General features: G+C 37.2%; 6 protein-coding genes across 11 annotated transcripts; 1 reads left to right on the top strand and 5 right to left on the bottom strand.

The window, feature by feature from the left end:
- Positions 1 to 275: 275 nt before the first annotated feature.
- Positions 276 to 8114, bottom strand: LOC132110522 (legumain-like). Of its 2 annotated transcripts, none has more exons than XM_059517208.1 (14): positions 7970 to 8114; positions 7054 to 7213; positions 6830 to 6927; positions 4063 to 4144; positions 3887 to 3969; positions 3553 to 3628; positions 2992 to 3054; positions 2800 to 2866; positions 2582 to 2700; positions 2357 to 2446; positions 1688 to 1897; positions 864 to 1034; positions 715 to 782; positions 276 to 488 (listed from the first exon to the last, which is right to left on the bottom strand). In XM_059517208.1, exons 2-14 carry the CDS (start codon positions 7198 to 7200, stop codon positions 434 to 436), a joined length of 1329 nt encoding a protein of 442 aa, XP_059373191.1. In that variant the 5' UTR covers positions 7201 to 7213; positions 7970 to 8114; the 3' UTR covers positions 276 to 433. The 2 variants fall into 2 exon arrangements, with proteins under 2 accessions (XP_059373191.1, XP_059373192.1); XM_059517209.1 differs by having other exon boundaries at positions 7054 to 7209; positions 7970 to 8106.
- Positions 8115 to 10545: 2431 nt separating this feature from the next.
- Positions 10546 to 45877, bottom strand: LOC132110521 (pecanex-like protein 1). Of its 2 annotated transcripts, none has more exons than XM_059517205.1 (36): positions 45581 to 45877; positions 42059 to 42273; positions 39367 to 39472; positions 37496 to 37529; positions 36908 to 36964; positions 33646 to 35265; positions 29108 to 29237; positions 26675 to 26868; positions 25007 to 25100; positions 24621 to 24678; positions 24142 to 24389; positions 23908 to 24061; positions 23798 to 23830; positions 22915 to 23086; positions 22598 to 22708; positions 22221 to 22312; positions 22014 to 22123; positions 21725 to 21830; positions 21514 to 21606; positions 20663 to 20813; positions 20409 to 20550; positions 20062 to 20239; positions 19869 to 19977; positions 19626 to 19755; positions 19467 to 19525; positions 19124 to 19339; positions 18234 to 18487; positions 17908 to 18138; positions 17244 to 17344; positions 16602 to 16752; positions 16251 to 16481; positions 15882 to 16156; positions 15630 to 15802; positions 13372 to 13826; positions 13146 to 13286; positions 10546 to 11640 (listed from the first exon to the last, which is right to left on the bottom strand). In XM_059517205.1, the coding sequence occupies exons 1-36, from the start codon at positions 45731 to 45733 to the stop codon at positions 11500 to 11502; spliced, it is 6918 nt and encodes a 2305-aa protein (XP_059373188.1). In that variant the 5' UTR covers positions 45734 to 45877; the 3' UTR covers positions 10546 to 11499. The 2 variants fall into 2 exon arrangements, with proteins under 2 accessions (XP_059373188.1, XP_059373189.1); XM_059517206.1 differs by having other exon boundaries at positions 24142 to 24374; positions 45581 to 45875.
- A 546-nt stretch (positions 45878 to 46423) lies between these two features.
- LOC132111107 (mediator of RNA polymerase II transcription subunit 6-like) lies at positions 46424 to 50122 on the bottom strand. The gene is made up of 8 exons (XM_059518276.1): positions 49983 to 50122; positions 49537 to 49696; positions 49247 to 49338; positions 48407 to 48489; positions 48212 to 48320; positions 48005 to 48120; positions 47881 to 47908; positions 46424 to 46902 (listed from the first exon to the last, which is right to left on the bottom strand). The coding sequence occupies exons 1-8, from the start codon at positions 50002 to 50004 to the stop codon at positions 46748 to 46750; spliced, it is 765 nt and encodes a 254-aa protein (XP_059374259.1). The 5' UTR covers positions 50005 to 50122; the 3' UTR covers positions 46424 to 46747.
- Positions 50123 to 52172: 2050 nt separating this feature from the next.
- LOC132110520 (tetratricopeptide repeat protein 9A-like) lies at positions 52173 to 54713 on the top strand. The gene is made up of 3 exons (XM_059517204.1): positions 52173 to 52721; positions 53089 to 53271; positions 53557 to 54713. The coding sequence occupies exons 1-3, from the start codon at positions 52280 to 52282 to the stop codon at positions 53637 to 53639; spliced, it is 708 nt and encodes a 235-aa protein (XP_059373187.1). The 5' UTR covers positions 52173 to 52279; the 3' UTR covers positions 53640 to 54713.
- A 3561-nt stretch (positions 54714 to 58274) lies between these two features.
- LOC132110518 (mitogen-activated protein kinase kinase kinase 9-like) lies at positions 58275 to 69617 on the bottom strand. Its single transcript, XM_059517203.1, has 11 exons — positions 68931 to 69617; positions 66745 to 67158; positions 65240 to 65420; positions 63877 to 64025; positions 62948 to 63123; positions 61973 to 62213; positions 61559 to 61681; positions 61332 to 61455; positions 61137 to 61249; positions 59760 to 60488; positions 58275 to 58488 (listed from the first exon to the last, which is right to left on the bottom strand). The coding sequence occupies exons 1-11, from the start codon at positions 69307 to 69309 to the stop codon at positions 58448 to 58450; spliced, it is 2670 nt and encodes an 889-aa protein (XP_059373186.1). The 5' UTR covers positions 69310 to 69617; the 3' UTR covers positions 58275 to 58447.
- Positions 69618 to 73340: 3723 nt separating this feature from the next.
- Positions 73341 to 109631, bottom strand: LOC132110517 (sodium/calcium exchanger 3-like). 4 transcript variants are annotated; one of them, XM_059517200.1, is made up of 8 exons: positions 109000 to 109631; positions 97078 to 98934; positions 84389 to 84495; positions 78080 to 78097; positions 77206 to 77330; positions 76995 to 77094; positions 75575 to 75844; positions 73341 to 74759 (listed from the first exon to the last, which is right to left on the bottom strand). In XM_059517200.1, the coding sequence occupies exons 2-8, from the start codon at positions 98847 to 98849 to the stop codon at positions 74383 to 74385; spliced, it is 2769 nt and encodes a 922-aa protein (XP_059373183.1). In that variant the 5' UTR covers positions 98850 to 98934; positions 109000 to 109631; the 3' UTR covers positions 73341 to 74382. The 4 variants fall into 4 exon arrangements, with proteins under 4 accessions (XP_059373183.1, XP_059373182.1, XP_059373184.1 ...); XM_059517199.1 differs by having other exon boundaries at positions 75575 to 75847; positions 109000 to 109630; XM_059517201.1 differs by lacking the exon at positions 78080 to 78097 and having other exon boundaries at positions 75575 to 75847.
- Positions 109632 to 120895: the final 11264 nt, after the last annotated feature.

Genomic DNA, 120895 nt, shown 5'->3' with positions numbered 1-120895 from the left:
AGATAGGACTTCATTCACTGATTGGACATTTATATACTTTGGTTTCCAAAACATCTTAAAATGTATTTTTAATTATGGTGACAGTAACTGAGGTGCAAAAAAATTGCCTTTTTGTCATTCTAAAGCTGTACTTACAAAATATCGGTTGGTCTCATTAAGGCATCTTAAAGGAAAAAAAAAAATACACATAAAAAATATATGAAAAAATGTTAACGGACCAAAGTGTTTGTCAGGGGTCACCGGGCAGCATAAAGCACATTTCTTTCTTTAAAACAAAAAAAAGATCAGTAAAACATCACATTAAATTTTCAGAAGTGCAAAATCTCATTAAAAGTAACATTTTCAAAAAGATCAGTCAAATTTGCGAGATGATACAGGTCAACATTCTGATACTTTTGGGCAAAGTGTAGTCCATTCAAAAGTCCTCAGTGGTTCACAAGTTCATGTTTCTACTGAAGTAACACACATCATCCATGGCTGCTGTGATTCTGTGAGAAAGGACAGATATGAGATTTAAATAACAGATAAAATTAGCTTTTCCATTCACATTCTACAATAAAACAACATAACTTACTATCATGGGCAGGGGGCACAGTTTATAATGGGATAATACTTCACAGCTTTTATGGTTCATTGTTTACAAAGTTTATAGACATCATCTAGAGAAAAGACATTGAAATGGAGAGAGAGAGAGAGAAAAAAGTGTGTTTTTACTTCTGGGCCTGGTATCCTCCCTGACACAGGTTTACTAAAGCATACAGGTGTCTCAGAGCATATTCATACTGCAACAAGAGAGAAAAGATGTCACATACAGCACAACACAACTAATCATGAAGTTAATAGAGAACCAGGACTGTTCATACCTCCTGCTGGTGCCAGTTGAAGCAGTGTTTCTTGTAGTGCTCGACAGCAGTTTTGTAACATTCATACTCTGTGAGTTCTTCACGTCCATTCAGGTAATCCTGCACTTCCTCTTTCTCCTGCACCACATGCTCCATGATCTTACGCATGGTGTTACCAAGCAGCTCACGTACCTACACACACACACACACACACACACACACACACACACACACACACACACACACACACACACACACACACAAAAAAACATAAAATCCATTATAATATGATCATCTTGCCTGAAATCTCTATCGCATACATCACTTGCAGTATATGTTACAAACACTAGCATTTAAAAGTTTGGGGTCAGTAAGCTTTAAGTCTTTGAAAGTAGTATTTTATCCTTACCAAGGCGGTTTTTATTTGATCAAAAATTATGTAAAACCGGCAATAATGTTTATTTATTTAATATATTAAAAAGTAATTAATTTCTGCAATGCCAATGGAGAATTTTCAGCATCATTACTCCAGTCTTCAGTGTCACATGATCCTTCAGAAATCATTCTGATTGCTGATCTGGTGCCCAAGAAACATTTCTCATGATTATAAGAAACATCACTTATTTTAAATAAAAAACCTTTTTTTTTTTTTTTTTTACATAAATGTCTTTACTCTCAGTTGATCAATTTAATTCATCCTTGCTGAATAAAAGTATTAATTTCATTAAAGAAACCTTAATGACACCATACTTTGAACGATAGTGTTAATTAACTTAACTAAAATACATGAATAAATCAATAATAATTATTTGTTTAAATTGATCCGTAAAAGTAGTGCTTCAAACCTGTAGATGTTCATGGATTTGTTTCATGTAACCAACAACAGCATTAATGTCATTGGACTTCTGCAGTTTTCTCTTCATGATTGCAAGGGGCACATCGGGGCTGCTCATGAGGTCATGTTCAGTAATCAGAGGCAACGACACCGGCTCAGGTGCCTTCTCAAGACCTTTCAAATTACCCTGGAACACAATCACCTTCATGTGGGACAGCGTCTAAAACACAAACAAACCAAGAGAGTTACATTGGGCAAGTACAGACAGTACTCAGAGCAGCCTTTTTGCTTTTATCAAACACTTCCTTGTCAAAATATACATGACAATAAATGGAAACTTTCTGAACTACCCGAGAATGAGGCCGATGCTAAACCTCAACTCATAAAGAACCTCACAGCAGATCAATATACACCATACTGTTGATAAACTATTTTTAAGATGCTGTTCACAGTTGCTACAATTTAGGAACCAGACTTATGTTCAAATTTATATTTTTGTTCCTGTGACTAACTGCTTTAGCAATTTAGAAAATTAATTACTTCACAGCATCACTAATGCGAATCAACCTTGCATTTGGTGCTTGGTAGTGTAAAGACAGTGTTCGTTTTATTAATGCATGTGTTAATTTTTAATATTTATGAAATGTATTTCACATCTTGGTGTTTGTGAGTGCATTACCTTGTTTCCATACTGCATTACATGGCTGGTGTTGGTTTTGGCCTTTACGATCTTGAACTGTTTGGCCAAAGTCTCTTTTTTCAGATCCTCCTAAAGAGACAATCACACAACACCATTTAAAACACATTCCCACAGTCAGATGGCTCGTGCTGAATAAATGCACTTTTCTATCTTCCGTTCCGAAGACAGAATCTACACAAGGTTTGCTGTTAGAGAGGTACAAACCACATCGGAGTCTTCCATCCAGTTGACACTGTACCAGTCTCCCAGGTAGGTGTCTCTGGCCTCGTCATAATAACAGGCATATGAGGACTCATGAGGGTTGGCAGCAGTGGTAGCATAGACTGAGACACACAGAGAGAGACACACAGAGAGAACACAGCCTGATTATACATATTGTTATTTACACACAGTAGCATGTGTGATGTCAAAGAAAAACTCACCATTAATGTTAACTGGCAGAGGCTTCATCATGGAGCCAGATTCACAAGCTTCAATATACAACACCATCTATGTGTGCGAGAAAGAATTTTATTGAAGGAAGAAAAAAAAAAAAAAAAAAAAGTGGACAGTGGACACACAAAATCTAGACTGTATCCTATTAATATCGATGAGCAAACACATGTAACAGTCACCTCCTTGTATTTGTTGTTTTGGTGCATGTACTTGATTGTTTTCATCAGGTCGTCTACATGAAGCTAAAAACAGAAAAAAGAGGTATGATTTACTGTTTGTTTCTAGAGATGAAGCCATCTGTTTGACATTTACAACATTCCCATTAACTTATAAACTCACCATGCATAGGGAAGTGAAGCAATAACGCTCCCAACCCAATGATCATGCACAATTACCAGAAAAGTTGTCAGTGCAGCAAGTTTTTAATGCAACTCACAGCTAAACCTCCTACAAGTCAAATGTGTTACTCATATTAAATCTTTCTAGCAGCTGACCTACTGCTTGAGTGTCTTCAGATTGTCAAATTTAGACCATCTGGGATTTTTTGTTAAAATGTGTTTTTCAAATACACTAACTACTTATGTTGATTAGAAAATTTGTAATGAAGTTAAATAAATATATTAAATAGAAGCATTTGAACTTGTAGTCTGAAACTTTGGAAAGAACTCTATACTGTGTGTAAAAAGGATCTGAAAGGATCACACTCAGCTAAAGGACCACAGAAAGCAGAAAATGCTTACATCATCATTAGGGAAGGCCAGCAGACCCGGGGCTCCATGATCAGTGAAATACACAAACACATGATCATTTGGACCACTGCCAGTAGAAAGAACAATTAAAAAAAAAGAATAATAAAAAATACAAGAGCTGTTTTTTTCCACATATCTGCCTCAACATGCACAAACAGAAACAAAAGAGACAGAGATTTCACAGGGCAATAAATTTAGTAAGTCACTACAATCTATCAAACTGTACATTTCAAAACACACACCATCAACTCCAACCCCCCAAAGAAATAAAAAAACATGCAAATGACCTCTAGCCCCCCGTGCCAAAGTTTTTATGGTAACTTGCCTTTTGAGCACTTTTCCAGAGCCTCCCTTCACACTAGCAGCATCACCTTTCAACACCGCCAGGAAGTTCTGAGGAGTCACGTCCTATATCAAAAACAAACACTATTTTAATGAATGGCCAGCAAACACACCATTTCCCAACTCAAATCTCAGATTCAGAGGTACACGTTGACTCACATCACCAGTGTAGTCCTTCAGCACTCCTTTGTAAACATCCGTTCCATTGGGTCGGTTTATGATCACTCCTGGAGTAGGGTTTCTGGACACAACAAAGACACAGTGTCATATAACCTCTGCACTGAAACGGCTTTTGGTTTTTAAGGAGCAAAATTTTTTCCTCCTCTTATCAAACATAGGTTAAAATTTAACCATAAAACCTTGTGGCTAAGTCAACAATCACCTCATCTCTTTCTTTCATTGTTTAATTCAGCTGGAACACCTGACCTACATATGAATTCATAAAAAAAGCCACTGAAGCAATTAATGTCACAGCGGTCCAACTTCCAATAAAAATATAAAGATTAAAATTTTACTTCTTCCATTCTGAGAATATATATATTATATACACACACACACACACACACACAATTTTTCTGTCAGGTTATAATTCATCAATTTTTCCTGTTGGGAAACTTAAATATTCTGGTGGTTGAATTAGATACTTGTGACTTCTGCAAAGGAACTGAGTCAAAGCTTTGTTTCTGTTTGTGTTTGTGTGTGTGTGCGCACCAATGCACGTGGTGGAGCTAAATCCTTTTTTATGTCTGCCTTTGGAAGTCATCACTTCAACAAAACGCTTTAGGGGAAGTGCACATTTTGGTGTTGGTGAGAAATTACCCAGATATATTTTTTCATATCTGAAACGGCTAACGGCACATTTTCTACAATCTGAGGCCATGTGGGGTAAAGTGCTTGTTCTTCTATCACTACTGCATTTGCCCAAAGCAACTGGATATCATTACTCGCTTACTAGGCTTAATCCAATAGCTCTTAGGTTACCAGTCCAGATCTCACTATATCATTGGTTCTCAACCAGGGGGGCCCCAATAAGTCTTAAAATTAATAGTATTGTTAATATACTAAATCTAAACTCTTAGCTAATGAACAAACTTAAAACAAACAAACACAAATTATGTACAAGATTTTTTTTTAGTTTACTGATTTTAACCCTTTCACGCATGAATTATGATAACCTCAGTCAGGATTTTTTTTCCTATGTGTTTTTATTGCTCTTAGGGCATGAAAAACAAGAATTAATTTTTATTTTATTTTTTTACAAATTTTTCAAAGAGATCTTCAGATGTCCACTTGTGTGGACAGCATGCGGTTGGTTTAAACTGAAGATATACTGTATTAAATATAAGACAATAATCAAACAGATAAAGTATGTGAATTTAACAAACTAATCAATGCAATTATATAAAATAATGTGAAAACTATAAAATATATGCAAAAAATATAAATGCAAAATATTGCAATGGCTTCATACAACTTCATACAAGTTGCACTTCGTGTATCTATGATATCAGAACATGAGGACGTGATTCCATCAGAATTTTCTACAGCCTGTCAAGGTACAACTGTGGAAACCACTCAGGGAGCCTCCAGTGCACCAGAGTATGGAGATTTACCCTTATTAGCTGATAATTATGATTATGTTCAAGATGGACATGCACATTTCTATCATAGCCCTCCTCTGAGAAAACCTAGCGATACGTTTTTTCAATCTCATCTGAAATGATCAGTGTTGGGGGTAACGCATTACAAGTAACATGCATAACACATTCAGATTACATTTTTGATGTTACAAGTAAAGTAATGTGTTACAAGTAACATGCATTACCTAATCAGATTACTTTTCGATCTAACAAGTAATTAACTACAAGTAATGTGCATTACCTAATCAGATTACTTTTTAATGTAACGAGTAAAGAAACGCATTACAAGTAACATGCATTATGTAATCAGATTACTTTTTGATGTTATGAGTAAAAAAACGCATTACAATAATGCACATTACATAATCAGATTACTTTTTGATGTTATGAGAAAGGAAACGCATTACAAGTAACATGCATTATGTAATCAGATTACTTTTTGATGTTATGAGTAACATGCATTACGTAATCAGATTACTTTTTGATGTTATTAGTAAAAAAACGCATTACAATAACATGCATTATAAAATCAGATTACTTTTTGATCTAACAAGTAAAGTAATGCATTACAAGTGTCATACATTATGTAATCACATGACTTTTTTCAATGTCAATGAAAATTACATTCTAATAATACAAATACATTTATTTACAGTAAAAAAAGTCAATGCATATTAAGTTTTAAATTTCAAAAACAATATTCACATTATAATTATGAATTGTAGCTGAAATATAGCCATTGCATGCATGACGTCCACTACAGTGGACATGTGATTAATCAGAGTTTTCTATCAATCTAAAATCAAAACTTGGAAAATTTTACTGTGATATGACTCATTAGATATTGCTTTATGCTGCAATACTTTTTTACCTACAAGAGTCTCCTAGGATAGAAGGAATGGGTGGATATTCTGGAGCAACTTGGCATGTCTGACTGACCCTTGGCCATCTTGGTTTGGAGGGGGAAAAAAATCAAAACACAAAGGCTTGCCACTTGGTTGCAATTTATAGGATGATGCACCAGGGTCCAATGAAGAGATTGATGTGCAACTTTGCCATAAAAACCCGTGCAAATTCAAGAAAATGCTTTTTTAATAGCTGTCCACTGTAGTGACCACTATGCGTGAAAGGGTTAATTAAAACTAAAGTACCAGAGTACATATAAGCTTAAATAGGAGGGATTTTGAATATTGTTTTAGACATAGGAGGGCCTAGGAGTCAAAAAGGTTGAGAACCACTACATTACACTAACAACAATTTGTTTAAATCATAAATGTCATACTCACTCAGGGTTCTGAGCAAGATCGTCATACATCATCACCACAATCTGCTCATCGGGAATTCCATTCCTATGGACAATCTGATACGCATGGCACACATCAGCCTATTCACACACACACACAAATAAAACACAATAAAAATCTAAAAACACTTCAGATATGACAGCTGACTAACAGTTTGGAAAAACCCATGTGCATTTTCCACCTCGAAGATCCAGGTCAACTCTCACCTGGTGTCTGTAATTGTACCAGCCATTCGATCCGGCCACAATGACAACCCAGTGCTTCCCAGTATCTGACTGCTCGGCAGGAAAACCACTCACTACCAGCCCCAAGCTCAGGGCGACACCTAAAACCGCTCCTATCTGGGGACTCATCTCTGCAATCTACCTGGAACAGAGATGAATAATAATCAGCATTCTTGCAACATAATGCTTGCTATTATACGTTTAAAGATTGTAAACTTCCTTTAAAAAGCATTTGTTTTTATCATAATACAAAAAGTACTTAACTTAATGACTTTAATTTTACTAATAATATAATATACATGTATATTTTAATTTAGGTATACTGTAAATACCCAACACACTTTCATTTTCACTAAGCCTTTATAGTTATGCAAATTAAGCGGTATTGACTTTATCATGTGTCAACACATGCCTAAGGGTCTGGTAACAGTAAGCCAGAGATAAAGTATGAAGTATGAAATTTTAGAATCTGTAAGCAAAGTTTCCCACGCTGCTGAACATTTCATATTTACACCATAGTTAATTAATAGTTATTTTTACACTATAAAACCATAATGAATTTCCTTCAAACAGAATAAGATTTTGAAAATTGAATAAGAAAATTGGTTAAATGTCTTATTTAAGATGATAATGGTAGGAAACACTAACGGTGTAAAAGACACAAATGACTGTTTACTATGGTATATTTTTGTAAGTGGTCTCGTGATCATCAAACATACAAGGACACCAGGCTACAATAATAGCACAGGCCATAGGGGGATTTAATCTGTACTCGTGTTAGCTGAATGTGGCATTTACCCCGGAGTTGATTAATTATACAAACCTCAACCAAACAAAATGAGTAGAACTAATTTAATTTAGAATTAAATATAAATAATCGTCGTTTCAATGCTCTTACCTGTTCTGTACGCGCTGCCCGAGCTGCCCGTGCTGGAGCGACGCGACGCCTTATTACAGACGAGGACACATACAGAGCAGCCAATCAGCGACACACAGCTCTGTGCAGCAACCAATCACATATGTCTCCTGGGCGGAGCCTCAACTGACTGCGTGACTAGCCGGTCATGTGCAACGAGTTTGACTGAAAACAAAACAAGAAAAGAGGAAGCTTTTCTGAGCTTTTCGAAAGTTGTGCGTTAAAGTGGTCTGCCATTTGACAATGAAAGTTGTTTTGTGTCAGGGGAAAAGCATCAACTGTTTTAGGGGATTTAATAATGGTTAAAAAAAACGAGAAGCTTCAGCATAAATATCTGCATGCCCTTCTTTTTTAATTATCTGGGCAGAAAATAATCGAGCACATGATCAGGTCGTCCGTTTGTCATATGATGATATTTCACTACACCACACATTATTTATAGCTGGGTTGATCTCACCTGTTTTATTACAGGTGTTGTAACAGTAACGTTAAAGCAGGAACAGACCATTTACATGCAACACTGAGACAAAATAGACCTGATACTCAGGAGTGCTGTTTCAGATCAGGCTATGTACTGTTTCCCAGGGGTAAATCCCTTTTGCATCTTAAGTAATTTACCGATACCAAGTCTCAATCTTTAGGCAAACCTATTGAAACAATGGTTTAATTATGAATTACACCTGTAAAACTCTAAATTATCGTTTATAATTCTAGATTTAACTTAGATTAACCTCTGATTACTGTGAAACCTTTGACACCAAATGTGCTTTATCTCAGCAATAATTTATTACACCAGTATTAAAGTCCCTTCAGTGGGTGTTTAGAATTCACTGTAAATTCTTCTGCAGGTGTACACATCCGTTAACAGCCACAAACAAGCTTGTTCCTCAAAAAGTCCCATCAATATTATAATAGATTTTCAAATATGATCTCTGTTAACTATTATCAGAGACCCCATGATAGTCTAAGCTATTTTAACAAGAACATGAGAGATGTTTCATATAATGTAGCATATTTTGCAGAAGAAAAGCTATATGGCTGGATTACTTAAAAAAACACAGACTAATAATTGGAACATGAACAATTTATAATAACTTTGTCAAAACTCTTCATTTGATCTGATAAAGAAGCGTTAATTTGCTAATTTTATCCGTTTTTATACATTCTGTGGTTTTATCACTCCAAAGCGCCTCCTACTGGAAGAGATGGAATTTACATTTTCAATAAGCCTGTTTCCAGCAACATTTCCAGGTTTTGTTGTTGTTCAGTTTTTTTTGTTTTGTTTTCGGTAGCACTTTTCATACTCTTTTTTTTCCCCCTGTCTGAAGCACATCTGTTTCAATCTATAAAAATAATCACCCTACACTAACAGTCAAACATATTTAAACAGTAAGATTTTTAGAATAAGACATTATAAATTACTACTTTTGTTTAGCAAGGATGCATTAAACTGATCAGAAGCAATGCTAAAACATTTATTTTATAAAATATATCTATTTCAGATTAATTTTGTTCTTCTGAACTACTCATCAAAGAAACCTGAAAAATTATCCAGTGTTTTCAACACAATAATAAATGTTTTTTTTTTTTTTAGCAGCAAATCAGAATATTAGAATTATTTCTGAAAGATAATGTGATTATGATGCTAAAAACAGATTTGAAATCACAGGAGTAAATTACGAGAATGAGTCAATCTTTTGTTCATTGTCTGGCTCAGCTCGGTGTTCATCTTCAGTTCTCTCTTCACAGCAGTTCAGTCAGTGTACTGTTTGACTACATGAATTACTCCGGGATATTGGTTTGTTTGAACTCAGAGGGAGTGTCAGCCACATTAAAAAAAGTTAACAGCTTAAGTCATTTGTGGATTAATAATGCTTATTGGAGATGCGATTCAGTTCGATTTGGTGAACTGGTTCAAAAAGATCCGGTTACATCGAGTGATTCGTTCGCGAACCGCATATCACAAACAGCTTTGTTTTGATCTCTCTCACAACAGACACGGAAGAGAAGACATGAATGCTGAATAAAGTCGTAGTTTTTGCTATTTTGGACCAAAATGTATCTTCGATGCTTCAAAAAATTCTAACTGACCCTCTGATGTCACATGGACTACTTTGATGATGTTTTTCTTACCTTTCTGGACATGGATAGTAGACCGTACAAACAGTTTCAATGGAGGGACTGAGAGCTCTCGGACTACCAGTTACTACCAGGAAACCAGTTAAACAGGTTTAGCACACTGTGAAATGTAACATCTTCCCAAAAGATCTTAATTTTTTTCTATTTTGACATATCGGCTTTATACTAACTGCTTTTATTTATCCTAAAGACATGATACTGATATACAGATTATGCAAGTGATCACAGCCAAAGCAATGAATTACCGCACTAAGCATAAAAAACATTAGTGGTCAGCAAATGGAGCCATTTCCTTGTTAACCACTCTATTTTAAGTGCTGCGTCCCCAAATCACATGAATAAGAGTTCATGTCCCAGATGCACTTAAATTCATCCTTCTCATAAAAGAATAACATCAATCACTTAGGAACAGGACTAAATCATATTTATGCATTGTCTTTATTTGTCCTGTAAATGAAAAACAATATAACAAAATGTAAATACAATAATAAATATTCAAAGCCAAATCTTTTTACAGACACATTTATATATTCATACATAACTACATGTGGTTAAACACCACTTCTGTCCGCAAGGTAAAGAAATAACTGTCAAAATGGCATAAAGAATGTTGATGATTTCGCATTTTGCATTCCAAAGGCATCGGTAACCATGATGATTCAAACCATAGAGGAATAAATAAGGTGTGATCGTAGAAAGTAGTGCACAGCTGCAAATCAAAAACAAAACAAATCATAGTGCAAGTTAAAGTTTCTCATAACACCTCTCTGTTGTCAAATGGATCCTCAAAAAAATAAAAAAGGACGAAGAATAAGAATGACATAAGTGAGCTCTGTATCAGAAACACCTGCTTCCGTTTTAATCCTCAGCATCCTCATCCTCAACGTGATCATCTGTATGTCTTGGCAGCTAGTAAAAAACAGTCTGTCACATGATTCACTGCATGTCCAGGGCAGTACTGTGCACCTGACTTAATTTGGCAGAAATACAAAATAAAACTTAATTATAGCTGTAATAAAAAAAACTCTTCTCTGCGTGAACATCAAGCTCGTTTGTAGTGTTCCCTGTGAGTGTGTTTACAGACTTCTGATGAGATGCATAGAACCTAAAAAAAACCAATGAGACCGCAGCTGCTCGTAAAGGAGAGAAAAAGAGAGAGAAGAGTTTACAGAAGCTGATCTCTCATGCAGCATATCTGAGGAACACAAAGCAAGGCAGCTTTCTGTCCAGATTTGAGCAAGTATGCTTCTTGCAGCGTGTGTGTGTGAATGCTCTCCATTTGCACGATTCCCTGGCATCCTGCGCCCTGATCAGCAGCTGGAAGTGAGTGTGGCCTCATTCTTCTTCGGGTCTGACATTAGACGAGTGTGTCCTTACACCTCTGCCCCCAGTTCAATCACTCCAGTCTCTATAATGGGAACCAGTTTATCATCCACCTGGACCAGCAGGATGGTCTTATCAATGTGAGACCGACTAACTGGATCACGACTGCAAGGCACCCAACGATGAACTACCTATGTAGAGAGAGCGAGTAGTGGGAAATTAGGAAAGTAGGGTGAATCTGGGGGAAGAACGCTTAACTGTCTAAAAAGTCCAATAATATGGTCTTAAAGGAGCTATGTGGAGGTTTTTGCTTAAAAAAAATCTTTAAGATAGAGTTTTAATTTGTACATGTATGAGCCAACCATGATGTAAAAAAAAGAATGACACCTCGACTGTCCACCATGGTTGCCTCTATCAGCCTGTAGGCTCAATTGTGTGTGGAGGAGTCGGGCCCGAATTGGCGCGAAAATTCACAAAATGTGACGTCATGCGCGTTCTCTTCTACTTGGGCTTACAACCATACGGCACGCCAGCCATTATAGTAAGCAGCGGCAATAGTGTTTTCAAATGGACTGCGGATGGAAAGAAGCGACCAGCCTCCAGCACAATTCAGACACCCACGGACACTCCTCGTAAGTAAAAAAAAAAAAAAGCAGTTCCTCTAACGGCCACTGGTGTCAGTAACGGTTAGAAATTTCAGAACCTACGCAATGCTCCTTTAAAACATGCTTTAATTCCTTAAAAAATATTCTAAATTTTTCCCCTTTTGATTTCGATGTGAAATATGACTTCGACAGTGGAGATATTGTTTGGCAAGACTTTTCAGACTCACCCAAAAAAATAATTACAATTTGAAACTTTTTTTCTTTATGGTTTTATTTTGCTTAATTATCATTTTAAAATATGCAAAGAGCCAATATATATATATTTTTTTTCTTTCAATTTTGGTGTGAAATATGACCTGGACAGTGGATATGTTCTTTGACAGGATTTGTCTGACTCACTAAATAATGATCAAAATGGGACCAGATTCTTCAGTAATCATTCATTTTGGGAAATCACCTGTGCCGTGAATTGAAAAGTCAAATTTAAATAATTCGCAAAATGTGATATTAGCAGAGTTAATATGTCATGTTTTCTCCATTTTTTCAAAACGCGACAAATGGCAGTTTCCCCTTTTTGCAGAATGTGATATATCCACTCAACAAATCACAGCACACCATTCCACGCACTCTAGACAGTAATGGTGGCGCTCTGAATACTCCTGGCATCCTAGTTTTCCTCATCTACTTTGTATTTTGGCATCAACAAACAAGGACTGCATGATAAATCGCATGTGATTGTCATGTGCATCTCGTCAGTAAAGCTGGTTCTGTGATTAATAGTACCGGTAAATCTCCATTACGTGCATTCAGATGGAAATGATTCAGATGCATTTCATTCACAGAGCCGTTTATATATATATATATATATATATATTTTTTTTTTTTTTGCTTTAATTTATTTTTCATTATGTGTTAGTTTTAGTAATTGTAGTATTATTTTAAAACTCCATTTGTAATATTACTTTTTTCACTTTATTTATACAGTATATTTATATTTTATTCAAATTAAAAAAATTGCTTTAATTTCAATTTCAAAAATGATTTTTTAAATTTCAGTTAATAATAACAACACTGGTTTGTGATGTACTCACGTGACCCTCCATGCCTTCTAGGGGACTCCAGTCCCTCCAGAAGTTGCGTCCAGATCTTAGTCTCATGCTCTCATCTGGCCACACCAGCTCCTTCCTCTTGGGATGATTCATTACATCCAACACCTGACTCACATCCACAATCTACACACAAAACATGCATATGCTTCATTATAACATTACATTTCACACAGTTAAAGGGCCAAATATGAGAAGGCCAGATGCTCACCTGCACCCTGTAGGAGATGTCATCCCTTCTCAGACAGGACAGCGAGGGATTGTGATGATGATGGTGGATGTAGTGAAGATGATAGTGGGGGTGAGGATGGTTGTCCGTCCCCAGCACTAAGGCTTCATTTCCCAGAAGACTGGCGAGTGTGTGGGTGTGTCGTTTGCAGGGTGGGATGGAGTGGGCGGAGAGGGAGCTGGAGGGGCCGGGCGGGTCGGAGCTGGCGGCTGAGGCGTTGGTGCCCAGCCGGAGTTGGAGGGAGGTTGGCAGCGTGCGGAGAGAAAGCTGGCTGCTGGAGGAACGTCTGCAGGGCTCCAAACCTGACACAGATGTTCGGAGTGATGACTGGCGGCTGCTGCTGTGACGATATGAGGACGACTGACTGACGACAGACGCACGAGCAGGAGACTGACGAACCAAACCAGACTGCACTGACTGTGAACTCTGACTCGTACCTAAAGAAAGAGAGAGACTGTAGGTTACTTTCTTTCTTTCTTTTCTATCTATGCATTTTTATCTTTTCATCCTTCCATCAATCTATCCATCAGTCCATCCATCCATTTATCTATCTTGTTATCTATCTATCTATCTATCTTGTTATCTATCTATCTATCTATCTATCTATCTATTTATTTATTTATTTTTTATATATCTACCATGCATCATCCATTCATCTATTTATCAGTCTATCCATCCATTTAAACATCAATACATTTATATATCCATCAGTGAATCAATCCATCTGCTTATCAATCCTTTTTATCTATCATCCATCCATATATTTATCTTTTTATTTGTCCATCCATCTGATTATCTACCTTTTTCCAGTATAGAAAACAATCACCCACTTTAAAATAAATCACATTTTGTTGCTTTGCAGACTGAAATGAAGATGGACACAGTTTTTGTGTTATCCAGCTGTATTTACACAGTAAAAAATTATTTGTAAACTCAATCAGTTGTCGCTAATCACCTTCTCAATGGCACACAAAGTCATTTGACTTTCAACCAAAAACAGCTTTTGTTATTTTGATAAGCTCAGCATGAAAAGAGCTTTCCTGGAGCATTTCAGTCCCTGGTAGTGCAGTTGAAGCTAACAATCAACTATGGGCATCCATCAAAAGATCTCCAGGATAAGTTGTGGAGAGGCACAAGTTAGTAGATGGATACAAAAAAAAGCTTTATCAATGCCTAGAAGTCCATCATTAAGAAGAATTTTGTACAACACAGACCCTCCCTATATCAGGATGTCAGTCCAAACTGAATGAAAGAGCCTGGAGGAAACTGGTTACAGAGGCGACCAAGAGGCCTACAGCAACTCTGAAGCAGCTGCAGGAATTTATGCCAAAGAGTGGTCATTGTGTGCATGTGACAACAATATCACAAATTCTCCCCAAATGTGGCTATTGGAGGGTTGCAAGAAAATAGCTACTCCTCAAGAAAGGCCACATGTAGTCACGACTGAGCTTTGCCAAAACACACCTTAAAGATTCTGAGGCAGATGAGACTAAAATTGAATTATTTGTCCTGAACACTAAATGGAGGAAATCTGGAGGAAATCCAATACAGCTCACCATCCAAATAACAGCATTCCTCCAGTAAAGCATGGAGGTGGTGATATCGGATGTTTCTCTGTAGCAGGGACTGGAGCACTTGTCAGGATAGAAGGAAAAATGGATGGGTCATAATACTGTCAAATTCTTGAGGAAATTCTGCTGCCCTCTGCTAGAAAGTTGTCAATGGGAAGAAGGTTTACCTTCCAACATGACAATGACACAAAGCACACAGGAAAACTGAGCACACAGTGATTGAAGGAGAAAGAGGTGAATGTCCTTGCATGGCCTGGTCAGAGCCCAGACTTAAACCCCACTGAAAATCTGAAAAGACTTGAAGACTGCAGTCAACAAACGGTCACCATTAAATTTAACTGAACTTAAGCATTTCTGCAAAGTCTACATGTACAAAGTTAGTAGAGACATATCCCAACAGACTAAAGGCTGTAATTAAAACAAAAGGTGGTTAAGCAAAATACAGACACAAGGGGGTGATCTTTTTCAATTCTGATTCTGATTTAAGATTTTTTTCTGATATGCTGGTGTTATATCTTTCACTTAGATGTTATAAGTTGCTAAAACAGCTGGATAAAAACGGTGTCCATCTTCAGGCTGCAAAGCAACGAAATGTAATTATTTTAAAAAGGGTGATGAGAATTACACAGTAAACGTGCGTATGTACAACCAGCAAGTGACTGTGTTTACCTAGAGAATGAGGTGTGTAAGCGTGCAGTGCTGTGTGTCCCGAGCTGTGCTGGGAATCACTCGTTGCTGTCCCAGAAATCCCAGAATTCCCACTGCCACATGACAAGCCACCCGCATCACAATCTTCAACATTCCCGCCACTGTTACAGCCAGCGCCGCAACCCTTACGCAGTCTGCAGTGAGAAAGATGAGTGCCATTATTATTACAATCAAAACATGTCAATTTTCATTCATTCAACCACACACACAAACCTGTGCCACGTGTTGACAATAAAGTTTCGTATGTTGGCAATGCTGATTGGTCCTCCCAGTATGCGTCTTAGCTGTGGGTGTGTATTACAGTAAGATGTTGTCAGAGGCGACACATAGATGGGGTATCCGATTGGCTGGTCACATGAAGAATTTATCATGTTGCGTAGTGCTTGTTTGGCATTCTGAATGCTTCCACGCTCTGGGTTTCGGTTCCGCAAAAACACCAATTCCTGCTGCTGTCCCGCCCACAGGCCGCGTACACACTCCTTATTCACCTATGAACATGTAGATATAGAAAATCATTTACATGCTAATAAAATAAGTTGTCTACTTTCTTCCATTTTTTATCCCATCTTTTTTGTTGCTCACTTTTATGACCCTGAAGCTGAGGTAGCGTCTGTTAAGCATGATGATCTTATATTCATTGGTCCCTTCGTCTAACACATGTCTAAGGGCGAGCAGAGAGGGAGAGTTGGACAGGACAGCACTGCGCCAGGCCGGGTCACCCTCGTGAGCGATCACCAGTGTCTGCTCGTGTGAAGAGATTGCCTCAAACAACACAGACGATTCCTCATACTCATCAGGGGAGGTGAAGTGATCCTGCAGTGAAAGTTTAACTCTGGTTAAAATCAGAACCAAAAGCATAAAATAATAAGTCATATTTGATATGACACAGAGAACAGATGACTTTAATATTTGCTTCACACAGAAATGTCTCACCTGGTGCAGTTTAAGTGACATGCGAATTCCAGGGACAACCACCTTTCTCAGCAGTTCCATGTCAGTAAAGATCCACTCGTCTCTTACAGATGAGATCCGGAAATCTCCCTTAAACAAGGCATGCAGCCCGTACAGGAAAGACTCCAGATTACTGTAAAAACACACATCATTAGAACAAACAAACCGCAAACAATGTCTTCAATTTTTTTGGAAAAACTCCAGCACAGTAAATGATTTTTACTCCAGCACAGTACCGTATTTTCCGGACTATAAGTCGCACTTTTTTTCATAGTTTGGCTGGTCCTGCGACTTATAGTCAGCTGCGAATTATTTATCAAAATTAATTTGACATGAACCAAGAGAAATGAACCAAGAGTTCACATTACCGTCTACAGCCACCAGAGGGCACTCTATGATGCTCAGTGCTCCTGTAGTCTACACTGAAGACATAGAGCGCCCTCTCGCGGCTGTAGACGGTAATGTTTTCTCTTGGTTCTTGGTTCTAAATAAATGCGACTTATAGTCCAGTGCGACTTATATATGTTTTTTTCCTCGTCATGACCTGTTTTTGTACTGATGCGACTTATACTCAGGTGCGACTTATAGTCCGAAAAATACGGTAAATGATTTTTGTTCCCCCACCTGGACATATGGTGAGATGCAGTTCCTAGAGCTCTCCTTCCCAGGACACACAGGCCGTAACACAACAAAACCAACAGAGAGTCTTTCTCACTGTCCAGTGGCTGAGAGAAATAGAGAGACAGCAGTAAGATAAAAAGTTTGTTTACTAACATTACAGTTCAAAAGTTTGGGGTCAGTACAATTTGTTTTATTTATTTTTTTCTGAAATAATTCATACTTTTATACAGCAAGGATGCTTTAAATGTAAAAAAACCTTTAAAAATGCTGTTTGTCTTAATTTTCTAATGATAAATGGGTCCTTAAAAACATGTCACGGTTTCCTTTTAATAGTAATAAATATTTCTTGAGCAGCAACTGAGCATAACAGAATGATTTCATGTGACACTGAGACTCGAGTAATGATGCTAAAAAAAAATCAGGTTTGTAGTCACAGGAATAAATTACATTTTTAAATATATTAAAACAGAAAACAGGTATTTTAAAATCGCAATGATATTTAACAGGATTACTGGGTCTTTTTTTGTTGTTGTTGATCAGTTAAATGGAGTCTTGGTGAGCATCAAACTCACAAACTTACAAAAAACCTTACCAACACCAAACTTTTAAAAAGGCAGTGTAGATGACTTTTCACCAGCTGACATGTTGTGTGGCTGAACATGTTTACCTTCTCTCTCCGTGAGTTGCAGTACTGGATCCAGCTGAGGTAGACAGAGCAGAAACTGTCTCTGGAGATTCCAGCCAGTCTGTGGTCATAGTCTTCATCAATATTGGGGTTAAAAGTCGGATCCAAGTCAACATAGTTTCGCTCTCTGCAGCTCTTCAAGCCCTCAAGAAGGCCTTCATTTGCCAGCCACTCCTCCAGTTTAGGAGATGAAATGACATAATAAATTATGCCCTACAAACAAACAAACATAAATAATAAACAAATGATTTTCAACAATTTCAGGACAGAGCAGTTACAGGGACAGGACTGGAAGGTTGTCTGCTGACCTTAACGTAGTAGGTGGTGAGGATTCGCCGCAGATCAAACACCTGCAGCATTGACGCCGCACTGTTATCGGTGATGCTGTAGCCCTCCAGGGCGTATTTAGTGACCAGAACCTCCCAGGCCAGCCAGCGCTGTCCGAATGCAGCATTGAAGGACAGCAGATGGGGGAGATGACCGGGCTCGCAGCAACAACAGCTTTCATCTTCTTCAACTCCCTCTGTTATCGCCTCCACCTCCCTCTGCTGGCAGTACGTCCCTGAGATAGAGAGGAAAAGAAAGGTGACAGAATATTTTAACTAGACTCATATAATCCTTTCAAAATGAACAACTCATTTAAAGTGTTATAAATGTCTGTTTTGCTACACTGCGTGAAGATATGTAAATGATCTCTCTTATGAATGGTAACCTCCTCAAATCTCAATAACCACACCGGCTTATTATTTACAAATGGTATGAGTGGATTGAGGAGAGAGTTTTAATTTCTAAATTTAGAGAACAGTGAGCCATTTAATTTAAAAAGAGCAAGCAAAATCCTGTTTTTACCTAATATGTAGGTAATAATTCTAATATGCCAATTTCATGCTCAAGAAACAAGTTTCTTATTTTGTTATTATGTTGAAAACTCCTTAATATTTGTGTGGAAATCATGATACATTATTTTCAGCATTCTTTGATGAATTTGAATTTGTTTGAAATATTAACATTACAATTTTGGTACATTATAAATATCTTTATTTTCATTTTTGATTAATTGAATGCATCTGTAATGAATAAAAGTATTAATTTCTTTAAAAAATAATTTTTTGTAATATGTGTAACTATTTGATTTAGTGTATGTTTCTCTTTCAAATGCTCATTTAGTCTCTCTCTCCTTAGCTTTTTCTCTCCTCACCTCTAAACTCAAGTCCTCTGAGCTGGAAGGTGATGAGGCCATTGCCGATCTCAACAAGGTGAACGAGAGCATTGAGGTAATCAGATGCCAGGATGAAGCAGTCTCCAATGCTGTAGTTTCCCCAGCGGCCCAGCTGCAGGTCTCCACACAGAGAATGCTGCAGGGAACGCGTCAAATGCTCATAGAAGATGGAGTTCAAGTTATTATCATCTGAACCTGACAACATGAGAGATGAGAAGAGATGCCAAAGTCATGCCACGTCACACAAATCTATAACACCACAGGCAAGAAACTAAATTAAGAATGATTTTACATTTACAACAGGCAGTGTATTAAGTTGTACCTGGGTTTCTGTCAAGCTGCGAAGCAAGTCTAGTGTTGGAGTGATCAACTCGCTTAGTACTAAAACACAAAAATTACATTTGAATCTTATAAATGTTTTGTGGTCTGGGCTAAAAAGGCTAAAGAAAACAGGAGATACTGATATTCAGGAGTGTCTTACTTGTATTCTCTCTCCCAAAAGCGCACAGGTCGTACATATGAGCTGATGAAGATGGCACTGCCAAGAAAAGGGTTTAATGGAGTGGAGAACACCGCAGACACAATGGCCTGTACGAACAACATGGCAGAGTCTGGAGAGGACCAAGTCAAGGAAGAACAGCACGAAACAACAAGAAAGACACCTGAATTTGACAAAGCCTGTAAACTGTGTTAAATCTAAAGCAAGTTTGTGTGTTCAGGATACGTGGCACTGCAAACGGCTGGGCGAAGGCATGGAAGGCAGAACCCCAGGTAATCTGCCAGGGCGCGATGTAGGTATAAACAAACTTCAACTTATAAAAGAGCTCCCATAACTACAAAACACAACACATCACATAGTTATGCAACAGAACTTCTAAAAAAAAGAGTAAAAGGATGCTATAGGAATTAGGACTGACCTTGCTGAAAACGATGGACATAATGAAAAGGTCCAGCAGCAATGTCTCGGAAAACTGCCGGTAATCAAATGTGAAGAACAGGACAGTGAAGAGGACAGTGACATACTGATATGTTGGACTACTGAAGGATGAACGCAGCAGCTTCAGTCCAGCAATGGTTATTACTAGAGCCCCGACCCTGAGAGAGAAAAATTATTAGCTGACTGCTTGTAAATGATAGCGCAGAACAATGTTGAGCTAATACACAATGATCTGGTGCAGACAGTCAGTCAGTTAGTCGATTAAACATTGTAACACTGAATGGAAGGAAATAAGACAGGAGGTCAGATTGAAGAGGCAATACTGACTCTGTGTTGAGTTTCTTGGGGCTGGCAAGCTCCTGTGCGCTGCCACTCAGCTCATTAAGCACAATGAGTGGATAGAGGATGTTTTTCTCCACAAACAGCAGCCACACATGTGTACGCTCAAACCACATGACATGGGCGGCACCTGCACACAGAAAACACATGCTTAAGTACTGTTTGTGCTAACCAAGTCTCAGAGGAACAAAGAGTGTTATCTTTGCATAACATCAATTTGCTAAATCTGAAGGGTGACTTACCCCGGATTTCAAACTGATAGTACTCCCTGGTTTTGAGCAGTGGGTGTGAGAAGCAGTACCAGGGTAACTGTTTCCTCATCTGGGGCAACAGGTAGTGAGTTAACAGGCCTACTGCCCCAACCAGACCGTACAGAACATAGCTCAAAAAAGGCTAAAAAAGAAGAAAGAGGGACAAGAAGTGTCAAGACCTGCCAATTTATTATCCTTTGGATATTTCACTAGTTTTATTTGGACACTTATTAACATTTTAAAAACTGTTTTCCATTTTAATTGTAATTTATTTCTGTGATGGCAAAGCTGAATTTTCAGCAGTCATTACTCCAGTCTTCAGTGTCACATGATTTCTTAAAATAACCAATGTTGCAGACGTTGTTGTTGTGCTGCTAAATATTGTTATAAAACCGTGATATATTTTGCTATGATGAAAAAAAAAAAATCTATTGAATGGTATTGCATTCCCAATATTGGACTTTTTTAATGGATTACTTAATGGAAGATTTATTATGCACGCTTATTGATTTATTTTTATTTTTTTTACCTTTGCCGTAATCTTACACTCTCAGTTTATATTTTACAAAACATTAATGAATTAATAACAGTGTTAAATGTAATTTATAGCTAATCTCCAAATGAATATTAATTTTTAATACTGTACATTATAATGCTGTGATGCCAAAATTCACTTGCAATGACTGAATTTAATTTATAGTGTTTTTTATTCTAGCAAAATAATGTAGAACATATTTGAATATGGCCATGTATCGGTTATCAGCCACACAAATTAAAATGATCAGCATATCAGTATCAGACAAAATTTGAACATTGCTGCATTACTAATCATAGTGTTTTACCTGTAAGGCAATGAAGACAGTGCTGACGTGAATAGCGAAATACAGGACAGCAATGACAACACACACAATCACATCTGACTGTAGTCTGTCATTCTGCAGTCAAAGAGAAAAATAGAGACACAGATGCATCATTCAAAACAGAAGAGAGCATTCGTGTCTATTTACATCTGTTTGTATCTATGTTTAAGAGATTTATGTGTACATTACTCACCACAGAGCTGCGGAGTTTCTCTGGTAAAGGATCCTGAACTTCAGAAAGGGGATCCTCTGGATTTTTCTCTTTCACATTAGGGAAGACCTTTGATTGCACTAACGAACTATACAAACACAGGATAATATTAAAATTCAGAAAATTCTAATTAACCACTCTGCAGTCAAACAACAAAAGGTCCTGAGGCACTGAATCCTGAGAGGATACAAAGTCAGAGAACCTAAAGTACTTAAAGCTGGAAAAGTGCAAGAATTATCTATCAAAAACACAGACCCACACACAGACTTACATGAGAACAGAGGGGTCACTGCTTTGGCGGCTGAGATGGTATGAAACAGCAACCAACAGCCCACAAAACACTGAGAAAAGCACCGGGATGTGTTGAGGATCCCACGAGTCCTGAAAACAAATGTAATATTCAGAGGAATATTTAATGTGCTCAACACAGAACAATCCAGCATCCATACAAATACAACCAAAATCAAGAAAGAATCACCTTTAGGGCACCATAGCAGAACCCATAGAGCATTGCTATGGTGATGATGCTGCGCACAACACTATAGAGAGCTGAGAGCAGACTGGTGCTCGCTGGGAGGGAAGATAGACATAATGAGTCTCTAAAACACAACACAGTTTTGTAGTTTATGAAATTAAATAGTAGAAACATTGGTAACTTTACAATGAGGTTCTATTTGTCCACATTAATTAACTAGATTTTTAGAACACAAAATCATTTCAACATTTATTAAGACATTATTAAAATCAAAAGTTATTAATAACAATTTGTTACAATTCAAAGGAAAGAAAAGAAAGAATCCCAATGCATATGCTTATATTCCCCAGTCCTAATATCAAAGTGTGCATATGTTTCACCGTTTCCTCCGAAGACATGAATGTCAAGTTGCTCAAGCAGGTACATGACGAAAGTGTTAATCTGAGGAAGAAGCCCAATGAAGAAGATGATGGGAAAGCACAAAGTGAAAACTGGAGAGAGAGAGAGAGAGAGAGATAATGTAACACTGGAGTACTTAAGTCTCATCACATCAGCAGGATTTTCTCTGTACTCAGCTCTAGAATGTCTTTACTCTTTCATAGGAATGCTGAGAAAAATCGTACTGCATGCAGATTTCAATAAAAGAGCAAAACAATAACTGCTGTGAATTTATGTCCTCATGTGTATCAGTGCTCACCAATGAGGAGATCCCGTGCCTGAGACAGCAGGACGGAGCTGGTGAGAGTGACTCCATACAGAGACACTGCAGTGGAGCTGCTGTTTACACTCCCATAGTGCAACAGCCAGATCAGCCCACAGCACAGACAGAAATACACAGGCCTGCTGTAAGCGATGATTCGATTATGACCCTAAACAAACACGCACAGAAGGGTGAGAAAAACATTAAATCTATGAATTTAAACCCCTAATCTGTCATTTAACTTAACTTTTGTATATTCTACAAAAGGTAATGCATTGTCTGTAATTAAATGCAATTAATCATGCTAGGTGCTATTACTTAAATGACATATAATCACGAATATACACCAAAGGGTTGAGGGCAATATGACTTAAATGTTTTTGAAAGAAGTCGATTTTCCTCATCAAGGCTGCATTTATTTGATCAACAATAAAGCAAAAACAGTAATACTGTGAAATTTTACTAGAAATTTAAAATGTAACTTTTTTCGATTTTAATATATTTTAAAAAGTAAATTAATTTTGTGTGATGGCAAAGCCATATTTTTTAGCAGCCATTACTCCAGACATTACACATGTACCTTCAGGAATCATTCTAATATGATGATATGTTGCTCAAGAGAAATTCTTTTCATTTTCAATGTGGAAAACGCTTTTGCAGCTCAATATTTTTTTGTAACTGTGTGGTTACCAAAATTATACAATCTTCTTTTGTGTTCAGCAGAACAAAGAAATTTATACAGGTTTGAAACAAATTAAAGGTGATTAAATAATAACAGAACTTTCATTTTTGGGTTATTGATTTTTCCACCACTAAATAACATGCTTTAAGCTCACTGTAATGAAGTGTGTTATTGTATTTGAATGTGTGTGTTACTCACATGTCGTGGTGATGAAGAGTCAGGTTGGACACTCTAATTGAAGAACAGAAATGTTTCATTAAAAATTAATCATTAGATTTGTATGTTTTTGAAAAGTGTGTGATTCTCACCTTCAGCAATGAGTACTGGCAACTGGCAATAACGAGGCAGAACTGAAAGACCCAAATGTCTGTGAAGAACCCATGAACTAGCAGCACAGAACCCAGAAAGGCCACGAGAACAGCCAGAGCCACTGAGAGCACATTCTCCAGAACCTCCCGGTTCCTGACAAACACATGCAGCATCATCAGGATATGAGCTGAGACACATCAGTAATACACATTAATGTGTGGGTTTGTGTGTACCTGTCGAAGAGGGCAAGTAATGTGAGTCTGTCAAAGTGCAGCCCGACCCAAAGGTACGGCAGCAGCCAGAGGCGGTAGTACTGCTTGGTTTTGTGTGGGTGTGTGTGTGAGTGTGTGTGATTATGTGTAGAGTCCTGCGTGCAGTGCGGCGCCTCCTGCAGGTCAGGACTCCCGTCCACATCGTGCTGTTCCAACAATTCTGGGTCCATGGACAGCAAACGATTCAGACGCATCTGAGGAAAGGAGAACTAAGCCAGGGTGAGTATACACACACACACACACACACACACACACACACACACACACACACACACACTGAGCTCATTGTCTCAACTGTGCTGCTTCTCATACAAGTGTTACTGTGAGCAATGCACAATCTTACACTATGTCAAATATTCAGTCTGTGGCTGATTTATATCTCAGAGTGTTTGCATGAAGAAAACACTGGTCTGTGTTTGTGTGTATATGGTAGCACTCACCAGATCATGAGGGTAAAAACGAACTGAGGTAGAACTGGACAGGTGAGAGTCTGTTTCCCTGCAGAGAGAAAGACTTTGTTAGTTCTGGGATATTTAACAAAGGATTCTGTTCTACATTACAGTTAACTAAATTAAAACAATTTTAAAAATAATTACTTATGTGTATATATACGCACATTCACAAACACACACATATTCAGTGTGTGTGTATATATATATATATATATATATATATATATATATATATATATATATATATATACACTAATAATAATGACAAAACAACATTTTTTATGAAAAATATAATAAGTAATAATGTTTAAAAAAATGAAAATATTAATACTAATTATAATAGTATCTCAAAGATAACACTAGGTGTAACTCACCAGAGGTTGTTGGATGCTCGTCTGGTTGCAGGCTCAAAGTTCACCATGGACATGTCACATCCTCCGACCTCATAGAGAGGCGGTGTCAGCTTCCCTGAGTCACACAAACACACAGGGGTCAGGGGTCACATAGCAGACATCACAAAGTGTCACATAAGTGCGGCACTTAAGACTTTTGCCACATACAGGACACTGACCCCCAATGCCTGCTGGTTTTCAGAACAACAAGACCTCAATCTTGCAAGGCAGATGCCAACAAAACTAGATCACTCTCACTGTAATCAGGAAAGCTGTCTAAACTGAAAACACCCAACTATTCGCGTCCCTCTTCTGTGAATAATGCATTGCAAAGCGGCTTTAAAAGTTTTATTTTTCCGTTCTGTCTATAATAAAACCTTTTTATTTATACAGTACATGTGACAGTTGATTACTATGAACTTTATTTCATGATTTAGTTTAATGACAAAAACTAAATCATGTCTCTTATGTTCACCAGGGCTGCATTCATTTGATTAAAAATACTGTAAAAACAGCAATATTGTTCAAAAGAACAGCATTCATTTGAAACTGAAATATTTTTAACATTATAAATGTCTTTAATGTATTTTTTTGATCAATTTGATCAATTTAATACATCTATGGGGAACAAAAACAGTCTCCATTTCTTTGAAAAATAAAAATAAAAATGACTAAGAATGTTAAAATGTTCTTAAAATTAAGAATATGATTTGATCTAATTTGGAAGGGGTAGGAGAGAACCACTGAGAATTCTACACTACAGCATAAGAAATTCTTAATATAATAAAGCTGCAAGAATAAAATTCTAGAGGAAATTAAAAGAAATTTACACTTGACAGCCTGTAACAACATTAATTGTTATGGTTTCCATTAAGTGATCTAAACACAAGTGGACAGCACTTTATACAGGTGTAAATGGGGTCCAAACATTTAGTGATCAGACAAAATAAAACCACATGCATGTTCAAATCTAAGCCAATAAATAGTCAATAGAGCCAATAAGCCAATAAAATTCATGAATCATCTTCAATGCGACCAAAGTTAATACCAGGTGCACACAAAACCTAAACAATCCTTTCTCTACAAATGCAATGAGCCTCATCCACTCATAAAAACCCACTATACTGTGATTTTGTTGTCTTTGTCTATTCAAAAACAAGAGATATTTATAGACATATAGATGCATTATTGATCACGGGAGGAAACAAGCAAGCATGTTCCTTGACCGGAAGCAAACCTTAACCGCAGCAGTGGGAGTGCATCAATACCTCTAGACCACCAGGGAAAAGTTTGACTGACCAAAGAAAGACGATGTCACATGTACATGCATGCAAAATATGATATAAGATCATTATGTTAGTGGTGTAATCAGTGTGATCCCAAAAAATCAGTAAACTGATAAATAATGATTAAGTTACACAGCCAATTCAACCTGATGAAACCTGATGAAAACCTACAGATGCATACTGACTGAATATTTATACCAGAAAATTACATGCAAATGGAATGTGATCAGAAACAGCATGCAGTCGTGACAAATAGTGTGACTGACAGCATGCAAATGTGAGACACACAGGATGCAAATATAACAGGAAGGTGTGACGATAACAAGATGATGTGACAGACAGCAGGCAATTTTACAGTGCATACCAAAGTCATCCTGCAGGCTGGCCACGCCCACAGTGGACGCCTTATCCAGACAGCCCTCCAGCTGCGCATTTCCATTCCTGACCAGCAGGGAGGTGCTAGTGCTCAATACCGTCACTTGAGACGGTGTGCGGGATGGCTGACCTCTGACCTGTGACCCTGAAGCTTGAGATACCTGACTCAGAGCTTCCTGCAGACTGGAGGAGCAGAAATATTCATGAGTCGGAATGAATAACAGACTTGAGTAACAGATGTGGGACACAGGGATGGGCGTTTTGGTCAACTTTAGTACTCGACAAAGAAGTCAACGGAGTACTCAGTACTCACCCTTTGATTGTGTACCCTTTGATGATAATGTTGCACCTGTGTTGTTATTGTTAACTACAATTAAGGCTGTTAGTTATTATAATTTTTTGGTTATTTGATAATGAAACAAAACATACATTTTAGATGAAAAAATTTAAATACTCATTTAAAATACTAATAAATACTATAATAGTATATAAAATTACTAAAACAACACTGATTGCATCATAAGCTTCTCATTCAGTTTTGGTGTCAACTAAAAAATAGTTAAAATTTCAAAATGCTAATAATCTAATCTAATCTAATCTAATCTAATCTAACCTAACCTAACCTAACCTAACCGAACCTAATATAATATAATATAATATAATATAATATAATATAATATAATATAATATAATATAATATAATATAATATAATATAATATAATATAATATAATATAATATAATATAATATAATATAATATAATATAATATAATATAATATAATATAATACTGTGTATGTTCAGTGAAATGTTTTGGAAGGAGAAAAATAACTGAATTTTTATGTTCTTGTGCCCATCCATAAAGTAAGAATGAGTGTGTGTGTGTGTGTGTGTGTGTGTGTGTGTGTGTGTGTGTGTGTGTGTGTGTGTGTGTGTGTGTGTGTGTGTAAAGATAAGGAGCACAAAAATAGAACAAGATGCTGGAGGGAAGTGCAAGGTCACATTTTAGAGAGGAAAAACAGACAAATGGTGATGTGATAGAGGAATGGGGGTTCTGGAGGTGTCATGAGAGCTGACAGGAAGTGTAAACTGAGAGGGGAGCTGAACGGGAAGAAAAGAGGATGAGTATTCTGATTTCACTGCTAGAAAAAACACAAGCGATTTTGAGGTTTGTGTGTGTGCGTGTGTGTGTGTGTGTGTGTGTGTGTGTGTGTGTGTGTGCAAACAGAACAAACATTAACAAAAAAAGTGTAATAAGAGAGTTGCTCACTGTCATTTTGGAAAGAGATGACGGAAAAATAGAAAACTGCTGAACTCATCAGTGCAACATAAGTGTTAGAGGCATCACTGTGTTTACACATTCATTACGACGATGTGTTAAATGCACACTTACTTGCTCATTCACCATTATTACTATCATTGAAAATAGCTGCTTAATATTTTTGTGGAAACTGTTATACATTTATCAGGATTCCTTGATGAATATAAAGTTAAAAAAACAGCATTACATTTATTTATTTTTTCGATCAACTTAATGCATCTTTCCGGAATAAAAAATAAACCCTAAACTTTTGAACTGTGGATTTGGTTTGGATCAGGTTTGTAGAAATAAATCTCCATGTGGATTTTGCTCTTTGGCCTAAAAAACAACAAAACAAATTAAGTTGGATATGACAAAAAAAAAAAGAAATGGATTCTTGCTGACTGTCTGAACGAAGCCTGTGAGTGATTTCAGATAACTTGACTGGAGAACCTGAAACTTAGTCCACTGAAAGCATCATGATGATACTACTTCAAGAGAGACAGACATGCCCCAGGCCTGATGTTAAAACAAAGCACTCAAACACTCTCTCATCATCTGAAGCTGTCTATGATTGCAAGGATGACTGTGTCTGGGGGTTATGGAAAGATTTAGTATATGAGAGAAGGACGCAGTGACTGTAACTCTTCAGGATACAGTAGTAAAGACTCCAGAAGCGGCAAGTGTAAGTGTGTGACAGTGAGGGTGAAGTTAGACACCATGTGACGTGGTTCATCAGAACAGGATAAAATAAGTGAAAGCACATGAATAGAAACTGGGAAAAAATAAGCAGAAGTATGGAAACAACTCATGTAAGTAGAAAATAAGACTTGAATTGCATTGAAAAGGCAGCATGCAAGAACGTTGGTTTCCTGTACCAGCACGATGGTCAGAAAGAGATCAGCTTGGGCTTCTCTGATGACAGGTTTTAAGTCCGTACAGTAGCAAGAAGAGGGTAGCAAGCAAATTAAGGATTACATTTCATGCAATGCCCCAGAGAAGTGTGTTAGCAAAAGAGAAAGGAGGTGAAATGTGCTGATAAGAATAATGATGTGGGGATCAGCACAGATGAGTCAAAGCTGGTGTTCTGCAGCCATTCAATCCCTCCCCGGGTGAGTCGTACCTGAGTGGTGATCCGATGAGAGAGGCTGGGGGTGTGGAGTTACTTCCTGCGTTGTGCCGTCTACGCACCGCTTGTCGACGAAACGTACTTCGTTCTCTGCGAAACGTGACTGTGTCGTCATTCCCAGGGGCTGCCGTAAGAAGACAAAGACAGGAGGGCCACCAAAAATGAGCTTTTATTAAACTAGCAAAATGCAATGCAGCATGCAAGACCAGTGTAGACACAAGAATCATCAAACACACCGATTAGAAACAAAATGCAAAGAGCCTGATGATTTCATGCCATATGGTCAGGGGTGCACATAAGTGGTCGGCAGGTCCGCATGCGCGACAAAAATAAAAAATGCGTTATATAAATATGTTCTGACAGCGCATTGGCGTACCGACATGGTTGGTAGCTGTTAATACACAAATTACCATTTTAGATCAAAAAACTGTACTATATAAGTTTTATTTTCAACCTGAAAGCATAAATCTTGGCTATGCCATGCTGTTTTCAAAGCACAATGCAACACTGTAACATTCATCCACTGACACTCTTTAATCAGCAGCAGTGCTAAATCCGGAAGCACGTATACTTACTTGCCGGCAACCTGCCAAAATAAAAGCCTGCTGATTTTAATTTTGAATATGATGAAAACGCTTTTATTTATTTATTTTTAGATGCTTTTATCCAAAGCGACTTAAAATTGGGGAAAACATAAAGCGGTTCTTCTTAAAGAGGCAAACAAAGTAGTAGTAAATATTATCATTTTATTTTTAAGTTTACTATAAAATAAATATATTTGTATTTAATACTAGGACTGACTTTTATTTTTAATAATATTATCACACACTATTATTTAGTTTATTTACTATTATTTTATATATAAAAAAACGATATAAAGTGCAATAATATTATAACTATTATTAATTAATTTTTGATAGTTATATTTAATGGGTCACGGTATATGCAGTTTGAGGACCAAACCAAATCTCCAGGTTCTCTTATGAGAACCAGGCTGAAAAAATGTTGTGCACCCCTGCATATGGTATCAAAGAAAACATTTAAAAAAAAAAAAATTTGAATGCAAAAAAAGTAAATTCTAAGGCTCAAGAAGTATAGTTTATTTGCACTACCGGTCAAAAGTTTGGGATCAGTAAGACTTGTAATGTTTTTTAAAGTAGTCTCTTCTGTTCATCAAGGCTGCATTTATATGATCACAGAAAAATAAATGTAGCCTTGATGAGCACAAGAAACTCCTGTAAAAAAAACAACAACAAAAAAAACACATTAAAACTCCTTCTGATCCCAAACTTTTGTATTGTATATAGTTTATATATAGACACACACACTCATCTATTGTTTTAATGTATATACTTAATAAACTATTATATAACATTAAATAAAAAACAGATCATATTAAAATATATGTATACAGTCTTTTTACATATTTATTTTTGAAATTATATATATATATATATATATATATATATATATATATATATATATATATACACACACACACACACACACACACACATTTAAAATTTAATATCATAATAACTATATGTCCACATAGTCTCCCAAAGTTTTCCTGAACATGGCACAGGCCAAGGAGAACTTGTATACAACATATTGTGATTAAAATAAAAAACTAAATTCAAGGTAATGTGGTTTCAACTTCCTGTGATAAATGCATTTTATAAACTAAATCTGCTTTGACATCTTCCTACAGATGGTTAAACGCATCGCCTTTGCAAGCAGTGTTAAACATGGACTTTAACTGCAGCACTCCCACTGTGGATGAACTTTGACCTTATCTGATGAGTTATCACTGAAAGTAAAATGTTATTACTACAATAAAACAGTCTAAACAATCTCACACTGGACCAAAAGGGGTGTTAATCAGGACAGAATGGTTTACTCTAGAACAATGCTTTTGCTATGTTCAGACCATTTAATTTGTGAGCAATAAGCCTTAAGAAAAGACATCAGAAGCATTACAACGAACATTAGACATTGCTCCCTCAAACGTAAACTAGTTACTGGTGCTGTGGAATAAACATCACACAGAAATGCACAGAACTAAAATTTAAAACTCTCTAAACATTTGCACAAACTCACGAGAAAAGATATCATACACGACACGCATCTAAACATCACACACAACTCTGTATATCACATTCTGTGCATCCAAACACAGAAACACTGATGGAGAATGGAGAAAGTGGGCATTTATAAATTTGAAATTAAGATCCATTTCAAAACATCTGATCACAAGTGATTAACAGTGGGCAAAGTTTTAAATAGGGGCCAAAGTGTTTTATGATTACTGAATCCACATTCACACTGCAATTCACAAGCAAATGTTGAACAAAGACTGGACCAGAGGAAAGAACAAACCCTGCAGATCTCCTATATATAGATTCAACAGGCTGTCAGAGTAAGACTTCAGTAATTCTGCAGGGGTTTGTAGGTCACAGCTGCACTGGCAAAACACACTGCTTGTACAGCTACAAGCTTCTGGGCAAAGCTTGTTCCTCTGATCGGCTCCGTTCTGCTGAAAAACATCCATCTGTGCTCTAAACCTGCTGCAGACCTCAGATGTCTAGCACTTCAGACTGATCTCAGAATGAGATCATGACTTACAGTGATAGTTCACATAGTAATTAAAATGTTGTCATCATTTACTCACCCTCATTTTTATTTCAAACCTCTAAGATTTTCTTTCTTTTCATGTTGGGCAGAATGTTGTATGTTTTTTTGCAATTCATTGAAAGTGAAAGGTGACCAATGGCTTTCAAGACAAATATCTGTGAGGAACAGTCTTTTTTTACTGAAAATTTCATTTGTGTGATTCGATGTGCGCATATTCCGAATTGGTTCACAATCAGTTACAAATCATGGTGTACTATTCACTTCCTGCATTACTGATGTCAAACCTGCAAATGCCATGTCTTGTCATGCACTATTTTAAAATATGCAAACATAAATGAGATTTAAAAAGTGAATAATGATCTGGCGGCATGAAATGGAAACTATCCTTGAAATGTGTTTCATTTATTCACCTTGTAAATTTTAATAAAACTGCCATAACTCAATTTTTCATTAAAACATCTCTGGACTCTCTGATGACATATACCAGACTTCTCTCAACATTCAGTCTGCTTAAACCCCACTTTTCTTCTTACAACCCAACTGCAAGCTTGCATTCAGATCTGCCTCCATCAATTCAACAACCAGTGGACTGAACCAAGTCCCCATCCTACATTTTTTATTTTCGATAATTCATTTTACTTGCTTTATTTTCAGTTACAATAGGTGTATTTACCAGGAACATTCAAAACGTTAATGAACAAATATAAAAATAAAACACTATATAAACTGATTCCTAAAGCAACTGTATTACATTTCTTCATTCAAGAGCAGTGATTGATTTTTCTCTTTGTGTTTCGTTGTTTTATTAATGTTAAAGGAATAGTTCACCCAAAAATAAAAATTCTGTCAGCTGTCTGTCAATTCTGTCATAATGTTTTATTTTTATACCACCATTTACTCACTCAAAAGTGCTTTTAAACCTGAATGAGTTTCTTTCTTCTTCTGAACATAAATGCAATTTTAAGGGACCGGAAAAACTAAACAGTGACTTCCATAGTATTTTTTGCTACTATCAAATTCAATGTGGACCCATATTCTTCAAAATATCTTCTTTTGTGTTCAGCACAAGAAAGAAATTAATACAGGTTTGGGACAACGTGACAGTGAGTAAATAATGACAGAAATTAAATTTTAGGGTGATCTATCCCTTGACAGAAATGACAGTAAGCTGCATGTTTAATAGGCTTGCTGTCCCTTTAAGACCTAATATTCATAATATAGTAACTGTTTATTTTCATTTTAGACATAACCAACTACATGTAAACCTTGAGTGTTTTGACAGCATTAGCGCAAAAGATAACTTAGTTCAATAATCAGGCGCTGTTGGACAGGCTTTAGTGCGCGCGCTTTGGGTGTATGCGGCACTCAGAAAAAGCACAAGGTCAGACCAGTGCGCCAATGGAACATTTAAAAGCACATGCAAATAATGCGATAGTAACTCTACCGCTGAGTTAACACTGCTGTGAATGCATGTGGCATTGTACAATATATGACGGAGGCGCCAGAACTGCAGCTGACAGATACTTTCTTCAAAAGCAGATTGTGGAGAGATTTTTATCATCCACGATCAAAAATCTTCATATCGCACACCCCTAGTCATTACATGAAAGAAATCATCTGTCTATAGTTCTGTTACATTGCATCTTTAAATGTAAGTATGTTCCTGACAAAAAGCTGTATGGCTTGGGTGTTTTATGTTTTAATCATTTGGACAGCTCCAGGTCAAGATCCACTTCCAATATATCGAAAAGAGCAGCGTGAACATCCTGATAAACTTCTCCTTTTTGCGGTTCATGAAACTAAGTATACAGTTTGGAATGAGGTGAACTACCATTTGAATCATCTCCCAGCCCTTAACGAATAAGTGCATGCACAAACTCACATTACTGTGTGCTCACCTCGAGATCCCATTGTTGCCTCTTGCGTTTGACTAAGGGAAATAGGGCAGGGCAGACTGTTTCTCGACCGGGTCACTGACTCAAGCTGAGAGGCCCTTCCCAGCAGGGATGCCGCATCCAACACCTCCCCCTCTTTTGCCTCCAGGTCTGACTTGGAGGTGGTAAGGGGTCTGGAACTTGCTGGTGCCCCCAAATGGTGGGGGTCATTAAGGCAAGCAGTAGTGCTGCTGTCCAGGCTCAAGACCCGGGCATGAGTTTTGGCACTGCCTGTACTTGGAGTGCGTTGTGAAGCTTTGTGTCTGCCCTTTTCCTTGTCTTTCTCCTGTTCCTTTTCCTTGTACTTCTGACCGTGGGTTTGTACACCATTCATTTTGGCCCGTAGCGAGGGGCCACGGCGATCCTCTGGAGAGGGGCAGGAGTGGAGTGTGCTGGATGAGGAGTCTGTGCTAAGCTGGTGGGTGGAGTGTAGGCTGGAGGCACAACTAAGTTCACTCTGATCACTGGAGTCTTCTTTCAAGAACACTGCAGAGCGAGGCTTTGCCATGCCACGTCCGCAAATGTATTCCCGGTGTCTGCTGGCGTCAAAACTGCTTGCGCGCTGCTTACCATTGCGTCGCCGGCCACTATGGCTAGCGGCAGATGAGGAGGCAGCCCGGTGAACAAGATTGCCTGTTTTGGGACGCACTTTTTCTGGATCTGTCTCCTGGTGCTGGTGGGCAACACCAGCAGAGACGTCTGCACTAGTCCTTGATGCCGCCTCCACAGTTCCTTCCCCCTTTTGGCCCTCTAAGTTTGTAGGTTTGGAAGCATCACCGACAGGCAATTTGGTAGCAAGTTCATTGGCATGGGGGTTTTTATTAGCCTCCCCCGAGGCCACATTAGAGTTACGTTGGTCGGTATGTCCTGCATTTGCCTTCTCATCCCCAGACAATGACAGTAGACTCTCTACATGCGTGGAGCTTGTCTGCTCGCTGTGCAGGCTGCTCAGAGTACTGTTGGTATCCCGGTCCGTCCCACTGCAGTAGCTTTCGGTGGAGCCACTACTGCGTGTGCTTAAACTCCGCAAACTTTCGGCACTCCGTCCACCTTTTCTTTCCCGACCACCCTGTACACCCTCTGACTGGTACAACTCAGATCCCCCTTCCCCAGCACACCCTCCTTTTCCTGTCTCTCGGGAAACAGATCGTGATACCCTGTGGTGCTCCTTCGGATGATATCTGTGATATTCCATTCCTGAAGTGCTGGGAGTTCCAGAGTCTGGCTGCTCAGAGCTCTCTGTCGCCCTCTGTGACCTGGAGGCCTCCATTTCACAGACAGGATCCAGTCCTCCCCGACGAGGTGGAGGGTACAGGCTGAACTCAGGCAAAGAAGGGTCTGGAAAAGCAGATCCAGCAGAACTTGAGGTCCGAGGCAATCCACGAGGTCGAGATGACTCTTTCCGGAAAGACTGTGAGTGAGTGGAAAGATGGGCAGTAATTTCTGTGTCACAAGAGGACAGGGACTGACTAAAAGGGTGAGGAGTGGAGCCATAAAGGTCCTGAGCCAATGAGGTTGATGGCTGCATGGAGGCAAAAGAGTCATTGGAGATGAGGCAGAACATCTTTGGGTCTGACATCAAATCTAGAGGGAAAGAGAAATATAAAAAAAGTGTATGAAAATTAAAAATGTTAAATGTAATGACTTGCTCTTCCTGTGACTTTCCTTTTTCACTGAAGTCAGTTATTATGCATTTACATTGGCAAAGATTGAGAGGAGGGGAGTGGGCACTTTCAATTAATTCCTATGGGAGTCAAGCAACAAGCTGGTGCAATTGATTGTGAGATTGATAGCGGAAAAGAGAAACTGTTGAAAGGGTAAAAAATTTCAAAATCATCAACTTTATATAGATATCAAGAGAAGGTTGCAAAAAGGTGCATTTCTCATGAGCATTTAAAAAAAATGCAGATTGTCCACAGATTTCTGCTGGATTTAGTGTGTAAATCATATTGTTTACATATTGCACACTTTCCAGTTGTTACATATAAGTTAAAAACTCATTGTGAATGAAGACTTGCAGACCTGGGTTAACAAAATTATTAAACTGACACTGTATCTTTACTTTGGGCATTTGGAAGCAAAGCTTGCATCTTTCCAAATGTAACTGTGTGCATATATAACTGATTATACTAGTGGTGTACTGAGAAAAACTAAAACTCATTACACAACCCAAAGTGGCAGTGTTGTAGTATTGTGAATGTTACTGAGCTAAGTTTTTCCACTGCAATGTTCATGCATTGTTAGGCAGTGAAGGTTTTATGATAACGTTAATCAATAACCAAATAGCCACTTTTTAATCACTGGATCACTGATTATCCAGCATTACAGTCCAAAAATTAAAAACAAGCCTGAGACCTCGTTGTGCTCCTTTTAGCAGTTTTTGAATTCAAAAACATGTTTAAACTGCTTAAAGAAATCAGGATCAAGTCAAAATGTAGTCATGTACATCCCTAATAAACACACAGTTTGCTGAGCACTAATGCAGTGTTAAGAACCGATACAGTCGTCTGCCAAAATCATTTGACCTACATACCCAAGAATCCATTCAGCACAATCCAAACACCACACTGTCCATAAGGTCTTTTGATTATGTGCTTTAGAAAGGTTGAGTCCAGTGTGCAGTGCTGACATTACCTCTGTGTGTCATTTCATTATTCACAAAAAGCTTTTATAGTGATCACAAACTTCTGGTTTGGAGAGACAGACATCCATTTTCATGTTAGTAAAATGAAACACTTTACAGTTGAATACAATTGTGGTCAGTAAGAATACGAGCCTAACCGACCAGTTCTCAGTTCTGCTAAGGACATGAAGACATATGTTCTAGTGCATTTGTAACTGAGAAACTTTCCCAAACCACCAAAGCACCTTGTGAGCCAGTAAAAAAAAAAAAAAAAAAAAAACACACACACACACACAAAAAAATTGCCCATTTTCATTGCCATTAAAGTGAATGGAAAAACTGATTCCTGATGGTAATATCTTTTAAATCTATTCTATAAAAAAAGGATTTGACATGCATCAGTGTCTGTCTGGATGATACATAAAAAATAAGAAAAAACAACTTCAAATTTAGAATGACATGAGGTTGCATAAATAATGACAGTATTTTCATTTTTATGTGAACTATTTGTTAAAGAGAGATCAGTTGTGAACTTTTAGAGTTTTTAGAGCCTGCATAACTGCATTGCATTATATTATGGCTGATGGTAATTAAGATTCACACCTTGGTCCTGACTGCAAGTCAAACTGATATCATCGGGAGCCTTTCCAACACCTGCCCCTGAAAACACAGAGAGAGAAACAGAAGGTCAAGTTTTATAACTTATTCATTAACCTAACACATCCGCCCCCTCTCTCACACTCTCTCTCCTGCTCACCTTTGAAACTTTATTCAAACACATCCCTGACCTGGCCCTTGTCCGCAGTACTGCAGGTCTTCTGACATATCACTACTGTCTGCAGAAAACCTCTTCTCTTAGATCCTAAACACTTCTATTTATAGCTACAGTAAACCTGGTTCACAACACAGTGTCCTCTGAGTTTTTTAACAACTCAAAAAGTCATACAACTTCTACTGAACACTAAAGAATACCCTGTAATGTTCCTGCTGCTGTTATTTGACTCATCTTGTACGTATATGCACACAATTAATCAAGAGTCATCAAGAAACAGAAGATACTTGAGACAAGTATTTTGTCTAAATGCAGGTGAATAAATAATGTCTGAATTTTCCAGTTTCGACTATTCCTTTTTTTTTTTTGCCAGATACTAATACTGTCAGAAGTTTAAAAAAACAAAATCTATGTCTCACGTTTGGTTGTGACAGAGCCTCCATGGGATGTTATCTGTAGGGAAAGAGAGACAGATGAGATCAATGAAACAAGGTCCGATGAGTCATTTACATGAGATCATGACGTTTCTAACTTCCCATGACTGATACTAATTTAGCAGACTTGCACAAAAACACATCACAGTCATGTAATCACATGACATGACATTCAGCTTGAGATTCCTCTCTATAATTTCATTATTCAACCAACACACACAGACAGACAGTCTGGGACAAGCAGTACTATAATGCTGGGTACACACCAAAAGATTTTTTTACATCTTATTAGATTTTCAAAATGTGATAGACCACAAACATGAGGATAAAAAAATCCTAGAATTAACCGTTTTGCTCCTATAGTGTGTGGTGTGCCATGATGTGACAAAGACAGCACACCACACATGAACAGATTTTCAACCAGAGTCTCGACTGTGAACACAGGAAATCTCGCAAAATCTCGCAAGACTTCAGAATAAGCATTGCGGATGATTCGCGATCAGGGCTTCTCCGATGTTCTTTCGATCAGGTTAGGACACTCTTAACACACCTCACACCAAGGGTAAGTCTGATAACATAATCTGTAGAATCATCAAGAAAATCAGGACATAGCTAGGATTGTCGGAAGGGGGGAAATCGGCCCAAATTCAGCTCGATTATCTTTTGGTGTGTACCCAGCATAAGCCAGAACATAACACCCTTGAGGTTTCACCAATTAAACTTCAGCGAAAGGCAAAGATTCTGACTGAAGGGCTGAACTCAAACAGACAAATACTCTAAACCAGGACAGCTTTATTTAGCTAATAACACTAATATTCACAAATGTTACAACCTAATCAGTCAGTATATGCAAAAAAAAGTACATAATAATAGGTATGTGAAATATAAAAATATATATATAAATTAATATAACTATATATAATATATAAAATAGTTGAATATTATAAACATTGTGTAATTATAATATTAATAAAATATATTATTTATATTCATTACCATACTAAAATTATATTAAATGTAATGTTACAATCAGTGTTGGGTAAGTTACTCTAACAAAGTAATTAATTGCTAACTACTAATTACATCTTTAACAGTGTAATTAGATTACTGTACTAATTACTCTCTCTCTTAAAAAGTATCGCAAATACTAATTTCTAATAGTACAATCTCATATCAGCCTTGACCAGTTTAAAAGTACAAGGATTGACATGAAACGTCTCTTTTAATGCTTTCAAATGAATAATATAAAACTGCATTAATTATTTTTGAACTGTCCAATATATTTAAAAGGAGGTTACATCAAAAACATATATTTCAACATTAGATGTTAAACTTTGATGTTAAATCCACTAATGTTTTCTATAGAATTGCATTTAATGCAATAACATCAGAACTAAAAGTAACAAAATTACTTTTACTTAAAACTTTTACTTAATTATAGTAATTAATTACTTAGTAATACATTATCCCAACTCTGTTTAAAATGAACAATGCAATTTATAATAAATGTTCTCATTAGTTAATTCAGATTTTCTAGAAAATTAAGATTTTTTACATTCAAGGTAACTATCTCTGGGACAAAACAATTATTTCAGTCTAGTCTAATTGTGAAGAAAAGAAGTATTATTGTTAGATTAGAATTTATGGTACCATTTGTAGCTAGCTTGTTGTGACCTCCAAAAACATTTTTCACTTTGGTGGTACTGGTATATTGGGAGTGGTAATGAATTTCTGTGAACTATATGACTGAAAGATTTGGTTAATTAATCAAATCAGGTTATAAAGTGCCTCAATTTAAAAAACAAAACAAAAACAAAAGCAATGCACACAAAAAAAGCAAACACACACAAACACACCTGATGGTTGGAGTCCATTCCTACGTAAGAGTTCCGTGAACTGCAGTCGACCGGTGGCGTCTCCTCCCGTGCAAAATCAGACATCTCTATTCCACCCCCTGGATCCCTGCACACACACACACACACAAAAGGTTAGTTACCTAGCAACACTAACAGAGGAACAGCCCAAAGGGTTCAAGAGAGTTACTAATGTCATTTATGATCAAACTTGCACAGCAGCTCTGACATCGACATCTGGAATCGAGAGATCATTTCTAGCGTCTCTCTAGCTAATGTCTGCCACCCATTAGACAGAGATCCACCCATCCTCCCTTCACTTTTTGGGAGATTTTACTGTTTTTAATATTTTTTAGGAGGTTTAAAAATCGCTTTAAATCAGTTTAAATAACTGCTTTCTGTTTTATTATATTTAAAAATAAATATTTCTGTAAGGAGAAAGCTGAATTTTCAGCAGCGGTTACTCTAGTCTTCAGTGTCCTATGATCCCTCATAAATCATTCTGATTTGCTGATTTGGTGCTGAAGAATTTTTTTTGTATTATTATCAGTAATATTGAAAAGTGTTACACTGATTAATATTGTTGTTCGCTTGGCCCCCCCAAAGGATAAAATGTTGTGGTGAATGTTAATCCCACGGCTAGAAATGGGCGGTTCATTTATTTCATTCAGGACATCTCTAGAACAATTAGGAACACATGAGCTCTTCATATCAAGGGTCTGAAGCAGAAATATCATATATTTCCTCAATTACTGCTGATCATGTACAGACATATACAACCAGGAATGGCCCTGCAGATGTGAGTACATTTAAGACTCTCCATTTCTCTTTTATGTATAGATAAGATTGCAAGAGAGAAAAGCCATGTGTTGTTGTCTAATACATGAAAAGTTGTTGATGTCTTTATAAAAACGTTGCTAAACTGCTTGATTCATGATTTGAGCTACAGTGTTTAATGTGCTCTGACTCTGTCAGCAATGCTTGCTCTCGTAGAAAATGTGCAACCTAGCAATTATCACACCTCTGAAAGTTTGCAGACTGTTTCGGACTCCTCTGAGTGAATGAGCAAAAGTATCAGCCTGTGTGTATTGGTTTGTGAGGCTCTATTTCAGTTCCCCTGATTAACTCACCCATTTCCCTCCTCCCTTTTTTTCTGTCTCAGTGGGTGATGATTAGATCCAGCATGACAGCAGATTAGTTCTCAGAAACATCCCTACCGCTGAGCAACAGCACTGTCCCTTTAATCAGAACTTTACTGAGCTGAACCAGAACCTTTCTGAGCAGAATCAGAATCTTTCCTGTAGGGCTGTCAACGAATATTCTAAATTCGAATATGTATTCGAATAGTTTTAAAAAAACGAATTTCGAAGGTGAAAATTAATATTCGAATAAAAGAAAAAGTGGAAGAAAAGGCCCGCGGTAGTAGAGGCGTGGTTGTCTGCCTTGCGAGTGGGCGCGCTAGCGCGCCTGAGGGTCCAGGGACAGGTCACAGCCTCACAGAAGTCGCACTGTCTGGCACAGCATCACTGCTGAAAGTTGACGTGTCTTCATGGAAGATGCCAGCAAGTGCCGAACCCAACTCGACCGCAGCAGAGAAAATGAGGTAAAATTGTTGACCCGCGAGATTGTTGTATGCAAGCTATTCAAGATACAGTTAGCATACCATTCGACAACTAGCAACATGAGGTCACATCTCAAGAATGTGCACCCAAATGAGCATGGCATAATGTGTGGAACTCCAGCTAAACAGTCACGTCTTGACACTTAACGTTACTTTGCATCGCCCGCCACAAGCACTTTGTCTGCAACACAACAAGAGGCCATAACGGATAAAATAATTTCATTCATTTGTAAGGACATGAGACCGATCAGTATCGCGGATGGGGCACGCTTCGGGGAGTTCTGTCAAGCAATGGATCCGAGGTTTGATTATTTATTGTTTCATGTCAAGGAAAAGTTCCATGTTTACCACAGCACAGCTCGCTCGGAGCATTCAATGTTAGTTCTATATGCTGTAAAACTTCAATTAATATTAATAATATTTGTTTCAATCACTGAATGAAGCATGCTATATTTGGGACAACAATCGCGACATTAAATTGCTTGCACAAAAATGTGTTTGTTCATTTAAACCATTATGGGCAGAGAACGTGAGGGTGAGAGAGCGTGAGGTCTGCAGTCTTGGACATTAGTTGATTTCCTTGTTTTTGTGTGTAATACGTTGTCATATATGTTTAAACTTAAATAGACTATCTATACAAGTAGTTATGTCTCTTTGTATTATTTTTGCCTGTTATTGACGTAATGCGCGTCATTGTCAACATGCGCAACCAGATGTTTGAATAGTTCGAATATTCGTGTATTTTTTAGAGGGAATATTCGAACGTCATTTTTGAGCAATTTTGACAGCCCTACTTTCCTGTGAAGATTCAAAATGTGACATGATTTAAAAAGCTTTTCTTAAATTGAATCCTGAGCAAAAAGCGGAACGTTTCCTGAGAAGACTTAAACCCTGAGATGATTCACAATGTGTCTTGGGATGATTCAGACTATGAGACGATTCAAACCTGTGTCTGAGCCAAATCAGTGCCTTCCTAAGCTAAATCAAATCTGTTTATACAAAATAAAAAATATTAACCTGTGCAGTGACTCTACATATCGCTATGGCTTATAAGAGAAAACCCGTGATTCTTACCCAGGCCCGTTTGAGTCTTCCTGCCGGGTGCTTGTACCCTCACGTTGGCACTCTGCCCCCTGGCCCCGTCCCTCGCTTCCTTTGGCCCGCAGCTCCACCACCTCCCCTTCATCCAGCGCAGTGTGCAGGCGATAATTCACTGCCTTCAGCAGCGCAAACATTCCTGCTATCACCCCGCAATAGATACCCACAATCACCAATGTGGGGGGCAATGCCTACAGAAAAAGAGAGACACAGCAAGAGATTTCAAATGAGTTGAGGAAAAAAAGCATTTTTGTGATTTTGAACAAATATATATTTTTTATGTTTAAAGAAAATAACACTTTCATTCAGCAAAGAATGTATTAAATTGATAGAAATGTCAGTAAAGACATTTCAAGATACCTCAAATAAACGCTGTTCTCTTGAACTTTAAAATAACCCTGAAAAAAAGAAAATGCATCACAGCTTCCACAACAATATTAATCAGCGTAACACTTTTCAATATTACTGATAATAATACAAAAAAATTTCTTCAGCACCAAATCAGCAAATCAGAATGATTTATGAGGGATCATAGGACACTGAAGACTAGAGTAACCGCTGCTGAAAATTCAGCTTTCTCCTTACAAAAATAATATTTATTTTTAAATATAATAAAACAGAAAGCAGTTATTTAAACTTATTTAAAAAATAAGAAAATAATATGATATATAAATATCATACACAAATATAGGACCCTGTTATACACAGTTACAGGGTTATGAAAAGAGGCAACAATATTTCAGTCACAACCAGAAGACAGAAGTCAAAAACAGCCTGACACTGAAAGGACATGTCTCAAGCAAAGCCACCCAACACCTCTTCATATCTGACACACACCCAGACCCATATTCATCAATATTCATTCACAAAAAACACATATATCACCTCAGTGATACAGTGGTTACAGCACTACTGTGGGTCTTTACATGATATTGTTTAGTTGTGGTTGAAAGGTAATTGAGTACTCAAGCAGAACCATGGATCTGTGCAGGAAGTTAAATATGGACTGAGAGGCACCAGTCACTCAATCTGTACACAGATTTAACACATAGATCTGCTCAGATACCTCACCCACAGAATGAGCATGCTTTAAAAATTAATACACAGCATTGTCTATTACAAGTACCTTCTTAAAAATAGACTGCAAACTGGAGTATAATGTTACATGGTGAAGGATTTCAATATGATGAAGGAGAGTTCCAGAGTTGTTATCACAAAGATGGAATCTGTACAGTTTTTCCTGCATTTTTTGTAATGGTTTTGGTGTGAAATATGTTGAATTACTTTAAATATGGTAAACTGTGCCTACAACTACACTTTGGTGGCTAAAAGCATAATAAAAACGAGCTGATATGCGTTATAAACAAGGCCACAGTGGGATGGTGGGAAGGTTTTGACAACTATGTTTCCATGTTAAAATCTTTAACATTTGGAAAGAAATGCAGGAAGAGATTTTAATTGAGTAGAAAACAAGCCATTTTGGCAAGTTTGGGGTCAGTATGATTTGTTTTAAACAATTCATGGTTTTATTCAGCAAAAACCATTCACTGTAAAAAAACTGAACGAGCTATTTACTTAAAAATGTATGGTAACAATATTACACATAATATTTTTTAGTAGTTTTTTCAGGCTTGAATTTTAATGGAATCTACCTGAATAAATCATATGAAATCTCCTAAACTAATTAATCTATAACACAATGAATTTAATATAAATAGTGAAATGTGCTCATTTATTTTATGTTGATTCTCAAAAGTCTGTGATTTTGAGTGAGGCCGTATTTGACGTCGAGTTTTTTGGTACATTTAAAAGACAGTATACAGCTAAACAAATCAAGTGGGAAAATATTGCACTAGCAAAGCTACTGTAAGTTGATCAAGGCTTAATGCCTTAGAGTAGTATCCATAACCATAAGCTCTACTCTTCTGCACAATGGTAATGATTGCACTGAGCAATGGAAACTACTGTGTAACAGAAACTCTTTCAAATGTCAAACATAACTGAACATTTATCATTAATAGAAGTTTCCCTTCACTAAAAACACATAAAATAGCATTTCATTTCAAAATTGTATCTACATATCCAGCCATATACAAAGCATGCTGGGAACTAACAATCACCTCTAAAATAAAACTGCTAAATAGAGCTAATTCTCTTAAAATAAATAGGTAGCCTTCTTTCCTTTTTTTAATGTAATCAGTTCCTCAATTCAAGCCCCAAAACTGCTTAAGTTTCCTTTAAAATGAGGAAAACACATCTCTTGGTTTTATTGGTAAAAAGTCCTCAATATATTCTGTACAACACTGAATCACAGTTTATTTAATTAAGTATACACAATATTTTCAATTCTCATCTTAATTTTTTTTATGAAAAGTACACCTTTTTTTCAGTAAAGACATTTATCATGTAAAAATATATATTTACAAAAATGTAGACTGGTTTCCACATCATTACTTAATCAGCAGAAATATTTTCAACATTCATAACAAGAATGTTTTTTGAGAACTAAATCAGCATATTAGAATGATTTCTGAAAGATCATGTGACACTGAAGACTGGAGAAATGATGCTGAAAATTCAGCTAAATATTATGGGACTACGCCACCTATACTAAAATAAAGTTTTTTTGTAGTGGAAAAGGGTTTTTCAGATTATTAGTATTATTGTATTTTATTAACTCTTCATTAAAATGTTCTTTTTTAAAGCCAAAATGTGTCTTCTATGGCAGGGTCAGTGTGTTAATGTATGGTAAAGTTTCTTTCTTCTGTGTATTTTTTTTTCTAAACAAGGGAAGTCAAACAGTTTGGCCCACTACAATTCTTTAAAATAACTTCTTTTGTGTTCCACAAGTATGTCAGTCATACAGTTTTGAGAAGACATGGGGGTGAGTCTGAATATTCATATTTGTCTGAACTATCCTTTTAAAGCAGACAGAGACCAAACCGCATGACAGCAGGTCTGAAACACCCAACTCTGCTGAAAAACCAAATCAAAACCACAACAAATACCCGTCAAACCAGAACAGAACTGATTCAGCGGTTTGACCCTCATCGCTGTCAAGGACTCCACATCTTTGGAACAACACATTTCCACGACTCTTCCAATTGTTTGCGAACACTGGAAATTCTATTTTTTCAGAATACTACATTAGCAGAAATTTCATTCACATAAAACAATGGATAAGCAATGAACTATCACAGACCAGAGCATGACCAGAAAACACACACGTCATATAAATTTCCTTGACCTTCTCAGATCTGCAAATCACATTTCTAAAATTCCCTGATATTTCTGGGTTTTCCTTGACCACGGAAACACCGTGGGGGGGAGATGAAGAGAAATACAGCCTGTGTGTGTACTGGAAACAGAGAGATGAGCTGGAGAGAAACAGAGGGGGATGGAGAGACGGATGAAGAATGAGGAAAGAACAGACATAAAGACGGGCTGATAACGACTAAAGGATGGAGAGAAGAAAACACCGACGGCTGCGTCTCTCACCATGTAGAGCGTGAACGGGAGGCAGAGCAGCAGCAGCCACAGGTAAAGGTGAAGCGCGTTCACGAAGGTGTTCTGGTGGGGGTCGTAGTACCATCCTCCCGTCACCGACGCCCACACGCCCTGCCGCAGGATCTGGAGGGTCTGCGACCCCATATTTACCCCCTGTCCCCTCTCTAGCCGTCTCGGCGCAGGAGATACTGCGCTGGCCCGTCAAGACCCGTCGCAGCCATCTTCTTCTTTGTGGTCCTCCAGCGCTGCGCTTCCCGTCCCATCGTGCTCTGCGCGCACCCGCCAGCTCGCGTACAGCTCGCGGAGACAGTGGCACTGCGAGTGCTAGAGAGGAGTTATTTTGCAGCGCCCCCGCGCGACGAAGGCGAGTATAGACTAACAAAAACATCTGGGGCGATACTGTGATATTTTTTTTATTATTTATTTTTTTTGCAACCTGTTTACCTAAATACATTATTTAATAAATAAGCCAATCCCTCCCGAGATTCCTTTAGTCACTTTGATTATACACGAATAAATATCGTGGAGAAGTTTAAAAAGATGTGAATATATGTATTTTACTGTAAGCATGATTACCGTGCGCATCCAGTTGCAATAAACTAGGTCAGGTCTGGCAGTATTTGAGTTGAGCTAATTGCCACAGTTATATGAAGAAAAAAAAACAATTCTCTTCATAACATTTCTGCTGGCTATGAATATGTTTTAGTGCACTAAATAGAGTTCACATCCACGAAGCAGAGCAAGAGATGCGCGTACCCATATGAACACAAGAGGGCGCTGTCTTATCTTTATCGGAAAACCATTATACGCAATCAAATAGACGTTTTTACGTAGTTATTGAATCACTCACAAAGGACCTATATGAAAATTTTAATCAGAAAAAACAACAACCCGTTACAGGTTTTGAATTTTTATTTATTTATTTTTACTTTGAGTGACAGAATTGTATAATATTACAACTCAGTAACACTGAAATATAGAAAATAACGTGGAAATACAGACATATTTCTGTTCCCTTATTACAAAAAGTATTAAATTATAAAGAAAAGGCATTTATGTACAATAACCGTAACAGTCCACCCTTGGTTAGCTGGTGCAAAGAACGGTCCACATAAGTCCTGCAACATTACAGTTGTTTGTGGCTGGCCAGTATGTGTGTCACTGTAGGCGTGCACGTTTCTCAGGTGGAGGTTTGTTGGGTGTAGTTTGTGGGGCTGGCCGAGCAGGGCCAGGAGGGGCCGGGGGCTTTGTTTCTCGCTCTTCTGGAGGCTTCACGATCTCAACTGGCACTTCAGGTTCTTTCTTTACCTCCACTATGGATATAGAATGAGTTTTTTTTTTATATATATAAACCCTTCTCATCAGCCCTGAGCGAAGGATACTTCTAATGCCAACAAAGCTTTAGCTTTCTTGTCTTCTATATTAGAGATGAAATTATTTATTCTGCTATATTTTTCAACGGCTTGTCAAGTCTTCAATCAAACCACATATACACAGTAATACTAGGCGCATCTCTATAAATTAGAATTTTCCCGGAGAAGTTCATTTATTTCAGTAATTCAACTCAAATTGTGAAACTCGTGTATTTAATAAATTCAATGCACAGACTGAAGTAGTTTCTTTCTTTTCATTCATGGAGTCTTTGGTTCTTTTAATTGTGATCATTTTGGCTCACATTTAACAAAATCCCACCAATTTACTATCAAAAAATTAAAAACAAAAAAAAAAACAAATTAAAATACTTCATAAGACCAATAAAAAAAAAAATTTTAGTGAATTGTTGGGCTTCTGGAAAGTATGTTCATTTACTTTACATGCAATACTTGGTAGTGGCTCCTTTAGCTTTAATTACTGCCTCAATTCGGCGTGGCATGGAGGTGATCAGTTTGTGGCACTGCTGAGGTGGTATGGAAGTTGATTGGCATGTCACCATATTCTCATTTGTTGAGATAGTGAATTGGTGGGTTTTTGTTAAATGTGAGCCAAAATCATCACAATTAAAAGAACCAAAGACTTTAACTACTTCAGTCTGTGTGCACTGAACTTATTTGATACACAAGTTTCATAATTTGAGTTGAATTACTGAAATAAAATAACTTTTCCACAACATTCTAATTTATTGAGATGCACCTGTATATTATGCTGCTTTTTCAAATATACGAATTATACATGTAATTACATTTAAGTATTTTTTAAATGCCTATATACAGATGAGTTTAATCATTTACAAATTATTATTTACAAATTTTCAGCTATAGCATGCAATGAGACTGAGTCAAGTATTTGCGTACCTGGGACAGGCTTCTCTCCTGGTTTGGGCTGAAACAGACATAAAATGAGAATTGAAATATTGCTCTAATTTAGAACAAGATTCAGAAACCAGTTAGAAATGTTTCATGTGCATATTAGTAATACCTGATAGAAAGTTGGGGGAAATTTATTGCGCAGGTCCAGTAGCAGCGTGTCAACTCTCTGCCTTTGGAACAAAGAACTCGGCTCCTCTTTCCGCTTAGTTTTAGGCTTTACCCTTTCTATAAATACCAAATACAAAACACAATTTAAGATAGGTACAGTTGTACTTGTTGAGTGATGCTTCCTGCTGCTGTGTGTGTCTGTTCTCACCTCTCTCCTCCTGGTCTTTAAAGTGCCACCAGTACCCTTTGGATGGGTGGTACCTGCAGAAGGACATCGCCTCATCAAACGCAGATTGAATCCCATGAACCGCTGAGAGCTAGGACACAACAAAACAAACAAAATATTAATTTTCATACCGATAGAGGTAGAAGTTAGAGAGATTGTACTAGGGTTATAACGCACCAATCTGGAACTGATGACTGATCCCAGGTCAGGGGCTTGATACACCACTCCAGCTATGATATAGTAGTCAGCAAGAGGGATAACTGCAGGAAAAGTACAGCAAGTGAAACACATACAAGTTTTTTTTTTGCAAAGAAATGTAACGGTAGCATATTTAATGTAAAGGCAACAAAAAGGATCCCATTTATTGTGATAAAGAACATTCCTGGTCTTTCAGAATTCAAGAAATAGTATTGCAATAACAATAATAATAGTATTAGGTAATAATAAAATGCAGTAATTCCTGAAACAACAACTTCTGTCACCTAAAATTCTCTTGCAATTCAGTCTCTCAAAGATTTAATGTATAAGCGAAAAAAATTCATAGTCAGTCTTCAAGCAAACCACATATAGAAAGCTTGCAAATATACTACAACATCATTCTATGTTTAAAATGTTTTGAAATTGCATTATTGTTCTTTCTTTTATTCTTTTGCACTTTGAGAGCAAAATTAAGAGACTGAACCTTTTCAGTGTTCTTTAGTGCTAGTGAGTGTCTCATTCCACATTACATTCCCACTAGTGTTTTAGGAAGCTAAACAATTTGAATATAATACATTTATTAGTATTACTTTTATTAATAGGCCTAACAATCAAGCTATCCCTTTGAAACTGTATCAGACAATGTCCTTTGTGTTAAGTATCATGTCAAGCTCTACTTGACCTGGACTGACAGACAGTCAAAATTGCATCTAATACTAAAAAGCATAATCTGAAAATACAATGCAGACCCCAAACAAAAAATATCCTTATTTTAAAATATTAAAAGGAAATACATCAACACAGGCAGCAGAAACTCACCTTGTGTTGGTGACTGTCTCTGCTGTTTTCTGATGATGTACAGAATTGGCTCCTGTGCGTGAAGTAAAATATATTCCACACCCACCATCTGACTATACACACAGAAAACACAATTAGACACAAACAACACAGCTCGCCTGTTTTAATCGAAAAACAAATAAATCAGTAGTGACAGTAAAATAAACACACGTGCATGCTTTATATATCTATGTCAAAAATATAACCGACATGACTAAGAGTATACATCTGATGCATGCATAACAGTTTTAATGGCATAGTGCAGTGCTTACTTGAGGTGATCCAGGGTTAATCTCTGCATTTTCACCACCTCGTTGCTGCAGGTTCGATCATAGAAGGGGTTGCTCCTTTCGGAGAAATACTCCAACACGTTGCTTGGGTTCAGGATGGGCACCCAGCCACTGTCCACCCACGAGATGCCCAGCAAATTATCTGACCGACACAAAACACAAAACCATATTCAAATGAGAACATTTACGGCAAGGAACGAAAAAATAAAATAATAAGATAATACTGCTCGCCTACTTCTACAACAAACTATAGCGACAATGCTAAAGAGCAATGGGATTACGTTGTCCTGATAAAGCAAACATCCTGAAAATATGTTTTACATTTCTTTTACAGCATTTGAATATGATGACGAAAGGAAATTAACAGAAATAAAGATGAGAAAAAATACAACTATTTGTAAAATAATTCGCGAAATATCTGAAAGTACCTTTTAAATCCACCGACGCCATCTTCGCATTCAGACGCAGGCTGATGACGCAATAATCGTCGACACTCTATGACGCTTTACTTTCATTTACTACATGTAGCAGCCTACAATAACAAAACAAAACCAATCAAAATTATAAATAAAAAAACACATTCTATTTTGTTTTACAATTAACATTCAGGATTGAAAAATTCTTATACTGAGGAGCATCAATATCATGTTGTGTGGTTCTTTTTTAATTAAAAAAGATTTGCTGATAGTCTACTTTTCTCACTCTCTTTTGAATATACAAAACAAAATAGTTTTTCTATCTTTTTTTCTTTCTTAATGTTTTAATCAACACTTATTTGATTTGCTCCTATAACCTAGTTTGCTTAAAGTATTGAAGCAAATCCTATATTTAATATGTCTTATTAGGCTATTATGTCTGCATTGTGTGTGTAAATATGACGTTTTATAAATTCAGTCCTTTAATTGCAAGTCTTCAATTCAGTTAAAATCATAGATTAGTCTAAGTTGAATCTGTAAAATAAGAATGATTACCCCTTAGTTAACAGCTAGTTGGCTAATTCTTATGACACAGTCTTAACGTAGCCCCCATGAATAAGGTCATACTACATCAGTAAGGTCTTGCTATGTTACATGTGTTCATTCACACACACACAACAATATTATTTTAAAGGAGTGCAGTTAAGACAAAAATAATTATATTCTTAAAAAGGCATAGTCAACATGACCATGAAAGCAATTTTTCGAATTGCAAAAATGCATTGGAACATCATCACTACAGAAGAATTTATCAGATGGGACAAATTCCTGCAGGCACAATTCTGTAAGAATATCCTATGAGTGTGGTGCAGTAGAAAACACCACATAATTCCTACAGAGCAAAAATAGGATTAAACTCAAAAAAGCCCAGAAAATCACTTACTTTAACATTTTCTAGTTAAAATTAAAAAAATTAAAAAAATTAAAAAAAAAATAGAAAGAAAATTCTATCTGTTCCTAAACAGAATTTTCAATTATGTGACTGTGAACAAACAAACATAAGTAAAGTCTTGACTACTGTGTACAAACTCAGCATGCTTTGCCATAAAGACAGGCGGAGCAAGCGGTGCTCTTGTGCTCTAATCATAGGAGCAATTATAACATTTTCCTTTAGAGGTCACAAACTTGTCCCTACTTGTCATCTTTTGGCAAAATAACATATATTCCCCAAAGTAATAATAAAAATGTACACATATACATTAAGAAAGACAGCATTTTATTAAAACATATTGATCAGGAAATGTACTGTAGAATAGGATATAAATAAAAATATATTTAAATAATATCAGCTACCACCCTGCAGTCATATTAAAATTGTATGAGTTAAAGTAAGCATCTGACATTCGAGCAAACTTTCAATCAGTTGTGATAAAACAGAAGAAAAAAAATTAAAAACTTAGACAGTAGAGGAAAAGTACTGGATAATAAAGAAAGACACTAATGCCCTTGTTTTTTTTCTCAGACTGATCGAACTATAATATGTGCATGACATGCAAATGTGTTTGTGAGTGAAGAAAATAACAGACTGAGCAAGGCAGAGCTCCCCTCCCAGCACGATTTACCGCAATCACGACACACCCAGACACAACCTCTTATAACACACACACACACACACACACACACACACACCTGTGGGACAAACATGACGTTTATTCCATGAAGCAGATGTTCAAAATGACTTATTAAATAAATAAATGTGGGTTACAATAACTTTATTGTGAGCATAATGAAAGAGAGAAGACCAGCTCTTCTGAATCAAGGGAAGATCAAAAGAAATAGGGATAAACTGTATTTAAACAGCTATTTTCGGTGTCCAGCAGCAGCTGTTTTGTGTTTTGGCGACAGAAATCACAGCACACTAAATCGTTTGAGCAAGTGAATTACGCGTTTGTTAATGGCTGAGTTGCGCTCAGCTGGATTTCAATGAAAACGGGACCTCGCGCAGGGGGGCTGACAGACCAGTTAGCGCGCACCATCCGTGATGACCGCATTTCTTAAGGGCAGCGCGTGCTGTGGCTTCATGCGAACGCTCACTCCCTTCTGAATCATTTGGTGAGAACAGGACGTACCGATCTCTGTCCGTTCCTCCAGACAAAAAAAGAGGAAAAATTCACAGAATTGTGTGTTCATCCGGGAATCGTTAAAACAGGACCGTGTAGACGTGGTCGTCACGCGGGCATGTAAACGCGCAAAGAGTCAACGAACGGAGCTCGGAAACGTGAGTTTTAGAGAATTATCAAATCGGTGGGATGAGTGTGGAGCAGGGCAGATTTGAAGGAATGATTCGTAAGGGAAACGGCGCGATGAGCGTCATTAGCGGCAGCGCGAACTCCACCGTCGTGCAGCTTCCCGGTGGCAGGAGCCGCGGAGACGCGCGCTACCAGCAGCACGCACCCCATCAGAGCGGTTCGATGGTGAAACCCCAAAATGAACCCGCGGACCTGGTGAAACGAGCACTGGACTTCAAGACGCAAGGCACGCAGTGCTACAAGGATAAAAAATACCGCGAGGCCATCGGCAAGTACCACCGCGCGCTGCTGGAAATGAAGGGTCTGTGTCGCGTGCTGGGGGATCCGGACACCAGTAAGTCCCCGTCTGCCGTCCTGACCAGCATTAGCAAGTCCAGCCTGACGGACGAGCAGAAAGGCGCGGTGGAGAACGCGGAGCTGGAGTGCTACAACAGCCTTGCAGGTGGGAACGCACATCATGTTTCACCACTTTGACGACCCGAGGGTTTTCAATGCACTTAGGTCTGTTTTCTATGTATCCCACCTGTTAAGACTGAATGCAGACCATAATATTAAAATAAGCACTGGGTTCCAATGGCAAACTGCTAGATTTGTCCATCCGATCCTGAATATGCCTTGGAAGAAAGTGATCTGTGAGAGAATGTCTTAAATTCTGCATGCAGAATGATGTCATTTTGCAGGTCATATACCTACATTTCATTATTAAACTGTAAAAACGTGATTAAGTCATGTAAAAAAAACATGATATTACAAACTCAAATCCTCAATTTTGCATTGGTGTAATTTGTTTTGTCTATGTTTGTATGTAGCATGTCTGTTGCAGATGGAGCTAGTGAATTATGAACGAGTGAAAGAGTACTGCCTGAAGGTTTTGAGAAAGGAGGGTGAGAATTTTAAAGCCCTGTATCGCTCCGGTGTGGCATATTATCATCTGGGAGACTTCAACAAAGCCCTGCACTACCTAAAAGAGTCACACAAACAGCAGCCCACAGGTCAGTCAGATCAAACTCTCACACATACATCAGCGTTTTTCAAACTGTGGTTCATGGACCTCTGGAAGTCTGTCTCAAATCGTCAAATCTCACTACTAAACCAAAAGCCATTAGAGTGCAACACCAAACACTAAATTTTCCAGTGGCCTTGGTTCCATAATTTATTTGCTGACAAATTAATAACAAATCATCACTAACTGAAATGATTTATGTTTCACTACACTTCCTGCACACATTTTCTCAGTTAAATCAGCTGTTTCCTCTTTTTCTATGCATGTGGAACAGACACAAATGTCATCCGCTACATCCAACTCACGGAAATGAAGATTCGACGAAATGCCCAGAGAGAGAAATCAGAAGTTCCGTAAAAACAGCTCCCGCTCGAAAAGCTTTCCACTGCGGACACCCCACACTTCCCTCATCACACTCTCTGTGGACGAGGTTCGGCATTTCGGCATTTTATTCCAGTGCGGGTCAACACACCTGTCTCAGTCCTGTCAGAAACAGTCTCTGGCTAAGACTGAAGAGCTGAATCAGATGTGCTGTGCCCTGCAGTAGACTGCGGAGACAAGGGATGGAGGCCACCAGAGATCTCAATGGCATTTGGTATGCACTTAGTAAAGTAGTGCTGTCAAAATGTTTGCTTTTATTCCTCAATTAAAAACAGATGTAGGTCTCTTAAGGTGGTTGGGGTCTGAAGTTGTGCTCCACAGAACACCCTCAGATCATTTTGTGGCTGGTGAAATACATACACTGTACATATTCCTGCAGCATTTTCTTTTGCATATTGTTTCCAGATCATGACAAAGATGTTTTATTAGAGATTCTGGCGTTTTCTGGAGTTTTGCTAGAAACACCTGAAGCTTCTTCATTTGAAGTGTAGTTAAGTGTCACTAAGAGAAAACAATGCCAATCATATACAACCTACTCTTCACTTAACACCCACATTCAAATCGCAGTGGGAAAGATCTCACACGCATAGAGTGGGCGTAAGTGTACAAACGCACACACATACACACAGTGGACATGAGTGTAAGCATGTGAATAAAACACAGTCTGACACACATATACAAAAGCATGTAGGAGTACAATAAACTGTAGTAATTTTTATATTTAGGAGTGTGTGTTTTTGTTCATTTTTGTTCAGGCTGATTTATCTTTGATTCTTACTGAGAGTGAGAACAGAGAAGGGAGTTTTTATATGTTTCCACTGTACCCAACTGTTTATTATGGGTTTTACTTGCAGCTAAACAGCAGGTTTACAAAACAGTCCAATTCAGTGCTCCATTCTGGTTGCTATGGTGAGGTTGCACAGAAATCATTCTTGGAGACAGATGGGGATGGTGTCCTAGACATGCTCGCTTAGACAGATCTGTGTAAAACAGAAGAATTAAATATTAATCTGTTGAATGTCTAAATGACATTAAATTGCTGATGAAGTATTTCGTATTGCAGTGATGAGAACCAATGAGGCTGTTTTACTACAGAGCAATAATCTCACACTAAATAATCCCACATATCTATAATTATAATATTTACATTTAAATTGTATTTTTTTTAAAGTTGGTTATTTACAGTACATTGACTGTTTTGTATTGTACGTTTTCTATAAAAGTTAAATATGTAAATGATGCATTATCTAATTAAATTTGCATCGATTTGCATATGTGACATGACGTGTAGCCAAGTATGTTGTCTCATACTCAGAATTTGTGCTATGCATTTAACCCATAAAAGTGCACACACACAGCAGTGAGTAGTGAACACACACACACAGAGCAGTGGGCAGCCATGTGCTGTGGCATGCAGGAAGCAGTTTGGGGGCCTTGCACTGGTCATTCACTAACCCCACCTACAATCCTACAATCCATTCACATCCCCCTCCTACAATCTTTGGGTTACATGTCCGACTCTCTAACCGTCAGGCCATGACTGACCCCAGAATGCCCAGAACAGAAATCTGAACACTAAATAAACCCAGGTTCAAAATGTTTATTTTTTTATTTTTTAAATTCTTGTTTTATATAATATATATTTTGATCCCTCCATAAATCAGAAAATACTGTCCACTGCCAGAAAATAAATTCAATTTTTTTTAGGAATGTTATATAAATCAGATGAATTATATATAAATAAAAACCTTTAGAATATAGTTGTTGTTTTTAAAAAAAAAAATGGGAAAGTTTGGTGTACGTAAGTGAAAAAGTTGAGATTTCTGGCTTGGTGCATGAGAAAAAAAAATAATTTTAAGAAAACCTTTTAAAAGACATTACTGTAATCTACAGATTCAAACAGATAAAGTAATAAAATAAACACTTAAATGTGTATTTTTGGATGTTTTCCACTTACTAGTTTTAAATGAGACTAGCGCATGGAAAAATAATGGGGTTGTCTTGTCTTAATGCTTGTTAAGTGAAACAGAGAATGCATTTAGTGTAGTCTCATTCACCTGCTGTGATGATGATAATAATATGTGTAAATCATCCTCTAGTACTCTACTCCAAGACAGTCAGTCACAAAACACCACATCTCAGCATTTCAGGGCTTTAATTCAGCTCTTACACAAGTTTAATGTGCTCAGGTGCAAGTACAAGTTTCATAGCAGCAGCGTCTGAACCCAAAATACCTGCTCTTCAGGACAACAGTGATTGTGCTGATAAATGATAGCAGATGCTACTGATGATGGCTACACATTCCTTTAAGCCAGAAAAATACACCCTGTTCCACATCCAGATGGAATGAAGTGAAAGTTCCCCAGCCAAATTTCCGTGCCAGTACTCTGCGTTCCTTTTGCTATGTGCATGAAAAATTATGTTCTAAATCTGGTTTCAGGTCAAAGAAATGGGTAGACAGAAACAAGCACTACTGTGTTTTGGCAAAAAAATGTTGTTTTGTCTTTTAGAGGACATTTTTGCCAGTGTAGAGTTGAAAGATTGGATTGAGAGACGGAGGACAACACTGCTGTGAACATGAGCAAAAGAATGTTCACCTTGCATGTCTGAACATGTCCAGAAATTCAGACAGAAATGTTTCTTAGCAATTTGTCAAAAAATTATAATATTTTAAATAAATAAATGTGTAAACTTACATTAATAAATATTGCACAAAAGCCTACTAAAAATGTAAAACTAATTCAATATGAATTCTCAAAAATGTTGAAACAAAATTCAATGCATGTACACCTTGGAATCCACCAGTTACATTGAATTGCATGCATAACAGCACACACACACACTCATCACACCACACATACTGCCAATGCACAACACCGAAAGACTGCAATAATGTACCTGATTATTGTATAGCTGCAAATTTAGAGCCAATACATTCTAACCTTTCTCTTAAAAATGTTTCCCCATGTTTAATTCTGGTGGTTTGGATAGTGAAGAGGTCACTAAACAAGAATATTATTTGTGAAAGACTATGTGTTTCATGCTACAGTGAAAACCACAAAAAAAAATGTGTGATCTCGAATGGTCTAAATATGAGAAGTATGACAGAACTATACATTCATGAGACTGGAAAAAGCACTTCTAAAGGTGTACAATCTGATTAATGTATGACAAATAAAACCTGAAAACTGCAAAGAGTACCAGAAATAAACTGTCCAATATTCCCCAGCTAATTCAGTGCCGTGTTCAGAGAGCTAAATCTACTATAAACATGCAGACCTGTGTACAGTACATACAGAGAGGAAGTCAATAAGTGCAGCAGGACAGCTGAGATAATACACTCTCAGTATGAATAAAAAAATATTTTTTTTTTTGCAAATAAAAAAAATGTCCTGATAAATGTCTTTCAATATCTCAGCTGCAGACCCTGTACTTTTTTTCTAAAGCACTCAGAAATCAGTCCGGCAATTAAAGAAACATCTGGACTGTATTTTTATATGATAGCTTAATATGCATGGCGGAGATTCGATTAAGATTACTCAAGAAGAGCTTATGAAAACGTTGTGAAAATGTTTAGACCAGAACAGCATCTGGATTATGCAAAACCAAGCACCTTTGGTTTATGCAGGGTAATTAATCCATATCACTAAGATCAGTTTTTAACATAGTGTATAGTTATATACGCTTCTGGAAAAAAAAGAAAAAAAAACATTTCAAACCAGGCCAAGTTGGTTTGCTGGACTTAGATGGTCTTCTAGTCCAATAAAGTTGGTCTGTTGGATGGTTTAAGAGGGGTTTTGGGCACTTGGGCGACCAGTTGTCCACCCAGCTAGCTTGACCAGGCTTGGAGACTGTCTTAAACCAGCTAAGTCCATCTTAAATCTAAAGTTTGCTAAAGGTAAACAAACATTCTTAGTGTGGTTTAAGCAGGGTTTTGTTCTCCAGGGTATCCAGAATTCCCCCTTGTATTGACTTGATAGTCTAAATGCTACATCTGATACCAAGTAGGATTAAATTATGAGAGAGGGGTGAAATCAGGAGCAAAACCCTGATCGCACTCTGCAAGGTGAGTTTCTGATGGATCTGAGTTTCTGAGGATCTGATGAGAGAGGCCGTGTTCCATCCCTGTATTGTCCTTTATCCAGTTGGTCCCAAGGGGAACAGGGGGTTGGTGGTTCTATTGGTGTAGGCAGGACAGCCACACCTCCTCTAAACTTCACAGTTGATTGCGTTTCAGTGCTGGACGTGTGGGTGGGAGATTCACCCCACTGGGATCCACAGCGAGCTCGTGGACAAGGGCGGGGCCTACCCAGGAAGTCCAGAATCTTGGGACGCTCAGGTTGGAAGCGCTAACATGGCGTAGGTGGGAAGATGAGATTTGGATCAGGAAGTCGGGGGTCCTCACTTAAGTTCCACGGAGTCACTACACAAAAAGCATTATAGAAGGCACAAAATGAAAACAAATTATAGCTATGAACTGAATCAATTTATGTAAAAGGAATTCAGACCACTTGTTGTGTTAATTAAGGGGTTGTTGTGTTCATTTAAAGGGGGCATCGGATGCAAAATTTACTTTTACATGTTGTTTGAATACAAATGTGTCTTATCAGTGTATGTACACAACCACCCTACAATGACACAAATCCATTCACTTCTCTTTTTTTAATCCCCCAAAAACTTATACAATCTCAATTATCAAGTCATCCATCATACCATCATACTGCTCAGGCCCCACCCAGGAACGCTAACGGTCTGTCCTGTATTTGTATATTTCTGCCCATCAGTCAGTTGTACGCTGTCCGCCATTTTCTCCTTGCTTGAGCAGCTGAAGTGACAACAAATGTCTCGTAAGCAATGCAGGTGTTTTGTAGTTGAATGTAAGTGTGAACAAAAGAGTCTTCACTTTCTCCTGACATCAGATCCACTGAGGATGTAATGAATTAGTTTTGTTTTTAATGTTAATGCTCGAGGATGGATCAGTACACACTATTCGTGAATGATCTAGCTGCACCTCCAGAAGAAGTAAGTCTCACACTTTATATTTTTAATGATTATTTGCAAATGCCATTCCTCTTCCATGGAAGAGAGGGGTGGGGTGAGAAGTAGCTAATTATCATTTAAAGAGACATGCACCGAAACGGGATGCTGGGAACAAGAGTTGTTTTTGACGAGGTTAAAATGTTGATGTTTTTACACGATCATTTAGGAATTTAAAAAAAAAAGTATGTTGCAGACATTTCATGAAGATGCTAAAGAATCATACCAACTTGTGGAAAACTGTCATCTGATGTCCCCTTTAAAAGGAAGGGAATATCTAATTTAAAACGCAAGTTAAGACAAATTATATCTAAATGTACTCTTTGTAGTCATGTTGGTTTTTACATGGTTTTACAAAACTTTTATACCATTTTTAAGAAATGTTTCAATTTAATTACACAATGCAGTTTACATGTGAAATAAAAAGTATAATTTTTACCTATTTTACCTATTTACACCATAAAAATCTGTATTTTAATTATCAATGAAATTCAAATATATATATAAACCAATATTTAATAGTTTATAAGTTATTATACATATTATTTATATATTTAATATACTATATAATATATAATTATTTATAAATAAAATTATTTACACCGAATTATATTCATATATTATATTTTTATTTGTTTATAATATATGAATTAATATGACAATTAATGAATCTAATTTTAAAAGACTTGTGATTTTGAAACAGTCAAAGTCCTAAAATATATTTTTTATATATTTTTTTTCTGTATGTTTGGCATGTTGGTTGCCGCATGACTTTGACAACTATTTGAAACAAAAAAGTTAACAATTATTATTTTACAAATATTAATTTTGGAATATTTTAATATGAATAAACAAGAAAGTTGCTTTTTTTCTGAATAAATATTAATTAAAGATTATGCCAAACTACCTAATAAGAGTTTCTTTTTAAGAATGGCATTCTTCTATTGAGACTTATTCTTTATTATATCAGAACAGTACCACGCCTATTTCTTTTATTAATATCCGGGCAAAAACATAAGCATCCTGTCATTGACCCAGAGGTTTGCATTAATTTCTCACCTGTTGTTTTGGAGGGTGTGGTAGGGGTGGAATTGTGGTTGTTAGGGAGAGGCGGGCACCCCATCTTTATCGCGCCATCTGAAGGTGTACGATGAAGCCTGCAGGCGGCAATGGGCACAGAGGGCAAGTGTGTAGGTGTCAGAGACTGCCGAGGGTGGTGTTTAAAGCTCTCCAGATGGGTGTTGACCAGTGGGTTCAGTGGAGGTGGTGTCTGTCCAGGGAGCGGAGCAAGGGGCATAGGTGGATGTAGCACAAGCAGCTCTTCACTGTCAGAGCGCAGGAGAGAACGGGTTGAGTTACAGTCAGACACAGATGAATGAGACAGGAGTGTGAGGGATGTGGGGAGAGGGGGAGGGCGACGGGGGCTTTCCCGTTTGAACAGTTTGCGCGTGGGTGGGCTGGCGCCATGACTTTGCCCCCCGGTACGGTGAAACAGCCCTTCCCACCGCGGACGTACACTCTCTTCCACACGCACCAGGTCCAATAGATTTTGACCTAAACTGACAGCAGCCAGAGCCGCCCCACAGCTCAGCAACACCAGTTCTGATCTACGGCATCCACTGGGGCTCCGCCATGTATAACTGGGGGAAACATCAGGAGCCATTCCAGTTATGCCACACTCCATGCCGTAACTGTCCACAGTGGATCCATCCCTGTGGAACGGGATGCAGAGGTATGATTGTCCAGGGGAGTCAGCTGACTCTGATTGGAAGCAGCAGTCCTCATTTTCTACAGAGACGAGTGGGGAGAGAAAGATTTCACAAAGTTGCACCATAACCACTATAACTCACATCTTGTCAGTTACTGTACATGATTTTTTGATTTATGTTTTTTTTCCCTTTGTTGTAAATATTATAATGTAAAAAATATGTGACATTTCTGTGACATTTCAGCCTACCGTAGTTAGATGAGCTTAAACTGATCTATTATTAATGAGATGACAGAAATGTCAAAGTAATGAAAACATATGCATCAGCATGATGCAATGATGCCAACATAATGTCAGCGTCACAAATTATCAATGTTATGTGATTGAAAGTATCCACTTAGGAGTGCATGGCCTTGTGACACAGAGTTGGGCAAAAATTTGAATTTGTCCACAATCCACAGGTTGCAGAATTGGAATTTGAATTTGAATTACTGAAAGAGGAAATTATTTATGGATGGTTCTTTCACAAGGAGATCAATAAGATGCATTTAGAAAAGTGACGTTGAATTTCTATTTCATGTCGACAGTCAGTTCTCTCTCTATGTGAAGTCCAGTGCATCAGTATTATTGTGACTGCAACTAGGAGGTAGTATAGGCAAAAATTCCAAATGGAGATTCTAAAAAGAAAACATTCCGAATCCAAAAATCAAGTGTAATGTGATTGTTACCAGTCTCTGCCAGGCTGCACACGCCAGGAACAGCAGGACTGTGTCTGGGGGAACGTCGCAGGTTTGGAGCACTGCAGGAACGTTGCCGACTGTCCTCTTTAGGAGTCCTCAGACTGAGTTAGGAATACATGCTGTGATTGTATAAACATTTGATAAAGGTTTATGCTTTGTTTAGAAACACACATAAATGCACACCTCTCATCAGCGCTGTGTTCCCTTTGCGTTCTGCCTTTCTTACGTAAAGTCTTCCTCTCCTCCTCTTCATCATACTGGAATGCAGCATTACGGCCCCAGGCTTGACCTCCAACCCCAGGGGTCACTGTCAGCATGAAGGATGTTCTATATTAGGAATCTGGCCATATACAGACGCAAATATTCACAATTATATACACAAAATCAATCAGATCCATGAACACACTTACACTGGATTGCTCGGAGGCGTGGCAAAACAGAGGGGCTGTTTGGAGGGGTGGAGTTACTGCACAAGAGACTCCACCTCCTGTCCAAAGAAGGAGAAGCTTGGACTGTAATCTTATGCTGGAAATCTGAAACATATACATACCATTATATAAACAAACATTCACATTACTTAAACTTGCATTCAGGTAATTCCACAATCCACTGTGAAAAACTTCAAGATAACAGACAAAGTGTGAGAAATATGCTTCAATGACTGTAATTTATTTAAGAGCAAAGAGTATCAATAAAATAGTCAAAAATTTTGCTATTTTACCAAATGTGAATCTAATGAAATCAAATGTGAGTTGAATCTGGTGTGCTTCACATGAGTACTGCTATTTGTATGAATTCTTTATTTAATACTATGAAATATTAACCAGAGGGCAGGCTGATGCGGTTCCCGTCACGAAGTTTGAGTCGACTGCACCTGAACTTTCCATGACGGTTTTGAACTTGGGGTTTCTCTTGGTACAGCTGGTGAATGATGACATTGAGCTCTCGCTCCAGAATGTGAATTTCTCTCTCTGCCAGTTCCTTTTCCCGCTGCCTTAAAGCCTCTTCCTGGTACTTCTGCTGTACAGCTGCATGACTCAGTTCTTCCTCCCAGGATCTCAACTCCTACAGCAAGACAGAGAAGTTGTGAGATCCAGCCTACTCATCATTGTGCTCTATGTAGTGTGTATAATCTGGTAAATTCTTTTGGCACACATCCATTAAGGAGTTTAACGAGCATTACCACCACAACAGTAAATTGAACAGAGATTACACTGCAAATAAAATGTTTACAAAATCTTTTGACTGCGGTGTCCTGATACTTTTTCTGATTAATATATTTCAAGATGAAATTAAAGTTCTTTTGCTACTTTTACTTAGTAAGTGTAAGTGATTTAAGAATTGTTTTGAAAGAAATTAATACTTCCATGCATTAACTTTATCAAATATGTGACATAAAACACAATGTTACAACAGATTTCAATCTCAAATAAATGCTTTCTAAATATCAAAGAATCTTAATTTATCACGGTTTCTACAAAAATATTAAGCAGCACAGGAATAAATTACATTTTAAAATATAAGAAAACAGAAACTATTTGTTTAAACTGTAACAATATTTCCCAACATTTGTGCTTTTACTGTGTTTGTGATCAAATAAAAAGCAAACCTTTTCAATCGCAAACTTTTGATTAGTATATGCTTTTTTATTTTAAAATTACAAAAGGTTTTCTTTGAGGCTTTGAGGCAAAGTGTTTGAATTATTCAGTAGTACAATGTATTTTTATAGCTTTATATATATATATATAAAAAAGTCAATGGTATGTCCTTATTTAGACAGCTTTTGAGAACATGTAAACCTTCTCTTTGGCTCTGAGCTGGCTGAACATCTCCTGAACCTCCAGCTTCCAGTCATCCTGAAGGGATTGGAAGGATTCTGCCGGCATTTCAAAGAAGCCCGACTCCTCGATAGCCATCAGCTGGTCTAGAATACTGGTGAAGAGGGGTCTTGCATGAGGGTCCACATTCCAGCAGTCTACAGCAGGTGAGAAAAACAAACACCTCAGACTGACGGTCAGCTGAAAAGAACGCCAGCTGAGCACTCAGAGATGGGGTGTGAGTGGGACAATGAGCCTTCTATATATTGTCTTCAAACTCATTCAATTAAAAAGAAAGTTCGAACAAAAATGAAAATTCTGTCATTATTTACTATATGAGCCCCCCCCCCCCCCCCCCCCATAACACAAAATGGAGAATGCTCTGATTTATCACATTGCTTTCTATTTTACAACCTGTATTATTATGGAGGTTATCAGTAGATTTTATGGTAAAAAGAAAAAACAGATACTGGTGCTTCAAGTATAGGAATGTTAACAGTATGTTACATAACATAAATTGTAAAATATACAGGCATACTGTTATACCAGAAACATTAACACATTATTTTTATGTTAACCTTAAGAGCTAAATTACTTCTATTTAGTATTACTTCATTATTAAAAAGTTTTTTAAATAAACTGTATATATATTTCATATACCGTAGTATTTTATTTTGTTCTATTTATTTATTTAAAGTTGTAAAATATTAAGGCGTCCCAATACTACAAATGATGTCACAGTACTTTTTATGGTGAATTTCTGGCAAGCATAGCTGCCGGTTTTTGATACTTGTTATGCTGATTTGTCACCTTTGGAGGGTGAGTAAATGATGACAGTATTTTAATTTAGTTACATACAGTTCTTAAGTTAATACGTTACAGTAGAACTGTTGTATATGAGATTTTCGTGCCTTCCATCAGCCGGGCAAATGGCTCAGGACATGTGGAGGGGATCGGCAGGGACAGTTTGTTCATGGCCACACCATAAGCTACCGCCAGACCATCAATGCCACGAAATGGCACCTCTCCTGTCAGCAGCTCCCACAGCAAAACACCATAACTGAGAGAAAGAGACAGACATACAAAGAGTTCGAAGTTTAAACAAACCTACTAATGTAACAAGCTGTCACCAACATTTTTTGTGCAATGACTAGCAGAATCCTATAAAAATGCAACACTATAAAATGGATGACAGGTATTGTGTTCCCAAGTAAACAGAAAACTTTGTATTAACATTTCAAAGTGTGTCTTTGTAGTGTCATATTCTTTCAAAATGTAAAATATGTGCTTCAGTGGCAAACTGGGCAAAAAAAAATTGCCTTGTAGACAGTCTGAAAGATTCCTGACCAAACTGTTTGGTGAAAAAAAAAGGTTTGGTACAGTTTGGCTATAAATGAACACTAAAAAACACTACAAATTATATATATATATATTACTGTAGATTTCAAGTTACAGTAACAGTAAATCAAATGGAGTACAACCAGCTGTTTCTGCAGCCACACAGACACAACAAACCCATCACACCTTGTTAATGCAGGTAGAGAACAAAGTATCTAAAGAAGTTAAGAACCACAGTGCTTTGACGCGTATCAAGAAGCTTTCTATTTATATCTCTTTACTATCCATCACTCCCCTTCTGTACTCTGTAATCAGAACTTGTGATGAGAAGCAAAATTCAGACACTAATAGCTAAGCACAGCACAGCACAGCACCAAAAACTGGGCTAATGACACCATTTGTTTGTTACCATGGTAACCAAAACCTTTATTGGTCACTGCTATCTGAGACCTATAGTTTGATAAATAAAACTGTACTTTGGCTATACAAGTCGTGCAACAACTGTATGATTTGCTCCCATTATATATATATTCATATAATAAATATAATAAGGTAATTTTAAGGTAAACTGTGTGTGTGTTTGTATGTGTGTGTATACATACACATACAAATTGTAATTGTATGTATGTAATTGTAATATATATATACATATATATTTTTTTCCATAGTATTTATAGCAAATGACAGAAACTACAGACTAATCAAAAACTAATCTAATTTCATTATATGGACATTTCATAAACAATATATGTTTTTGAAGTTTATTTTAACCTGTTTTACGACATTTCTGGAGAATATTCTCAAATTAATTGTGTGGGGTTTTTTTACACAGGGACAGTATGAGATGCTGAAGCCAAGATGGCTGCCATGTGGAATAACTTGCCTTTAGTGTAGCTAGGTCACAAACACACACACATACACATTCCTTGCACCCACCTCCAAACATCACTGCCCTTGGAGAAGGTCGAGGAGCGTATGACCTCAGGGGCCATCCAGGCATACGTCCCCGCCGCGCTCATCTTGGTGGTCCGATGCCACTCCCGAGCCAAACCGAAATCTGTCACCTTCAGAGTCTTGTTGCTCAGATCATCATTCTCCACATGCTCCAGAATCAGAACTGTGGGACGGAGTTAATGTCAATAATGATGATGAAATACATGAAACAGAGGTTTGGCATTTAAATGACAGCCAGCTTTGTATAAGAGCTGTCCACCAGAGTGGTGCTGAATTGGTCAAAGCCGTCACTGTAACAACTTCAGCAACTCTAAACCTCATTAGAACATTGTATTACATGAATGAAAAAGGTAATGAATTAAATCCAGTGATGGTTGGTTGAGTAGATTTACAGTTCAAATGCTTCTTTATGTACATCACAACTTGGCTGTGACATTATGTGTGTTTTTGTCTAAGTTTGGGTCATTAGAAATTAACTGACTTTGTTTTTTCATAACTCAGCCAATGAAAAGCTTATAGACTTATCTTTGAACTACAGCATCCAATTGTCAGCAAGGTCCTATCCTAAACATAACTAAATGGCCTATGAGAGCCCAAGACATGCTTCGAGAGGCCAATCAAGTGGTAGGGAGTGAAGGTGAGTGCAAATCCTCTGTAATATGCTTTGGGTTTACAGGATCCAATCAGACAAGTCAACTGCCAAACACATGATTACAAACCACTTACACACTCAGAGAGCCAATACACCAGCCAAGCCCTCCAGCTACAAAAACACACTCCTTCCATGAATACTTTACAATACACAAACAACCACATACACATGAAAAAAGCAGACAATAAAACTGCTCCATGTTCCATGGGTTTTCAAATCTGGGGCCACAAAGGGGTGTTGGGGGAAATCTGAGAACAAAAAAAAAAAAAGGTTTCGCAAAATTATTATTATTTTTAAAGTTGTCAAAGTTACCATGTTAACTTTTGATATTAATTATCTGAATATCTCAGAATTAAATGTTAACAAAATACTAATAATAATAATTTTGAGATTATTTCTGTTTCATTCATTTTCATTTTCCTTTTTAAACACTTATTGAAAACGTATTTCATTCCAGTGACAGTCCTAGTATACTAAATTTGAAAACAAATAGTTTTAAAGGTTTATACATCTTACATTATTCTAATAGTGGGTAGAAAAAAAACGGAAATATATTTGGTAGAAAAAAGATACTCTATCAACTTAGTACAAAATAAATACTCTGCTTTCTTTACATAAAATATATCAAAATATAAATAATATTATCCTATTATTTTATTTTAGATACAACATTTATTCTCTTTATAATATGTACAAATGTATCTTTCTACTTGAAATTATGTGGCTGCCATTATATTTTAGGGAGAGGGGCCCTAGAAAGGAGATTATAATAATTTTGGGCACTTGGCATTAAAACTTTTCAAAATGCCTGGCATAGGGTCTAATAATATCTTACTGTTGCTGGACTTGAGGTCTCTGTGGATGACGGGTACAATGGCCTGGCAGTGCAGGTACAGCATGGCATGTGCGATCTGTACCGCCCAGTCCACCACTATGTGTGGAGGGATCCGTTTCCCAGCCAGGGCCCGGTTGAGCGGCCCACCACGTGCATATTCCATCACTAGGCAGAGGTTGGGCTCCTGCAGACACACTCCCAGAATGCCCATGATGTTGGGGTGTCTCAGCATGGCAAAGAGCTTGGCCTCCTGACAGACGCTCTCCAATGTCTGCGATACATCCTCATCGGGGTCCCGTCGAGCTGCTTTCACTGCCACCTCCTTCCCTTTCCAAATGGCACGGTACACTTTTCCAAAACCTCCAACCCCAATCATTTCCTCCAGCGTCAGCTCACTGAAATCTATCTGAAGAACTGAAGAGAAAGAGAGAATATAGGTTAAAAACACTGCTACAGATGTGTCCTGTTTACTTTAAATAATTACACTATCAGTTGAAAAATTTAATGCACATCAAAGCTGAATTTCTTTGAAAAACGGTATTGTAAAAACAGTAATATTGTGAAATATCATTACAACTTCCAATAACTGTTTTCTATATTAAATATTATACAATTTAATTTATTACATTACTGAAAGCTGAATTTTCATCATCATTACTCTAGTCTTCAGTGTCACATGATCTTTCAGGAATCATTCTAATATGCTGATTTAGTGCTCATTTATTATTGAAGCTCAGTTATTATTGATAATGGTTATTGTTATTATTAATAAGATTACTGTGGGTAAGCATGTTTATTTGAGAGGTTGAATTATAAAGGGTCTAAACATGAAAACAAACAGGAACTTATTATGATTTGTGTGCCATTCATATGAAAAACAGCTAAAATGCCTGTTAGATCCAGGAAGAAATAAACTGGCATAAAGCTTCACATGGTGGGATATGTGCTTTAAAAATGATGGCTGACATGGGAGAAAATGGAAAGCAGAAAACAAAGATATGCATGCGATCGTCTCCTCTCAGCCATTGGGAATAAGGTGTGTCTGGGCCACTGTGTCTTTTATTAATATTGCAGCTGGCAAGAACCACATGATAAAAAGTAGGCCAGCAACCATTTAGGAAAAGCAGACTATCATCAACAACACATGACATGTGACTGATAACACAAGGGCACTAAGATGATAACAGAGAGCATGAAAGATGCAAAACATAGCAGATATGCTTCTAAATCTCAAGCACAGAGCACAACACAAACACACATTAAATTTGCATAAAAATAATTAAAGGAAGACCCCTTATCAACAAACACACTATATGACCTAAAGTATGAGGAAAAACCTTGCCACCAATAAAATGTTTTACGGAGTCTGGTGTGGCATACGAATCGAGATGTGCACTGCACTGAATAATGCTGGAATGAATTGGAATGAGACCCATCAATAAAAATCAGTGCCTGACTTGAATCTGAATGGGAGCAAATCTTAATGTGAGGAGGCTGCTGGAAAATCCATATGAAGGGAACATTCACCCAAAATGAAAAATATTTTGAAAAATGTCTCAGGTTTTTTTTGTCCATACAGTGAAGTCAATGGGGCCCAATCCTGTTTTCAAAATATCTTCTTTTGTGTTGCAACTAAATAAAAGTAAGTCATTCAGGTTTGGAGTAAATATGGGTCAGTAAATGATCACCAAAAAATATTTTTAGGTGAACTATTCCTTTAAGATTGTAGCAGTCTTTTGGAACATGACAGCTGTTAGCTGCTAGACAATCTCTGACTAGATATCAGCTGGTTTTTAGAAAACAAGTGCTGATAAACCAGCTAAAGACCATTTTGGGACAGCCTGAAACCTGTTACCATGTCTAAGCTTGTTTGGTCTTAGTCTCCTAACCTAGTCAGTTGACTTAATTTAGAGGGTTTTTTGGGACTTCTTAACTAGTCAGGTTGGGAGACCAGAGCTCCAATTTAGACATGATGGAAGATCAGTAAACTATCTTAGATTGGTTTAGGGATTTTCCCCCCTCAGTAACGTTAGAGGGAGAATATGTGCAGCACAAGCTGTGTTAATGTGGTTACTGATTAGTGTGGGGCACAACAACTAAACCCAATACATAAAACATACTACGAAGGTAAATGTAGGCTATTATATGTTTATGTAGTAGGCCTACACAGATATAAGGTTACTTACAGTGTAACCGAGGCACCGAATAATCGCCATAGTCCTCCGGCGTGTCCCGAATCTTCTCCGAGATGCCGTTACTCACGAAGTTACTAGGGAAAATACCGACCCGGTCCCCGATCACACCTGTCCACCACCCCTCATCCCCGGACACCAGCGAGTCCTTGGACAGCACCTCTACCCGATCCCCCTTCCGTAGGCTGAGCTCATCCTCGGCGGTAGCTTCGTAATCGAACACAGCGGTCCAGTATCCGGCTCCGGACGGGGTCGCCACCGCCTCAGGGCCAACCCCGAGGAGACAAGCTCCCGGCCAGGGCTCAGCGGCTTCATCGCCGTCTTTGCTGTCCGGGTCGCCGCTGCTGTTAATGGGGAAACTGAAAGCATCCATGCTGCCGATCCATAAGGGCGACCCGCCCCGGTTCAGCTCCTCACCTGTCGCAGAACTCAAGACCAGGCGCAAAGCCGCAGCATTAGTAGCAATTAATCCGAGAAACCTCTCGCCTCAACGAGCTCCAGACCTGCTGCACGCTTCATAAGGAACCGCCTCGGCTCATTAGATGATCTTTCGGTCCCGAACATAAGCCACATTTTGCTGTAATTGGCTACAACAATGCCCGCACCCCTCAACCGCTCCTGAGCAAGCATTCAACCCCTCCCAGTCCCAGCACATGATTCCAGTGTGTTAACGAATTCCTGATTGCTGCGCTTTGATTGACGCAGTGGTGCATCAATCGTCTCTCCTCTTTATTAGACCCGCCCACTAAATCTCTATCACAGCAAATGCGGGATAATAATTTCAGCACCACGGGGCTGGACAGCGCGCCGCCGCACTAGAAAAAGGTTGAGTCGAGAAGAAAGATCAATACATTTCTGACACAACAAATAGTCCAAAATACCGTTAGTAGCTTGTTTTAGCACATTTTCTTTGAAAGGGACAAGGAGATCAGTTTATAAAACTAGACTGGGGTTAGTTGTCACACATTTACACCAGTGAATAGCTTTTTTGTAGGTACAGACATACTTTATACGACTTTAAACAACATGCCCCAATCAGGAAAATAATTGTGGGAAAAAAAATCCAGCAACAAAAGTAATCCATGCAAAAAAAAAAAAAAAAAAAAAAAAAACTTTATCACACAAACATCGTATTTAAGAAATGTGTTTTAATATCAGTGTTTATGGTATTATAACACGCGAGACAACTTTCCCCACCCATGACTTATGGGGAAAAAAAACAGTTTTTGCTAAGAAAGCTAAAGTGTGTGGTTAAAATGTACTTAATTATATATTCAGTTACCGCAACTGTTACCCTACTTATATAGCAAGAATATGATTTTATTATCAAATGAGATACATTTGTAACTGTCGGTGATCAAGTGGCACAATCTGATGGAAATACTTAGACCAGATAAAATGAATCCAAACTGATATCAAATTTTTCAAATACATTTTATTTTTTATTTTTCTGTCGACCAAAATAATTCAAAATAAATCAGCGGACATAAATTAAGGTAAATTTCATGCATAATTCCCTGAAAATAAAACATGTTTTCTTTTTTTTTTTTGGTGAGAGAAGAGTAAAAAACAAAACAAAAAGAAAGAAAACAACAATAGATGAATATAACCACCATCTGCTTCATCACCAGGCTGAAGAGGAGTGTGTTTGTGTGTGAGAGAGAGAGACTCAGACCCCTGATACATTTATAAGACTTGTGTGACTTTACGGTTATAAGTGACATCATCTGAAATCTCTTGTAAACCAGTTCACCTGCATCTAAACAGCTGGAAGTGTAAGCTGGCAGTAGAAAAAGTTCAAAGCTGGTAGTTGCAGCTGATTTTCATGCTCAACCATCCTACATGAAGGCCCACCCCAATATTCATAATAACCCTCAGTAATGTTTAGTTAACTCAAGTGTGCATGTGTGAGTGCATAGGTGTGTATGTGATCTGATCCAGGCTGATACAGAGTCCTAAACACACTAAGTTTAAGCCGAACTCTGAGCGTGACCATAAGCCAAGTCAGCCAAACTGGCAAAGAAGGTTTATAAGACTGCTATTTTACCACCAACCATCTCAAAAATACACATGCACACATGTGCACAAATGTGGTGAAGATCTGCTGTGATCTACTTTAGCTGCCCACTGACTCACACCAAACACAATTAACAACACATGCTGGCAGAATACAAGCAGTTCGCTGAAAGTAGCAGAGCATTCAAGCTGAATACTGTGTTAATTATATTTCTCGTCATTTACATTTTTTTTTTTATCATGCCTAATACTGGTGCACAGAACAGCTTATGAGGTGTGTGAGTGGCTGTGTTCCAAAACCTTTTGAGCTGCCTTGTTGTCTACTGCCTACACAGGGAACATCAAAAGTGACTGATTTGGAACACTTTACATTTGCAGCAAATCATGTAAATTGTGCTCCTTGGGAGTCTCGACTCATAAATGATTCAAAGGAGTTTTGTTATCATGTTGCTAAGCTAAAAATGTGATTGCATAAAAAATACAGCGCAAGGCTGCATCTGTTTGGTCAAAAATGCATTAAGCAGTTATATATTGAAATTATTCAATATATGCATTATTCAAAATGTATTCCTGTGATGATATGAAAGCTGATTTTAAGCAGCCATTACACCAGTCTTCAGTGTCACATGATCTTTCAGAAATCATTCTAATATGTGGATTTGATGCTCAACAAAAATGTCTTATTATTATCAATGTCAAAAACAGTTGCACTGCTTAATATTTTTGTGTAAAGCATTATACAGTTTTTCCAGGATTCTTTGATGATTAGAAATTTTAAGCAGCACTTATTTGTAACATTAATGGTCTTTACTCTCACTTTTGATCAATTCATATAAATAATACATTTGTGAATAAAATAGTATTATTTATATTTAAAAAACCAACAAAGAAAAAATCTTACTGACTTGTCAGAATGGTAGTGTACATATCAGGTAATATAAATTACTTATTGAGTTTTTTTTTTTTGGGGGGGGGGGCGTATTTTAAATTAGAATATTAAACAATTCTTAACAATAATTTTTGGAAAATAAGAGATTTTCCTTAACGAATACCACCAAAACAAAGCATCTTAGAAAGCAGCATAATTAGTTGCATATAGTAGATGTAGATGAAGCTGTCTGTGTAGGCAGTACATGCTCACAATGTCATTGTGTGTGGATAAAGAAAGTGTTTGTTGTTTAGCTAAGCTAATACACACTCCTGCCTTTCTGCATACAACAACAAGTTCAAACACTAAAAACTCATGAACATGAGCCTGTATGAGTCATAAAGAGCACTGATGTTCAGTGTGGTTTGATGTGATTTCTGTGTGATTCTTGTACGTTTTTCTGTAAAGCACATCGATTATGAACTGAGTAGTCACTGAGTAGGAAGCACAGAGCAGGCTGAAGCGACGCCAGCAGGTCCATTTGCAATTTGGATGAAGGGATTTTCAGACAATAAATGTGTTTTCAATTACCCTCACCCACAAGCAACACATACACAGCTGTACTGTATTTGAATGTAAACATAATAAAAATGAAGTACATATGTAATTGTTGTAATCCCAACACTGGTGTCCTGGATACAACTGATTTGGCCTGTATTTGAAATGAGCAAACAAGAAACATGTCAAAACACACACACACACACACACATACACACACACAAAATGTAGGAGTTGTACGAACATACAAGAGTGGAAAGCTCACTAACCCAGAGAACCACTGCAGCTTCTGGGTGGCAGCCTAAGTTCTGTTCTTTGGTTCTGGGCTCTTATTGGCCATCCTAAACAATTCTTTATGACATCCCTTCCCCAAATAATACAGAAATCCCACCCACCTCATTGCTTCTCAGCTCACTACAGCAAAAATAGGCACAGAAACACTTTAGTCAGTCAGATGAATTGATGACTGCTTTTTAATAGAATAATTCACCCAAAAATGAAAAACTGCTGAAAATGTACTCACACTCACACACTTTTTTTGATGGTTTTGTTTGTAACAAATAGCAGATTTTCACAAGAAATCAAATGATGGACTGGAGTCATTTGGATTCCTTTTGGATTATTGTGATGTTTTTATCTGCTGTTTGGATTCTCATTCTGATGGCACCCATTCACTGCAGAGGATCCATTGGTGAGCAAGTGACTCATCTAATGTACATCTTGGATGGTCTGAGGGTGTGTGCATTTCCAGCCAATGTTTATTTTTTTAGGTGAACCATTTATTTAAACTTTTGCCCAAAATTTCTCTACTGCTTCCTGAAATCCAAAAAACTCGCATCACTACGTTAAATTAATCTGTTTGTACTGATCCATTCTCAGTCTTTCCTGGACCGAAGGCCAGTAAACATTACAAACCACATTAAAGGACCCAATGAAAAATACTCAGAATTCACCACCAACAATCACTGACACTTCAGACACTGTTTAGATGCGCACTTAAGGAGTTCCTGGTTAAATGGTCATGTGACTCCATATAGAGGGACACACTAAGGTAAAGTGGGGGTGGGAGATTTCTTCAGGGGTGCTTTATGTTTGTTCAATGACACTGAAAGACTGAAACACAAACAAAAAAACAAAAACTGTAATAGCGGATGCAGTGCACTCTCAGTGTTATCAGAAAATACACTAGTGATTCGTTTTGATGAATGTTCATTTGCAAAGAAAGGCCTCATTTTCCCCCTGTATTTTAATTTTTTTTTTTCGCATTCTGTTCTTCTGCAACCCTCTGAAGCTTCCATGATTCTTGAAATAACAACACTCAGCAAGGAAATACACAAAAGTACAGAAAAAATATGGAAGCAGATTGTATCCATACAGGAATATCAGGGAGAAAATGCAGTGTTCAGCCATTGTTCATATTCATCTCTCTTCTCCGTTTGTCTACTCAGCGTTTTGTGTTTCCGATCCACTCTCCCTAGCTGGGACCTGATGGTAAAAGCTGTATTCTCTGTGAGTTCTTACCAAACTAAACAAGGAAAAAAATAAATAATAACTTTATGGGTCCATCAAATGTCACTCAATAACAGATTTCATGTAGTCATATATTTAAATTTTTTGTTGAAATATTATTTCTAATCCTGGAAGCAGATTTGAAAATAGTCCTTTGTATCCTTTTATTCTTTTTGTTATTTTTTATACATTTTTTTTCCCAAAATATTTCGTTAAAAAAAAGTCATTCTCAGCAGGTGTTGAGAAAAATATAGACTGTGAAAAGCTCCGACTGCAGGTTAAGACTGTCCCACCCCTTAGAGAAATGTTTCACACTCTTCATCTTCAGCGTGAAGGCATCTGAAGAATAAATCTCCTTTTTTAAAGCTCAAATCCATGCCTGCTTAGCGACCTTTCTGAATTATTTCTTAGCTCTTAGTCTGTCATTTACGGATAGAAGTTTCCTCCTATATATCTCTTTCCAACCCCCACCCGTTCCCACCCCATCTCTTCTCTTCAGAAGCCCTTTATATGACAGTAAGCCTCAAGACTGGAGAAAAAGATGTAGAGAAACCAGAGACTGAAGAAAAAGAGTGTTGTGAAGATGCGCTGTGTGCGCGGGCCACCCAGCTCTCCACCGATGTGAGGCCTGCGCCGGTACAGAAGGACACTCACCGCCAGGAAGGCAAAGATAGTGAAGAGAGTGACAGAAAATGCCAGGGAACCTGCTTGCACCTCGAACGCACGGCCCTGCATGTGCCAGTAGATGGCAGCCACTGACCACGCCACACCGATTCCCAAGAAAACGTTCACAGCATTACTACCGGTCACGTTACCGATAGCCGCGTCTGCGTAACTGTCCTGCACCGCTGCAACTTTACTGGCAAAGGTGTCTGAGGAGAAAAGAGAGATGTGATGTAGATGCTTTCATAAAATAGTGTAATAATCTATGATTAACAAGCAATAAAAGGATGCAATTCAGGAGGAATCCGATTTATGAGCTAAAATAGTTAATTGTATGATAAACACATACTGTAACTGTATGTTAAATAAAGAGCATTTATTAAAACTAAGCAGCACAACTGACTTGTAAACCCTCACAGTTTTTTGATGTCAGACAGACTGGCCTCAGTAAATTCAAGAGTCAGTGAGGGGTTTGAAATGGTCATACAAAACCAAATTATGATTGATTTTGGCAGAAACAACTTTATTAATTATATGTGGACCTCTGGGAAAACACTATACACTACTGTTCAATAGTTTGGGGTCAGTAAGATATGTTAATGTTTTTGGACGAAGTCTCTTAAAGCTTCATTTATTTGATAAAAATAAAGTACTTTTTTTTTTTTTCATTATTTTATTACTGTCATGGCAAAGCAGAAGTCACATGATCCTTCAGAAATCATTCTTATATGCTGATTTGATGCTCAAGAAACTTTTTTTTTATAATGTTGAAAAAAGCTGTGCTGCTTAATATTGTTGTTGGAAACTGTAATAGGTTTTCTTTTCAGGATTCTTTGATGATTAGAAGGTTTAAAAGAACAGCATTCATTTAAAATAGAAATCCTGTCACATTATAAATATCTTTACCTTTCGGTCAATTTAATGCGACTGCTGAATAAAAGTCATTCTTACTGACCATAAACTAAAAGTAGCATATATTATATGGCCCATTTAAAATGGCAAATAAGAGCATACACAACCTCACCAGGGATAGATGTTCCCAGGGCTACAAACACCACAGCGGTGACCGAGTCCTTCAGGCCAATGGTGCAGCCAAAGTGACTGGCCAGGTCACCGATCACAGCAGTCAAAAGACCGATGATCACTATGGAAACAATGAAGCATGCCCACCCGTTCCAGTATTCTGTGGGTGGGACACAGGCAAACAGAACCTTCCAGAACACAGTCAGGAAGTGCATGACGTAGTCAAAACAAGATGGCAGACGTTCCTCTCCCCCTTCATCCTCATCCTCATCTCCTGAGATAAAGACAGGAAGACAGGAAGAAAGAAAGGAAGCAAGAAAGAAAGGCAGGACGAATGGGAGTAGAAAGATAAGAACATGAAAAATGTTAGTATTGGGGTGTCACCCACATTACATAAGTTGCATACCTGAGCAAAGCTATCTATTTGACACCATGGTGATTTGGGAGTCCTGTTGCCTTGGTAACACCGGCTATTTGATAGTCACGGTAACTGAAGGCTACACACTGTGAGAGCAGCATTTTTATTTCTACATGGGGTCATAAAAGACTAATATGTAGGACATTTTAATTTTGAGGGGGAAATCTATAGGAATGAATTTAAACTAAGTGAAACGTATCACACAGAGCTGATAATACCACATTTCTTATTGATATCTGAAAAGATCAAATTAGTAAAATTGTTTAGAATATAGAAAGGTTGTAGGATGGAAGAGAACTGTGTAGGAGATCTGTAGGCTCAGTTTTCATGTGGGCCGCGTAATATTTCACAAAAGAAATAGAACATTTTGTGTGCAATATGAACATGAGAGTATGTTTATATGATAACTGAGTTTTGTTGCTTTCAGTACGTTTCTGTGAGTTTTGAGATGATCTACACTACTGTTCATATGTTTGAGGTAGCTAGATTTTTTCAAATAAATCTTGGTATGTAACCAAAGCTGCATATATTTGATCAGAAATAGTAATATTGTGAATTATTATAAATAATTTAGAATAACTTTTCCACTTGAATTTATTTTCAAATGTAATTATTGTGATGGTAAAGCTGAATTTTCATCATCATTACTCTAGTCTTCAGTGTCAAATGATCCTTCAGAAATCATTCTAATATGCTGATTTCCTGCTGATGAAACATTTCTTCTTCTTATTATTATTATATTGAAAAAAATTCCTTAATTATTTTTTTTGTTAAAACCATGAAACACCTTTTCCAGGATTCTTAGATGAATATAAATTTCAAAAGAACAGAATTAATTTGCAGTATAAATCTTTTTTAACATTATAAATGCCTTTACTATTACTTTTGATCAGTTTAATACATTCTTGTTGAATAAAAGTATAATTGCTGAATAAAAGCAAAATTTTGGGTTTGGGTTGGGTTTTTTGGGTTTGAAAGCTTATTGTTCAGTGCTGGTAATCACCTGCGCTGACAGTGATGGCCTCCATGAATTGTTCTCTCCAGGAATTTGTGCCCACAACCAGAGCCAAGTTAGTCTTCTTAATCAGCTTATCTACTGTACTCTACAACAAGCACACAAAAACACAAAATGTATCACATTAACATAAATACAAATAAAGAAAATGATTCCATAATGCGAAAGACTGCTGGTCTCTGGCATTGTGTGTGTGTACCTTAAATTCATACGACTCTTCAATGATGATCTCTATTTTTGCATGCTCGCCCAATACAGGCTTTCCCATCTCTGCTATTCTTCTTGCTTCCTCCTCTTCTGATGAAAACTTCCTGTCTGGAATATCTACAAGAGATAAAGAGACAAAAGGAAACTTCTGTGTTGGATTGTGTCATAATAGTTCATCAAATATACACAACTCGGTAGCAAATACTGATCACTTACATGCATCAATCAGCATCTGTCTCTACACTCTACACAACAAGTGGGCTTTTTGTCCCTTTTAAAGGACTTTGTGATTTATGCACTTGCAATAATTATTTTGAATATTCATTAATACATGGTCACTATAAACTGCACTTCAAACTAAACATCATGTGCATAGATGTAAAATGTTCATAAAGACATTCTTACGTAACTTGTCGCATTGAATCGAATGTGACTACTTACGTAACACAATTTTTACAAACAAATTTGTACAGAAATTGGTGCCGCTTTTATTTTATGAATGAGGCAAACTGTCATTATAGTTTTTGTTATTAGGAAGATTACACATGCAAACACACACAATAGATTAACAGCCAAACTTTGTTAGACTGAACCCACTGTGAGTTGTGCTATAAAAACGAGCAATTCAGAAGGACAACAGAACAAAATGCACACCACAAATACACACCAAAAAGCCTAAAAGATGGGATGAACTTTCAAAATCCCCTGCAACCCAAAAATTATCTTCTCGTGCATGTGTTACAACACACACACACAAACCTGGAGACACACGTGTGTGTTCATCCAGAAAGTGAGGCAGACAAGACCACAATTACTGCAGATGGCCTCATCTTACCTCACACATACACATAAACACACACACTTACCGTCAGCTAATAACAGAGCTGTGTGTGGAAAAAAAAGAGAGGGAGGAGTGGAATGACATGAAGAAAACACTAGACAGATAATGATGAAGGGAAATGCAATGAGATACTGGACAGGATGTATTTACTCAGATAAACACAAATAAAAATATTTGCAGCCTTCAGCGTTTCATCACCCTGCCCGGAATCTCTGAGCCAGACAGGTGCGACAGGTGTGACCGAGCAGATGTGATCAGATGTGATAGTGTGGGCCGATCCAGAGCGCTGGAGCAGGTGGTTGCCACTGGCAACGGGAGTGTCGTAGTAGCGTTTGAGATGTAGCACCAGAACTAAGAGGTGCTAAAACTACACTGATTATACACACGTTTGCTTTCCTGTTGTGATGCATTTTTTCCGTTGACTTCAATTGCTTGTGTTGAGATAATGATATTGTCCATCCACTAATCCTCAGAAAAACCTATTTGCAATTTAGAGTTTTATATTTAAATTGAAAATTGGTAACCCTTAAAGGGATATTTTATCCACTAAAATTTCAGTGTTTAAAAAAAAAAAAATTGTGTAAATTTTTATCTTGTGGAACACAAAAGAATATTATAAAATATTTATAAGTATTAAAATATTTGTAAAACTTTTTGTCCAAACAATTAACACAATTTGGTTCTCTAATTAAATTATTTTAACTATTTTAATCTTTTTAAAAAAATTAAATAATAATTATAATCACTATAAAAATGCCTATGGAGTTTTAAGATTTTATTATTTTACACAACTTTTCCAGGTATAGAAATCATACAAAATGTGCATTCCTTATATATCTAGGTTTTTAAGAGGGAGTCCTGATTATTTAAAGAAAAGACAGATTGTGGGTGACTTACAATAAGAAATATCTTGACTTCAATATAAGCATATTTTAATGCTAGTTTAGTCTTATTTTAAGGAATTTTGAGGTTCCCTGGATGTTTGAGAACCTCTTGGCACCAAATGAGCACCAAGGGAATCAATTTCTTTGTCTCTCTTTTTTTCTTTATCTGTGTATAATGACTTTAATAGTTCTGTAATCAGTGCTGTAATTTTCTGTCGCTGAGGATGAATGAGATAGTGAACAAACAAGCTTTGATTAAGTGTATGTGTGTGTGTGTGTGTGTGTGTGTGTGTGTGTGTGTGTGTGTGTGCTGAGATGAAAATGTCAACCTATAATGAGAAGCTGGATGTGTAAATAAGCTCATAATTTATGCTCAAATGTGTCTGCTAGTGGTGGATGGTGGTGGAGGGGGGATGTGTCTTGATGCACATTATTAACCTGCAATTTGTGTAGCATCGTCAGTTCTAGGCTCTTCATGATAACACACAAAGACATGGCAAATGCACAAAGGAATTCATTTCATCTATTCGCCACATTTTCTCTCTCACAGTTCTTTCCTGGAAGCTTCGACTCAAAGGTTCAGTGTAAATCTATTGCACATCAGCGCTAGCAACAGCTGATGGTACCCTGGCAACAGATCCCAGACAGCTCTCTCCTCCCTGCATTCTGTGAGTTAATCGGATCGTGGGATGTAGGTGTCGATATTCAGACGAAAACTCCTGTCGTTGGCTCATTCACAGTAATTCCATCATCACACACATATAAATGCACAGATCTCTTCCTCTAACAAACACACACACACACACACACTTACACAGAGTGAAGTGATATTTTGGTGAGCTGTTAGCAATTCTGTGATAAAATGATTCACTTCTGATGATCTTCTCATTTAACACACTCATCTGGGACATGTGGAAGGGGTGTTGCAGGTTCGGGCTCCATGGGATATTAATTGCACACAGATGCAGCACAACAGATAGTCTGCTGGAGCTCTCCTGTCTGTCTCTCTGTCCTCATTTGTATCGCCCCTCTCCTACTGTTCTCATGTGTCTCTCACACTATTCTTTCTTTCATTCTCTCCTCATCTGTCTCACCCCTTTCCTGTATGTCTTTCCTAGATAATTTATTTGCTTTTATACTTTAGTAATGTTTTTTTATTGTGCATTTATGTTTTCGTAATTTTTTCATATGATGTGTATAGGTGTAATGATGCTTTGCTTTAGGGTGACTTTTTAACATTCTACCAAGGGTCTACAGATGAAAAATAGCCTCTTTGGCTAATTCTGGCACATTTACAGTTATGTTTATTAATGTGCATTATCCCTGTAAACTAAACTAAACTAAACCTGTCTCACCCTTCTCTGCTTATTTGTCTCACACCTCTTGTGCTTGTCCTTTTCTCGTCATCTTTCTCACCATCTCCTGTCTGTCTCTCACTGTCTTTCTTTACCACCTACCAAACAAAGCCTCAGTGTTAATGTCGTATGAATGTCTGACAAAAATGCTAGGAAACAAAATAGCAAAGATGAGAGGAAAAATTTAATTAAAACACACTATTGAGGAAAACATGATGCGGGGAAAAAAAACTGCAAGATTTTAATATACTAACAATGTTTTTAAGAAAATATGGAAAGAAATATGAAGAATATGACTGTCAATAGCTAATCATAGACAATAATGTGGAAATCTATAGTTTTTTTGTACATGTTTTTGTTAAAATGCCTATACATGCTTAAATATAAAATTAATTTTTACACAAAAAAGTTTTCATAAATTTTGCACTTAACCTTTTCAATCACTAAATTAAGTAAAATGGACTAAAATCTATAAATATGACTACCTTTAATGATTTTTTTGTCTAAGGAATAATACTTTTACATTTTTAAAATATTTAAAATATTTTTTCATAATTCATTTTTGTCAAAATATAAAAAATATGACTAAAACAAAATATAAAAAAAAAACGGTGCAATGGTGTCTTTCCTGTTTTCCTCTGCTCTCCATTTCCTGTCTTTTTTTCATTGCTCACCTGTCTCTCTCTCATTTTCTCCTGTCTCACAGCTTTCCTGCCTGTCTCTACCACCACATTTTTATATTTAATCCAGTTGGTGTATAAGAGGGTTCAATGCCAAAGAAAGCATCCTGTATTTAGATGTATAAAGCTGGAAGTGTTTCTTTAGATCCTTCAACCGCTCACACATATTTTGCAGCGACAGCACAGGATCAGCAGCTCTAAAGTCATGTTTGGATGTAGGACAAGTGATGTGTATTCTATTACAGGTTCAGTGTCAAAAACACATACAACCCATTTGATACAAAGTTTTATCTATCTGTCTGCAAAGAAAACTGAATCTACAGCGTGAATCATACCAGTGCAAATAAAAAACCCTTATGAGTGAGTCAGGTCAATTACTAAATTTAAGGAATACAAATTGAAAGGAAAAGTTAAAGTGTTTGGAAAGGCATGAAGACAGAAAGAATTTTCATTTTCGTTTGAACACTTTCCTCGATCTGACTCATTCACTGAATTATTTAAATTGTTCACTGAATCATCAAAGATCCAGAATTATTAGGAGGAATCAGAATCTGAACCACAATCATTAAATAACAAACAACACTATATACAATCCCTACAATTCACAGAGTGAGATTTACAATGTTCATATTTTGCTTATTACTGGTTGTCAAACAAATGATAGTTATGAACGCACATCTGACTTTGAGGTACTTTTTCCCCCAGGATTTCTCGGAATATCAAAATTCAATCTCATTCGAATCTGTGTTGGCATGAAAATAAAGACATATCTAATGAATAATCGATAAACTTCTTGTTTACGAGCACACTAGTGAGGAGACGAGCCAACATTTTGTTTTGTGTGCTTAGGTAAGTTAATAAGTAGGTTGTTTAATGTTGTCCAGGCGAGATGAGAGCTCAAACAGAGAGGACCAGCTGTTCTTCATCTCTCATTCTTACTGAAGGGTATAATACTGGGACAAGGACACATACATACATGCAAACACACACACACACACACACACACCCACACACAGCATGTCTGCCTGATTTATGGAGAGATTTTGAGAGACAAACTTGACTACTTGGGTTGGGGGGGGGTGCACACGTGTATTCATTTCTCACACTCTTTGAGATCTCGCACTGGCGATTAAGGTCAATGAATACTGAAACTTCAAAGATGTCAGTGAAAAAGCAACACTGCCAGCTAATCCTTCACATAGTTTTCTAAACTATAACCTCAAGACATTTAGGAAACTATATAAAAACTGGAAGATAAAAACAGCAATGTTGACATTTTTAAAGCAATACAGAAACATCATCGCAGCATTTCTTGTGTGAGTCGGAGATGAGTCAGTTTGAGAGCTGCGCTCTGTGGGTCTTCACTGAATTCATGTGCTTTGAGTCAAAGTCCCTTTAAGGCAAGTCACCATGCCGCTGGGTAGTTATATTTTATTAAGGCAATAGGCATCATATCTGCTTGAATTGGGAAATCTCAGAAACTGTTGGCTGACGTTATGTTTTAATAATTATATAGGAAATAAAATCTGACAAAAACTGTTTAAAAATTTTGCTTCTTCAGCTCAAAGAATGGCAAAATGCATATTTTTCTTCTCATTTATTTTTTGATGAGTAGTTCATTTCTAAGTACTGGCTCTAATTGAACCTGTATGGCCATCCGGGGTGCCCTCTACTGGTAGCATCTATTCATAGAGACAGAAAATTTGCTTAAAGTGTAACTAAACCCCTGCTCAGAGCCTGACTCCACCCACTGACAATATTTGAAAAATGCTGAAAAGTGGGCAGATCACAGCGGAGATAGAGGGGATGAACCTAGGGCGGGGCTGAGCGAGTGCGGCGTGATCCTGAGACCTGCAGTGACGGATTGATTGACAGCTGCTGTCAGAGACGCTAAAATGGAGAGTGACTGTAATGACGCAAGTAGCTTTGCAACAGAGCGATCATTTGAAGTAGAGGACTTTTCTCCCCCACTTTTACCTGAAGTGGAGGATGTCGAGGTGTCTGTTCATATCAATTCGAGCCGCTGGCTCAAACTGCGGTCTTAACTCCCGCACCGCGTCGCTTTTTAGCGCGAGCTGTGTGGAGAAGCCCATTTCCACCTCCATTGCGTTGGAGAAGCAATCCTGTGTAAAATGCAGTTTGCACACTTGAGCTCTAGGCGGGAACATGCGGTCTTCCAGGCCAAGTGCATGCAACCATTGGCGCTTAATTTTAAAGTCTGCTGGTAAACTATGCAGTCCAGCAGTGCTGTCGCAACCAGCAACACACCTCCGTACCATCCTGACCACTGTAATAAATACAGATAAATCTACGCTAACTTGAAGATCTAAATAACTATATAATTGCTATGCTAAATAGATGCTATATTAGTCTATCCTGGTCGTTACCAATACTCGCAATTCCAACTCCTGACTCACTACAGTGATTTTGATGGTTTTATACTGCCAAGGGCGTGGTAGCTAGTACCAAGGGGCGTGGTGAGCTGCAAACTGCTTACGTCACCTGCCACCGCTTACGTCACTTGCCACCGCAAAATCAAATAGGAAAAATCAACTGCAGTAGCCACCGTTCAACCTGAAGAGGGCAGCACTCACACGTTTTTACACCATATATTGTAGAATTAAAACACTTTATACTCAAATGTCAAAAAAGTTACTCGAATCAATGAACAGCACTAATAAAGCCCCATTCTTATAGATCATTAACTAAAAAAAGTTGGTTTAGGGTTTAGTTACTCTTTAATTATTCAAAAGACATTGAAAGCAGAAATAGGCCACCATTCAAAATTTTGGAATAAGTATGTTTTTTTATGTCTTTTACATAGGTCTCTTCATGGTCCACAAGGCTGCATTTATTTGATCAAACATACATTAAAAAAGTAATATTGTGAAATGTTAATATATTTTAAAATAACTGTTTCAAATTGTATATATTTTAAGAAATTCATTTATTCCTGTGATGTCATTATTCTAGTGTTCAGTGTCACATGATCCATCAGAAATCATTCTAATATGCTGATTTGGTGTTTTAATAAACATTTCTTATTATTATCAATGTTGAAATCAGCTTTGCTGCTTAATATTTTTGTGAAAACTGATTTTTTGTTGTTGTTGTTGTTGTTGTTTGTTTCAGGATTCTTTGATGACTAGAAAAAACAGCATTTACTTTCACCGTCACTGATCAATTCAATGTGTCCTTGTTGAATAAAATGATTAATTTCTTTAAAAAGTCTTGATGACTCTTGCTACTCCCAAAAAAAAAATCACGTGAAGACATAAAACATGAACTGAGAAAGAGCCACTGGATGAATGGAAATAAACGTCGAAATGAGAAAACAGATTAAATGAACAGCAAAAGTGGACGATGGTCACAGGATGTGATCTTACTGTGAGTACACTATGTGTGTGTGTTTTACCTTTCTGAAGGCTCATGTCCACCATGCGTGGTTCTGCTAGCTCCAGATAGAAGTTTTTGTTTTTTTCATACTCCTCATCATCGATGATTTTAACCTGTATGGTTTTACTGAGAGAGGAAGAGAGAGAGAAACACAACATCAGGGGTCACGGATCAAGTGAGGGGTCAGTGGGCTGTCCTGAGGTCAGAGGTCAAACAGTTTATGCAAACACACTACATCATCTGTCTATGATTCATTTCCCTTGCTGTCTTGTACCATCAATCTTCTTAGCTGCAAGATAAAACAGTGGTATATGGGTTTCAGGTAAATCAAAACTGTTTGTAGCATTGTTACAAATAATAAATTAATAATAATTAATAAAGTGTTTTCAGCCTTGATAATAATAAGAAATGTTTCTTAAGCACCAAATCAGCATATTAAAATGAATTCTGATTGATCATGTGATACTGATGACTGAAGTAATATGCTGAAAATTCAGCTTTGAATTACAGAAATAAATATAATAAAAAAATATAAAAATTAAATAATTCACAATTATACTGTATTTCAAATAAATGATCAAATAAATGGAGACACATTTCAAAACCACTGGAATGGTAGTACATGTACATAGATAAAAACAGCCAATACATTTTGTTCTGTTGTCTATTGGAGATGTTTTTGGTTCATCATTAAACATGTATTGGATCAAACTATGTGAAAAATTATAAAGTATCCTAAATGTAGCAAGCTAGTTATCTAAAGGCTAGCTTTCAACTTACCTTAGCTAATTTCTCTATAGAGTAGTTGATATCCTAGCAACAAAGTGGAAGCCGAACAAATTTTGATCAGCCTACATGGGTGTTTATTTAAAGAATCAATCTCTTAACAACTCTTATAACATCCATTCCTCTCTCATACTCTGTCACTATTTCACTGCTAAATTCTCAGCATGTGTGTGTGTATTTATAACTCAGCATGTGATTGATGTTGACCTGGTTTCTCTGTGACTGTGAGTAACACCTGTTTCAGTTGTTTCAATGAGAGTTTCTGTATGTGTGTGCGCATGTTTGACCTGTGAATATCCCCCACCCTTCATTCAGATCAGTTACTCACAGTACAGCTGTCCGCAGACCCACGCCACTTCATCTCTCACTAATATGTCTTTAAGTCTAACATACTACTCATGTTCTCATTCCCTTCTGCTCTGCCCTGTTTCCCCTCCATTAGCGGTCACATTACACTCAAATGTCCTCTTAGCCTCTCTCACTCACTCTCACACAGTGAAGGGAGAGACAGCTTGCAAAGAGAGACTGTGACAGGGCTGCATGTTTGGTCTGTGATCTGATATAGGTCATTTCTACCATGCAGTACAGTTTTGTGTCTCCATCATATATAAAGGAATGGTACAATTAGCTGAATTTACTCGTCTTCTGTGTCACATGATCCTTCAAAAATCATTCTAATACACTTATTTGGCACTCAGGAAAAATGTCCTAATATTATCCATTATGTTGAAAACAGTAGTGCATCTTAATATTTTTGTATGAACTATGAAATTTTTTTTCCAGGATTCTTTGAGGAATAAGAAGTTCAAAACATTGTTAATTTAAAATAGAAATATTTTGTAACCATATAAGCCTTTATTGTTACTTTTCGTCAATTTAATGCATATTTGCTGAATAAAAGTATTAATTTCATTTTAAATATAATAAAGAAGGTCTGTATATTTTAAATTCCAAGTCACTTAAAGCCTTATAATAGCTTTTCGTGTAAGAAAATAATGACAGAAGTTTCATTTTATGCTGAACTAATAATTACAAAATATTTAACATCAAAATGTCACAATTAAGTGAAGGGTAAACATTAATTTTTTATTTGTTTTTGCATCTTTTACAATATCATATGTTCAGTGCTTTTTGTTTATAATTTGTTCTACATCGTTTAATGTATAAAGTCATTTATAATTTGGTTAGAAATTTGGTTTGGCTTAAATGTGATTCTGAAAATATAAAAGCACATCTAAATGCACAAATTTCTGTACATGTACATCCCAGTTTTCTATTCATAAAGGTCTCTAGATCCTTTCAAAACAGTCCGATAATGGCATTTTCCTCAAAGACATTACATTACATTACATCAATTTTTTATAAAATTACAGAAATCAGTATGGTTAAAAAAAAAAAAAAAAAAATCAAAATATAAAAAAAAAAATTCACTAGGTCTTTATTTCCATTCTGCTAGACATTCTGATTTCTTGCCACTGTGTATGCTGATTTTGACCAGACGGATAAAGGATGTATAGAAATACTTTCAAAGTCAAAGAATATATAAAAATTCATATATTTAAATATAAAGTTAAAAAAGTGCTACATAAAAGGAATGACACATGTGCTTTGGTTAACAATCTCACACCCACTTGCATGGGCCAAGACGTGTAGGTGTGTGTGTGTGTGTGTGTGTGTTTGAGTGTGCATGCTAAAAAGTATGGAATTTACAGTAAACAAGATTTATTCCTGTATAGTAAAAAATCTCTACAGTGGCTCCTTCACCTGCTCTGAGTTGTAATGACTCGGCAGACTGCCTGAGCTTACCACAAACGAATCTTTCTAAACCTTCGAAATCAGAAAAGACAATGTTCCTCCTCTGTTCTTTTCCCACTCCAGGAATTAAATGTAATCTTAAGCCTGAAACACACTTTCACGCGCCACTGCATTTCGAAATGTGATCTAGGATGATCAGACGTCCCTTTTACCTGAGACAAACACAGTTTCACAAGGTGTGTGTCCTAGTGCCTTGGAGATGCACTAAAAAGCATAAATACCACCAAGTTTCAGCTGTCTGCAGTCTCTGGTATCATTTGTGATTCTCAGTAGAATGACACTGCAGAACTGTTACGTTGCCATTGCAAGCTGATATGCCATACCTTCATTCTAGAACATCTATCAGCAAATCAGCTTGGAATGTATCTGGTTGCCATAACAACTTGAGTCGCTCTGCCATCCCAGAAAGTACTAGCACTAGAATGTTAGATGTGGATTTGAATTTATCAATTTTATGTTCCAATGTTGTTTAAAAATTATTTTTTAAAACAATGAGCATAAAGTACTATCAAGACAGATATCAGCACATATTTGTTTAATACAGCCACAATACGCAGCCACTATTTTACATGCTTTTAGATATCACATTCATCAATCTCCACTCCATTCCCCAACTCCTTCTGCTCCTCACGGCACAATTATCCAAAAAATATATATATTTTTTAAATACACACATTCCCACTGTCCACATATTCACATTGCCCAACAGGTTTTTCCCTCTTTTAGAAACCTGTTAGATAGAGAATCTGTGATTCTTTAAGACAGTCCAGTCAACTCCATCCTCAAAACCCAGAGCAAACAACATCCATTCAAATCCAACATCATTAAATCAAGATATCTGACATTTTCTTATTTCTATCTGCACTAAAGCTGCCGACTTCAGCCAAGGTCATTTTGTTGCACTGACAAAAACACAGCCAATATATTTCTTAGTAGACTGGACTACTAATGGTATTTATTCTACACATGGGAGAAATATAAGAGAATGGTGCTTTGATCTCAAATGCACACTGCCCCAATCCTTCTGTACTAATTTTATACACTCATTTTGAAAACTGAAGCAAACTGTGCAGTCAATATCCAGTATATTTATCTTGGATAAAGTCAGCACAATACCAATAAACAATACAGTAGTAGTTTCAGTGGAAAGAAAAGATGAAAAACATTTTAAGTCCACTTATCCTGACATGAGGTGGATTGCGTGAGGAACATGCATTTTCATTCATGCATATCCTACTTTCAGGACCACTTACTCATTCACTCAATCCCCATTCATACATAGTAAATGCCACATGTGAGTGGAAATAAATGAATTCAGACACAGCTATAAGAAATAAGCTTGGCGTAACAGTAAAAAAAAAAAAAAAACACTTTAAGTCTGACTTGTCTATTTAGACAAAATTACTCATACAAACCACATAAACAGAAGATGAGGTGTAGATTGGCAAATTTTGTAATTCTTTTTGATTGATTTTCAGATTAAAAAACATGGGCTTCAATCGCATATATCATTTAAAAAATATTTTTAGTCCCTATCTGAGCAGTGAGCGTGATTTCAACAAGTACAACACGTTCCTGGATCAACATCCTCATTGATCCTGGAACAACATTCCAATCAACCAATCAGAATTGAGATATAACTTTTCAGGAAATGTCAGTTTTAGGCTTAAAATCAGGGTTAGGTGCTTCTACATCCTTGTTAATCAGCTATCATTTCCCACTGATTTTAGAAATAAATTATGGGTAGGGTTAAGTTTAGGGGTAGGCAGACTGGATTAAGTCTATATTTTTTGAGAATAATGTTGATCCAGGATCATCAGAAGATGTTGATCCAGGAACATGTTTTACTTGGCAAAATAACGATGACCCTGTCTGAGCACAGCTTCACATCATGTCCTAACCAAGCGTGATACAGCGACAAGAGATAAAATCATTTGTGTCCTGAACAGCTGTGCCAATGATAAGCAGAGGGACATTCTGTGTTCAAATTTCCTAATTAATTTATTCATACAAATCAAAACCTGAGATATTTCAGCGCTCACAGAGTTTAGTGCCATCTCTAATCAAACACACCTGAAACCAATTAATCAAGGGTTCAGCAGAAAATTATGTGTTCATATAAGTACAGTGGAGGCTAAACTCAGGATAGCAGATCTACAGAGAACGAGAACAAAGAAAGTAGGAGCAAATGGAGAAGATAAAAAAAGAGAAAAAACAAAATGGATGAAGGAAGAGGGAAGAGAGAGTGGGGGAAAAGGGTTGAAAAAAGATGGGGTTTTTATAGATAGTAATTTTTGCTTTTTTTCATTCAGTTTTGTGTAAAAATGCAAATTTTAGCCAGTCCAACCAATTAATCAAAAATGTATGAGTCAAAAAGCATATTTTGCATGCATATAAAATGACATTTACTGTTGCTTCCGGTTCATTTGTTACACTGAAAGTGAAAGGTCATGCTGAGTGCTTGGGATGCAATGTACTGTGCTTGGCATGTGACTCGTTAACATTGAATTCCCAGATTACCCTGTATAATATATTTATATTTAATCATTTAGCAGACGCTTTTACAATAAATGCCAACCGGAATACCCAGTGGCTCAGTGGTTCATGTAGGTGGTCTACAAACTGGAAGGTTGGTGGTTCAATCCCCGGCTCCACCTGACCAAGTGTCGAGGTGTCCTTGAGCAAGACACCTAACCCCAGCTGCTCCCGACGAGCTGGATGGCGCTTAGAATGGCTGACACCGCAGTCGTTGAATGAATGCGTGGGTGAATGTGAGGCAACTTATAAAGCGCTTTGGATTGGCCATGGGGTCTGTTGAAAGTGCTGTATAAATGCAGTCCATTTACCAAATACTACATACTGTACAGCTACATACTTTCTTTAAACAATGAAAAAGTACTATTCCAGTGTCACACTGTTATACTGTCAAGTTTGAATGCGAAGTGCTATGAAGCAATGTTATTTTAGTATTATTTATTTACTAGTATTAAGTATATAATATTAAGTGCAAATAAGTATTTATTGATTTAATTACTTTTATTTTTTAGATTTTTCATTTTCATTTTCATCTAGGTTGAGTAATTTTTTATGTGCTTTCATTATATATATATATATATATATATATATATATAATTAGGTTTATTTTATTTCAGTTTTAGTTTTGGTAAAAACTATTTAAAAAAATGTTATCTGCCAAGGCAACATTTCGTATTTTCTTTAAGTTCTTCATCTAATATGCGTTTTATTTTATTTCATTTCAGCTTTTTTTAATTAATGGAAATGTTTTTAATAGTTTTTGCTTTTAGTTTTAGTTAACATTTTTAGTTTCTTTTAAATTTTATTTAGCTTTAGTAATTTTGTCATGTGCTCTTAAATATTTCTATTTAAGTAAAACTAGTACTTAAACTTATTTTATTTTAGTTAGTTTCTAAGGAAACAATTCTCATTTTCGTATATGCTTTTGAATTTTACGTTTAACATATAATCTTACATTTTATTTCAGCTTTATTTCACTTAACGAAAATGATTTTAACAATTTTAGTTTCAGTTAACAACAACAACAACAACAACACTGCTGAAGTGGACTATCATCAGGCCCTGAGCTGACTGACATCGATTTCACTTTAAAACTGGTGTAAACTTGCATACACAATGGAGTAGTGTTGTGTGTCTATGAGGTGTTCTGTGCATACTGGTTGTGTTCATGCAGCATCTTTTCCTCTATATTCAGTAATTCAGGCCTGCAGGCACAGAGACACTCTCGAGCATCATTACTGCACCAGAAATATGCAACTAAGAAAACCTCTGTATCATCTGCGTACACACACACACACACAGAGAGAGAGATATCCAAATCAAGAGTGAGTAGGAAAGAAAGGGAGAGAGTCTATGTTCTCCCCAGTGTCACCCTGATTATATAAGAGGCACGTGCTAAAAATAAACCCTGCAGTGAAAAGGGTGTGTGTGTGTGTGTGTGTGTGTGTGTGTGTGTGTGTGTGTGAGTGCATGCATGTCTGCAATGATGGGCAAATACACATACAAAGAGAGATACACGTTCACATACTAATTTGACTCAACACAAACACAAACACAAACTGTGCACACGCACATGCCTGCGAGCTCGTGTTCTCTGTGGTTGCCAAGGAGACACAGCTTCCTTCAGCTGAAAAGGAGCAAAGCTCTGCACACACACATGCACACTTTAGCCTTCCCAGATACTTTCTCGAATCGGTATGCTAACACACACATTTGTGTGCGAAAATGTCTATATAAGATAACTTACTCTTGTTAGTGTTGTTTCCTGGAGCTCACCTCAGGCAACACTCCACTGGCGGCTATTAACAATAGACTGGAACCTCTACCCCTGGGTGGTCAGTGCTAGTGGCGCTAATAACATGCTTAGCTAGCTGCTAGTGTGATGCTGAGGCTCAGATGGGGCCACTTCTGTACTCAACTGTGAGTATTACCCTCTGATTAACCTGCAACCTACCAGCAGGGTTCATATTAACACGTGCTAAGTACCAAATGCAAGTAAAAATTGGCTTTGGCAAGATAATAAAATGGTTACTCGCCAGTGGCTGGAACTGCAGTGAGATATAAGGTTAAATCTATTTTAAGGATGATATATAGTCTGTGATTCTTAGAAATGTAATAGGATATCTAAAGTTAAAATATATAAATTATTATTTATTTTATATAGATTACCATTTGAAACTTAGGGGGTAGAAAGATTAATACTTCAGCAAGAAAACATTAAACTGATTAAAAGGGACAGTAAAACATTTATAATGTTTCTATTTCAAATATATTGGTTTTTTTCTATTCATCAAAGAATCCTGAAAATAAAAATGTATCACATTTTCCTAAAAAATATTAAGCAGCACATCTGTTTTCAAAATTGATGATAATAAGAAACGTTTCTTGAGCACCAAATATTAGAATATTAGAATGATTTCTGAAAGATCATGTGACACTGAAGACTGGAGTAATTCAGCTTTACCATCACAGGAATAAATTGCATTACAAACATATTACAATGGTTATTATAATTGTAGAGCATTTCACAATATTACTGTTTTTTTACTGTATTTTTGATCAAATAAATAAAGCCTTGTTGAGTATATGAGACTTCTTTCAAAAGCATAAACAAATCGTACCTACCAAACTTTAAATTGAGCTTTATGCTGCTGAGATCGGATCCTTAGATCCCGACACGGTACCCAGGGAAATGTTCCAGTAAGCCACTGGTTTGACCCACACAATGATTCACACTGTAGCCTCAGTGTTTGTTATTTAAGCATGTCCTTAATCAGCTATTCCTCTTTGGAAAATGGCTGTAGAGACACTCTCAGATGGGATTCTGATTCACGGTGGAGAGTGCTGTAATCATTTCATTGATCGATCCCTGTCTGTAATGTTAATGCCGGTGTTCAGTCCAACTGTCTTTTAGATTACAAAGGGAGTTCCAAAGGGCTCCTCCGTGTCTTTCTGTGTTTGTTAATTATAACGCCTCAGTGGTCAGAAACTCAATGAAACTCGTTGATGACTTTGTGCTGCATACTTCAGTCTTGAAGTCTTGACTGTGACCTAGGTTAAAGCTTACAAAGATTGTAAACAGCACAAAAGGAATGTCACATGGATTTGAGAGGGGTAAATAATGACAGAACTTTCACTTTTGGGTGAACCATTCCTTGAAATCCAAACTTATTTATGATTTACATCATATATTCATCCTCTTTGCTGTTCAATCCATTATTCAAGCAGCTCTCCTTGTCTGCTCCCTCACTCCATGTCACCAGGGAGTTTTCCAATCACAGGAGTCACTAAGATGATGTCTGGAGTAAATGTAGTATAATACGAGTGAAGTGAACTCAAATTCACACAGACATAAGCACAGTTCCTCTATATAATCCTAGATCCTTGCATGTATTTCTTTCAACTGTGTCAGACGGCTTGGAAGTTATAAATAAAGGTAGCAGTAAATATAGAAGATAGACAGTTTTAAAATAATGCCATTACACATACCACATAGAATTAGTCATAATTCAATGAAAAAAATCATAATTGCAAGATATAAACACAGTCTGAAAAACTCAGACTTTCTACAAACCTCAGAATTCTTAGTTTTCATCTCACAATTCTTAATTGAAAAAGACAGTTTCAACTTTTTATCTCACAATTCTGACTTTTCTTCTCAGAGTTTTTATATTACAAGGTCTGAATTGTAATATATAAACACAGAATTGAGAGAAAAGGTCAGAAACAAAATGCAATTCCTTTCTTATTTTTTTATTCCGTGGCGGAAACAGGCTTCCATACAGCACATACAGGAAGAATAAAAAAATCATTGTATTAAGCACAATGTAGTTCTGGACATCTTTCTAACTTTACAAAATTACTTATGAGCCATATGCCTACAAAGACCTTATGCCAGCAGCTTATTACACTTCATAATAGCTCAGCTACTTTTGAAGAACTCAAAATATATTAGCTAGAAGCACCTATTAATTCATCATAATAAATGAGTAATGTTTACTTTTCTAAATGATTCATTACACAGTGGAGCTCTCCTATAAAAGCAGATTTACAAAACAAATTTAAATGTCCAAAGAGAGGCAAGAGACGATGAGGCAATGAAGAATTGAGAAGAAGGCTAATGATACACATCCTCTATCTACTGTTGCTTTCCTTTCATCGTTCTACCAAACACTGACTGAACTACAGGCACAATAATTAAAGCTACTAATACACAAACTCCAGTTACTGTAGTCACAGCAAATAACTCCAGTGTGTGACTGCATAATAAAAAAAATCCCAGCATCCATTAATCCAGACACATTATTTTCAGAAATCATTAAAACATGCTGATTTAGTGCTCAAAAACATTTTTTATTACTATCAGTGTTGAAAACTGTAGTGCTGATTAATATTTTTTGTGACTTTTTGATGAATAAAACATAAACATTATAAATGTCTTTACGGCCCTTTACATCAGTTTAATGTGTCTGCTAAATATTTAAAAAATCTGAATTATGAATATCAATCAAAACTGCATCTGAATTTAAATATACTGTATGTACAATATAATACTTAATTCCCAGTGACTATATTTACAGCAAACTAAATTACAACTAATAAATCTACCTATTTATATAACCATATATAACTATAACCACAGCTATTTATAAACTAGTGTCTAAGCTTAGTCATAAAGTAACTTGCCTTTCAACTACTTAAAACTATGTAGGTTCAAATTATAGTCATAAACTACAACAACTCAAAACACAGCTAATTATTAATAAACTCAAATAAAGCTAAAATAATTACTACCAAACAACAAAAGTAATATAATAAATCAGAGCTGATAAAACCAGGTCAGAAAGACATAACTTGTGGTGATATGAAATGAAAGTACTTGAGAGAAAAAGAGACAGAGAGAAGTGGTTCCTGGTGCATTCTGGTGCATCGTGCTGCAGCATCATGGGAATATAACAAGCACCAGCCGAGAAGGAGATCCCCGACACACACACACACACACAAATACTATGCACACGCTTTCTCAAAATCACACTTACACACTGTATTTAACACAATGACAGTATTCACAGATGGGTATAAAGAGATGGAGAGGTGGAGCTCTTTTCTTTACTCTGTCAGCTTTAGTATGTTACAAGCATCATCTGATGAATACATTTTTCTCTAAATATCTTTCTTTCCTGGTCTCTCATCTACTGTCTCTATCTCCAAAGGGTTTAATGGTCATTGAAGAGGGGTCACAGTGACATAAGAAGCCTACTATGAAGGAGAGAGAGAGACAAATTGTGTATATCTACCTTGTGCTGACAGCTGACCTTTCTAAAAGCAGAACAGAAGGCTGGATAACTCCATATAATCTAGTTAGTTAGTGTACTGGTTAGGGTGCCAGTGATTTAAACCCTGTTTGTGGCAATGGCAGGTGCTTGGTTATGCCTTTACTCAACTTTCTCTCTGCAAGTAGTCCATTGGCTGGAATGTAACTTAGGAATGGTGCCTGCTATTCGTGTACTAGTGTTGTCATGATACCTTCATCACTATTTAGTGTACGACACAAGCTGAATTGTCACTTTCGATACATGATACTTCTCGTGCTGTTTGGATGCATTGTTCTTTACACAACTTTGCAATGACAAGCAGATTGTCTACGCCTCCTGTACTCTGAATGAATATTTTAATTATTATTTTGTGTATCTTTTATAATTGAAAAGTAGGTCAAATGTGTTTATCTAAAACACCGGAAGAATAATGCCTTCATGTCTAAATGTGGTCAGTTCAATCAAACCGCTCCTTATGCAGGATAATTTGCTTTAATTTTGCAAACTTAAAACAGGATTAAAATAATTGAAACACTTAATGACCACACAAAAAATAAGATATACATACTCCCTTAAATATTTATATAAAGTCTAACCAAAAATCTTGATTTTAATTAAACAAAAAGTCCATGGATACATTATGTGTCAGCTACTCAAATACTCTTACTGTACATATAGACTGTGGGTGGGTTGGAGTGTCATGTGGAATATGGTGTGAATATTCTTACTGTACTATTAATAACCAGCAGCATATCTGGACCAGCAGTCCATGTGTTACTGAATTACTGGATCTGTTTCCAAATCTCACATGAATTAACTGAATTTAATTAAATACCACCAATCCTGAGAGAAATCTCAGACCCCCTCCTTACACCTCTATGGAGTGACTATGTGTGCTTAAATAAAGAAAATGTGTGTATGTAAAAGTGATTAAATTGCATACAACTCATACTGGAATCTACAAAAGATTTAGAAAAAAGAGAGAATAGAAACAGCAGGAAATACGTCTTTGTAACTTCCGGCACATGTGCCCTTCTATTACAGCCATTATAACACAGCATCACATGACAAAATACATGAGCAGATATGACAAACTAAACATCCACAAATTTTAAACCTAAAAACCCAATTCCTCAACTACCTGCAAGCATCCTTACAGTGGCCCCAAAAACTATTTGTTCATCTCAAATTGGACTTAGAAATCCATGAATGACTTTGCAAAAATAAGAAATATAGTGTAAATACACTTGTTATGCAAAGCATTTCACAAAAAAATGTCATTCATTAATAAAACAAAAGATGTATTGTTTGAAATTGTGTGTGTAAATGAGGTGCAGGTGTGGCAAGGAAATTGGCTGATGAATGAGGTGCAGGTGTGGCAGGGTGATTGTGATACAGTGACTCATGGGTAATGTAGTTCGGGTGTGATGCAACAGTATGAGAGGTGCTAGTGTCCAAGTGACATCTGGTGGTTGATGGGTGGAATGGTCCTGAGTGGAGTGCCCTCTACTGAAGCTCATGGGCACTCCATCTAATGATCGTGACATAAAACGCTCGGAAATGTCAGACTGGCTAAACAAGACTTCGCAGTGAGTGAGAGTGAGTGTGCTGCTTTTATGTGTGTGTGTAAATGAGGTGCAGGTGTGGCAAGGAAATTGGCTGATGAATGAGGTGCAGGTGTGGCAGTGTGATTGTGATGCAGTGACTCATGGGTAATGTAGTCCGGGTGTGGTGCAACAGTATGAGAGGTGCTAGTGTCCAAGTGACATCTGGTGGTTGATGGGTGGAATGGTCCTGAGTGGAGTGCCCTCTACTGAAGCTCATGGGCACTCCATCTAATGATCGTGACAGAAATTAAGACTAGAATGTATTTGGATTTAGAAGTTATTTAGTACTTAGAATTCTGGTTCTCAAATATTGGGAAAACATTTCCCTGTGATTAACTATACCTGTGGTTTCTCTGCTAGGACACCTGTGTGACTTCATACATCCATTAACTTGACACCAGCTGGGCAAAAGTAATGGCAAATTGGCTCAGAAAGGTGAAGTTAGTTAGCTTTAGCATCATCTGTTTGCAGGTGACACTTGGTTTGACATTTTGCAATGACATCTAATGCAATGGCATTTCAAAATGTATCCAAAAACTTCCAAGTACTTTTTGGGGCCACTGTATATTTCAAGCTTCATAAATCTTACCTTCTTTACCATCTGGACTTGTAAAAAGGGAATAAATGTGAATTAAATAAAGCGTATTTACCAGGTCTCATCGTTTTTGAACTCTAGCTCTCCATACGCATCCTCGAAGTCCTCTCCACCACCTTTAGCGAGTCCCTCCACTGTGTGGAACGGAATGATGACCGTCCCTCTTGCTCCGGACGTCCGCAGCACTTTCACTTCCATGACGCCCACACTCTCACTCACGTGCATGGACTCGCTTTCAAAAGTGAAGATGCCTGCATGGTCATCGTCGAGGATGGTAACCGTGGCAACAGCAGGAAATCCTATCAAGGCCTTTGGGTATGGAAGGCTACTGGGCGACAACACCTCATCCTCAGTCTCCAAAACACGGACGTTACTGAGCCGCACAAAGAAATGCTCATCCTCTTCAAAGATGTCGTCATCAATGATGCCAACAGTGATCTCCTTGACAACCTCACCAGGTTTGAACACCACCATACCCTCGGTGAACTCATAGTCCGCACCGGCATTCGCTGAGCCATCTTCCGTTTTATAATCCACATAGATTGTATTTGCGATGTCGCCTCCTTTACGCACTATTGTAAGCAGAACAGCTCCACAGTTCTCCAGACACTGGTAAATGGCAGGCTCAAACATAATGCGGGACAGAAACTCCTCAGGTTCTTCTGCACGAACTTCTTGAATACTAGTGCTGCATTTGGCTTGCTCGGCCACATGCTTCTTGAGAATGTTCCCGGCACCGGTCATCATCCTCGTGGCCTGGATACGATAAAACGCTCTGCTTTTCTGCTGGTGTGACAGTGCATAGTAGTTGGCCATCTCCACCAACTGATCAAGTTCCTTCTCTGGGTGTTTCTGCTTCAGGTCCTTCAGGATACGGATCATATCTCTGCGAGACTCGTCCACCTCCTTGCCCTCAATCAGGCCCATCAAATTACTAGCAGCTCCGCCATCGACAAAATGAGAATTCATCATCTTTCCGTCCATTTCGATGCCTTTTGAACGGTCCCCCTCTGTCTCGATAATGACGCCTCGGTGCTTGTCTGTGCGATATTTCTTGTGCATAAACTTGTAGAAGAGCAGGCGACGGTCAGCAACCCAAGCTAGAACAACACAGATTGGGAAGAACGCCAAGGTGAGAAGCCCTTCCCATACTTGGACTACATTGGGCGAGAACACAGCCAGGATCATATAGAGCCAGATGTAGGCAAATATGCTCCACGCCGCCGTCACGAAAAACACACGCAAGTGTTTTACCCTCCGGACCTCCCCTTCCGGGATCACCGACACGCAAAGGCCGATGATCACAAACATGTTGAAGGCAGCGCTGCCTACGATGGTGGACGGACCAAGTTCGCCGGCGTGGAACTCATGCCCGCAAATCTCGATAACAGAGAGAAGGATCTCAGGGGTAGAAGAGCCCAACGCCATGAGTGTGAGGTTGGACACTGTCTCGTTCCACACTCGGATTGTCGTTGTTGTCGTCTCACCATTTGGACGCTTGATGATTATTTCCTTTTCCTGGGAGGTAATAACTTCAATGGCGGCCATGAAGCGATCCGCAATAATCGATACGCCCAGGAACATGTAGATTAGTGCCACAAAGTACACAATGACCCTGGCGATCTTGTCCCCCATGGAAGGGTCCTCGGGGTACCAAATTGGTAAGATAATGCCAGGCTTGCATCGATCTGCCTCCCCGATGCATGTGATGTTATGTGAGAGGGATGGGCTTGGTGTGACACTTGCCTCTGCGCAGAAGAAAGTTGCTGCCACGGAGACCACGCCCAACCAGAGGTAGGCAGAAGTCTTTGTCCTTGAGTGATCCATGCAACCTCTTTCACCTCAAGGGTCTGTGATCTCTAGCTGTCCTTTGGGAATCCAGCACTGGGCTGTCTTTGGTTCCACACGCCACCTGTGAGATAAGAAAAGCAGGGAGTGAATCAGAGAACAAGAAGTCGGTACGTAACTAATCAAAACACCTTCCTAATGGCAGAGGAAAGACACCTGACATCAGGGGTCAGGAGTATGAGTAGTGCAAAAGTAATGTAAACAAACGCATTTGAGAATTCTGCAAATAAAGACATAATACTTTGTTAGATTTGCAAGTAGTGCATGTGTGTAATATAAAATGGTGAAATACTAAAGGTTCACACAGCAAAAAAACTAAAAGGCTCACTCAGCAGGTGTGAATGTTTCCAGAATAAGCAATGTCCAAAACGACGCACAGAAAAACATCAACAACAGAGCAAGGGCAGTGTGTTCTTCTGTTCCAACTTGTTGCCTATTGAGGTACCATTTTAAGGCTCTTGTTTCAAAAGGCAATTTAATCCTAAACTATGTTTTTCGAGGAAAGTAAATTACCCTCAATTAAAAAATAAACCCAAGCTGGTGGATGATGTTAAATAAATACTGAAAAGAATTATAAAAATGGTTCAGGGTAATACTAATAATCTCACTACGTTTTGTAACAGATCTGTATGGCTGTTCTAGAAATTAAATGTCTGCCGGTTTTACCCATAGAGCTGGGAATAATTAACTAATATGGACACAGATTATTTCATTACATTTTTATCCCACTGCACCAGTGGAGATCAGAGTGTGTATTTGGGAGAGTGTGGAAGCAGCTCTGGTGAATCCACATGGAGATAGAGATGATGTGTTTGTGTGTGTGTGTGTGTGTGTGTGTGTGTGTGTGTGTGTGTGTGTGGTTCATTTGCTCTTTCTCTAACACAGAAATTCACCCAGAGGAAATTTGTATTGCTCAAGGGGCTGCTCTTTGAAAACTCAGAATGGATGTCTCATTAAAGTATCCACTATGTCTCATGTTTCTTATTAAATTCCTTAGGGGAAATAAAAATTTGATTCAAATACACCACTGTTGAAAAGTTTGGGGTCTGTAAGATTTTTTTAATCCAAATTTTTGAAGGAAATTAATACTTTTATCCTGCAAGGATGCATTCAATTGATCAAAAGTTACAGTCATATTTATAATTATTTGAACTGACTTTTGAACTGAAGAAAATATTTGAAAAAATACAAATGTATTTATCAGCATAACTGCTTTAAACATTAATAAAAAGAAATGTTTCTTGAACACCAAATAAGCGTATTAGAATGATTTCTGTGACACTGAAGACTGGTGTAATGTTTGCTTAAAATGCACTTTTGCCATCACATGACTGCAGATATCTAGCAGTTTAAATACGATGCATGATCAAACTCCAAAAACTCATAAACCCAGAAGATGTTGCAAGGCAGATGCAGATGAGCATAAGTGGACTATGCGAGAGTCATCAGGCTAGACCTAATAAATGTGAGTAAAACAAACACTCTCACACACACATATGCAGTGGGTTGTAAGTAAACAGCACAGTGTAGAAACAGAAGGCCTAATGAGGAAAAACTGTTTTGTAAAGCGAAAGAGCCCAGCCTGAAGCCTTGAGCTGCCCCCAACTCTCCCTCCTCTCTGTCTACACTACATATGTGACAATAAATAAAGGGTGAAAGAAGAGAGGAAGAGGAGGAAGCCTGCAATCACATGATGTGTGTTATACTGTGTTAACAGACACAAACTTTACACATGAAAGATTATTACCATCCACGTCAGCTCATGCGTCAGCAGCACCACATGCATGCGTAGTGGTACTCTCATTGCGAAGACTGAAATTGTTGAATAAAATAATTATTTTTGGTTTCTTTGAGCACAAAAAGTATTCTTGTGGCATCTTATAATTGAGGTAAAACCTCTGATGTTATATTGACTATTTTAACAATATCCTTACTACCTTTCTGGGCCTTAAATGTGTGCTGTCTATGCAGGGTCAGAAAGCTCTCGGATTTCATCAAAAATATCTAAACTTGCGTTCCGAAGATGAATGAAGGTCTTACTGCTTTGGAACGACATGAGGGTGAGTAATTAATGATGAAATTTTTGAAAGTGACATGACATACAGCCAAGTATGACCCATACTCAGAATTCTTGCTCTGCATTTAACCCATCCAAAGTGGGTTAAATGCAGTGGGCAGCCATTTATGCTGCAGCACCCAGAGAGCAGTTGGGGGTTCGGTGCCTTGCTCAAAGACACCTCAGTCATTGTATTGCCAGTCCGAGACTCAAACCGACAACCCTATGTTTAGGAGTCAAACTCTCTAACCATTAGGCCACAACATCCTCACAGTTTGGGTGAACTATCCCTTTAATTCTTGCAGCTGTATGCTCAAATCAGCCAAACAAGTCAAAATTATTTTCTGTGGTAATCAACACTATTTCACAGTCACAGATGTTGAGAGAACTGAATTGAAATGTTAGTAGCTGAAATATTTTAACATGGATAGAGGAATGCTTCAAAACAGGACCGCGGTGGTCTACCATGCAGTTAAATAGGATTTCCTGTCTGTTGTGTATGTGTGTATGTGAAATGTGCCTGTAACTAGAAGTTATGGAAGTAGCAAGCCGATTAATTATAGATGATTAGATTTAGACTGATGCAATTTAGACTGTGTGTGTGTGTGTGTGAGAGAGAGAGAGAGAGAGTGTGTGTGTGTGTGTGTGTGTGTGTGTGAGAGAGAGAGAGAGAGAGAGAGAAACCCACTACTGGTAAGTTAGAGAATGTGGGATAAATTAGTCAAAACAAAGTGGGTTATAACTGGTGAAACTCTACAACTACAAATACACTGCCACACACACAGACACAATCTTGTATGTGTTTGTAACCCCTCTTTATCTTTTCCTGTTACTTTTAGGACACTAAACATGTCCCTTACACTAATATGACAGGCATCAGCAAACAATCCCGAATGACAACACTTCAGTTAGAAACACTAAAACAAGAGGAGCTAATTAAAAGTGTGTGTGTCTGAGGTATGAAACATATCTGAATAGTCTGAGGCTATCTGAAAGATTTGTCTTATCCCTCGACATGAAGTCAGCACCTGTTACCATAGCAACACAATGGAACGCGTGGGACAGGAATATTTTTATGGGTCTCTGAAATCATGCTCATAAAAATCAAACAAAGCTTGGATACGTTTTGGGGCCCAGCGTGGGTTTGCATCTGCTCATCAGAGAAACTGAATCCCATCCACTGGACCACAGTGACTGTTTATTTACTGCCAAACAACCAAACTATCACACAACATTACCATCAAGGCATAGTGAGTGTTACTTGTAGTTGATGTCACATGGGTGTAAAATTACTACTGTTCTACTACGATTGCTAACTTAACATACATGCAAAAAACACACAAGCATTCACACAGACTTTTTACATTTGCTGCTTAGCAAAGTTCAAATGTTGTGGGAATTTATATAGTGTGACATCTAAGCCTCAGTTTGACCTATTCATGATACATACATATATATAAAAATTCATTTGGGGTCAGTAAGATTAGTTTTTAGAAAATCAGTATTGTTATTTAGCAAAGATGCATTAAATGTAAATAGATTTATAATTAAAAATATAATTATAATAATTTATAATTTAGATCTTTCTATTTATCAAAGAATTCCTACAAATGTTTAAAAAAAAATTCAACATTGATAGTAGTAAGAAATGTTTCTTGAGCAGGAAATCTGCAAAAATCTACTTTCTGAAAGATCATGTGGGACCGGAGTAATGATGCTGAAAATTCAGCTTTGTGTCACAGGAATGAATTACATTTTAAAATATATTCGAATAGAAAACAGGTATTTTAAACTGTAATAATATTTTACAATATTACTGTATTGTTCATCAAATAAATCAGAATCAGAAAGTGCTTTATTGCCAAGTGTGTTTACACACACAAGAAATTTGTTTTGGTGTCAGGAGCTTCCAGTACAGAAAGTACAAACACAGTGCAGACATACATATAATTTAAGGTTATAAAAACACTAATAATAAAGAGAATAGACAAGAAATCATAAACAACAATATAGTAATAAAATACAGAGAAAAAAGAAAATGGCAGTAAACAGAACTCTGAATGTACATAAGTGCTATTTACAGAGTTATTTACAGATGTACAGTCTTGAGGTGTGTTATGTGTTGTACAGGTTTGTTAAGTAAATCCAGCCTTGTTAAGCATAAATATTTTCACATGCTTAACATCTACAGTAGTCTGAATGTTCATTTACAGCACTTCCTCTGGGTTGTTTTAAACTTAACTGTTCATTTTCTGCTCACAAATCATACGACACTGAACCTGGAGTCTGTCTGGCCATTATTTGAAAATTAGACATCTTGAAAGACAGAAATACAACAAAAATGTCCTCTGTGAGCAGCTCATCTCTACACTCATCTTTGGCTTTTCAAGACACATACAGTATAGTAATGGCTTTGATGATGACCGCAGATTTTCAAAAAACAAAACGGTGATACTTAAAAATCATAATTTGCTCATATATTTTACATACGCTAAAAAAAATGGTGTAGATACTTTTTTCACTCAGAAACTGTTAGCAAATTTATATTACATAGAAATGGCAGATTAACACATTGATTTAAACATGAGATTTTGAAGTAGAAAAACAGAATAGTATTCTCAGTAACATACTCCAATAATTACATAAACAATAGTTAATGTTAACTAAACATGTTTCGTTAATTAAATAATGTTATTAAACTAAACAGCACTATTTTAACAAAATCCTTTGATTATTAAAGCCTTGCATGTCTTATAATGAAGAAAATAAACTGATAATCCCCAGGTCATGATATTGTATTGTGAATTAGGAGTGTGTAGCTGCTCAGAGAACTGGAAGGAAACATCTCAATGCTAAACACCCACACAGAAGACTCTGGTCAAATGCATTCATATGTGTGTAAGAGTGTTATCCCAATTTGACCCTCAAAAAACACTTTGTATTAAAACCTCAATTTGGTTCTCCAAGTCTCAAGGTACAGGTCTTGTGTGTGTGTGTGTGTGTGTGTGTGTGTGTGTGTGTGTGTGTGTGTGTGTGTGTGTGTGTGTGTGTGTGTGTGTGTGTGTTGATGCACTCTTGGAGGTAAGCAAACACACTTCAGAACATGAAAAAAATCGTATACATTATTTCACATACACCCATGAGACGGTAGAGTGCTGACAGAGATGACAACACACACACATACCGACTCTTTCACTCTCTCAGCATCAGAGTCAATGCCAGCATGAAAAGTAATGCACTAAAATACAGTAGAAGAGACGACACACACACTTTCACACAGCATTGCATGGAAAGCCCACACAGAGATTAGTCGGAGAGCAAGTAGCTCTGCCATTCTTACAATTACACATGTCTCCTTTCATCATCCTACCACTCTTGGTCTGTTTTTCTTACTTTTTTTCAGTCAGATGCAAATTCATTGGTTCGAAATCTGATAATTTGATATTTAAATACCTTCAGCATACTATGTTTTTACTATGTGGATTGGTAAAAAATTGTATGAGTGACTTCTGTGAAAGAAGAAAAAATTATATTCTGAAGAATATTGCAGTCCAAACCAAATGGGACCAGTGTTATTTTAGTATAATTTATATACTAATTTATAAAATGTAATAATATTTTGAACTAACTTTTATTTTCATTCTCATCTTAATTTAGGTTTCAGCAATTTTGTTGTGCTTTTGTCATTTTTGTAATTTTTATAAGTAAATTTAGTTGCTTTAGTTTTAGTAATGTAGTACTTTTACTACTTACCGTAGTACTACTTACTGCTTTTACTACTTAGTTTACAACTAATGTAGTAAAACACTTCAAGGTTTTAAAGTTTTTCTTAGTTTTAAGTTCATCTAATGTTTATATTTTACATGTACATTTAAATTAATGCAACTGGCAGACCAGAGTGATCTACATTTTTTCAGTTCTTACTTTTCCTGGAAATCAAACCCATGACCTTGGCGTTGCTAGCACCATACTCTGCTACAATTAGTAATTTTATTTTATTTTCAGATTTATTTCAATTACTGAAAATTATTTTTAATCGATTTAAACAATAACAATGCATGGGACGCCACTGATTTTTTTTGTCCAAAAAAAAAAAAAAAAACACCTTTTAGAGTTCCATAGAAAAAACTAAGTAATGCAGGTTTGTATCAACATGAGGATGTGTAAATGATGCCAGAATTGTCATTTTTGGGCAAATGACTTTTTTTGGGGTTAACTACTTTTAAAAGGGTCTTATTATGCTCTTTTACAAAGTCTTGATTTTGTTTTGGGGGTGTAGAACATGTTCTCATGCTCTCAACGCATTATTTTTCACATAATTTTCATTATTATAATACCTTTAATAATAAATATAACAATAATAATAAATATAATAATAAATAATAAATCAACAATAACTGCATTTACTATGTACAGATAAGTGCAATGGTAATATATATTATGTTTATTGTTCTTTAATTCTAACATTATGACATGAATTGCGTTGAAACTGTTATACAGCTGAATTTATTTATACCATAATCTCATAATTGAAGTGTAAATTCTGCAGATTACATCATTGTCCAGTATTGTACTGCCAGCAATTTATAAAAATGTTTTCATAACTGTTATATATATTTACATACATAACTATTAATCAGGGTCATGTGTAATAATGCCCAGTGAGGTAAAAAAACATCTGCTGCAAGGAAATTCAAAAGGCACGGGGGTGAAAAAAACAAGGCGGAAACTTGACGCTAGAGCAGCACTTCGTCATCTTGTCTGATGCACTCAACCAAGCCATGCCCTTATTCCTCCCCACCCCCCAGCTATTTGAATTTCTGTAGGCGGGAATTATTCGTGCCCTATTATGCTATTTTTACAGTTCCTAATATTGTTTTGGGAGTCTCCTACAATAGGATTATGCATGCAAGGTCAAAGAACGCTTTATTTTTCTCAAAATATGTATTGAATATCACCTCATTTTCCAGCGATTCTCAAACTCTGCTCTGGTCGGTGTTAGAAACGATAAACCTATTTCAATAGTTCTGTATATTGAACGCTCTATACAAAATATAAACATCTATTATTTATCATTCTCACAGGTTGTGATTCAGTGAAGCAGCTGGTCCAAATAAACAGGAACCTGATCCATCTTTCAATAGCAAGCGTTTTGTAAAACCCGTGATGAACTCCCAGAGATTAGAGAAGCAGTAGTCAGTATAATGACGTATTTGTGGGCGGGGTCAAGTTGTTTGCAGCCAGACAACTTAGAACATAGGCGCACATTATGCAAATGTGTTACCCTGTGATGTGCAGCTGTCACAGAAGTGGGAATTCGAATTACTAATGACTCGTCTAGGCTGTACAGAGTAGATTCTTTATTTTGCGAGACAATAACTTTATTTATCGTAAACTTCCTGCTTTACAACATTGCAGATCATTTACATTCACATACAGCTACATTAACACTGCATGAAAAGCAATACTGGAAATGGCATTATAAGGGCACTTTAATGATATTCTAATGGACCACTTTGTGACATCACAAAACCCGGAAAACATCGCTATAGTCCAAATGAGCCTTTCGTTGTAGTTCTTGAAAAGGAATTTATTTATTTATTTATTTATTATGAAATATCTCCCTTTGGAGTGGACTTTGAGATTTGTAACTTTGTAGATCTTTTTTTTTTTTTTGCCCAAACATACACACTACACACTGACTAAAATTAAAAAAGTGAAAGAGCATAATAGGACCCCTTTAATTATAAGTAGCTTATATCTACATCTCCAATACTGGTCCAATGAAATTAATTCAATAGATTAAAGTAGGAGCCATTGGCAATGTCTTGATCCAATCACACAGATTGTGAGTTTGAATCTCATTCATACCAAGATCAGGTCAGACCTCTCAAGAAACATGACTGGCAGCGTTTCAGCATGGTGAGCCAATCGTGGGTAGCCTCTTTTCTACCGCCTCAGCTGTTCCCATAGCAATGAGATGCCTGTGGGTTGCAGGCTAATACGATCATGTGGATCTCAGCATGTGTTAAAGTACCTTGTTGGCACCTGTAATCAATGGGCAAATAGCAAATAGCTATTTATATATTGATGTTTTTCGAAGCATACAAAGTCTCTATGACAAGGACTTACTAGTAAACAGGCAAAACGCTATGCATAAATTGTGGGGAAAAAGTAAGTTTGGAAACTTCCATCTTCACTCTTCCGCTCTCTCCTTCTTGTATATATCACACCTCATCCTGCGTCGCAGAACCCTCAACAAATCTGTTCATAAGCAACTGTTGACAACTGCTGCTGAGAGGCATCTTAGTGAACACTTCAGACAATAAATAGACTACAAATATTCACACAAAAGGCCTATGAACAACTCAGGCTAATTAACATACTAATGAGGCCTTTAAGCTAACAAATTGTGTGTGCTCATTAGAGAAAAAATTGGAGGCAGTCAGTCATGTCTGCGAATGTGTGTAAAAATGTATGTATTTTTGCCGTACACACTCACAGCTGCAAATGACACTGTAAAGCCAAATACCACACAAATGCATAACAGCATGTTTGCTGCCAGCAGCACTTCTGTTTCCCAAAGTTTTGGCTTTCACCGGCATGGTGAAGAAAGAAGAAGAACTACACGTCTCTCAGGGTAACAGGAGACAGGGCAAGTTAGAGACACCCACAAACATGAGCCTCCCTCCACCCTATTTTAAGAAATCCCCAGTTGGGGCGACACCTGATAGGGGTATAAACAGAGTGAAGGAGAGTGTGGCAGGTGGCAGCTGTTCTGAATTAATCACATATCTCAGCAAATTTTTTTTTTACCTGTTCGGACCCCAAAGAACATGAGGAACTCACATCAGATGACTAACTCTACAATAACATATGTACATCTTACAAAACCCATTTTACCTCAAGTATTAGTTTTACCATCGTGTTTGACATAAATACAGCATGAGGGACCTAAAAACTGGTGGACCAAATATGCTGTGTAGGATGCTGGGATTTTGTGAGGGACGTTCCAATACATACGTAGAAAAGTGCACATTCTCCATTTAAATGAAAAATGGAGGAGGAACCGTCAAAAAACTGAGCGACATTTCTCCTTATAAATGTTTCACAGGGATGGGAGTAGAATTTAATGATGCTGGTTGAGATTGTAATTCTATGAGCGTTTTTTAGTACTTTTGAAGACAACAAATAGACATAAGAATTATTCATATTTACTTCCTTCAGCAGTCAAAAGATGAGCATGATAAAAATAATCAATTGTGGTTCAGTAAGTGACTCAAATAAATCAACTCTCCGAGTGATTTATGTGTTTTTGATTCACTAAGAGAACCGGCTCATAAGAGTCATTCGTTCGAATCGAACTAGAATGGCCGCGCTGTAGGTTTTTGGATCACTTAAAAGAACCGACTCAAACGAGTAAATCGTTCGGGAATCGGTCTACACTTGCTGCGCAGTATGTGGTTGATTCAGTCAAAAAGATTCGGCTCACAATAGTCATTTGTTCGGGAATCGAACTATACTGATCACTAGATTCGGTGGTAGTGTTGCCACTGAATAGTAGTGCAGGAAACACTGTCAAGAGTTTTTTAGTTCGGTGATCTGTCCGCATTAGAAAATGATGGCACGTTCGAAAACCGTTGACGGAAACGTGAAGAAATTATTCGTTTAAAAAATGGAAACGGTCTCGGTTCTCAGCCCAGATGATCCGTATGAGTTTCTAAATCATCATAAACTAAATCCACATTTTATCATACAAATAAAGGCATAAAAATCATTATGGTTCTTTCGGTAATCACTACAATGACGAATTCAGCACTGCCAGAGATTATTTTACGTTTGAGTGGCATTATGGTGGAAATGATCCTGTGACGCAAATTTGGAGACATCTCGCTCCACAGTAATTCCACATTGCGCTGATCAAATCCACTCCGAACAGCGCCTGCCGTTTACCGAGGAAAATTCACTACATTCCAGCTACTCCTAAATTAAGCCGGTGGCGCCTCTAACTGCACTAATTATCGCTGACTAACCAATAGCGACGCGCAAACGCAATGAACGGAAGGTACGTACCTGTGATTTAAGCAAATGAGGAATGCTTTCCTGCTAAATGATTTTTGGCAATGCCAAATATTCCAGCCAGATCCGTTTGCTCTCCGTTACGCGTGCAACTGACTGTTTCTCGGTGGCAGAAATACCCCAGGGCCGCTTTCGCCCTCCTTCGCACACACAGACCGACCCCGGTGCCTGCTCAGTTCCGGCAGATCGATGGAACCGGCGAAGTGATGCCTCTTTCCCTCGCGCGCCTCTGATGGATGTACTGGTCACTGGGGCTGTCAGCGCGCGCTCAGATCGAAGCGCTGTTGAAAAATGGAACCTTGGAATCCATGTGATCGGTTCTTCCGCGAGCCCCGAGCAACAGCGGCGAACGAACGCTCGCGCCCCCTCCTCCCCCCACTCTCTCTGTCCGTCTCACGTTATAGCGCAGGAAACAAGTTGGTGTTCTCACAACCGAGCGGGTCTCGTTTCATTTCATGACCAAGCATCCCGATTCAGCACCAGTGCAACCGCTGCATCTGAAGCCTTCCATCCGTCAGCATCTGTGCATTTCTTCTGCATGCATTTCAAACCCGCTTGCTTAATTAGGCTACCGCTTCATTTGATCATGCAGCTGAGAGCGTTTTTCCGTGCATCACGAGAGGGACCATTTTAAGATGGCAAATATTAAGAATTAAATTCTCCTCTCTCTCCCCTTTCAATCTCCGCCCCCCTTCTCCAGATTTCGCCTTGGAAACACACCCTCCGCCGAACACACGCGGACACACGCGTCTACGTCATAGCATCAGCTGGGACCGATTAGATGCACCATAATTCATGTGCATGTAATATCACATCTTTGCTCGTGCCTTGAAACAATGTTTAAAATACCAAGCATGACGATATATGGAATAATTGCGTGTAGCAAGAGGTCAAAAATATTTAGTTGGGTCAAGAAGCCTTAAGTCTTTAATGCTGCATGCTTGAATGTTGTTCTTGAGCTTACATCTGTGCTCCTACAATTACCTTCCACAAAATGTGTAATTGTATGATTTTATGATAGCGTGATCTAATTTAATATCACATTTCGTGTTACTGATAGACTGATACATAAAATAATGCATAATATTATTGGATCATTTTGAGACTGTAGACCAGAAACTGCCAGACTGGACGAATAATAGAACTGTCCACCCATAAATAGAGTTTGTTTCAAAACTTAACGACAGCCATATCAGAGAACTGAAAAAAAAAGTTAAATTGTATAATAATAATAATAATAATAATAATATGTACATGTCTAATCATTAATTATGTGTAAATCTTAGGCTATTTGTTATCATTAAAGGAATAGTTCAAACAAAAAGGACATTTTGTCCTCATTTACTCACCCTTATGTTGTACCAAATCTATATGATTTTCTTTTTTCCATGGAATATAAAATTATTTTAAAGAACACTGGGATCCAAACAACATTGCCTCTTTTGTGTTGCTCAAAATAAAGAAAGTCACAGCTTTGGAACGATATTGAGACACACCAATTATGAAAGAATTGACCATTTTTGGTTACCTTTTAAATAGCATTTTTATAGCCATATTTCATACTACTCTCTAGATGTCATTCCCTTTTCATATTGGGAACTATTTTCTGTGTATATCCAAAAAAATGCCTCTTTTCTTCATAATATTTAATCAACATGAAAATATATTCTCAACTGAAACATTTTTTCAGCCAACATATCCAAACCCACGACTTCCCATGACTGTGACTGGTGCAATGCCAAGGTCAACGGAAATTACATAGCCTACTGATAAAAATTATACACTGAAAGTTGCACTGTAAGTTACTTTAAATAAAAGCATCTGCTGTAAGCATAAATGTAACAAAATGGGTTTCAAACACATTTAATGTTAACTATAAAACTCCCTGAGGTGCTACACAACATATTCTGAGGATATAACATTTACATTAGAAAACATAATAGAGAGTTTTGAATTTAAGCTCAATTTCATTGACATATAGGGCTGTACAGGGTTAACAAATGATCTCAGTTTAGCTGTTTACAAGTGAAAATCTGTGAGGCCTTTTACTGACAATCAGATCCAAAACATATCAGCCACCTAATCTGTGTTCCTGCAGACATCATTAATGCTGATATTATCAGTCCTACTTCCAGCCAAGGAAAGTGTGTTTGTGTGTGTAAGAGAGAGAAAGACTGTGCCCAGGGTAAGCAGCCCACTTTACCAGCCTCTTCTAATTATGACTGCCCTTCACATGACCAAATCATTTATCGCACATATAACAAAGCTAAAACAAATTGCCACAGACACACACACATAATGACTTACACACACACCAGCTGTTCTGTTGAGGAGGATTGTGGGTATTTTGAGTGAAGGACAAATCAGATCAGGAGTGAATCAATGAATGCATCAATCGTTGCTGAGCTGAGTCAAACATCTCTTCCGGTGTTCGGTAACAAAACCTTATAATTTTTCACCACACGTTACCAGTTGCTTCCAAATCACTGGATCACTGATGCTCAACTGGCTGCTTAATGTGAGTCTTATAATAATTGTAATGAAAGCAAACACACCAAACAGACACAAAAATTAACCAACTAACAAGGGATTTGAAAAAACCACTAACCTTAAATATTGAACAATGGCAAATAACTCAGTGTGTAAAGCCTCATTCACACTTACACCAATTAAATCTGTGAAGTTCATTGCTAGAACCATTCCTACTACATATTCAACCAATTCAGATAACATGGTTGTGGGAAATTTTCTTTCAATTCATTTGAAAAAAAACATCTACATGAAGTATAACTGGGTTTTGAATTGGAATGGCAGGAAGAAAGAATTTACAATGTACTAAAATACTGTAAAAAAAATAATAAAATAAAATAGGACATTCATTCACAGAAACAAACTAGGGTTGTAACCATAAAATTAATTTATTAAATATGATCAAATATATTCAATGTCTGGGGGCAGTAGGATAAATAAAAAATATAAAAAAAATCTTTTCCAGAGCTCAAACCATGTGTGTATCCTCACTCGCCCCTCTGACTCCAGCAGTCATGAAGAGAACAGCAGATATAGACCAGCTGTCTGTCTTCACCCGCAGTAAGACGGCCATGTGGCGGGCAAAAAGGCCATCAGCTGACTAAGCACGTCTGTCCAGTGTCCATCAGTCGTCTTACCTACTGGGGACAACACCTATAGCAGCCAGTGCTAATGCACATTGATGGGATATTAACACACAGACACATACAACAAATTAAGGGACATTAATCTCTTCTGTCATCTTTAACAGAGGTTAAACTGTGTGTGTATCCTCTTACTCCTCAAAATAACAGCTGCCCCAAAGAACATCTGCTATCAAGAACATCCTACATACACACATTCCCATGTTTTATGGGGACATTCCATACACATAATGATTTTATACTTTACAAACTGTATTTTCTATCCCCTATATACTCACAGAAAACTTTCTGCTATTTTAGATTAAAAAAAAACCTCTGTATGATTTATAAGCTGAAAAAAGTATTACTGGTATTACTTGTTGGGATATTTGGTTTCAGTGTAGTAATACCAGGTAAACACACACACACACACACTACAGGCATGCAGCAAGGCTTAAGGCTTATAGACAAATAAGTTGGCCAATCAGTGCTTTAGAAGTGTAAATACATTTGAACCAAGGAATGAAAATAGTTATCATGAGACATTTTTCCATAACGTTCCATGTTTTCACTGCATGAAAACTAAAGCAAAATCTAAATGAAAACATTCATAAACTGAAATGAAAAGAACATATACAAAATATGTTAACTAGAAAAAAAATGATTTTTTTAATTAACATTTTATGATTTGTTTTAATTTTTCTTTTTTTTTAATGACCAATAATTATTTTAGTTTTTGAAGAATGGTAAAACTTTAAACCTACAAAAACCACCTGCATTAAGCATCAAAATGTCACTTGAGAGCAATTACACTATGTGAAATTACATAAAATTAACAAACATTTTTAAAATGATACCTGCACATTATACTTTGCACATTATCTTTAGCAGCTTTGAAATTCTGAACAAATCTGATAAAACAAGAATAATGTCAAAACTAATTAAAACTAATCTCAAACTGAAAAAAACAAACACATTTTAAATAAAATAGAAATAAAAACATTACTGTTCAAAAGTTTGGGGTAGGTAAGTTTTAAGGAAATTAATCCTTTTATTAGTAAGAATGCATTAAATTGCTGTTCTTTTGAACTTTCTATTCATCAAAGAATTCTGGGGAAAAATGCATCATGGTTTCCACAGAATATTGAGAATAACTGAATAACTGAACAGAACAACTGTATTCAGCACTGATAATAATAAATATTGCTTTAGCATCAAATCAGCATATTTAAGAATAATTTCTGAAGGATCATGACACCGAACACTGGAGTAATGACTGCTGAAAATTCAGATTTGCAATCACAGGAATACCAATATAAAATACATAAGAATACAAAATAAGTTATTTAAAATTGTAACAATATGTGTATCTGTGACGTAACATCACCACAGTATTGTATATATCTGTGTAGTGATGCCACAGATTAAAGGGATGGAGTAAGTCTGTGCTCTGTGCGTAAATGCCCAGATGGCTTGTTAGTGCCAGTATAGTTGTGTGTGCAAACATGATTGGCAGAGCTGAAATGTGTGTGTGCTGAAGTATGAATGAATCTGAGATTGTGTGTCTACGAGATAATGCATTCATCTGTGTGCTGTGCCGTAGTTCTTCCAGTATGTATTTTCTGCCTGAGCAGTCCTTCTGCTGCAGAGCATCGGGATATTTATAGAACACAGAATTATGACAAAGAAAAACAATAAGTTATGCATATAAAGCATCACATGCATGAAGAGGATTATCAGTTTAGTACCGGTGCAGTGCGAGTATAATTTAGTTGGATATAATAGTTTTTGTGTGTGTGATACTGATGTTATCTGTTTCAGTGTGGAGGTGTGTGTGTCATGCTAATTATGTGTTACAAGCTCTAAAAGACAGGCTAATTACAAAACTAAGAGTTCATGTGGGTGTTTGTTCTACAAGGGGGAAGAGGAGTTTTTCTCTAAACGTTGCCAATTTCACAGCAGGGCCCTTTGTGTAACCTTTACACACACACACACACACACACACCTTTCTATCCTATCTGCCATGTGATTTGCCTTCCCAAGGAGTATGCAGTACATATTGAATTTGATTTCTTCTTTTCTTAGTGCTGCAATTAAAAATGTATGCAGTTTTCTTGCAATTTGTGATGAAAAATTAAAGCACACGTGTGAGGGAGTCTCAAACCACAGTCTGAGAACATGACTACACACTTACAAATATGAAACGATTATCTGATGCAGAAAAGCTAGTTCATGCATTTATAACCTCTAGACTGGACTATTGTAATGCACTTCTAGGGGATTGTCCTGCAACTTCAGGAAACAAGCTACAGGTAGTCCAAAATGCAATGGCTAGAGTCCTTACAAGGTCAAGAAAATATGATCATATTACCACAATTCTACAGTCTCTGCATTGGCTACCTATTAAGTTCTGTATCAGTTACAAATTATTATTACTTACAAACTCTAGAATAGCCTTCCTGATAATGTTTGTGGTTCAGACACACTCTCTCTGTTTAAATCTAGATTAAAAACACAAGCATTTGAATAATGCATCTCATAATTTGTGCCTGCAGTTGTATCTGATCAAATGTGCATTATAATTCTTTAAGCTTGGGTTAAACAAATTAATTTTATTTTGTTGGAACAGCAGCTACGCTAATTATGTCTCCATTTGTTTCTCTGTTTTGCCACGGGTAACTAGGATTTACACAAGCTCCAGTCTGGATCCAGAACACCTGAGAAGAGATGATGCCAACCCTGAAACAACATACAGAACTAACAAATATTGCTACTTACTATGCAATCACATTATAATTGCTGTTAATAGTGTTCATCGTCTGGTTGACTATCTCTTGTATTAATTTTTCTGAAAATTCCTGTCATATGCACATAAACTGACAGACACCACTTATAAGATACTACTAAATATTGTAGAAACGTAATTTTCTGTAAAGTTGCTTTGCAGTGATTTGTATCGTAAAAAGCTCTATACAAATAAACTTGAAATAAATACACACATAAACACACACTATATGTGTGACATACAATAGTCCTACATACCATATGTATGAAAGTACAAATGCCACATATAGGCATGTTTATTAGGGGAAGGCAGTTTATTAGTTAGTTTGAGTGATTGAAAGAGAGCACTGTATTGATATTCGTCAAACATTCAGGCTAGGGTTTATTTTAAACCCCAAACCCTAATTATTAAATATCACACCTAACTTCTGAATAATCTGTGAAATATACAGACTTTCGTCAAAGTTGGTATTAATGTCAGCAATAATTTTTTTTGTAAATATTGTAAAAGATCACAAGTAGTATGCAAACATGTAGAAGATGATCAATAGCAGTTCAACATGCAATAATAGGATTACGTCGATATGATTCACCCAAAAATGAAATCTATCCCATGATTTACTCACCCGCAAGCCATCCTATATGCATATAACTTTCTTCTTTCAGACAAATACAATCTGATTTATATTCAAACATGTCCTGGCTTCATTATAAACCTGCCAAGGTTTATAATGGCAGTGAATGGGTGTTACTTTTTCAATAGTCCAAAAAGAAGTCCAATAAAGTGTGTCTATCCATCATTAAAAAGTGTCCCACACAGAGGTTAATAAAGGTCTCCTGAAATCAAATCTATGTGTTTTTGTAAGAAAAAAAAAATATTCATACTTAAAACTTTACAGACAGTAGACTCTAGCTTCCACTGTCATATGTCTCTTTTAACTTTTGAAATATTTAAAATGTGTAATATGTTTGTTTGTATTAAGTGCTATTTTATAAGAACCTTGTAACCTTGTAATCTTGTAATCTAATCTTTAATCATAATTAGTATGCAAACATGTAGAAGATTATCAATAGCAGTTCAACGTGCAATAATAGAATTATGTTGATATAGCACATCTGAGATGCATCTTAACCTTAAAGGGATAGTTCATCCAAAAATGAAAACTGGGTCTGTTGAAAGCGCTATATAAATGCAGTCCATTCACCATAATTTACTCAACCTCTATATACGGTATATAGTTTTGGAAGTTTCTTATGCTAACCAAGGCTGCATTTATTTTTTTTATTTTTTTTAATATTTAAAAATGTAATTTATTCCTCTGATGGCAAAGCTGAACTTTAAGCAGCCATTACTCTCACACAATCCTTCAGAAATAATTTTAATATGCTGATTTACTGCCCAAGAAACATTTCTTATTATTTTCACCGTTGAAATCAGTTTTGCTGCTTAATATTTTTGTGGAAACTGTAATGCACTTTTTCTGAATTCTTTGATAAACAGAAAGTTCCAAAGAACAGCATGACAATACAAATCTTTTGTAAGAATATAAAATTCTTTCCTGTCACTTTTAATCAATTTAATGCATTCTTGGTGAATAAAAGTTTCAATTTCTTACTGATTAAAATCTTACTTACCCCAAACATACATAGGCTTTAGGGAATTTTAATTGAATGCACAGTGTAATGGAAAAATGTGTTCTGTGTGAATGCCCCCTCAGTGGTGACTATCCAAATCACAGTAGCAACCACAAAACATTAAAACCACTCCGAACATCTTAGCAACCACATAGAAACATCCTAGTGTTGTTGTGGTGAGTTTTTCGAGCAAAAACACTCATATTTGATTCAGAAAATATAAAAAAAAAAAACTAGTGAATATCATTATAATAGCAAAATGACATGAAATAAGGTTACAGAATATTCCCTCAGAACTTAGGAAAGAGAGGAATCTGTGGAGCAGGGATTTACACTGTACATGTGTGTGAAGCTTGACAATGCTAAAGCTAGATTTCTAAAACACTGTTCATGATTTAATCTGCAAAAATAATCTTAGAAGCGCACACACACATAAGGCCACAAGGCAACATCATACATTCAAACATTTGCAGGCCCATTTTGTTCCTCTTCAGCAGTGAAATTTGAATTAATTAAGGATTAAAGATGTTTCCTAAAATCAGCAAGGCTCTCTCTCTATATATATACAATATATAAACTTATTTAAGTCAAAAAATAAGAAATATACAATTAAGTGAGAACGAAAGCTAACCACATCTTGAATAAGCACACTCTCAGAAAAAAAGCTGTCACTGGGGTGGTACCTTTTCAAAATGTACACTTTTGTACCTTTTATGTACTAATATGTATCTTTATGGTAACAATATGGACTTTTCAGGTACAAAGTTGTGCCTTTTGAAAAGGTGCCGTCACAGTGACCACTTTTGTACCTTTTTTTCTGAGAGTGTACCTTATTTAAAGACCAAATTATAGCAAATAATTGGTTTCTGTGCTAAATACAGAACAGATGATCATTTTATAATTTTTTTAATTAATATCACATAAATGAATAGACTAATTCATGATAGGGTAATGACAAGTTAGTGATAAATTAATACTAAATTAAACACTTTCGACCAGCATCAAATTAATATCCCTTAGAGTATTCACTGTTATTAAAGTATTTCTTTACTACAGTCGTGGCCAAAAGTTTTGAGAATTACATAAATATTGGAAATTGGAAAAGTTGCTGCTTAAGTTTTTATAATAGCAATTTGCATATACTCCAGAATGTTATGAAGAGTGATCAGATGAATTGCATAGTCCTTCTTTGCCATGAAAATTAACTTAATCCCAAAAAAACCTTTCCACTGCATTTCATTGCTGTCATTAAAGGACCTGCTGAGATCATTTCAGTAATCGTCTTGTTAACTCAGGTGAGAATGTTGACGAGCACAAGGCTGGAGATCATTATGTCAGGCTGATTGGGTTAGAATGGCAGACTTGACATGTTAAAAGGAGGGTGATGCTTGAAATCATTGTTCTTCCATTGTTAACCATGGTGACCTGCAAAGAAACACGTGCAGCCATCATTGCGTTGCATAAAAATGGCTTCACAGGCAAGGATATTGTGGCTACTAAGATTGCACCTAAATCAACAATTTATAGGATCATCAAGAACTTCAAGGAAAGAGGTTCAATTCTTGTAAAGAAGGCTTCAGGGCGTCCAAGAAAGTCCAGCAAGCGCCAGGATCGTCTCCTAAAGAGGATTCAGCTGCGGGATCGGAGTGCCACCAGTGCAGAGCTTGCTCAGGAATGGCAGCAGGCAGGTGTGAGCGCATCTGCACGCACAGTGAGGCGAAGACTTTTGGAAGATGGCCTGGTGTCAAGAAGGGCAGCAAAGAAGCCACTTCTCTCCAAAAAAAAACATCAGGGACAGATTGATCTTCTGCAGAAAGTATAGTGAATGGACTGCTGAGGACTGGGGCAAAGTCATATTCTCTGATGAAGCCCCTTTCCGATTGTGTGGGGCATCTGGAAAAAGGCTTGTCCGGAGAAGAAAAGGTGAGCGCTACCATCAGTCCTGTGTCATGCCAACAGTAAAGCATCCTGACACCATTCATGTGTGGGGTTACTTCTCATCCAAGGGAGTGGGCTCGCTCACAATTCTGCCCAAAAACACAGCCATGAATAAAGAATGGTACCAAAACACCCTCCAACAGCAACTTCTTCCAACAATCCTACAACAGTTTGATGAAGAACAATGCATTTTCCAGCACGATGGAGCACCGTGCCATAAGGCAAAAGTGATAACTAAGTGGCTCGGGGACCAGAATGTTGAAATTTTGGGTCCATGGCCTGGAAACTCCCCAGATCTTAATCCCATTGAGAACTTGTGGTCAATCCTCAAGAGGCGGGTGGACAAACAAAAACCCACTAATTCTGACAAACTCCAAGAAGTGATTATGAAAGAATGGGTTGCTATCAGTCAGGATTTGGCCCAGAAGTTGATTGAGAGCATGCCCAGTCGAATTGCAGAGGTCCTGAAAAAGAAGGGCCAACACTGCAAATACTGACTCTTTGCATAAATGTCATGTAATTGACGATAAAAGCCTTTGAAACGTATGAAGTGCTTGTAATTATATTTCAGTACATCACAGAAACAACTGAAACAAATATCTAAAAGCAGTTTAGCAGCAAACTTTTTGAAAACCAATATTTATGTAATTCTCAAAACTTTTGGCCACGACTGTACAGCAACACTTGTCATAACAAATGAATTAGTCTGTTTTTTGTGCTCCTCACCTGACCAGCTAAAACATCTCAAAAGTTTATTGAAACATGCTACAGCCTTTCCCTGTCAACACAGTTTTTTCTTGAACAGGACACATGAGTGGCTTTAATGCCCCCTGAGGTTATCTGGACTCCTGAAGTCAGATTTGTTGACATGTTCCCTTCGTCCCATGAGGATCATTCCTTCTTGAGCAATTAAAGTGACGGAGCACATGATATGACAGTTCTGGAATTTCCAGCAGGAGAGTGACGAGGGGAAAAAGGGAAAGTCAGCAGGGGCTTGTTAAAATGTGCCTCAGAACAAAGCTTCACATTACACAGATGAGTCAGTGCTGGCGTTAACATTAGCCTGAGAGCAGCAGCCCGTGCCCGGATCCTGTCGGAAATACATGTGCACTCCAGGACTGAATCAAGACCGTGCTGCTGCACAGTTGGATGCAATGTACACCAAAGATGCAACCTTTTAAAAATCACCATAGGTGTAGCATTGATCAAAGCAGCAGGAGGTGATATTCTACCCAGATATTAGCACTTGCTGTGTAGCATCTCACTGATGCATTTATTGATGATGATGATGTGCAGGTTGCACTGTACAATAGATAATGATGAAACAATGAAAATCACAAAATGAGCACAGACAGTCAACCAAAAAATGTTGGGTCTAAAAGTAGGATTGCACAATAAATTATAATATAAATCTAAAACACGGCTCAACGATAAGGATGGCTGGCTGGCTGGCCTGGGGCCAGAGAGAGAAGTTTTTGGGTCAGCTGAGAAAACAGGGGTTGACACTCACTGGTCCTTTCAGGCTAGTTGTGCAATGCCACCGAAAATCTGGCATTCATTGATCTTGTACATCCATTTTTATGCCTTGCAGACTTAAACATTTGGTTTTCTGAGATGTTTTCTACATTTTGATTTGATCATGATTTGTCACCAAAATATTGTCAAAAATGACTTGATAGTCTTACTGAAAGCATCAGTAAAAATTTGTTGTAAACTACAAAGTTGTTAAACGTCCAACTTAGTTTTTTTTTTTTTTATAAAAAAAATAATTTTGTAAAATTAGAATACAGAAAACTGAATGACAAAATATAAAAAGGCACTGGTAAAAATTATTCACCTTTTTGATTAACTTGGGAAGTCCATGGTATTGAATCATGTAAAATATCTCTCAACTTCTAAAGCTACAACAGATATGACTATTAGCATAAATACTGTTAAAATTGAAAGAGTCATTTCCATACCACCTGTGGCACCAAACTGAACTGTCAAAAGAAGCACGTTTCCAAACCAGTTTTCTCTCAAATTAATGCGAAAGAAACTGGTAATTAACTCCAAGAGGTAAATGGGCCACGGCTGAGACATGGATATAGATTAATTCATGCAAATACATGGGGATTCACATTTATGACAGACTTTAATGCTCTAAAGACACAGCAGCAATGCACAAGGTGGCTTATTTACATGTTCATGGTTTTCTGATGCTGGTTAATGGTGCACATGGCTTGCAAGTGATTGTTTTAAAGTCTATTCACAAAAATGAAGACATAACTACATTACGGTTTTAAATTACAATTGTCCTCTAAAATAATTAATTGAATATGTGATAATTAAAGGTATAATATTTTTTTTTTTTCTTTTTTTACAAGGTACAATACTAACAT

Source organism: Carassius carassius, chromosome 30, assembly GCF_963082965.1.
Source record: "Carassius carassius chromosome 30, fCarCar2.1, whole genome shotgun sequence".
Taxonomy (NCBI): domain Eukaryota; kingdom Metazoa; phylum Chordata; class Actinopteri; order Cypriniformes; family Cyprinidae; genus Carassius; species Carassius carassius.
This window is presented reverse-complemented; position numbering and strand designations above follow the sequence as displayed.

What these genes read in the sequence shown, in the direction of transcription:
- LOC132110522 (XM_059517208.1), bottom strand. Translation starts at nt 7,200, where the DNA reads ATGAGTCCCCAGATAGGAGCGGTTTTAGGTGTCGCCCTGAGCTTGGGG. An exon ending in GGTACAATTACAGACACCAG is followed by an intron (nt 6,928 to 7,053) that starts GTGAGAGTTGAC and finishes GTGTGTGAATAG; the next exon opens with GCTGATGTGTGCCATGCGTA. An exon ending in GGATGGAAGACTCCGATGTG is followed by an intron (nt 2,447 to 2,581) that starts GTTTGTACCTCT and finishes TTGTCTCTTTAG; the next exon opens with GAGGATCTGAAAAAAGAGAC.
- LOC132110521 (XM_059517205.1), bottom strand. Translation starts at nt 45,733, where the DNA reads ATGGGGTCGCAGACCCTCCAGATCCTGCGGCAGGGCGTGTGGGCGTCG. An exon ending in TTACTTGCCCTCTTCGACAG is followed by an intron (nt 24,062 to 24,141) that starts GTACACACAAAC and finishes TGTGTTTGTCAG; the next exon opens with GAACCGGGAGGTTCTGGAGA. An exon ending in TCATGTCTTCGGAGGAAACG is followed by an intron (nt 22,313 to 22,597) that starts GTGAAACATATG and finishes CTTCCCTCCCAG; the next exon opens with CGAGCACCAGTCTGCTCTCA.
- LOC132111107 (XM_059518276.1), bottom strand. Translation starts at nt 50,004, where the DNA reads ATGGCGTCGGTGGATTTAAAAG. An exon ending in CAGTCATCAGTTCCAGATTG is followed by an intron (nt 48,321 to 48,406) that starts GTGCGTTATAAC and finishes GTTGTGTCCTAG; the next exon opens with CTCTCAGCGGTTCATGGGAT. An exon ending in TAAAGACCAGGAGGAGAGAG is followed by an intron (nt 48,121 to 48,211) that starts GTGAGAACAGAC and finishes TGGTATTTATAG; the next exon opens with AAAGGGTAAAGCCTAAAACT.
- LOC132110520 (XM_059517204.1), top strand. Translation starts at nt 52,280, where the DNA reads ATGAGTGTGGAGCAGGGCAGATTTGAAGGAATGATTCGTAAGGGAAAC. An exon ending in GTGCTACAACAGCCTTGCAG is followed by an intron (nt 52,722 to 53,088) that starts GTGGGAACGCAC and finishes GTTTGTATGTAG; the next exon opens with CATGTCTGTTGCAGATGGAG. An exon ending in ACACAAACAGCAGCCCACAG is followed by an intron (nt 53,272 to 53,556) that starts GTCAGTCAGATC and finishes CATGTGGAACAG; the next exon opens with ACACAAATGTCATCCGCTAC.
- LOC132110518 (XM_059517203.1), bottom strand. Translation starts at nt 69,309, where the DNA reads ATGGATGCTTTCAGTTTCCCCATTAACAGCAGCGGCGACCCGGACAGC. An exon ending in GTGCAGCCTGGCAGAGACTG is followed by an intron (nt 60,489 to 61,136) that starts GTAACAATCACA and finishes TCGTCTCTGTAG; the next exon opens with AAAATGAGGACTGCTGCTTC. An exon ending in CACACCCTCCAAAACAACAG is followed by an intron (nt 58,489 to 59,759) that starts GTGAGAAATTAA and finishes TTGTCACTTCAG; the next exon opens with CTGCTCAAGCAAGGAGAAAA.
- LOC132110517 (XM_059517199.1), bottom strand. Translation starts at nt 98,849, where the DNA reads ATGGATCACTCAAGGACAAAGACTTCTGCCTACCTCTGGTTGGGCGTG. An exon ending in AAGAGTCGTATGAATTTAAG is followed by an intron (nt 77,095 to 77,205) that starts GTACACACACAC and finishes TGCTTGTTGTAG; the next exon opens with AGTACAGTAGATAAGCTGAT. An exon ending in CCTGGGAACATCTATCCCTG is followed by an intron (nt 74,760 to 75,574) that starts GTGAGGTTGTGT and finishes TTTTCTCCTCAG; the next exon opens with ACACCTTTGCCAGTAAAGTT.